General features: G+C 53.2%; 2 protein-coding genes and 1 non-coding gene across 4 annotated transcripts; 2 read left to right on the top strand and 1 right to left on the bottom strand.

Annotated features, from left to right (window-relative positions):
* The first annotated feature begins 39572 nt into the window (after positions 1-39572).
* On the top strand, positions 39573-46241 carry ODC1 (ornithine decarboxylase 1). The gene is made up of 12 exons (XM_045549035.1): positions 39573-39769; positions 41996-42094; positions 42185-42318; positions 42588-42761; positions 42955-43127; positions 43369-43503; positions 43629-43710; positions 43893-43976; positions 44706-44868; positions 44951-45063; positions 45152-45366; positions 45766-46241. The coding sequence occupies exons 3-12, from the start codon at positions 42217-42219 to the stop codon at positions 45908-45910; spliced, it is 1386 nt and encodes a 461-aa protein (XP_045404991.1). The 5' UTR covers positions 39573-39769; positions 41996-42094; positions 42185-42216; the 3' UTR covers positions 45911-46241.
* LOC123637629 lies at positions 41056-41189 on the top strand. The gene has a single exon (XR_006734983.1). It is a non-coding gene; the product is annotated as a small nucleolar RNA SNORA42/SNORA80 family (small nucleolar RNA).
* Positions 46242-53367: 7126 nt separating the features above from the next.
* On the bottom strand, positions 53368-109086 carry HPCAL1 (hippocalcin like 1). 2 transcript variants are annotated; one of them, XM_045549033.1, is made up of 5 exons: positions 109014-109086; positions 74802-74888; positions 59139-59540; positions 56863-56968; positions 53368-54241 (listed from the first exon to the last, which is right to left on the bottom strand). In XM_045549033.1, exons 1-5 carry the CDS (start codon positions 109069-109071, stop codon positions 53842-53844), a joined length of 1053 nt encoding a protein of 350 aa, XP_045404989.1. In that variant the 5' UTR covers positions 109072-109086; the 3' UTR covers positions 53368-53841. The 2 variants fall into 2 exon arrangements, with proteins under 2 accessions (XP_045404989.1, XP_045404990.1); XM_045549034.1 differs by lacking the exons at positions 74802-74888; positions 109014-109086 and having other exon boundaries at positions 53848-54241; positions 59139-59545.
* Between the last annotated feature and the right edge of the window lie 32665 nt (positions 109087-141751).

Here is a 141751-nt window from a genome sequence, read left to right as displayed (position 1 = left end):
GTCACAGGTGTGTGGCTTGCAGCACGTACATCCTACCTCAGCACATGGGGAAGAGACGAGAAACAAAAGCAGAGGAAAGGCCACCAGCCTGGAGCCTCGAAAGTCCCCAGCACCACTGGCTGCTGTGCGCCCACTTCCCTCGTCTGCATGGCGCGGGGGTGGGCTCCCTAGGCCTTCCTGGGACCACGCAGAGAGCTGACTTCTCAGTCCCACCAAGGGCATCCCTGGTTCTTTGGATGCATCTCTCGTCTCTGCATCCTGGGATTAAATTCCAGCATCAACCACCTCCGGGATGTCTCGTTCCACGCTCAGCTCTCCACGCCATGCTGGCAGCAAAGGTTCTGCCCGTCTGTCTGACGAGGCCACTGCCAGCACGAGCCCCTGGTCCGACGTCCCCTGGGTGCATCCTGAGGTCCCTGTGGACTGACGCAAGGGTCTTAATTTTCAGTGGGCCGAGTCCAGTCTGAGGAAAAGTGAGGGGTCCCCTCTGCTCCCTACAGCCAAGGCTAGGTCACTGAGGCCCCAGAATGCCACACAGATGGGAGGGAGGAGCAGGGGGCTCAAGCAGGAGGTTGTCCTTCACCACACTCCCGCGTCACACCCAGCCTCAGGGCACACCTGGCTGCCAGGGAGGCAGCAGACGTTGTCTAACTCTGTGCCAGGAGGAAATGGGTCTGAGGACAGCAGCAACGCCATCTCTCTCTGCCTGCAGTGTCCGACACGTGGCAGGCACGGGGACCCCTGTTCACTACACGGCTGGTGAGACAGAGGTGGGACGAGCCGTGGGTGCAAGTGTGCAGCTCCCCACTGTGGCCAGCCTGCTCGCTGGGCCATTGCTCACACGGTGGCCCACCTACAAGGCTCCACGGCCCAGATGTGCCCCCACCCTGGCTGCCCCTGCCCGGAACTGCTCTCCCTTGGGAACTGCTGCCCAGCCTCGAGGTCGGACTGGCCCAGCTGGCCCCAGCCCTGGCCTCCCACACTGGCGTCAGAAGACATTTCTGTGACCTGTGAGCTGGACGGCAGGCTCAGCTCGTGGGGTCTCCACCCATCAGCTGGACTTCAGTGGGCCAGGCACGGAAAAGGCCCATCCTTCTGCAGACACCTCAGCCCTCTTGTCCGCACGACGGGGCACATCTGCACAGCGAAGGCCAGGTCTGAGGACCTGGGTTCTGGTCCCAGCTCCACAAATCTTGAGTTGGTATTCGTGGGGGGGACACTTAACATGTGTGTTCCTCAGTTTCCTCATAAGTGAAATGGGCACAAACACGCTAAGTCATGACTGAGCTCGGGCTCGGCAATCTCCAGGAAATCTTAGTGCGGCAAGGGTCAGTTTCTATGATTCTGACTGTGGCAGCCTGACATTTAGGAGCAGCGCGGCTCCAACTCTAGAGCCTTGTTTGTGATGTGCGTGTGTTACGGAGGCGGCTCGAGACCAGGGCACGGTCCCACGTTCTGCAAAAGCAAACCTCACTCAGCCTTGCTGGTTCCCTGGATAGCTTATGGGTGAGTCAATGGGACAGTTTATAAATGCTGCTGAGTAATCGTCCTCTCTCTGGGGGTTTCCCTCTCTCCAGGATGTGGCGTGTAGAAAGCCTGCCGCCACGGGCTGAGCCTGGTCCCCGCGTCATTGCCGGATTGTGTAAATAGCAAGCGCAAGGAGTGCACACACAGGGCTGGGCTGCTGAGACAGATGCTTCCGGGGAGGGGTGGAGCCGGGCCCGGCACGAGAGGCATCGAGGCTCCGGAAACCGTGGCTGGTGGTCCACACCCAGGCCCCATGCTCTCCAAGGGCCAATTCTCCCATTTTGTTGGTGTTTTTGTTGTTTGGCTATGGAAGTGTCAGCCCAGGGGGGAGGCTGGCTTGTCTTCTAATCGACAGTCATTGCCAGGGACAAGACATCTGCTTCCTTGTGTTTAAAGACTCAGCACCTTGAAGGCAGCACAAGAATTAGGGCCTGGGAGGGTCATTCCTGGCCAGCTGGGTCAGCAAACCTCTGACTCAGCACCTGCCACATGCCTGTGAGTGCGCCTCTGAGCGCATCGTTGAGATGACCGTGTTTCAGGGTCAGAAAGGACTTCTCTAGGCATCTAGTCCAATCCTGCCTTCTGAACCCTATGCATGGACGACCTCTCTCCAGCACCTCTGCTCTGTTAAATACCTCCATTGACAGGGAACTCACTGCCTTGTGAAGTGGCCAGGACTGTCCGGCAGCAGCTCACGCTGATAGGTTTTCTTACTCCAAGGGAGGATTTTCCACCACCTGAAGGATGTGTTGGTCTCAGATTGACCCTGCAGAGCTGCGGGGTCCTCACCTACCAGCCAGCCCTGCAGGTGTTCAAACACAAACCCGCTGCTGCTTCTCCCTCTCACTCTTTTTGTTGTTGAGACAGAATTCACATACTATGAAAGTATTCTTTTTTTTTTTTTTTTTTGAGACAGAGTCTCACTTTGTTGCCCGGGCTAGAGTGAGTGCCGTGGCATCAGCCTAGCTCACAGCAACCTCAAACTCCTGGGCTTAAGCGATCCTACTGCCTCAGCCTCCGTAGTAGCTGGGACTACAGGCATGCGCCACCATGCCCGGCTAATTTTTTCTATATATATTTTTAGTTGTCCAGATAATTTATTTCTATTTTTAGTAGAGATGGGGTCTCGCTCAGGCTGGTCTCGAACTCCTGACCTCGAGCAATCCACCCGCCTCGGCCTCCCAGAGGGCTAGGATTACAGGCGTGAGCCACCGTGCCCGGCCAGTATTCTTTTAATATGTACAATTCAGTGGTTTTCAGTAGAGGCTGTGCAACCATCACTACTATCTAATTCTAGAAAATTTTCATCACCCCCAAAAGAAACCCCGTATCCATTAACAGTCACCCCCCATCCCTCCCACCCCCAGCCCCTGGCAGGCAGGCTCTACTTTGTGTTGTGCGGATTTATCTGTGCTGGCCACGTCATACAAACGGAACCACGCAACGTGCGGCCTTTTGTGTCTGGTTCCTTCCACGAGCATAATGTTCTCAAGGGGCATCTGTGTCATAGCAGGTGTCAGTATTTCATTCCTTTTCTTGCCGAAGGATATCTGATTGGATTGACAAGCACATGTTTAACTGCATTTATCAGTTGGTGAGTGTTTGCGTTGTGCTCACTTTTTGGCTGTTACGAATAGTACTGCTGTGGACATTGCTGTACACGTTTTTGTGTGAACGCGTGTTTTCAGTTCTCTTGGGTATATACCGAAGCCTGGGATTTCTAGGTCATATGGAAATTATGTTTATGCTTTTCAGGTGCTGCCAAACTGTTTTCCGAAGTGGCCACGCCGTTTCACACCCCCACCAGCAACGCACACGGGCTCCTGTCCCCTGGGTCCTCTGCGTCCTCTGCAACACCCCTCGTTTTCCAGCAGTCTGACCATGGCCACCCTCCCGGGAGGCCCTCAGACTCGTGAATGTGAAGTGGGATCTATCTGTGGTTTTGTCCCTATTGACCAATAATAGTGAACATCTTTTCAAGTGCTTATTGGCCACTTGTGTATCTTCTTTGGAGACTTGTCTATTCAAATCCTTTGCCAATTTTTAAAATTCGGTAACTTTTTTTTTATTGCTGAGCAGTAAGTATTCTTTATATATTCTGGTTACTAGACCCTTATAAACCATATGATTTGTAAGTGTTTTCTCTCATTCTCTGGATTGTCATTTCACTTTCTTAAGAGTGTCCTTTGACACCATGATCAAAATTGAAGTTTGATAAAATTTAATTTTTATTTTTTTCTTTGTTTCTTATTTTGGTGTTACATTTAAAAAGCTATTGCTTAATCCGAGATCACAAAGATTTATACCTAAGAGTTTTCTTCTAAGAGTTTTGCAGTTATAGCTCTAACATTTAAAAATCTTTGATCCATTTTGAGTTTTTTTATATGGTGTTAGGCAGGGGTCTAACTTCATTCTTTTGTGTGTGGCTATCCAGCTATCTCAACACCGTTTGTTGAAGACTGTTCTTTCCCCCATTCAATTGCCTTGGCACCCTTGTTGGAAATCAAGTGCTCATACATGTACGAGTTCATTTCTCGACTCTCAATTCTATTGCATCGATCTATGTGTCCGTCTTTATACCAGCACCAGACTGTCTTGACTACGGTTGCTTTGTAGTAAGTTTTCAGATTGGGAGCTGTGAGTCTCCCAACTTTGTTCCTCTTTATCAATATGGTGTCGGTTACTCTGGTCCCTCGAATTTCCACGTGCATTTTAGAATCAGCTTGGTCAACTTCTGTAGAAAAAAGCCATCCTGGTTTTGGTGGAAAGTACATTGAATCTGTAGGTCAATTTGGGAAGTTCTGCCATCTTAAAAACATTGTCTTCCAATCCATAAGTATGGGTTGTCTTTTTGTTATATTTATTTAGGTCTTCTTTAATTTCCTTCAGCAATGTTCTCCCTCTCACTCTTGTGCTTCCCAGCCTTTTCCTTCCAGCCCAAACAACTGTAGTTCCTTGAGGGTTATATGTAGGACATGGGGACAAGCCTCTCAGCCTCCCGACTGCTCCTCTGAACGTGCCCTCTTTGTCCACATCCCTCTTACCGTATGGGACCGAGAACTCCCATGTATAGGCTCTGAGTCCGGCCTGGATGGTGGGGGAGGGGGGCTCCCCATCTGTGTGTCCCCATACTTAGGGTGCACACTGACCACACAACGTCCCTGCTCCCAGCCCCAGCACGCTGATGCTGTGTGTCCCCAAAGGACACTGTCAACCCCTCTGGGGTAGTGCCCAGGCCCAGCCAGCTCTGTGCCTCAGAGAGCACCTCCAGGGCTTCTATCAGTGTCTGCAGAGCAAGGCAGCTCCCTTGTTCTGGACCTAGACAACTATTAACTCCCCCGAGAGTAGGCTCAGAGCTGCTTCCTGACCCCGCAGATCCTATGGCAGGTGCTGTGAATTTAAATCCCTCTCTCTTTGGAAACCAAGCATTCTGGGCATTTTGGGGGATTTTGCCCTATCCTCTCCACAGCCAGCTTCACACTGTGCTGACTCAGGACGCTGTGCTGTAATTTGGGTGTTTAAATGGGGGTATTGTTCCCTTTATGAATACCTGGAAGCTCAGAGATGGAATGCTTCAGATGGGATAAATAATAACACTCTCATCTCCTGGGGGCCAGGCTTTTAAATTAAATGTTTGCTTTGGGTGGTGGCTTCCAAAGCCTGCAGGCAACTGGTAGTACTTTCAAATAGGAGTTGCAGACAGTGGGAACAATGATTCAGTCACAGAGAGACTCCGGAGAGTATCAAGGTGCCATTTCTGAGATACTGTATCACAGGAGATGGAAGCAATCAGAAGTCTCCCTGTAAGGCAGACACAGGATCAGTCGGAAGAGAAGAAATCAGACATTCTATAAAATAGATCCAGGGTCTGAATGAATGAGAGCTCCCTGGGGGAAGAAAACTGTAAATCCTCTGAGATTCTGCCCCCGCCCCCCATACTGGAGGTTCTCACTGAGGCCACCCAGGAAAACCCAGTTGGCTGAGTGTCAAGTCCCCGTCACTTATCCGGATGCCACTGCGGGTCTATCACATTCTCTTCTGATGGCCGAAGAAGTCAGGCTGGTTCCTTCCCTTGGGGGATTTCACTCACCCACCAGAAATGCCAAAGCAGGTGTAGCCGGCACCACCTGGTGCTGGCCCTGCATTCTGGGGGCAACTTACTTTCTTAGAGCAGGCACTATAGACATCTGATTTTTAAAAACTTATGTTCTGTGTGAATCTGCTCTCTAAGGTTTATTTAAGACATTTGGACCAGAAGCCTGTATCTGTGGCCAAGCTCTAAAATGGAATAGTTAAAATAGTTAAAACAGAAAATAGTGTCTTCATACCAAACTGCCCTTGGGAATCCCAGCAGCCCCAAATAAAAACCTGATGATGCAGGCATGGTTGGGGGCTCTCTAATAAAAAGGGCCCAGGAAAACCAGCTTGCATCTGCCTACGTGCTCAGAACTTCCAACCAGCATTTTAGCATCTCACTAAGGACAACCCAGGATCTTAGATCTGTTAATACGGAGACTCACACAAACAAATAAGCCAAGGAAACAGTGTGTGCAGAGGGAGGCGGAAAATCTTTCTTATTGAAATCCTGAAAGGGACCTTAATGCCACCCAAGAAACGAGAAATCAATGGTATAGAAAAAGAACGTTCAGAAAACAGAACACAGTTCTTGAGAATTAAAAACGTGACAGCAGAAATGAAACACTGAGCAGAAGGTGGACCGTGAAGTGGGAGAACTCTCCCAGGACGCAGGGCAGAAAGGTAAAGTGAAGGATCGCAGGGAAAAGGCAAAAAATCGAAGGTCCAGCGCAGGAGGCGCAATTTAAAAAAAAGGAAGGGGGAACATTCCAGAAAGAGCAGAAAAGAGGAGAGGAAATAATCCATGAAATCATTCAAGAAAATTTTCTCAAGCTGACGGGCATGAGTGCCCAGGGGGAAAAGGTGCTGACTGCCAGCCCAGCAGGGAAAGCAGGTGAGTGGCCGTGCTGTCCCCTGAGACGGTGGCTTGCTTGTATTTCTCTGGGAAGTTGTGAGCAGTCATTTCTCTCCTGAATGTAGGGAAGGGAGGCCTCTGAGTTGTTGCGAGCTGTAGCGGGTGAGAAGGCTTGGAGGACTGGAGCAGCGCCTGAGCAGCCCTGCGGCCAGTGCAGCTGCAGCTTGCAGGGCCTGTGCTCTGGGCACCCCCAGCGCTCCTTACTGAAGGGGGCAAGGGTCCCTGGGAGGAACGAGATGAGGGGCCTGGGACCCCCCTGGCTAACTCTCCCTGTGGAGCTGGAGGAGAGAACTGGCTCTAGGAACAGGGGCAGAAGGGGAGCCAGGCGTCGGGGGCTGTGGCAGAAACGGACCTCCAAGGGCTGCAGCAGATGGCTGAGGGAGGGGCCCTTTAAATGCATATCAGCTAAAAGAACGGGTGATACCATAGCATCATCATAGCATCATTCCCCTTGACCTTTTAAAGCCCTAATCTGACGGCACACCTGAATGTGGGGCAGTGACGATGCGTGTTTCAAGGTTGAGCAATCGTCCGTATTTACTCTGTAGCTGGGTATGAAGAGACCAAGGCGAGGACAAAATCCCTGGCTATTTGTTTGCCCCAGGGGAGGAGGGGCTGAAGGCCTCTCTCCGGGCACGGGATTGATCTGTGATCCCTGAGTCACACGCAGGCGAGTGGGAGAGGCTTTCACATGGGGCGTTGGAGAGAAGCTCGGCTTTAGTAATAGATGCATGGTGAGCTGTCCTCGATATGATTACTGCCCTCGGTAATTACTATTATTTGCCCTACTCAGATGAATCCAATTAAATAAGAATTGTTTGCAAGCAGGTTGTTCAGAGGACGGCAGCGAACTCTCTCTGAGTGGTAAGAAAGTCCCTTGGGTTTGCAGTACGTTGGGTGGTTTCCCAAGCAGCCCCACCTAGATGGTTTCTTCTAGATTGTGATCCACAGGACCCAGAGTGTGAAGAAGGCCAAGCGTGCGTCCACCCATTTTACAAGTGTGGAGTTTGAGGCTCAGAGAGGACAAATGACTTGCCCAATGTCGCACGGCAGGAGAAGGACTGAGGCGGGGCTGGGGTGGTTTCCTGGCCCCCATTTCAGACTTTGCTCCACCACCACTGGCTGGGTTCAGAGAACTTCTTGTTAGGTGTCATTTGTCTTGGGCTGGAGGAGCGGCAGTGGCTGGAAAGAGCAGGAAGTTCAGATTAAATAAAGCACGGTAATGAGGGTCCCATGATGGCACTGAGGCTTGAGTCCTGGCCTGGAGCCGTGCAGAGCCCACGAGGCTCCACCCTCTATGAGCCCAACCAGCCTGTGCTGTAGAACCTGGGGGGCTTTTTGCATCTGGAAGGAGACACAAGATTCTGCCATCGACATTTCAAAACTAAATGTGGTTTTCCTCCTCACCTGTGTCTCTCTCAGCGTGATGCACAGTCTTCCCTTTCTGAGGTTTTCATGTAGAGATGAATATTTCTTTTTTAAACAATTAGATTCATGCTATATATGGTTTTGCATCCTGGGTTTTTTTTTTTTTCACTTTAACTTTTATTGCATGAGTCTCTTCCTATGATGTTAGTCTTTAAAAACATATTTTAGATGATATGGTATTCTATCATATGCAAATAATCATTTGTTTGATTTTTGTCTTTGAAAAACCATAGACATGAATTAAAATCAGAGAGAATGAGGGACAGACTATATGCATGTACACATTTCTGAGTATGAAAGGTTCTTCTTGAAAAACAAAGTGGAAGCAGTTCAAAGAAAAAATTACACACACACACACACACACACACACACACACACACACCCCAACTGAGCCTAAAAGGTATTTGACAAAAATTTAGCATCCTTTCCTCAAAAATTCTAAACAACAGATCATGGAAACTATTTAGAAATAAGAACCCATAGAGAATATTTTTCAAAACGGTGAATCTCTAAAACCATATTCATTTAAATCAGGAATTAACAAGGATGATAATATCACCATTATTATTACCAAGTACTGTCTAGCAAATGCAGTGAGATCAAAAAAATATAAAACCATTTTGAAACTTAGAAAACAAGAAAAAATTTGCCTATTTTTGTTGATGATATGATTATATACTTAAAAAACCCAAGAGATTAGTAAGTGACTAGAATTAGTATTTGGTGACATTGCTAGACACAAGATAGTTATACAAATATTGATAGCTTCTCTCTATTCTAGCCATAAGTAACTAGAAATAGAAAGGAATTTATTTACAATAGCAGCCAAAACTATGAAATATTTACAAATAAAATGAAAAAGGTCCTACATAAAAACAATAAAATCTAATTAAATAGCACAAAGCCAGACTTGAATAAAGGGAAAGCCATATCCTATTCTTAGATGGGAATACATGTATTTTACTCGAAGTACCCTTCCTAGAATTAATGTATAAATTGAATGCAATTCCAAATAAAAGCCTGACAGTATTTTTTAAGAGGCAGAGAACTGGATAAAATAATTATAAAGCTTATTTGGAAAAATTAATTCCTAGGAATAACAACTTTTTGAAAAAGAATAGTTGGGGGAGTTTGTATTTCCAGGTCAGGACATGCCAGAAAACCACCACTCTTTCAAATAAACACAGTGTTGGCATAAGAATAGAAAACTACACCTAGAACCAGAGAAAGCAGAAATAGATCCCAGTACATTTAAGAATCTAATACATAAAAAAGATGGTGTTTTACTAATGGGCAAAGATGGATTAGCTGTTCCTCAATCTTACAATTTATGAAATGATCAATTCTAGATAAAGACTTAAACATCAACAGTAAGACAGTAAAAAAATCTCACCCTAAAGAATTTTTCTTTCTTTTTCAGGAGACTACTTAATAATTTAACAGTAGGTAATTGCTGGGTGCAACGGCTCACACATGTAATCCCAGCACTTTGGGAGGCCGAGGTGGAAAGATCACTTGAGGCCAGGAGTTCGAGACCAGTCTGGGCAACATAGTGAGACCCATCCCCATCTCTACAAAAAATGTGTTAAAAATAATTTAACAGTAGAGAAAACCCTTTCACCTAAGAATGAAAACTCAGAAGCTATTTTCAAAAATATATATATAGTTGCAATTCAGAGGACAGATAGTGCTTGGTATCTATTATACAGAGTTCTTACAAATTGATGAGACAATTACCCAATAAAAAAATGGACCAAGGATATAGAGAAGCAAAACACAGAAGAGCAAATCCAAGTGACCAACAAAAATTTGTTTTGTTTTGTTTTGTTTTGTTTGAGACAGAGTCTCACTTTGTTGCCCAGGCTAGAGTGCTGTGGCGTCAGGCTAGCTCACAGCAACCTCCAACTCCTGGGCTCAAGCAATCCTCCTGCCTCAGCCTCCCAAGTAGCTGAGACTACAGGCATGCACCGCCATGCCCGGCTAATTTTTTCTATATATTTGTAGTTGTCCAGCTAATTTCTTTCTATTTATAGTAGAGACGGGGTCTCGCTCTTGCTCAGGCTGGTCTCAAACTCCCGAGCTCAAACGATCCACCCGCCTCGGCCTCCCAGAGTGCTAGGATTACAGGCATGAGCCACCGTGCCCGGCCCCCAACAAAAATTTGTAAAGATTCTCAAACACTCTAATGGTAAAGGAAATGCAATGTAAAATAGCACTGAGACGATTCTTTACAACTATAAAACTAGCAAAATGTAAAAATAGCAATAACATGTTTTGCTCTTGGGGATATGGGGAAATGAATACCCAATTACTGGTGACAGCTTCATTGACAGTCAATCTGGCAACATCTACACAATAATACATATATACCCTTCAGCCAGTAATAATTCCTCTCCTGGGAATCTAATGCATAGACATAAATGCATCAGTACATGAGGCTTTAAGTTCAAGAATTGCAGCCCTGGAAAGCTGGGACAAAGTGAATGCCTATCAACAGGAGAGAGTAGAATACAGTCTAGTAGTTCTCACCTCAGACTGTTATGTAGCTGTTAATAAGAATAAATTAGAGCCATGGCTGTTGACTTCGTTGAGAAAACAAGGATGCAAAAAACGTTGTAACATATGACTTTATTTTTGTAAACAATACTATTAAAGCCTGTGTATTCTTGTGTGCTATGGTATGAGCAGGGAGACTATAAATGAGATTGTTAGCAGAGAGGCCTTGGGAAGCTGCTGTATGTGGAGGAGGGAAGGTGCATGGAGGGGTGTCAGGAAAAAAAGGAAAAGGAAAAAAATTCCCACCCCAAAAAGAAAAATAAACCAAAGGGAGAAGTGATCTGCCGCGCGCTTGGCCCAGGCCCAGGGGAAGCCCAGTGAGCTTTGCCATATTGGTAAGAAAGACGCAGCATGGCTACTTTCTCTATTTTTAAATTTTTATTTATTTATTTATTTTGAGACAGAGTCTCCAGTGGTGTCAGCCTAGCTCACAGCAACCTCAAATTCCTGGGCTCAAGTGATCCTCCTGCCTCAGCCTCCTGAGTAGCTGGGACTACAGGCGCCACCATGCCGGCTAATTTTTCTATTTTTAGTAAAGATGGGGTCTCCCTCTTGCTCAGGCTGGTCTCAAACTCCTGGCCTCAAGCAATCCTCCCACCTCAGCCTCCCAGAGTGCCAGGATTACAGGTGTCAGCCACTGCGCCTGGCCGCGGCTTTTTTTCTACTGTGTAGCAAGTGGCCCTGGGAGACACAAGCTCATCAACTTCTGCTCAATGTGACTCAGAGCTAGTAAGTAAAATCACTCCTGTTTCTGCTTCTTCGGCGATAAGGTGGCAGTGAAAATCTCACCATGTCCTCTATGAAATAATAAGAAATACATATCTTGATCTCTGCCCCCAGTCTCTGGCACAGAGCCCCTAAAACCCTTGTCATTTCCTGAGCAGTAAGAGTCGTAGGACAATCTTTTGTCCTAATATTTGATCTCCACGCCGGTTCCTGAGACAGAGCTCCTAGCACCCTTGCAGTAGTGGTGCTAAGAGACTCTTTTGTCCTAATATTTGGTCTTTGACTTAGGTTCCTGACACAGAGCTCCTAATCCCTTGGAATTTCCTGGGGGGTAGGAGCTCCTTTTTCTCTCATGAGCTGACCTGGTGGGCAATCTTGGGTGGAGGCTGGTGGCCAGAAAGGCCAGGCCATGATTAGAAGCTTGGAGCTTTCAGCTCACCCCATCCTCTGGAGATGGAGTGGGACTGGAGATGGAGTTAGTGATCAACCATGTCTGTGTGTCGAAGCCTCCGTAAGAATCCCTGAACTGTGGGGTCCAGAGAACTTCTGGACGGATGAACACGGGGAGGTGCCTGGAGGTGGCCTCCCCGGAGAGGGCATGGATGCTCCGTGCCCCTCTCGCTCGCCCTGCCCTCTGCCTCTCTTCCATCTGGCTGTGCATCTGTGTCCTTTATAATATCCTTTATAATGAACTGGTAAATATGTGTGTTTCCCTACTTCTGTGAGCCACCCTAGCACGTTAATCCATCCTGGCAGTGGGGGGACTATGGAACCCCCCATTTATTGCTGGTAGGTCAGAAGCACCAGTCACAACCCAGGGCTTGCGGCTGGCATCTGAAGCGGGGCACTCCCACGGGACTGAGCCACAGTGTCAGAATCGAGTTGAGTTGCAGGAGACCCAGCTGGGGTCTGCTGGAGAATTGCTCGGTGTGTGAGGAAACCCCCAGATGCCTAGTGTCTGAAGCGTTCTGTGTGAGAGTAGGAAGTCACATTCGGGTTTCCGTGTCCTTCCACCCTCCCGCACGTGGGTAACGAAATGCCACATTGCACTGCCTGCCCCACCACGAGCCCTTTCCTGGAGAACCCCCTCCCCACCGCGCCTCCTGCCCACAGGGACCACTGTCTCGGGCAGCTCATCCACTGGCAGCTGAGCAGGGCCCGCTGGATTCAGGGTCCGTGTGAGTCGAGGAGACCCCAAGACCAGGCGTTTGGTGACGGTGGGCCCTTGACCTGCAGGGTCAAGCGGAGTTGGGGGTGCGGAAGCACCAGAGCTGAGAGCAGCGGGGGAGAATGGGCAGATGCTGTGAGAACCTCCCCGGGTCCCTGAGAAATTACGAGAACGGCTGCCAAGCCCCCGATAGCTTCCCAAGCCCCAGCTTCCGTTCCACAAACGAGCTGTTTCCCGAGCTCGCCCTATGAGCCTGTTATTATTGATAGTAGCAAACACCCCCAAACTCAGTGGCGGCAGACAGACAGTGTACTACTTGCTCATGGTCCCGTGTGTTATGCTTGAGCGGGGCTCAGCGGGGTGACCCCTCCGGGCTGCGCTGAGCTCGGCTGTTCTAGGCGTGGGTGTCTCCCGTGTCTCTGTCCAGGTGGTGTCTCGTCCTCCTCCGGGGCAGCTCCGACGTGTGTTCACGGTGGCAGAAGGGCCTCCAGCCCAAGGGCAGGGTCTGCAAAGCCCGTTACAGCCTAAGCATGGAACTCAGTGTCACCTCTGCCAGCGATGCTCTAAGCAGCTGAGGGGCCAGCCCGGACCCAGGCGGGGAGGAAGAGACTCCACCTCTTGGTGCAAGGACCTTTGAAGGATTGTGGCCACTTTTTCACCCCTGCAGCATGTAAGTAACTACTTTGATTCCGTTCTTTGAGTAAGTTTCTGTCCCATGAAGCCAGAGAGGTTTGGCAGCACTGGGGACTCAGGAGGCAGCAGGCGTGTGCAGCGAGAGGACGCAGAGGAGCTTTGTAGCCCCTGCGCAGGGCCCGGAAGGGAAGGGAGGAGCTCGCCCGGCTGAGAGGGGCCGGGAGTGTGCATGAAGACAGTCGCACCAGCAAGGGGCAGGGAGCGTGCGAGTGGCCGGCTCTTCCCGGCTGTGGCTGGGGAACGTGTGTGAGGAGAGCTGTGAGCCCTGGAGCCCTTGGTCCTCTTCTTGTGTGGGCTGACTGAGACCCTGACTGCTGTGCCCTGGTGGTCAAGGTTCCCCTGTGGGTTCTGGAAGAGCAAGGGCCATGCACCTCTGACGCGTCCCCCTCAGAGAATGTCCTGTGTGGGAAGAGATTTCTTCCAGGGCTGAATAACAGCAGTAATATCACCGATGCTCCCGTAGAGCCCCGTGGGTGCCAAGTGCTGCAACACTGGGGGGCGTGGCCTGCTAGGGTCCCCTCTCGGCTCTGTGCCGTCCCACTTAGCACGCGTCTGGCTCTTGACGAGGGCTCATCCATGTGACGATATTGAAGACCCAGTGAGCACTCACTCATTGACCAAACCAGGTGAGGCTCAGCCTCGACATCGCTGCCCGTGTTAATATTTGTGTTTCTCTCTTTCCCTCTGTTTTCCGGTGCCTTGCACAGGAGTTGGCAGTGTTAGATCACTTTGTGCTGCTGCAGGGTGACCTTATAGGTCGCTGGGCCCTCTTGAAACAAAATGGCAGCTGATAAGTGTTTTCAAATGAGTGTGTCTGTTAAGGCCAAACTGAGTGGGGTCAGAGGCCCCGGAACTGCTAAATTATGATTGTTCCTATTCAAAAATTCAAATATAAATTGTAATCAAGAAGCAGCCGAAATGCTATGTGGAGGCATTTGTGTGATTCTTGCCATTATTTCTAAATCCATCGTGTCTATAACCAGAGAAATTTCTTTCTGCTACCTTGGAGAGAAGAGGACCTGTAGTTTTCTGTTCATAAAATATTTTAGTTTTTTTTTTTTTTTTCTTTTTTTGAGAGAGAGTCTTGCTCTGTCGCCAGGGTTAGAGTGCTATATTGTCAGCCTAGCTCACAGCAACCTCCAACTCCTGGGCTCAAGTGATCCTCCTGCCTCAGCCTCCCTAGTAGCTGGGACTACAGGCATGTGCCACCATGCCTGGCTAATGTTTTGTACTTTTAGTAGAGACAGGGTCTTGCTCTCACTCAGGCTGGTCTCAAACTCCTGACCTCAAGCAATCCTCCTGCCTCGGCCTCCCAGAGTGCTAGGATTACAGGCATGAGCCACCATGCCTGGCCTGTTTTTCTTTTTAAATTGAAACTTCCAGAAGAAGATTCTACAGGCACAGAGTGATGACCTTTAAATAGTAGCAACTATAGTTTTCCTCCTCCTGTGGCAGGAGTGCCGGCTCCTGTGTTTGATGAACAGGTCCCTCTCCTCTCCCCTCTCCGCGCTCCCACCCCGCTTCATCCCTGCAGGTCAGGTGGAGGTCAGAGCTGCCATGAGAACGGAGGGCTGACACCTGCAGCGCCAGCGAGCAGGAAGACACAGGCTCGCGTTCGCATTATGGTTTTCGCCGGGGTTGATGTGTGGGGCACACACCCACACGCTGCTGTGCAGACTTGTTCCCATGGAACGAGTCTCCCATGGTGGGAAGGGAACGTGGATGCATTGGGCTGGATGCCTGTCAGCACTGTTCTGGGGGGAGAGGTTCCAGAACTGTCACCAGCACCAGCAGAAAGGGGCTCCTCCCTCCACCTCAGCATTTCTTCACCATGACTCGCTGCCTCCCTGCCAACATTTCATTCATCGTTCGCTCAGCGCTTATTGAATATCTTCTACGTGAAGGGGACATGCAGACAAAGAGCCCAAGGTCCCTCCTTAAGGAGCTCACATTTGGGGAGCAGAGAGTGGCGAAAGAAAAACAAAGGACGGGGGCCCAAGCCTGGCAGCTTGGTGGACAGACGGGACACTCGGTTCAGCCGCGGCACAGGGGAGGCTTCCTGCGTAAGCTCACACGGCCGTTGGGTCTAGAAGGATGAGCAGATCTCACCAAAAAGCAAGCAGTTCACGCGAACGTTCAGAAGAGGGAAGAGCAGGGCAGGTTCGATGGGAACCTCCAGTGGTGGGACAGACCCGTGGCACATAGGACCCCTGGCCACACTACGCCATGGCTGCTTGTTGAGTTATACCTCCTGGCGCCTACTAGACTGTCAACTCCTCTCCCTCATCTGTGGCGTCCCCAGAGCCCAGCACTGGCGAGGCCACTCAGTGAATGGGGAGTGGCTCAAACAACAGCTGTCTCAGGGCTGGCCCTGCAGTGGGTGCTGTTTTGTCCTGGCCCCAGAGGGCCTTGGCATCCCTCCTGCTTTGGTGGAGCCTGGGACTCAGGATTCTGTCTCTGAGTGCTCATTGGTCTCAGGTGCCACCTCCTTCAAAACCCCAGACCTTTCTCATCTCTGAACAAGTCATAGAAACAACAGCGGATCCAGCGCAGCCAACTTGACAATGTCGTACATGCCGTCTTTTAGACCTGACTCTGAAACATCAATGCTATCTCCAAAAATAGGACCAGCTTCTCCTCTTCGGTCCATAAATTAATGGCAAAGGAAGACATATGGGTAGAACATCAGACCCTTTTCAAAAAAAAAAAAAATTCTTTGATCAAAGAAGAATGTTTGGTAAACTTGCCCGGAGTTAAACTAATTGGTTGGGAGCAGATATAATCTCCCTAAGATGCTCTGCTGCTAAATTAGTATTGGTCAAGATGTTTGAAGTTCAGAGGGGAGCGAATTCTCAGAGGAGAAGCCCATTTGAATAATTGGTATCACGTGGTGTTCCCAAGACTGTCTCCCAACATCCAACCCCCTGGAGAGATGAAAGAGACCCCTGCCCTATAACTGCTCCGGCTCCACTGCTGGTGGAGATTCTCTGGAAACCTCTAAGAACAGGTGGCTGTGGCCTTCCCTTGGAAACTAAGTGTGCTGAGAGAACCTGTTCCAGGGCCACTAACTCTCGCAGAAAGAGAAACGGATTTGGAGGGGAGGCCTTCTCCAGAGTCTGGGCTGCAGTGGGTTGCTCAGCCTCAGCGCGGTGGGTGTTTGGGGCCAGGTCACTGTTTGTTGCGCGGTTGTCCTGTGTATTGAAGACACGTGGCAGCACCCCTGGCCTCTACCCACTAGACACTAGGAGCACACACACCCTCACCACTGTGACAACCAAAAACATCTCCAGACTTCGCCAAATGTCTCCTGGGAGGCCAAAATTGCCACCAGTTGAGAACCAGTAGGCTAGACCAACAATTTCTCTTCTTTGGCTCTGCACAAACATTGGTACCTATAGCTTCAATTCAGAAACGTCCTTTGTGAGCCGGGCCCGGTGGCGCATGCCTGTAGTCCCAGCTACTCGGGAGGCTGAGGCAGGAGGATGGCTTGAGCCCAGGAGTTTGAGGTTGCTGTGAGCTGTGATGATGCCGCTGCACTTTAGGCCTGGCAACAGAGAAAGACCTTGTCTCAACAAAAGAAAGAAAGAAAAGAAGGAAGAAAGGAAATGTCCTTTGTCAAAGAAAATTTTCCTCCTCTAGCTAGTTGCTGTCTTCTTCCCACCCTGTCATGTTAAGGTAGAGATTTAAATAACAATTTGTTGTGACTAATTTGCAGTATCACGGCCGATGTTGAAGTTGTGTCTCCCGGGCGTTGAATGCCAGCTCTGTCACTCATGTGACCTGAGCAGGACATTTCACCTCTCAGAGGCTCCGTGTCCCCACTGTGCAGTGTGGAGCACGCCTGGCCCACTCGCGTGGCGGGGAGTCGGTGAAATACCGTGGGTGAGTCCAGCACAAAGCGGGGCTCACCGACGGTAGCTGATGTGACTGTGTCTGCCCTGCTCTCTTCAGGGACCAGTGCCAGGGCCACTCCCGCAGCCTGAGACCCCAACCTGCCTCCAGTCCTTCCACGGTTGACGTAATGCCTTCGAAAACTGCTCTACACTTAGAGCCGGAGGACGCCTTCTCTCGGACACAGGTGCCCGGGCTCAGGGGCAGAGCATGGGCCTTGGGGCCAGTCAGGCCACTGCCCAGGGTCCAGGGCTGGTCACTCAGTGTCCTCCTCGGCTGAGGAAATGGGGTTAACAATTCCCACTTCACAGGGGCTCTGTCAGGATTAAGTGAGGCAACGTATGTAAAATTCCCGACATAGCCAGGTTCATGGACGCTGTAGAATTACTGACTCCGGCTCAGTCAGCTGACAGACCCACAGCGCGGGAGGCAGGGATGGGACCACGGGCACAGTCCTTTCTTCAGGGAGAGCCATGGGGAGGCCCCAAGGCGGTTGGTTCCAGCTTCAGTGTGGCTTCTGCATCAAACCGGGCACGAGCAGGTGTGTTTGCTCACTGAGCACGCGACCTGTGAACCTTGAAACGTCTGCACTTAAGCGACAGGTAGTGATCACCTCCTCCAGGTGTTCCAGATGTGGGGTTGTTTTTTAAATAAGAAAATGTTCTTCCAAACCAGACCATTGGCAGCAGCAGAGATCTGGGCGGACTATTTATAGCAGAATATGGAGATTGTTGTCATTTCTGAAATCAAGCACCCGCAACCCTTTCCTCGTGACAGCCCAGAACCCCGAGGCCAGAGAGTCTCTGCCCCTCCGCGGTGCCCAGCCCATGCGGGGTCTTCGAGGCTGCAGGCCACTGTGCTCAGACAGACCTGGGACTCCAGGCCACTGAGACAAGGGTCTCTCCGGGGCTGTGGGGAGGGTCACCTCTGTGTAGCCTTCTCCCCTGACCCAGGCAGAGGGTCAGTGTCCCCCTGGGGACCCATCCAGACCCCATGGGCCAGCCATAGGCCCTGAGAATGGGAGCGAGAGGTGGCTTGTGCAACCCATGAGTCCAACAGTCCCTTTCATGGACAAGTAGCCTGAGGCCAAGTACATGGTGCTACATTCCCAGCCAGCATCCCACTCAGAGGGGACCAAGCCTGTGGGCTCTACCCTGAGAGTGGGGAAACCATGATCATGGAGCCAGGAGACCTATGGCCTTGCTGAGTGGCCCTGGGCAAGACGCCCAACCACCCTGAGCCTCAGGTCCCCCTCTGCAGATTGTGTGACGAGCTGCCCAAGCCCAGGGAATGGACTGAGCCTCCAGCAAGGGAGGTAAAAGAAAAGCAATGGGTCCTCCAGGCAGCTTTCCCCAGCTGTTTCCTCCCAGCCAGGCCCAAAGAGGGGAGCCTCCCAGCCCCTGCCTTCTGGCCCCCTCTGGCTGGCTCTGGCCCCCTCCTGCCGCTGCCTGTCCCTCCTCCCTCTGTCGAGGGATTGTCCCATGGCCTTCACACCTCCCAAGTGCCTCCTCAGACAGAAATTCTATTCTCATGATCACTTTGGCCTCTAATAATCCTGGTTTTACAGAAGAAAAAACTGAGGGTCAGGGAAGTCTGTGGAACCAGACACAGTGGGAAATGGTGCAAAGGGACCCTGACCTCCCCTGTCCAGGGAGTGAGCACACTTCCCACTTTGGCACAATCTTAGGAAAGTCCCCAGGCCTCTCTGAGTCAGTTTTTCTCGTCTGTAAAATTAGACCATCTCAAAAGCCCCTTCCAATGCTCCTCATATTCCAAGAATCCAGCCGCGTGCGTGTCCCTGCCCATCTGCATCAGCTGCCCCTCGGGGTCTGTGCCTGCAGAGGGCTGTGGGTGTGGGCGGTGCCCCCGGTGCCTATGTCTGGTGGGGCTCGTGGGCCCACTGGCCCAGTCCCCGGGCTGTTTGTCCCTCCCAGATCTTTGTCACCTGCCCAGGAATGCGGCTCGCGGAGATGCCGCCGCGGCCCGCAGGAGTTCTCAGAGCTGAGCTTTCTGCGCTCAACCTGGCCAGAGGGCCGCTGGGCGCACTTGGAATACGGAGGGAGAGATGTCGTCCCGTGTTCTGTCCTGTTACAGATTTTATCTTTCTCTCTGTTTTCATGAAAAGGGAATTTAGTGGGAAATTATTTCTTGAAAGTTGAAGGTCAAATTAAGATCCTGACATTCCCCTCATAGACCCTTTGTGTGGAACCAACGACATAGCAGAGAAAAGCACACAGCAGGGTGCTGGCCCCCAGCGGGGCGCGGTGGGTCCTCCCGGCCAGGGACCCATCCAGCCGTGATACCCTATTTTCCAGAAAAGAAAACGCCCTGAGGCATGAAAATGCTACTGAAGTCACAGATGGTGAGTGGCAAAGCTGAGACCTGGAGAAAGTGACCAGACGTGGTTGGCGCTTCATCTCTTGTGGCCCAGAGGAAGCGGCTCGGGCGGGCTGTGACCCCCATGCCTGCTTCGGGGGTCTGCTCTCCGAGGACCCCACTTTCAGGTCAGCCTCTACCTGCTGCCCTGACCCTGCATCTGTCAGCAGCTGCCCCCACAGAGCGGGGACCTCTCCCCAGACAGTGGGGTCCTGGACCGAGCAAGACAGACACACCCCTTCTTCCCTGTTGGTGCCCACTCGTTTCGTATCACACCTTTCTAGTCTAAATGCAGTGTTAATTTGCCAGGTAAGTTGTGAAGCTGTATGACTGTTCTGCCCACCCCATAGCCTCCCATTTCTCTGTGTATCTAATATACAAAAGAAGAGCAAGAATCTCCTTTTTCCCCTGGTGGAGGGGCTCCGCATGCATTGGTTCAGGGGCTCAGACTGGTTCACTCCAAGTCTCAGAGCTAAGGGGGGGCCACCTGGAGTCAACCCAAGTCCCCTCCGAGCCCGAGCCCGTGGCTGTGCCACTCTGCCTGTCTGCCCCAACAGGCGCAGGTTTGCTCTGCCCAATCCCTGCCAGGGCGCCCAGCCTGGGACTTAATTAGGCCGGTGCAAAGCCTTCCAGTAGAGATGAAAGGGGCCAGCAATACAGAACTTCTCCATATATAGGACCTCTCGGCTTTAAAGCTCTATTATCTATTTATCACCTATTAATTTTTTTAAAGAAAATAATTGACTCTCCCAACAGAGTTCAGAGGCAGATGGAGACTGTCTTTCCTTTTTTCTTATAAAGAAAGAAGCCTAGAGATATTGGGGGGAGGGGGCTTTATTTTGTAGACAGTGTTTGAACATGAACTAGAACCGGATGGCAGAGGCTCCTTTTTCTTCTTCAAACAACCCAATCCGGCCTCTCTCTAGGGTACCATTGTGGTTACATCTCAAATCTGCTTAAAGATGCCTTGCCGAGAGGCATTAGAATGTCACCAAGGCCCCCTCAGAGCTGGAGGGTTCTAGAGCTCTGGGGTCCTGACATTCGCCTCGCAGGCTGCTGCGGGCTCCAGGCAGGGAGTGCGTGGACAGTCCCTAAGTCACAGCCCCGCACAAAGACACAGTATTTCCATTGCTGGCCTGTCACTGGAATCTGTAATTATCATGCTGCATTGATTATTGGTAGGAAGAGAACATGTTGTAATTTTTAAAAATTATATAAATTATCTTCTAGACTTTTAAAAAACTTTCTATGACTATATCTGCCTTTGTTTCTGCTTGTATGGAAATTAAATTTTTGCCTTTTCCTGCAAAATTATATTTTATAGCCTACTGGATTATGATAATAATACTTTGTACTTTTGCAGGGCCTTTTATCCAGGAATCTCAAAGCACTTCGTAAACTTTAATTAATTCTTGCAACAAGCCCCGTGAGGTAGGTAAGTATTATTATCCCCATTTTACAGATAAGGAGAGTGAGACATTGAGAAGTTAAGTAATTTGCCGAAGGCCCCAAAGCAGTTAGCAGCTAAGTCTGAACAAGACCGCAAACCGCCCATCTCAGGCCTGGCTTGGTGCACGGGGCTGTCCTGCTGGTCCCCAGCCGCCCCGGGGCCTGATTGACGGAGACCCAACCAGTTGCAGCGCCTGTGTTAAGTACGTGCTGTACAGCTTGCAGGCGCTGCGGGAACTCTTTGGGCTGACTCATTTGTTTCACCGGGTACTGGCTTATCTTCAGGTGAGCCCGGCAAAGCCTGCAAACCCACTTCTCAGATCTGAACACTCCTGCTACACGGCCGTCTCCCCCTGCAAACTCCCACTTCCCTCACATTTGGACTCAACCAAGCATCTCTTCTGCCCAGTGCTGAGCACAGTGCTAGTGGCTTTTTTGTCCCTGACATTTCCTCCAGATAAATACTTATGGCAGCCCTATGAGTGACTATCGTTATCCCCATTTTACAGATGAGGGAAACTGAGGCTCAGAAAGTGAAGTGGCACATCCAAGGTCACACAGGAGAACGGGATTCCAACCAAGTTCTAGCACAAAAATTAATGTTCTTGTCACTTAACCAGCTGACACCTGGTACCCAGTTGTGTTGCAGGAAGCCTTACCGATCCTACAATGGCATTTCCAAAGGACGCTGGTAAGTGAGTAAGGAGTTTTCATTGTTATTATGAGCCAGGCTGAGCTGACAGTTTCTATTACTGGTTGCGTGGATAGTGGGGCACACTCCAAGGTCTCAGTGCAAGTTTTCAGAATGGGCCACGGTTCCTCCTAAGAGACCCCTTGCGAAGGGTGCCCGGCAGATGGCTCTCATGTCTGCCCACCCCACCCCGTCTTTCCTGACCCGATGGCCTCGTACCACCAGCAGCAGAACTCCTCCCCCTGGGCACAGAAACGGCTCAGGACTGTTGAAGTCAGACAGGCCTGGATTTGAATTCTGGTTCTGTATTCGCTTGTGGTTAATCTTGGGCAAGTCCCAACCCCTCCCTGCCTCAGTTTCCTCATCAGTTCACGAAGCTGTGGCAAGGGTCAGATGAATTTAGGAACACGAAAGCCCACAGCACAGAGCCCACGTGTACAAGTGCTCAGCACCTGCCCACGACCCGTTCTTTACTCCCGCATCCGCTGCCCACGCTCCGCCACAGCACAGCTGGAGACTTTCGCCAGCCACGTCCAGTGCTTTCTGTTGCTACTGCCTTTGCCAAAATCCTGGCTCAGACTGACGCGCTCCATCACCCAGGGCATCACAACACTCAAGAGCAGTCACAACAGCTGTTCCCACCATCCCATGTGACAGCTCGCACATCCTCTGGCCGGGGCCACCCCGCCGTGGGATGTCACACTTGTCTCTTTCAGATCCTGTGACTCAGGCCCTGCCCCACTAAAGCAGAGTGTTGGACCTGTGCCCAGCCTCAGAGCCTGCAAGCCTGGACCTCCTGGGGTTCCTCCGCACAAGTCGGCATTAGAACTGCAGGCTCAGCCCTGGGAAACGGCGAGTCCCTTCCCGGTGCCCCTGGGTGGGGGAGGGCACTTGGGTCCAGGCACACGGCCTAAGATCTGCTTCTCTCAGGCCTGGAGCATGTGAGAGAAAGCAGCACAGTTTTCTGTTGAATTAGCTCTCTGAAGAATAGCGATGGTTACACGACAATATTTAAGTTTTAAACAAGTTCCACAGTGCCAGCCTCTCCTCCTGCAGGCCCCTCCGGCCCTCCCCTCTCAGGCCCTAAGAACACCTGCCCAGCACTGGGCCTAGACTGCAGGCCACCCAACACTGCCTGCAGCTCGGCCCCGAAATGACGAGGGCTGGGCCACCAGGCCTCTCAGACTGGGTGTTCTGAGCCACTGCCTGCAAGACCAGCCCCCAGCCCTTTCCTCCCCCTCGCTGGGCTGTGGGCACCACAACACAGGGACGTGGAGGGCATGTCCTTGTAAACCAGCCTTGCCCAGAGGTGGCCTGTCCAGCGGTGGCAGCGTCAGGTCTCCAGACAGCCCTGCCCCAGAGAGAAAAGGCACGTGCAGCTATCACCGCTGCCTCGTCTTGCCTGCAGGTCTCTCGGGCACCTCCAACAGGGTGCGTGCCCCCAGCCTGGCACTCCAGTGTGCACACAGCCTCCTCTGGCCCTGGGCCCCCTGCCTTGCTGCTCTGCTGTCCCCTCAGCCGCCTGGGCTGGGCCGGTCTGAGCCAGTCCCTCAGCCTTGACCAGCTGGGGTTTCCAGGCCGGGTCTCGGCCAACCCCACGCCAGTCTGGCCCCTGGTGGGCTGCCCCCACTTCCCTGAACTGTCTGCCTTCCCAGATGGGCCTTTCTTATATAAACAGTAGCAGAACTGCAAAAATATTGGGTAAGTCCATATACCTAGACAGCCTTGAGGACTCTCCACGCTCACGTTGTGTCATCCTTCCACCCAAGGAAATGAGACTTCTTCACTGTTATGGGTCCTTCTAGAAGTTTCAGGACTATCACAGAGGGCAACTGTAAAACAGTGAGGATGGTGTGTGTGTGGGGGTGTGTGTGTGTGGCCCGTGGGATCCGGCGGGAAGGACTGAATTTAAGCCACGTTACAGCAATGACCCAAAACGCAACAAATCGTGGTCCGACAGTGATGGGTGAGCAGAGGGAGGGGCTCACCCTTGATCTGGCTTACAAGTGCAGCCCCCCAGAAAGTAAAGCTGTTTCCTCTCATTTTTAAAAATAACACTTATCATTTATGATCATAAAAGTTAAAACTTGTTTGCTGTATACAGAGAAATACGAAGAGAAAAGTTAAGATCATGGGAAATCCCACCATCGGGGCAACCACACAGGTAAGCAACCTTGGCGGAGCCCTCAGGGTATGGTGGGCTTGCGCCCCTCTTGCAGCCTGGGAGCCGAGTCCCTGGGGCTCAGTGTGGGCTGGGGTCAGGCCACCGGGGCCAGTGGGGCCAGTGCGGAATCCAGCCCAGGCAGGCAGGCACCGAGCCCCTCCTGAATGGTTTACATTTTATGCCTTTCCTCCAAGTAGTACGCTCTTCACCCCTCACCTCCCTTTTCAACAAAATTGGGCCCAAATTGCATCATTCCTACTCTGTGCGCTGTGCTGTGCCTTCTGCTGTAGACCTTTTCCCTGGCTAGGAAGCACTGTTTGAAAACCGTGCAAGATTTCAGCCACCGTGTGAGATCCCACCGTGAGAGTGTCCTGCCATTTATTTGCTCTGCCCGCTACCACTGTGAGACTTTTGGGGAGACCATGTGAAAAAACAGAGGGCTCTGTCACTTCCGAACAGCTGGCCCTGAGCAGGCCAGCCCTCCCCAGCCGGACCAAGCAGCGGGTGTGTTTGGCTGGGAGGGACGTTCAGCTCAGGGGTCTGGGACTCTGAGATCTCTTTTTGTCAAAGAGAATTCTCCTTATTAAAACCACCAGGCTGCTCAATGTGTATGAGGTTTCCTGTTGAGGTGATGAGAAAGTTCTGGAAGTAGATAGTGGTGCTGGTTGCAGGACACTGTGAATGTACCCAGTAATGCTGAATGGTAAGTTTTATATTACGTGGATTTGATCTCTCTCTCTCTCTTTCTCTCTCTCTCTCTCTCTCATACACACACACACACACACACACACACACACACACACACACACACACACACGCTGTCCATCCCAGCACGTTGGGGGAATACCAGGCAAGAGCCCCGCACTAGGCAAGGCCTGTTCCTCCCCACTGAGGGTGTCCTTCCGGTTAGACATGCAGATGCTGTCGAGCCCTGTGGTTAGTCCAGCAACAGCAGGACAGGGCTGGCTCCGACGGGAGCCACGTCGTTGACACCTGCCAATGGCAGTGGAGGCTGTCATGCTACTTCCAGAAGACAGAGTCGTTTGCAGCAGTGGCAGCTGTCTGCTGCTTTGTCCCCACCCCATGGAGTCAGACCTGAAAGCGGGCTCACGTACTCTGAAAGGAATAGAGTTAGCGTCATTGGTGGCAGAGAATGCCTTGGGCCCGGTCATTTCTGCTAATGCCATCGCAAGAACTTTCCAGAACTTAGGAGGTAAGGAACCAGAGAGCAACTTTTCACTACCCATAATTTGCTCAGTCTGTAGATATTTCTTTTTTTTTTTTTTTTGAGACAGAGTCTTACTCTGTTGCCCGGGCTAGAGTGCCGTGGCATCAGCCTTGCTCACAGCAACCTCAGACTCCTGGGCTCAGGCAATCCTCCTACCTCAGGTCTCCCGAGTAGCTGGGACTACAGGCATGTGCCACCATGCCCGGCTAATTTTTCTATATATATTTTTAGCTGTCGGTATAATTTCTTTCTATGTTTAGTAGAGACGGGGTCTTACTCTTGCTCAGGCTGGTCTCGAACTGCTGAGCTCAAACGATCCGCCCGCCTCGGCCTCCCAGAGTGCTAGGATTACAGGCGTGAGCCACCGCGCCTGGCCTTGCTTGCTCTTCAGTTTTGGATCTCAGGAAGCAGGTGTGTTTGCCGTAATCCAGAATCCGCAGACCCAGATGCCTGTATTGCTGTTTAATCTCGCTGAGCTCCAGTCTCCTTGTCTGTGGAATGTTCTATCTTCGAGAAGCTGCTGCCCATGGAAGCGTTCTGCAGGCTGGACAGCACTCGGTAACTGTCAAATAACAAGGTGAACACAGAAAGTACAGCCAGATGGCCTTGGGGCACAGGGTCTTCCAGGGTTTCATTATTGTTTTCTTTGTGACAAAGTCAACGCTAGCTTATGCAAATGGCTAAGCCCACAAGGACCTAGTGAAAACAGCACTCTTCCCCGGCTGAATGTGGTGGCGGACTCGCAAAGAAGGGTCAGCTAAAATCAAAGTAAGACAAGTCTCTCATCCAAATATGCTAAATTCAGAAATATAGAAAGTAAAAAGTAAAAATCTCCTTTCTCCTCTGTGCACATGTACGTATAATGGGATACAGAGATGATATTATAGCACATGTATTTTTTCCATGTATATCTTGGTCAATATTTTTGATGTCAGAATATATAGGTCTGGAGTGGGGGCTCTTTACCTGCCATACAGATGGGCTCCAAGGGGTGAGAAGGCCTTGAACTTGCAGGAAGAGTTTGCATGATATCACTCACCATACTCTCCCAGGACCCCATGGCCTCCCGAGCCCGAGGATGCTGTCCCAGAGCAGCGTTCTCCCGCACCCACGTGCACACAGATCACGGCGGCCTTGTCAAAATTCCGGTTCTGACTCAGTCATCAGGGCGTAGTGCCTGAGATCCTGCATTTCTACCAAGGCCCCTGTGCTGCTGCCAGATCCTAGAGCTGGATTCCAACAGCCAGGCTTGAGAGCAGTGGTCCTTATCCCTGGTGGCAAATTAGGGCCACCCCAAGGGCTTTAAGAGTAGTGCTTGGCTCCACCCCGCCAAAGTTTCTGTTTTAATAGTCTGGGTTGGGCCGGCAGGGTGGCTCGAGCCTGAAATCTCAGCACTTTGGGAGGCTGAAGCAGGAGGATCGCTTGAGCCCAGGAATCCGAGGCTGCCTTGAGCTGTGGTCGCATCACTGCACTCCAGCCTGAGCAACAGAGGAGACCCTGTCTTAAAAAAAATTCTGTATTGGTGCAGGGGAATTGGTGTATTTTAAAAAGCTCCCCAGCTAAGTCTAATGTTCAACTAAGACTATTCTAAGTCCATTCTAGGGCAGAAGATTTGTCAAACAAAATTTTCATATGCTCTTTTTTATTAAAGTAAAACATGGGGATTCAATGAGAAAGTGTGGAAAGCACCTGCAACAGAGTGTCTGGGACACAGCCACTCAAGAGGCGTCAGCCACTGTTGGCACCAAGGGTGACATGAAAACAGTTAACACTGCATGATGCAAAAAGTGAACCCTCATGTAAGCCGTAGTTAATAATAATGCATTGGTATTTCAATGGTGGCTCATCAATTCTAACAAGTGTACCGCACTAATGCAAGATGTTAGTAGTAGGGAAAATTAGGGTGGGGAGTTCTATAAGAGAATTCTATATTTTCTGCTCAATTTTTCTGAAAACCCAAAAATGCTCCAAAAAATAAAGTCTATTAATTTAAAAAAGAATTAAGAACTGGTAGGACACAGATGCTGGCCAATCAGGTGAATGCCCCACAGTCCCTGAGAAGCTGGGAGCAGCCCTTTAGTTACTGAGTCACAGAGAGAGGGAGGGACAGAGGGAGGGAGAGACGGACCAAGGGAGGGAGTGGGCTGCAGCCAGAGAGCTCAGGGCTGCAGAATTATTTTAGTATTTAAACAACTGGCATGGCCCTAGCACCTGAATATCAACTCTGATGAAAGCCATTATTATTGTTACTATTATTCTATAGGAGTTGAAAGCAGAGATGAAGGGAGTGAAGTAGTCACCCTAAAAGACAGATACGGTTACCCACATTTTACACATGAAGCAGCTGACACACAGAGAAACTGTGATTTGTCCAAGGTCACACAGCTGTTCCATGGAGAAGCTGAGATTGGAACCCACGCTTATCTGCTTCAAATCCTAAGCTCTCCCCAGAGAAGAAAGATTCTCTCTGGCCAAGATTGCTGGCTAGCACCTATTGATAGCTCATTTGTTACTGGAGTCCTCCTTCACAAAGGCGGGTCATGAAGCTGGCCTTCGCAAAGTGCCGGAGGACAGTTCTGCTGCATGCTAGGGGCTGGAGCTCCTGCCCAACTCAGCCGCTCCCCTCACCGGGCAAATCTTTTCACTTCCTTTAGCTTCATTTTTAGATCTGGAGAAAGTCAGCATCGCAAGGAGGCTTAGCGCTCACCTGACCAGTTGCCTCACCTTCCCATTTTATGGATTAGAAAAGTAGGGTTTGGAAAAGGCAAACAACTTGCCTAAGGCCACACAACCAGTATGTGCAGAGCCGGGCTGGACACCAGGCCTTTGGCCTCTCAGCACACAGCTCTGCCTGCCCCATGGGTAGTAGGGCACACATGTGCAGCTGCTCTTGGCCGGGGTGTAGATTGGAGCATGGTGGCTGTCACTCCCTAAGTATAAGTGCACATGTGCAATTAAGCGGAAGGAGCCGTCCCCACCTGCAGGTCAGTGGGCCACAAGGCTGCTCTGTGTGAGCCGCACTCAGTGATGTCACTGGGAGTTGTCCACAGGTGACTTCACGGAGGTGTGACAGTGTCACACACACCTTCCCTTTGCTTCAAATGCACAGCTCAGCATCTTTGCAGACCCTTCATACGGGCCAGGGTGTGCTTTAGAAAAGCTAATGGGGAGATGAGAGTCAATTTAGTATAATAAGGGGTTTGGCTTTATGAGCAGGAAGAATTGCCTTTGTCCAACAGAATGAAAAAGTGGTTCTAACATTAAAATTATGTCATTGGGTGGCTCTCACACTCTGGCAATGAATGACACCTCGCTAGATGGTTACAAGGTACTTTCTTCCACAGGGAGGTCAACACCGAGTATGCACTGCTTGTGGCTTAGGGAGATGTTCCCACTTGCTCCTGAAGTGCTGAGTTGACAAACTTGCCAAGGAATATCCTGTCCTGGCTCAGAGTCCTGCCTCAAGAACACAGTTCTTGAAGGGCCAGGCTGAAAGGGGACCACAGGCCTAATGGGTTCAGGTTGAGCTCAGATTGCAAGTGCAATTGGGTATAGTGCTATTTGTATGTCCAATGTCAATGTTTATGGCTTTGACCTAGAGCTATGGTGTCCAATATAAGAACTGCCAGCCAGGCATGGTTATTTAAGCTTATACTAAGTAAAAGGAAATACAATTAAAAATTCAGTTTCTTGGTCACTCTGGCCACATTTTGAGTGCTCAAGAGCCACATGTGCCTCGTGGCTGCCATATCGGACAGCGAGGATCTAGAACACTTCCATCATTGCAGAATCAACCACTCCAGCCCAGAGAGTGAGCGCCGTTGGTGGGAGTTGGCAAAAGAGTATCAGATGCAGAGCACAGGGCTGAGAGTCTGTAAGTGACGGCTGGATGGAATGGATTATACATACAGTTGCCTGAAGACCTTGGTCTCTTCTCCAAGGGCCATGCAGCCCTGAAGAACAGAGAGAAGCCACAGAAACAGACACTTTCTGTAGATGTAGTCAGAAAATCTGGACCCGTGTGCACCAGCCTGTCCTAAGACCAGCGGGGCAGGAATCCGCTGCCTTCACCACGGGACAAAGCAGCTCCGCCCAGCTCAAGCTCCAGGGTAAACCTCACTTCGTGGGGACAGGCTGGAGAATACACACAGGGATCGTGGGCAGTCTCTTATTTGCACTTGGTACATATTTTTGGTCCTGGAAATCCAATCACAAACAGATTATTATAAATCAAATCATATTCTTCCAGAAAAACGTTCCTGCTTATTCTGATGGCATGTTTGGTTTCCAGGTATCAAACTGACCTCAATTAAGGAAAGGGAGATTTATTCTCAGAAGTTGGGGAAATCTTGTGAGGGAGGCAGTTCCACCCTGACAGCAGCTGGAAGTGGACCCGGGGAGCCAGGGCCCCTCCCTTCCTGTGTGCCCTTTTTCCCACTGTCTCGGCCCCGGTGTGGTTCCTCTCCATGCACGTGGGCTCGTGTGGCTCCCTCAGCAGCCTGCGTGCTGTTTGTCGAGACGGACTGCAACACCTGCCTTCCACCCTAGTCTCCCTGCCTTAGCTGCAGTGCCCAGAGCACTCTTGGACCACAATCCTGTCTGAGGGAATCTGACCAGGGCTGGTTTGGGCCAGGTGTCCTCCCCACATCCAATGACTTGAGCCTGAGGGTAGGTTTCTTCCAAGAGGTTGGACGGCACAGGCCCTCTCAGAAGCGGGGGAGGGGAGGACACGGCTGCCTCTCCCGTACAACTCGGCATGAGGTCAGTCAGGCCATCCTCCATAGTGTGGTCAAAAAAGAGAAAATAAAACAACTGAAAATCCCTGTGACCATTTACAATGATCAAACTCAGCTGGAAATTCAAGATGTGAACCTAAATTCACAGTGTCCAAGTGTCAAGAACAGAGCCTGCTACATCAAGTGCTTAATGAATATCTGTACAATGAATACATGAATGCATTGACCCACTGAACTTCAAAAGACACACAGAGTACAGGAATTTTATATCATACATTTCATTTTAAAAGAAAAAAAAATCCCTTCCTTTGGTCCCTAAAATGGACATTAAGTTTCCAACATCTTCCTTTCAGCAGGCATTTACTGAAGACCTCCCCGGCAGCCCACACAGCCGTGAAGGAGGCAGACTCAGAGACCACCTCCCAAAGCTCACGATCTCTGAGCTCCGCCTGGCGGGAAGACAAAAGTGAAAGAAGTAACCACATTAAAGTACGTGCGAATACCCTAAGGATGACACAGATAATCTGAACCCTTATTTCCTCACTCTCTTGATAAATTTCACTGTAGCAAGAACAAGTATCAAAATCACTCCAAAGAATTGTAGGAGGTGCTTAATAATGTTGCTCTGAAGATAAAGGTAGTGTTTCTCCCATCAAACAGCATTTTAAATATGTTTTAAGTTAACAAAGCAATTTTCTTATTGATGAAAAGTTAAACACAGAACAGCGTAATCGATCATGACACCAGGACTCATTGTACCAGGCAAACCAGGATCTATACCCTACTTAAGTGTTATCTGGGACCCTGTGTCCACCTTAAGTCAACACCAAGAGTCTGCATAGAATGGGAGGCCAACTATTTGAAATCAGGACCTTATTGGAGACTGTGGGTGTCTGGTCTCTGTGTATTTCCATGAGAGCTTGGTTTCCATGTGGATACAGTGATGAGAAAACATCATCATCTGAGAACCATTTCTTGGGGCGACAAGACAGCATACACACCTAAACGCTAACATTCCACCTTGTCAAAGAAGCAGAGACCAGACAAGACCAGATATGGTGAAGATAATGATCTCCCATTCAGGGAGGCTAGAGGCAGGGCAGCTACTTATTTGAGATGAGGCAAATTTCCATTGGCAAAGACCTAAGTGCAAGGTACTCCAGTCAAGGAGAAAACCAGCACCACGTAGATCCAGAAGCAGGTAAGAGAGAAAAGGGAGAGAAAGCACAGTTGTCCAGCCCCTACCAAGGTCCAGGCCTGAGACAGGCACTTTAGAGTTTAGCTAATGGTCTTACAACCACAAGCCTACAAAATAATGGTTAGATCCCAGGCTCAGAGAGGTGGAAAGACCGACCCAAGACCCCACATGAGCTGCAATGAGAGCTAACGTTTGTGCCAGCTCCAGGTGTGCTGGTTTAGGAAGGGTGGGACAGGGGCGCCGTCTGCCCCAGGTGCAGACAATAAGATGTGCATTGTCTGTAGATAATTTAAAAATGATAATAAAACTGATTAAAAGTTGTTCTGCTTGTTATTATCATCATGCCCATCAACTCTAAACAATGTCACTGATAAAATACCACTCCCTGAAAAAAATCCCTTTGTTCTAAACAATTGCTGTGGTTACAATGGCGTTTTAATAATACATACGTGAACTCCACGTTTTCATTACTCGCCCTTTCATAAACGTATTCTGCACCTAAATTAATTCAGGGAACTCCCAGTTCCACAGTCGGCCCCTGAGTCACACAGACTTGGCTACAGGTGCGCATTTGGAGAGGAAGTTTCTAATGCTTTTCAATCCTTTAGCAGGCTGGCCAACGCGTCCCTGTCCACCCGGGACTTTTCTGATTTTCGCACTGAATGTCCCAGACCGATGGCTGGCTCCCTCGCCTTGGAACTCAGCCCAGCAGCAAGTCATGTCTTTGACTCTCATGACATTTGAAATAAACAATAACATCACAGTGATTGTATTAATAAAAGCAAAGAAACAGTTTGAATTAGTTCATTTCCGTCATTACATGTGGGGAGTTTTGGTATTGAAAATTTAAATAATGGCAGTGTCAACTGCAAAATGTAATATTTTTGTTTGATACATGTAAACAATTTATACCATTTTAATTTACATATAAATGTTTAACTTAATTTGAATATCTTTAAAACTGTAGTTTTTCTTTTACAATTATTTTTTGTTTTAAACCTAAAGGACAAATCAAGAAAATAATGACTGCTGATTTTTACATAAGTTATTATAGAAAAAAAATTCTGTTGCATCAAGGAGAGTGTGTCAAAAAATTAACTGTTTCAGGTGTCAAATACAGCAGATACAACATCGATACTATGCATAAATTATCTCATTCAATTCCCTCTGAGGAGGCTTCTATTGTTTTCCTCATTAATAGCTGAAGAAACTGAGATTCAGGGAAATTAATTAACATACCATCGAGAAGCTGAGATTCAAAGCTGTCACCAGAGCCCACCCCCCTGGCTACTCCACTAGTACATATTTAAACCCAGGTCTATCCAGCCCCACAGCTGGGCTCTTCCAGAGAGAACTTCTTGCTGGGGTATGAAGGTCCAGTGGGGAGGGAGGCTAAGTTTTTTGGTAAGACTATTGCAACTGTTTCTTTCAGTTGCACAGCTAGATAACAAAGTACCCCAAAACTTAGGGGGGTAAACAATCATCTATTACCTGAATTAGTTCTGTGGGTCCGGAATAGTAGATAAAGGTTTGTCTCTTTTGCATGACATTTGGGACCTCAGCTGGGAAGAGCTGGTGGCCAGCAGCAAGTGACCCCATGGCCTGGGGCTGGAGTTACCTGGAAGTGCCCTCACTCACGTGTCTGATGGTTGGTGCTGGCTGTCAGCTGACACCTGCACATGGGGTTCCCATGCGGCCTCAAAGTGGCCTGACATCTTACAAGGTGATCAAGAGCTCCCCAGCTAACAAGGTGGAAGCTGCATTGCTTTATTTTTATTTATTTATTTTGAGACAGAGTCTCGCTCTGTTGCTCCAGCTAGAGTATAGTGGCATCCTCATAGCTCACGGCAACCTCCGGCTCCTGGGCTCAGGTGATCTTCCTCCTGCCTCTGCCTCCCGGGTAGCTGGGATTACAGAAGCACGCCACTATGCCCAGCTAGTTTATTTATTTATTTTTTGTAGAGATGGGGTCTCTATGTCACCCAAGCTGGTCTCGAACTCCTGAGCTCAAGCAATCTTCTTGCCTCGGCCTTCCAAAGTGCTGGGATCACAGGCCTGAGCCACTGCACCCAGCCTGCATTGCCTTTTATGATGTGGTCTCCAGTGACCTTTGCCACATTCTACAAACAAGTCACAAGCCTGCCCAGACTGGAGGAGAGACTTCTCTTGACGGAGCCGGCCAGACACACCGTCGCAGCCACCTTTGCACAGCCCGGTTTGCCGCGTCTCTCTTCTCTCTCATCCAGCTGGGCCCGACTCCTTCAGTCTCCGCTTCCCCCCAGGATCTTCCTGGGACCTCTCCAGACCCTGGCCTGTCACAGCCCTGTCTGGCAGCCCCAACCCAGGGAGCATTTTGGAGTGTGGACCCAGGGTAGGCAGCAGATAAGAGGAGACCTTTGATATGCAGCCTGTCTGCTGAGTTTGGAAGACATTTACAAACAACTGTGCAGTGGCTACCTCCCCGAGCTGCCAGGGAAAACATTTATTCAGACCTTGAAATTTCCCATTTACACAGGGACACCAGTCACTGGAGTCGAGCCCACCCCAACGACCTCCTTTAACTTGATTACCTCTGTAAAGATCCTATCTATGAATAAGGTCACAAGCTAAGATACTGGGGTTAGGACTCAAGATATGGATGGGGACGCAATGCAGTTGCTAATAGATGGCGGTTCCCAAGTGGCCAAGCTCTTCACGGGAGGTCTCATTTCTAGTGCTAGGGGTGGATGGAAATCAGTTTGAGTCAGCTGTGGAGGTCCCCTGGGAGAAGGCAAGGCCACGCGCCGTGATCGTCCCGCTGAGCCAGGAGAGGATGTGTGCCGGGAAATGATTCCTTGGACAAAAATGGACACAGAAGAGGAGATGCTCTTTCCCTCTTCCCACGAGCCTCTGTTTTACCTGCAGATGACACCTGGTGCTGTGGCAGCCTTCTTGGAGCCACGAGGGAGCCGGGCCAGCACCAGGCATGGAAGTACAGAGAGATGGAAAGAGTCTGAGCCTTTGATGTCATTCTTGAGGCTCTGGGGACATGAAACTGGAGCCTCCCTTCCCTGAGACTTCTTGTTACACGAGATGATTAATTCTCCTTGTTGCTTAAGCCAATGTGAAATGTCACCCGGTGCTTACCAGAACTCTCGTTAGGAAGTGGCCTACAAGGGGACAGAAGGAAGACTTTGACAGGCCTCTGGGGAGGGAGCTGAGCCTGCCCTGGCCTGCCACAGCTCTGCTGTTTCTCAGTGGAGGGATGGGGCTGACCTCTGAAAGTGCCACTCACCAGCTCTCTTGCCAGCAGGCTTCCTGCTGGGAGGCTTTGGTGGGACCTTGGAGGATGGGCACGGGGAGCGCTGGCTCCTGTCCCTCCTCTGTCTCTCTCCCTCTCCCGCACAGTAGCCTCCCTGGCGCTGGCCGCTTCCCCGCGGTGCCTCCAGCCCCCTCCGGCCAGGGGCCCTCTGCTGTCCCGGTTCCTGCTGGACAGCCTCCAGGTGGCTGCCATGCTGCTGGGGACCCTCTCTCCCTTTTATCCCCGGTCCTATGGGTGGTAGTGGCTTCCCGCGGCTGTTAGACGTTCTGTTACCTCTGAAACTATTAGAAGTTCCTGTGCTAAATTCCCTCTGCTGAACTGCCTGCTTTGGCCCTGAGGGGTGCAGGGCATGAAATGCCCAAGGGAAGCATTTTGTACCCACAGGTGGCAGCCAACCTGCCTTCTGGCATTGCTGGCTCTGTCACCAGCAAGGATGTGGTTGAGTAGATGGGTCGAAGCCAGACTAAATCACCTGCACAACAAAGGAGGGGTTCTGGGGGGGGGAGGTACTGCTCCCAGAGTGACCCCCTTCTGCTCCACCCCCACAGCCCTCAGTCCTCTCCCACAGGAAAGCTGGGCTTGGGGACAGGTGCCTCTCTCCGTGCCCACAGTTCTTACTCTTGCCCCGGGTACCCCCCAACCCCTCCCTGACTCACCCTACCTTGGACAAGCCTGTCTGAGCCCAGGTCCCTTTTCTCTGTGCTATTTCTAACTCCTCTGCTCTTGGGTCCCCATGGTGGTAGCCGATGTCACCACTGTCCTGGTGGCCAGAACATGTCAGAGCACAAGCCTGAGGGTGGGCCTCCCCTCTGGACCATGAGCTCCTTGAGGACAGGGACCTCCTTGGGCTCATCTTGTTGGCCCTGGCATATGGAAGGAAGAGCAAATGCTCACAGCTGTTTGAATGGTGAGCACCCTCCTCAGACCACCCTGCCCCAGCAGCTGTCCTGTGCCGAGGGCCCCACGTGGCTCCATCCCCAGAAGACCCTTGGATGGTCTTGACTCTCACCTGGCAGGGACGGGGCACTTACATTCGCCCGGGCAGAGCACACACCTTCCAGGAGGCCTAAGTTGTGCAAGGTCCCTTCACACGCTGTTCCCTGCCACAGGAGGAAGAAAGCTTGCAGGCTCTGGGGCTTCCCAGAGGTGGGGCTCCGCTAGGGTGGGGCTCTGGCAGAAATGGGACAGTGGCAAAACCCAGCAGAGGTGCTGTGACTTGTCAGGTCAGAGGGAGTCACCAGGAGCTTAGAAGAAAATAAAACAAAAGAGGCAGTTTTCCTGAAGTGTGGGGTAAAGGTGAGGCATCTTTGGGTTCTTATCAGTCTCCTGCTGGTCCCCAAGAACTCAGCCCATGGCTGCAGGGTCTCAAGGGTCTTACCTCACCCCACACACCACTTGCATATAGGAGGCAATCAGCAGACATGTATGGAAGGAATAAAATGGATACATGACCAAAGGAAGACTATTCAGAATCTTTTGTCCCTTTAATTTTAGATGGCACATGGGGAGAAATACCCATGACCTTGTTGCTGAAAGTTCAGCACTTGTCCCCCAGGCTGCATCAGAAGAACAAGGACAAGCGGTTTGAGCAGAAGGAAAGAGGAGTTTACTAATTTGCTGGAAAATGAGGAGGTTGGCAGACTCCCATCTCAAAGTACCAATGTCCTGTTTCTGAGCAGAAGTACAGAGCTTATTTTTCCTTTTCTTTCTTTCTTTCTTTTTTTTTTGAGACAGTCTTGCTCTGTCACCCTGGCTAGAGTACAGTGGTGTCATCACAGCTCACAGCAACCTGAAGCTCCTGGGCTCAAGCCATCCTCCTGCCTCAGCCTCCCAAGTAGCTGGGACTACAGGTGCACACACCACCACACCTGGCTAATTTTTTCTATTTTCAGTAGAGATGAGGTCTCGCTCTTGCTAAGGTGATGCTCCCACCTCGGCCTCCCAGAGTGCTAGGATTACAGGCATGAGCCACTGCACCCAGCCAGTACAGAGCTTTGGCTTCTGATTCATCCCATCGTCGGCTAAGACAATCTCATGACCTCTGCCCAGACAACCAGACAATTCCCTTGAGCCATCTCCTGTGGCACAAAGAACAAAGAACACTCTCCTGCCCCTCTTGACCGCTGGCTGAGGCAGGGGTACATATAGGTTTTAGTTCTCAAAAAACATGACGGGGTTTCAAAGAGACAGAAATCATTTTTACCCCTTCTCAGGCCATTTTCTCTGTTACAAGCTAATCACTCACAAAGCAACCATCAATGACAGATTTTTCAGGACAACCCCAGTTTCAACATGACAACACTGCGTGTACAAGGAACTGGGCAAGAAGATAAGAAAATCATGGTCCTGACTTGAAAAGGAGAGCGGTGGTGGCGAGGCGGAGGCAGGAAAACAAAAGTGCCCACAACGAGTGACTGACGCATGCTATGCTGGTGGGGGCAGGGCACGCAGGACATCAGTGGCCCAGGGGGCTGGAGTGGCAAGAGACAAGGATCAGAGGGTGGGCGGGGCAGGCCTCGGAGGGTCCTGGGTGCCAGGCTAAGGTGTTTGGTCTTTACTCTGTGGACCAAGGGCCTCCAGTGAAGGGTTTTAAAGAAACGAGTAAAGTGGCCGATCTCAAACCTTCTGTCCACAAGACAGATGGCACATCGGAACACTGACTTGGCACAAACTTAGTGGGCCACTGACTTCAGCCCAGGGAAAGAGACAGGGCCGTGGGAAGCAAGCATCACTGAACGTCACTTTCTCACTCAACCTCCGGACAGAGGCCACCTCTTCTTTGCAATGTACTCTGTGGCCACTCACCTGCCCCAGGGCCCTGCTGGGCTCCTGGATGCCCTGGCCCAGTTCCTGCCGTTCAGCTCCTGTCCTGGCAACTTCCCAGTGAGCCACACCAGGGCTGGGGCCAGGCGGGGCTGTGATGCAACAACACTTTATAAAACAAACATCTGGGACTTCCACATGGGTGTCTTCTGCTTCCAACAGATACTGTTGGAGGAGTTCCACTTCTCTGATGACGCCACCATTGCTCAGAGTAAGGAGGGCCTCCCTGGAAGGTGCTTCCTATGCCTCAGGCACATCATTTGGATTATTGGCGAAGGTGGCACACTTCCAGCCTTGGAGGGTGGATCAGAATTTTGGAAACACCTGAAACAATTCGAGAGCAAGGCTAGAGTACTGGTAAGTGATTGAGCCATGGAACACTATTTTTGGTGTGACTACAGTGTCCTGTGGCTGGTCCTCATTGCCCAGGTGTCCTGAGTTATGTACCTTGCTAACCTCCCACAGTCCTCGTGTAGCCAGATGTCATGAGCTTCAGTCTATAGTCAACTCTCCCTATTATTCTGGAAGAAAATTGATGAAGCAGAATGTGACCTTCAGAGAACCCAAACCCATTTTCCAGAAAGCTTTCAAAGCCAAACGTTCCAATATCGAGTAAATGGACATATAAATGCTTGTTGACTGCTGTCTTTTATGTTATTTAATTCTTTCCCATGAGGGTGACTCCTTAAATTTGTGATTACTATATACCTTTATAAGCTCTTTCATGTAAATAAATAAACAATTAAGTAAAAAAAAGCCTCCATCAGATGTGTCTTCATTTTTAGTTCAGAAAACTTGGTCAGTGGATTTATACAGAACTCTATTTATAAAAGAAGTCAGAGATTCTTTTATTTATTTATTTATTTTTTTAGAGACAGGATCTCACTCTGTCACTCAGGCTGGAGTACAGTGGCCTAATCATCCACCTCCCAAATAGCTAGGACTAGAGGCACAAACCATCACATCCAGCTAATTTTCTTGGGGAGCGGGGGGTAGAGACAGGGGTCTCCCTATGTTGCCCAGGCTGGTCTGGAACTCCTAGCTTTAAGCAATCCTCCCACCTAGGCCTCCCAAAGTGCTGAGCCATAATGCCCAGCCTTGCTTTTCTCCTAAAGAAAAAAAAAAAAGTAAGGCAGAGGATGAAGGCCACTGAAAATACACTGAAAGACAATAAATTCATGCATTTTGAATAAGGGCAGGTTTAGTCCCCACCAGTTTAGCTTCTTGAATCCAGGTTAGTAGCTGGGCTTTATGACTCAGGGCCTCTGACTCCAGCCCAGCTGCCAAGGGGCCTCTCAGAGAGAGGCAGCCCCTTCCGTCCCCCAGCAGGGTTGAGGAGCAAGGCCTCCCCTCCCCAGGGGGAAGTGCAGCACGTGGGCAGGAGCCTGTGGGTTTCGCCTGGGTTGGCGGAGAGGCACAGTATGCGGGTGACAGCCTTGTGAGTGTCTTGTGGGTGCACCAGTCGGACAGACCACCTGACTCCCTGAACCAAGAACTCACCTCTACATTCCAGTTAACGCTTCTAAAAATACGGGAGAGTCACAACTGGGCCCCCTCCTTCCCTCCACGCCAGGCTGCTACAGGGATGCCACACGGGAGACACCACGGCTCCTTGGCCTAGTGGGGGCTGCGTGATGGCTGCAGCGTTTGGGCAGGGAGAGCTGGGCATCGCTGGCCATGCAGGAGCTTTCCCCAGTGTGGGGAAAACTGTGTCACTGGGACAAAGTGTTTCTTCAAGAGAAAGGGACAAATATGTCATCACCAGGGAATCAAAGATGTCCCATTTAGCTCTTAAGGCTATAATGTCCTCTGATGGGTTCTAATGGTTAATGTCATCCCTTGGGGAAGAATTAAGCTTAGTAAGGGTGGAACTAACTCCCCACTCGCTCCCTCTAGTCCATGGTCCTTGGCACCCAGTCGTTGCTCAAGGATTATGTAAAAATAAAGTTGATCAGGGAGCCCAAGAGAGGAGGGTGCAGCAGCCCTCATATCCTTTCACACATGAAGACACTTCTGCTTACGGCTCATGTTTGCACCCTTCTCCTTTCTGAGGAAGCCGAGTCTGCTCCGGGCAGAGCCGGATCACGCGCTCGTTAAACGAGTATTCACCGCTATCCCCTAGACCTGGAGTGGGGTACCAAGCAAGTTCACCAAAACCTCAGGACTTTGTGGCCATAAAGATCCTGGGGTTATCTGAGGCCCAGAGAAGAGCGGTGAGTTGTCCAACATCACACAAGTTAGAGGACGAGCTGGGCTAGAGCACCGAGCTCCTCCAGGGTCCCCCTTCCCCGCAAAACCCCAACCGCACGGCCCCACCGGCAGACCCCGGCCCGCCAGCGTGGTGCGCGTGCGCGGACGAGCTCCGGGCGGGGCGGGGCGGGTCGAGGCTGGGGCGGGGCCGGGCGGGGCGGCCCGGCACGCGCGGGGCCGGCACTCGGCGGCGCTGACGTTTTACCGCCGCGCCCCGCCCCCTCCTCCCCGGCCCGGGTTGGCCGCCGCCGAGCCCCCGCCCCTCCCCCGGAGGCCTCCCGGACGGAACCGATCGCGGCTGGTTTGAGCTGGAGCGTCTCCTTGACGACACGCCGGCGCTATAAGTAGGGAGCGGCGCGCCGTGGGGCTTTGTCAGTCCCTGCAGCCGCCGCCGCCGGCCGCCCCTCTGCCAGCTGCTCCGGCGCCACCTCGGGCCGGCGTCTCCGGCGGGCGGGAGCCAGGCGCTGACGGGCGCGGCGGGGGCGGCCGAGCGCTCCAGCGGCTCCGGCTCTGCGCGGGCGGCGGCGTCCCGGCTTCTCCATGGGGCTGGCCCGCGGCGCCCGGACGCTCTGAGGTAAGGTCCGGGCCGGGGGCGGGCGGGCGCGGGGCACGTGTCCGGCACGCCTGGGCGGCCTGCGGGAGGGCGACCGGCACCGACCCGCGCTGGGGCTGCCTGCCAGGGACACGTGGTCGCGGGGAGGACCGCGACCTGGGGGCGCCGCTCCCTCCGGGCCCGGAGTCCCGCTCTGGACGGGGGGTGCGGGCCCGCGTCTGCCCCCGGCTCCCGCGCTGGAGGGTCCCGCGGAGACCCTCCCGGTGCCCGCGTCCGGCCTCTCCCCGACCACGTCAGCGGGGTTGAGCCGGGCGCCGGGCCGGAAGCCGTTGGGGAGGCCGCTGCGGCCCGTCAGCCGCTATTTGCTTTCAGACCGGGCGGCAGGCCCGGAGCAGGTGCAGCAGAGCCCTGGCGGCCGCTCGCGCTCGCGTTCGTGAGCACGAGCCTCCCCTCTGCATTGTGCCCTGCAGTTTCCTCTTTTTTTTGTTTTTTCGTTTTAAGTTTTTAATTTTTGCTGTGTGTACGGGGCAGATGACAACGTTATAGGAGCCGGCGGGAGTTGCTAGAGCTGAGATAGCCTTACAGCAACTGTGGTAATAAATACTTCCCTGGTCATGACTTGGAATGGTTTATTTAAGGACTCTTTGAATGACTTAGTGATTTCTGAAAAGCCAGGCTCAGGCGCACAGACGCGCACGTGGGAGCCAGCCCTAAGGTTTTCAAAACGGACTGATTGCATTGTATGAGGATCCTAAATAACGGATGAAAGTGTAGCGAGCAGAACCTCTCAGGAATGTCTGGGGACGACAAAGAATGTGTTGGCTTACTTTATTCAAACCTAAAATTGAGCAGAATTTAAATTGACTTATGAAATGTTTTCGACGTTTTGTGTTTGAATTAGTCCATCTCTCCTGATGTTACCATCTTGTGTTGATTCACCATTTTAAATAACTTAGCTGTACGGAAATACCAAAAGATGTTAAGTGAAATTTATTCAAATAAGCTCTTCAAATAAAACTTTAAAAGATACAGAAAATCAGAATGCTAAATAGTGCTATATTTCAAAGAAATTAAAACTTCCCAAGTTTAAGCTTGAACAGTGCCTTAAAAATATTTAACAAGGCCCTAAATTTACTCAATCTGTTACTGATTGAGCCTATTTATTATTAGTCAATTGTAAATGTTATTAAAACAAAAATGACTTTGCTGGTGCCTTTTGCCTTCTTCTAGGGGTGATTTAGGCAACTCATGAGGTTGACAATGCCAAAAAGTTACATTAGATGGAATCTTACAGAAAGTTCTACCATGCATGGGTTTGGATTTATGGCAGGTCTGTCCCCCTGGGCCTCTCATAGTGTCCCATGCCAGAGCAGACTGTGGCCCCGAACCATTGCCTGGCCTGTGCCCATAGGCTGCTGGCACTGAAGCGGGTTGCACAGAGGAAAAGAAGATCTTGCTTATTTCTGTTATTAATGGTTAGCCAAAAATTACTTCTGTATGGTTATCATTCATAGCTAAGCAAATATTAGAGTGCCTGTAAGGACAGTTGGCAGTACCAGAATTGCTCATTCGATGGGCACCAATGGTTCAAGAATATTGAGTTCTGATCAGATAAGAGCAATTATATAATAACGTGTATAAAGTTGATTTGAAGATTACGGTTTAACAAAATTGTGCTCACCTAATATATCATGAAAATAAGCTCATAAAATTCTTAAGAAACTTGCAAGCACTCAGTAAGTTGAGTGCCTTATAAACATGTCCATGGTACCTGTTGGTCACATAGAATGATTTCTAGACCAAAGATCATTCTATGTAAGACTTAGTGGAAGTAGGAAATAGCAAGATGTTTGTGTGGCTGTATATAATGGCTATAATGCCATTTTAAGTTTCCAAAGAGTTGAAACAGCTCTGAAATAAAGCAGACTGACCATTTTAAACTTTTTCCATATCAGTTAACTAAGTGCAGACAAGCTTCTGAGACCTGTATTCAACATTTTTTTTTGGCATAAATATTTGAAATGCTTGCATATATAGAATTTTAGTGTGCTGCTTAAAAAGACTAGTATTGAATCTGGTATCCTCAGATACTGCAGAAGTTTATGGAGTCATGTGACTTACACCTGGGAATAATTGGGATTACCACAACAGTGAGTGAGTGACATTGGGTGCATCATTAGCCTGCTTCCTGTGTATGTCCGTTGTCAGTGCCCCATCTTTCAACTTGATGTGTTCCTTGTTCATCAGAACGTTTCCATTGTTGCTCCGCGGGCACACGATTCCTGGAGAATTGCCTTTGTGAGAAGCTGGAAATATTTCTTTAAATTCCATCTCTTAGTTTTCCAAGTAAGTATTCAGTTTACACTTGGGTTGTAGTTTAATCTTAAGATTTGTATTGTTAAAGCTTCTGAGTGACTTTCTCCACCCTATTTGCAGTTTGTTGCATTTTAAAGGAACATTGAGAAACCATGAACAACTTCAGTAACGAAGAGTTTGACTGCCACTTCCTTGATGAAGGTTTTACTGCCAAGGACATTCTGGACCAAAAAATTAATGAAGTTTCTTCTTCTGTAAGTATGCAAGGCCCATGTTGTCAGTGCACTGAGAATGCCGGGAAAATGGGAAACTTTGGCAGGGCTTGAGGAAGTATAATGTCTTATTAGGAAACTTAGAAAGTTAATTGGCTGTGGCTTGTCCAGTGATAATGGTGATGTTCATGTCAGTGACTAAACTCAAGGGTAGGGCTCATTGAGAATGCTGGGAAAGAGAAGAGAGGCTGGTATTGGCGTGGTGTGTTGAGAGGCTGCTAATGGTTCACCTGTGACTGCTCTCATTTCAGGATGATAAGGATGCCTTCTATGTAGCAGACCTTGGAGACATTCTGAAGAAACACCGAAGATGGCTAAAAGCTCTTCCTCGTGTCACCCCCTTTTATGCAGTCAAATGTAATGACAGCAGAGCCATTGTAAAGACCCTCGCTGCCATCGGGACAGGATTCGACTGTGCTAGCAAGGTAAGCACAAGCAGCAGGATTCGAAAACAGTTATATAAGATGGTCCTGGTGTTCCCACAGGGCAAATGAAAGTTATGTTTCTTGGGCCATAAATGCTAATGAAAGGGGAGGTACCTGACACCTTCCCATGCTTTTCTGTTTATTCCACTTATTAGCTATATGTGTATAGCATAATACCACTCTCCTTTTTTAGACCGAAATACAATTGGTGCAGAGTCTCGGGGTGCCTCCAGAGAGGATTATCTATGCAAATCCTTGTAAACAAGTGTCTCAAATTAAGTATGCTGCCAATAATGGAGTCCAGATGATGACTTTTGATAGTGAAGTTGAGTTGATGAAAGTTGCCAGAGCACATCCAAAGGCAAAGTAAGTTAATTTCCTCCATTTGAGGGCAAGGTTGGGGTATGGGATGCATAGATTCTTGTCAACAAACTTAAATTTCCAATTAATAGAAAATAGTTTTAAATCCACTATTGATAAAACCTAATTATTAGACTCAAACCATAGAGTATCAGAGTCAATATTTAGAGCAGGATTCTTTTTATTTTAACCGTGGCTATAGGTGATCTTCTATCATGAGACATTAGATAACTTTTCTTGCTTCTAGGTTGGTTTTGCGGATTGCCACTGATGATTCCAAAGCAGTCTGTCGACTCAGTGTTAAATTTGGTGCCACGCTGAAAACTAGCAGGCTTCTTTTGGAACGGGCAAAAGAGCTAAATATTGATGTCGTCGGTGTCAGGTGAGATCTTGGTGGCATAGCTAGAGGCTAAGACATTAAGCAGTGCAAGTTTCACGGGCTTTCTGCCACTGTTAATCATTTTAAGCAATAATAAGAAAAATGGCATCTCATCTTTTTTATTCCAGCTTCCACGTAGGAAGTGGCTGTACCGATCCTGAGACCTTCGTGCAGGCAATCTCTGATGCCCGCTGCGTCTTTGACATGGGAGTGAGTATACATGACCTCGTTAGTGAAGGGGGGCAGGACTGGCAATGACTGGTCTGAATTTTAGAGTTAACCTTTTGTAGAAGACTGTCTCCTATTACAGAGGCTTCACCCCATCTTCTGCGTACATTTTTGTTACTTGTTATAAATCTGAATGTTTGACTTCTTAATTTTCTTGACTCTAGGCCGAGGTTGGTTTCAGCATGTATCTGCTTGATATTGGTGGTGGCTTTCCTGGATCTGAGGATGTGAAGCTTAAATTTGAAGAGGTAATTTATAACAAAACTGTAATACACAGTAGCTATTTCAGCAAGTTTCTTTTTGGAATATTTCAGAACTTAGTGTAGTCTTGGTGTGATATTTTGAGTGACTTTCTGTGCCTATCTAAAATTTAAATCAAATGTATTTACTACCATGTGGTTTTCTAAACTATGAATCAGCTTTCCCAGAAGTCTTAGATGACTGATTACATTAAGATATATTGCTGTGGAATTACTAAGACTATGCTGACTTCAGTGCATCATTACCTCAAATATGGTTTGTTAGACTTGTACTTCCTTCCCTTAAACATCTTAAATGTTTAGTGATTTAGGAAGTTACGCAATTATGAGTTTATAAAATAGATCTACATTCTTATTTGTTAAATGATGAGGTAAGCAGAGTAGAAGGATTTTTATCATGTTGGCATGTATTTTCTAAATAAAAATATTTTGGCATATTGATACCTCACTAGGTAATTTGTTTTGTGCTATTTTTTGATAAAATCATATGTATAACCTCTTAAAAAGGATAGTGTGTGTCCAGAGAGGACTCAAAATGAACAGCCAGAGATGTGCAAACTGGTTTTCAGGGAAATGTTTATTTTTTTGCTTTTGTTGCTTAGTGGTAACTCTGTCTGTGGATGCCGGCTCTCATGATGTCATTTACAAAGCCCTGTGATCTTTTTCCTCCATGTGAATTCCCCATGATGAATGGCTGCTCTTTTCTGTCTCTCTTAGATCACCAGTGTAATCAACCCAGCATTGGACAAGTATTTTCCGTCAGACTCTGGAGTGAGAATCATAGCTGAGCCAGGCAGATATTATGTTGCGTCAGCTTTCACGCTCGCAGTTAATATCATTGCCAAAAAAATCGTATTAAAGGAACAGATAGGCTCTGATGGTATGTATAAATGATGAATTATTGCATATGTAACTGCAAGTTGATACAGAAGGTGGTAATTAAGATTAATCTGCCTTTCTAGATGAAGATGAGTCCAATGAACAAACCTTTATGTATTACGTGAATGATGGAGTATATGGATCATTTAATTGCATCCTTTATGATCATGCGCACGTAAAGCCCCTTCTGCAAAAGGTAACTTCTGAACATACTGTATAAAATAGTTGAGGTGATTGGTCCCAACAAATATAATTAAGTACTTTCTCTCTCGCTTTTTGTGTAGAGACCTAAACCAGATGAGAAGTATTATTCATCCAGCATATGGGGACCAACATGTGATGGCCTTGACCGGATTGTTGAGCGCTGTGACCTGCCCGAAATGCATGTGGGTGACTGGATGCTCTTTGAAAACATGGGTGCTTACACTGTAGCTGCTGCTTCTACGTTCAACGGATTCCAGAGGCCCACTATCTACTATGTGATGTCAGGACCGACATGGTGAGTGAGACATGCATGTTCATAGTTCTGGCAAGAACAGGCACCTTCTCAGACTTACGCTTGCTCTTATCTAGTTGAATAAGAAATTGTTTTGCCTAGGATTAAATACAGACATGTGGGAGGAAAATCCCTCCAGTAATGCTGACCTGTATAATTTTTTTTTTTAGATTTTTCTAAGAAAAGTTTTAGAAAATACTGATTAGGCTATTTCTATATAACTAGAATATTTAAGTCGGTGCACATGACTTGGGGTTTTCTTAGTACCAATAAAGTAATTCTGAAAAAATGTTTGTTTTAGAAATATACTGAATTGCTTCCTGATGGGAAGTAAATACTCTCATGCCCATTTGTGGGTGACTCAGGGTTTTTGAATATATGTTCTACTTCTTTCTGTCTCAGGCAACTCATGCAGCAAATCCAGAACCCCGACTTCCCACCCGAAGTAGAAGAGCAGGACGTCGGCACTCTGCCTGTGTCTTGTGCTTGGGAAAGTGGAATGAAACGACACCCAGCAACTTGTGCTTCAGCTAGTATTAATGTGTAGATATCATTCTTATAGCTGTTAACTGCGAGTTTAGCTTGAATTAAGGGACTTGGGGGGACCATTTAACTTAATTACTGCTAGTTTTGATATGTAAGAGTAGGGTTGCACATATGCAGCAATATGGAAGACTAGGAGATGGGGTCACACTTATCTGTGTTCCTATGGAAACTATTTGAATATTTGTTTTATATGGATTTTTATTCACTTTTCAGACATGCTACAAAAGAGTGCCCCTCAGCTGCTGAGCAAGCATTTGTAGCTTGTACAATGGCTGAATGGGCCAAAAGCTTAGTGTTATGACCTGTTTTAAAAATAAAGTATCTTAAAATAATTAGGCATTGGGAAATTTTTATAGTGTGTCCATTCCAGACACTTCACAAGTCCTATATATAGTTTGCTGTGGGGTCTCACAGAGAATAGTGGATCTAGCCCACGCCTGCGTAGCAGGGAAAGGAGCATGGATGAGACCAAGGCTGCATCCTGTGGTGCAGAAGGCACACACCTGCCAGCCCACCCGAATGGCCATAGAGTTGGCTCTGAACTCGGGGTGCCTAGAGCCCTTTGCTGCAGGTGCCGTCGTGCCTAACTGGCTTGCCCTGTCGTGGCCAGTGCCCAGTGTGTGAAAAGCAAAAACCAAAACCCACCCAGTTGTGTGTGTGTACACATATACTTGCACATGCCCAGGACGTTTCTGCAAGAACTTACAAGGAACTGGTCAACAGTGGTTGCCTCTAGGCAGGAGAATCAGAGGCCTGTGGAGGAGAGTTGCCGTGTGTGTATTACTGCTGTTAATGGGCTTCCCAGGTGGAGAAAGACAGGCTCAGACAAGTCACACACTTACTCTAAGTGGCTGGCTGGCCACCTCCATTAGAGGGCTTTTATGGCTATCACCCCATACCTGCTGGGTCTGGGGGCTTTCTTTGTGCCATCTCTGGGCCCAGCTGAGAATGGCCCCCTGAAGGTGACAGTCAACTCTTCCCAATCTGGGCTCTGTCGACCAGGGGTCCTGAGAAGCCTCAGTGCCTGGGCATGGGAGGGTAGCAAGGGGGGCTCTGCCTGCCTCTGCTTCACCAGTTTCATAGGTCGGGTTTCACCGTAGGATGTCACTGAAAAGGCTTTGCTGAGTTTTCCCAGCCTCCTTTTTACAGATAGGATGAAGCCCAGAGAGGCCAGGGTAAGTCAGCGAGTTAAAAGAAGGGCCCTGCTCTGCCCCAGGCTCTGCTCCTGGCCCCTGGTTGACAATGGTGACTAAAAGGAACCATCCTTCCCCCTCCCACCAAAGAGGCTGTGGCTTCTGTCTGTTCTGTCTCCCAGCCTCGTTCTTGCCCAGGTGGCATCGGCAGCCCAGAGCACCTTTGGCTCCAAACACCACAGGGGCTGGCACCTCGAGCTGCTTCCCTCTGTGGGCTTGAGCCTGGAGCTAGACAGACCCAGCTGAACCCGCGCCCACCCCTCACTAGCCACAGGGCTCCTCCACCTCATCCTCCTCCTAAGCCCACTGAGCAGGGTTGTTACAGAGGGTCAGTGAAGCCTGCAAGCACCAAAGTAATTCTTGCTGTCATTGGGAATAGGTGGGTTTTATCCGTCCTCGCTGCTGCCCCTAGGATGGGGAGGCCTGTGACCAGATGAGCTGCCTCTGGCCAGGGCTTACTGAGGTGGAGCCTAGCAGGGTGACCTTCCCAGGCCGCCTGTCTGCAGGCAAGGGACAGAAGCAGGGTAGTGGGGGCTTCCCGGCCCGGGGCCCAGCCGAGGAGTGGCTCTGCCTGGGAGGAGGCCTAGGGGCCTGGGGCCAGGCTGGGCCAGGGGCAGAGTCTTCGGGCACAGGGGGTTCCACTGGGAGGGCCATGTGCCCAGCCCTGTGGGTGGCCTGAGAGGGGCCTGGCTCCTCCTTCTTCTAACCTGCTCCCAGGGCTGTGCAGGCTCAACTCCTGGGCTCGACAAATAGGGTTGCAAGATTTAGCAAATAAAAGTAAAAGCTATTGCATGGGACATAAGTAAACTGCAAACTTTGTTGGTGATGTGAAATTCAACTTTAACTGGGTGCCCTGTATTATATCTGGCAACCCTATGGGCAACAAGTCTTCCGAGTCCTGGGCACCAGGAGCCTGGCCTCAGCTCCTGTGTGCTCTCTGGCCCGCCACAAGTCAGGGGCTCCTCTGGGCCCCAGTGTCCTCTGTCAAATGCCACAGGTGGAAAGCCCACATCCAAAGCAGGTCGCTGCAGTTCCAGGGATCCGCACACCCAAGCCCAGGACGGCCTTTCTGCTTTGGCCACCAGGAGGCAGCAGCACCCCACATGGATGGCTCTGGCGGGGCGGGGGAGCCAACACAAAGTGGGGGAGCCCGGACTCTGACAGGAGGGCCCTGGAGGGCCACAGGGCAGTGGCACCAGAGTGTGGCGCAACCCAGAACTGCCAACTGAGCCACACCACAAACCAGGCTGCTCCCCCAACCCCTGAAACTCTTCCCGAGGCCCCTCCGGGGGAAGCCCTCTGGCCTACTACCCGTCCAGGGCCCCGCAGTGGATAACGCCCTCAGCCATCGCCTGCAAGGTGTCCCAATCCTGCCCTGTGCGCCCCCAGGGAGCCCGGCCCCCCTCACCACCCTGAGCGCAGTTTGTGGCCTGCACTGCCCTGGCCCCAGGGGCCGGCTGCATGGCACTGCGAGCAGATCGGCCCCTTGTGTCCCACCCCTGGTGGAGCGGTCCTGAAGACAGGGACCTGGTACTTGTTGCTGAACCAGAGGCAGAGCCCACCCAAGGCCACTGACACTGCCCTCCCCATCTCAGCGTGTCCTGGCTCTTCCCGCCAGGCCAGGTGCCCCACCTGAGCAGCGACAGAGGCTGCTCGGCGACCCCATTCCCTGTCTGCCCGGGAGCAGGGTCCCGCCTGGCAGCGCTGGGACTGTGGGCACGGAGCGAGCGCTGCCAGGGGCAAGTGCAAGCTGGGGGCTCACTGCCCAGGCTGGAGAGGTGGCCCCCTCCCTGGAACGGCCGGGGTTGGCCTGGGTCTGCCCTTGCATGACCTGCACATGGCCCCTAGTCAGGTCCAAGCCCCAGGGAGCCCCAGGGAGGCCCACCCTTCCTGGTGCAGTCCCAGAAGCTGCTGGAAGGAGCCCAAGTTGAGGCTGGGGAGAGCCCCATTCTGCCCTCCAGGGGCCACCACCCCCTGCCCACCTGGCCTCAGCCTGTCCCCCTTTCCCGGCCCTCCCCAGGACCCTGCCCCAGACAGGCTGAGCCCCCACAGCCACCCTATACCTACCCCGATGGCTCCTCGGGCCCCTGGGCCCCTTGGGCAGTGCCCTGCCCGGCCAGGCCCCCAGCGGACCCTTGGGAGGCGTTTGCTGGATAAACACCTGCCCCAGGTCCCGGGTCCCCTCCGTCTCTCCGACGTCCACTCAGCTTTACCCCATCTCCTTGGTGAAGTCTCCCTAGGCCACAGTAGGGAAGGCCCAGGCCACCTCCCCACAGACCCCCAGTGCGCCCTGCTCTGCCCATAGCACCCAGACCCCCAACGTCCCTCCACCGTGCCCCACTCTGGGCCCGGATCCCTTGCTGCCAGCACTGAGCCGGAGCCAGAACCAGTGGGCACCAGGCCACTGGCTGTGAGGCGGAGTTGAGAGTTGAGACCGGGGCTGGGAGGACGGGGGGCTGGGGGGCTGGGACAGGCACAGGCCACTTGTCCCTCAGGCCGAGCCCTGCTCGAGGCCCACACAGCTCCATTTCCCCGGTCCCCTGAGGGCTCCCTGGCATCCTGGACTACCCAGCCTCCCTCGGCTGGTGAGCTCCTCAGGGCCCAGGGCAGTGGCTTGGGGGAAGGTCAGGCCAGGGACAGACTTGAAGCTGAACTCTCCTGTTTTCCCAAATGCCTTCCTGGGCCCACGATCTTCCTCTCAGAAGCCTGAGGTTCCCGGCGGGTTCCATCTCCTCTCTGGGGGCAGTGATCCTGGCTGGACCCCGTTTTGGTGGTCCCTGCTCAGGCCTGCCCCTGATCTCAGGAGACAGGTGGGGGAGGGGTCCATCCTGTGTCCAGGGCCTGGCCCTTGGAAAGGGCCCACTCAGGAGGCCCCCTGGGCAGTGTGGGGTGGGGGGTGAGACCCCTTTTCTACTATGGGGGTGACCTGGTGGGGGGCAAGGCCTGGGTGCCACCAATGCAGTGCCTCTGAGTCCATCCAGGGACCCATTGCCCTGTGTTTTCTCAGTCAACATGAGACACCATGTGAGGGGTGCAGGGGGAGGTGTCACAATAGCTAGAAGGGTCCATGGAGCCACCAGAGCTATTTTCCTGAGGTTCTGTTGAGTCCACACACTGTAAGCCCTGTTCAGACACACACATTTCCTCCCTGCTCTCTACATATGCAACGCCCAGGGACCTTCAACAACTACAGTGCCTGTGCAGCATGGCAGAAGGCCTGGGATCCCGTCGGGTAAGGAGAAGCCAGGGCAGACAGAAACTTGAAGGGCTGGCAGGCCCAGGGCCAGAAGTGCAAATTACCAGGAAGGGACAGGAGGAGGCATTTTCTAATGACCAGTCCTGGAAGAGCCTGATCCAAGATAGAGGAAGAGGCTGCCAGAGGATTCCTGCTGGGTAAGTGGCTTGGGTGACAGTTCTGGGTTTTTCCTTTGATGAGCTGAGCATCTTGGCATGTGGACACCATCTTTGAGGGCCAGTTCCCCTCCCTCCCAGGCAGCAGTGGCTCATAGAACCATACTGGCTTCTGTGAGCTCCTGCTGGGGCAGGGTCCACTAGGACCCCCAGATCCACATCTTTCACATTTGATCAGAAGCAGCTATGATAGTTAACTTTATGCATCAACTTGACTGGGCCACAGGGTGCCCAGACATTTGGTCAAACATTACTCTGGGTCTGTCCGTGAAGGTATTTCTGGATAGATTAATATTTGAATTGATGGACTGAGTAAAGCAGTTGACCCTCTCCAGTGTGGATGGGTCTCATCCAGTCTGTTGAAGGCTTGAATAAAACAAAAGGCTGAGCAAGAGAGAATTTGCTCCTGACAGCCCTTAGCTGGGACACTGGTCCCCTGTTACCTTCAGACTCAGACTGGAGCTACACCACCAGCTCCCCTGGGTCTCCAGCTTGCTCACTGCAGATTTTAGGACATCTCAGCCTCTGTAAACATATATGCCAATTCCTTATGGTAAATGTGTCTATTTCTGTCTGCCCATTCGTCTATCCCTATATCCATCCATCCATCTCTATATTTGTATCTGTCTATCCATCTCTATATCTGTCAATCTCTATATCTCTATAGCTATCCATCCATCCATCCATCCCTCTATGTATCTATTTATCTATCATCTATCTTTCTCTGTATCCATCCATCCATCTCTATATCCATCCATCCATCTGTCCATCTCTATATCTATCTATCCATCCAGCCATTTCCATATCCATCCATCCATCACCCATCTCTATATTTATTTCTCTCTACCCACCCATCCATCTATCTCTATATCTATTTATCCATCCATCTATCCATTCATCCATCTATACATCTATTTATCTATCCATCCACCATCCTTTTTTTTTTTTTTTTATTGAGAAGGAGTCTTGCTCTGTCACCTGGTCTAGAGTGCTGTGGTGTCAGCCTAGCTCACAGTGACCTTAAACTGCTGGGTTCAAGTGATCCTCCTGCCTCAGCCTCCCGAGTAGCTGGGACTACAGGCATGTGCCACCACATCTGGCTGATTTTTATATTTTTAGCAGAGACAGAGTCTCGCTCTTGCTCAAGCTGATCTCAAACTCATGAGCCCAAGCAATCCTCTGCCTTGGCCTCCCAGAGTGCTAGGATTACGGGCATGAGCCACCACGCTCAGCCTCATCATCCATCTGTATCCATCCACCCATCATCTATCCATCTATGTCTCTATCTATTGATCCATCCATCCATCTCTATATCCATTCATCCTCCATCCATCCACCTATCTCTGTATCCATCCATCTGTTCATCCATCCTTCTATGTACCTATGTATCTATCTACCCATCCATCTCTGTGTCCCTCCACCCCTTCTTCTTCTGGTTCTGTCCCTCTGGAGAACCCTAACGCTTCGGTCATTCCCATCTCTCTCTGCTGGACTCTGTTCCCGTCATACCTGCAGCCTCTCTTGATTTAACCTTTGCCAGTCCCAGTTACACTTTTTATAATATTCAAGCCCCTCACTGGTGGTTCCTCCAGGCCAGGCAGCGTTACCAGAGGCACAGTCTTGCCCCTTTGTTGCGAGTTGAATCTACCCCCAGGCACCTGGCCTCACCCTCTGCCCCCTACCTGGCCCCCCATCAAGGCTCGGCAGCTCTGGGTACGTGGGGGGTTCACTATGCCACGACCTCTGGCAGCACTGCTGGTCAGAAGACACTTGGCAGGTGGACTCATCATTTCTACTCAGAGAGGCACGGACGGAGCCTTAAAAGATACAAAAATGACTAAAATCAACAAAACAGCTGCCGTCACTGAAGGCCTGCTGGGAGCCAGGCTCTGAGCCACGTGTCTGCACACGTGACCCTGAGCCGTCCAGCTGCCTGTGCCCCTGCAGGAGGCACCGAGGCACAGGGGAGCCCACGCCAGGGGGCCTGGTGGCAGATGCGGTCGGTGTCAATCCTCGTGACAGCCTCAATTCTGCTCACCCCTCCCCAGCCCCGTGCCCTCTGGGGGAGGGGGTGTCTTCTCAGCCAAGGGGCCCACGGTCAGCTCATGGTCATCTGGTGAACATGGGCCACAGATTTGGCTCATGAGCTAGGAGGCTCGTGGGAGGACCCCGGAACGTTTCCTCCCTCTCAGCGGCAGGACAGAGGACAGGGCCGCTTCTCTTCCTGCCTCTGAATGCTCCCTCGTCTGCTGTGCTGCCCAGAACCATGACACCGCTGTGGGGGCCCCAAGGAGACAAGTCTGAGGACAAAAGCTGACTGTGTGAGGCCGGGGGCGGGTGGCAGGGAGGGTGGAAGGGGCCCGGGGTCCTCAGCGGTGCTGCCTTTGGCCAGCTCGGCACACAAGACAAACATCCCATCGTGGCCGGCTTTCAGCTGCGTTTCCCGCTGCTGGGACCACACGTGTGGACGCTGCAGAGAAGGCAGAATGGGACCAGGGCTGCTCAGCTCACGGCCCGTGCTGCCGCCTCCGGTCCACGCCTGTCCTCTCTTGGAATGTGGCTTTCCTACCACCTTGCTGATTAAGCCATGGAGGGGGCAGGGAGGGAGGGAGGCGGAAGCGTGACAGATCTGCCAAGAATAGTCATCTTTTATTTCCATGAGTATTTCTTGGCATTTGGCAGATATTGAAGAACATGCTGCGCAAGATTTATAGACACAGTGACGGCTGGAGGAACACGGGAGGGGCCGGGTTTACCAACAACAGCGGGACGCGGCCGAGTCCACCCTGCCTGGGGAGTGCTGACCCATGGCAGCGGAACGGGCCTCTCACGGGCAAACACGAAACTCAGAGAATGCCATTTATTTTATCATTTTAATACCGGAAATGCCAGACCAATCAACAGGGAGGAAAGACCGCACGCGCACGCCTGCATTCACTGCACGGACGGAGCATCGCCACGGCTCTGGGCGCGCATGCATTTCCTTTTGACACGGGCAGATGGAGAGTGCGGAACAACCACAAAACAACCGGGCTCGAGGGGTCACGGGCCACGAGGGGGACCACGCTTCAAAGGCAACCGGAGGCATTAAATACGGGACCTACACGTCACATTTCACGTCACCATACGTATAATTTATATATTCAAAGAAAGGAGACCACAGTATATGTACGTGCAAGCGGCTTTGGTCAGAGAAGATGAACAAAGGAGGTGCAGCCATGCACGGGAGGGGCCCGCCTGTCCTCTCTCCCTCTGCCTCGTCCCCACAGAGTCACCTGGGATCACAAAATAAATTAGCTGGCCTCGGCGCCACCTTGGCAAGTCCTGCCTAGTATCCTCCTCGGTGTCGTTCTCTGGGCTCCCTGCGGGCAGGGAGGTGCCTGGGAGCCAGGAACACACGAACCCTGCGTGTAATCGTCACCCTGGAAGGGACCAGGCCGGGCGCGGGGGGAGGAACGTCACACTGGTCAGGCGAGCAGGGAGGCCGCCGGCCGGGCCGGGCAGGTGCGACGTGCCGCCGGGGCTGGGCCCGGGAGAGCAGGAGGGATCGAGGAGGCACCCACTGTTGCAAGCGAAGCTGAGACGGCGAGACAAGCCTGTTTCTCTGCAACCGTGCGGAGGCCTGTTCCCTCAGAACTGGCTCGCGCTGCTGGGGTCGCACTGCAGCAACCGGACGATGGAGGGGTCGCTCTTGGCACCTTTGATGAATTCTTCCAGGGACAGTTTGCCTGTGGGGCGGAGCAGGAGAAACCGGGTTAGTCAGTGCTAGTCAGTGCTCACCGTTCTCTGCACTTCCAAAGAGGGTGACAACTCTCAAGGCAGGGACACCCCCTTAGGTCACAGTCTTGAGCCTTCTCCAAGCTGCAGTCCAAGCTCCACCCACTTCACAGGTGACTGGAATCTTTTCAGAAATCACCCCACGCTTTGCTTATTAAGAAGCATGTGCCTTGTGCAGAAGGAACGTGGCATTGGCCTCTGACCCACACGCAATTCAGGGCAGAGAAGCCACGCTGGGCGGGTGGCCCACACCTGGGCCCTGAGATCACTGCCCAGGGCACCCTGCCCATCAGCTCGGCCCGCTGCTGGGCACAGTGTCCAGCTCTGTGTACCTTCCCGGCGTGGCGGGGCAGGACTGGACAATGCGGACTGGCCACGGAAGGGATGGGCTGGGCCCCGCACCCACGCTCCCGCCTTCGCCACGGACCCTGCTAGTGTAAAGTCAGGACGTAGGAAAGTGGTTTCTAAAACTGAAGTGTCATGGAAATGTGAGTTACACAGGAACCAGTGCTGGTGACACACACGCCCTCTCCCAGGACACAGGCTCAGGTGACTTCGCACGGGGCGGAGTGGCTTCCGGAGATTTGCGGGCCAAGCAGGGGGTGGGCAGGTGTTCGGATCACCTTCTCCCCTCTCCCATAATCACTGTTAATGCGCCCAGGCTGTGGGCACCACAGCGCCTGTTCCGCGACTCCACACGCAGGACTCACGCTGGGAGTTCTGCCCATTCAGACGCAGCCCTGAGGGCGGGGAGAAGCGCCTCTGGAGGCCACATCCTAGTGACACCAGCTGGTGGAGAACGACCGAGGTTCAGGGTGGACTCTGCCCTGGCAGCCTGGGCCTCGGGGTGGCTGCACCGGGCCTCTGTGCTGGGGGCCCTGCGGCTGTCGGAGGGCCCGTGAGTGCGCCCGCAGGCTGCCGCCCGGACACGTGCAGCCAGGCCCGGCAGGAGGAGGGCGCAGGAGGGGCTCTGCCACCGTGGAGGGCCGCTGACGTTACCGTGTCTCCGGATCTTCCTCTTGAAGGCGAGAAAACGGGAATACCCATCTCAAAGGCTACCAGGGGGATGCATTTGAGGGGCTCAGCCCAGCGCCCGGCCGGAGGACTCATTTGGTCAGTGGCTCTGGCTGAGAATTCAGCCCCTCCCGCCCACCGCCAGGCAGGGACACCTGTCCTCGTGGGCCCTGGTGGGGGCTCCAGCAGCCTGGCCTCTTCCAGGGCATGAACTTGATGCCTCTAAGGCCTGGGCAGCCTCGTGGCCCCACGGGAGACCAAACAACCAAACCGCAGGCTGAGGGGTGGGCTGGGCAGGGGAGGGCAGCCAGCACCTCCTGTGAGGGCTCTGAGAGCTCCACCCCCTGCTCCTGGCAGAGAGCAGGTGGCAAGGGGTTCGGGTGGGGGGTCCCTGAGCACAGGGTGTCCCACGTGTGTGGCCTGGACAAGTTACCAGGAGAGGGTGGCTTTAGGATACTCGTGCCCTGGAGCAACCTGTCAGCCCAGCCCAGAGGCCTAGGGGAGCCAGGCGTCTTCGGGGTGGCCGGGGAAGTGGGGACACGCTGTGGACACCATCGCTCTGAGCCGCCCTTGCCCCTACTCTGACCCCGCCTGCGGCCCCACCTTCTCTGGTGTCTCTCCTCCTGCTCTGCCCCGAGCTCTGGTACAGACGGTCTTGTGTGCTCACAGGAGGAAGCGCCCGTCCCAGAGGGCACCCTGGCAAGGCGCCACCAAGTTCACAGCAACCTGGGCAGGTGCCCTCTGAGGGCTGGCCGGGTGACGAGGTCCTCCCACTCACCTGCGCAGGTTGCTCTAGACTTTACAAAGCACCTGCCTGTGTATTAGCTGATTTTAAATCTCCAGCACAACCCAGGGAGTATTTTCTTTTCTTAATGTCGCATTTTTTTTATTGTTCAGAAGCGAAGTCAGCCTGGCTCTGCGGCGGCCCTGACAAAGCCAGCCGGGAGAGCAGAGCCGTCGGGCTCCACAGCCGCCTGCCCCTGCTGGGATCCTGGCACAGCCCCTCAGCTAATGCAGAGGGGAAACTCCGGGCGCAGCCTCCCTGTCACTGTGCCACCCTCCTGCCTCCTCCTGAGACTGCACCTCTCCTGTAGCGTGGCCCTGGAGCCCCGCACAGCTGTTGTGGGTGGAGGAGGCAGCCGTGTGTGTCCAGGGTTCCCCGTGGGCCCCGGGGCACAGGGAAGCCCCACATCTCAGCATGATGGCAAGAGCGGCATGGCCAGCACCCCAGCACCCCAGCACCTGGGACCCTCGGACCCCATCCCCTCCAGGCCCAGGTGTCCTCAGCACACCTGCCTCCCCTCCCCCACACCCCCAGGAATATCGAGACCCCCTGTTACCAGAGAGAAGGTTATGGCTCAGCGGGGCCAGGACGCAGCCATGGTGCCCCTGGCTCTGCACCCTGTCCTGCCCTCAGCACAGCCACCCTGGGCGGGTAGGGGAGGGGTGGGGGCTACAGGAGTCCCCAGAAGCAGCAGGAGGCGGGGCTGTCCCACATGCACCTTTGCCACCACCAGCGTTGTGCAGACACACAGACCACCCCCCCCCCGGCCCCTACCATCGTTGTTGGTGTCCATCTGCCTGAAGATCTTGTCCGTTCGCTTCTCCGGAGTGGACTCGTCCTCGGGCATTTTCATCACCGAGGACACCATTTTGTAAATGGCCTGCAAAGGACAGCACAGAGCGCGCTCAGAACCTCCACGCTCCTGGGGTGACGGGCTAGGGTGGGAGCTTCCCAGCAGCTCCCAGCAGGGCCCAAGGGCTCAGGATGCTCACAGTGGCCCTCGGGACCCTTCCCAGCGGGAAGAACGTCCCCTGCCCCTGGAGACCACACTGACAACCCTCACAGTTGGAATGTTGAGTGGGGGAAGCCAGCCACGTCCATGTGAAGTTCGGGAGCAGGCAGAACAGCTCCACGGTGATGGCAGTGACAGTGAGGGGACCTCTGCCTGGAAGGGCGGGGTGGGAAGGTGCCAGGGAGGCATCGAGGGGCTGTCAGGGGGGGCTGGGAATGCTCTGAGTGAGGGTGGTGGTCCCACGGGCAGATACATGTAAAATTCACCACGCTGCCCAGTGCCCACTTAGCTGTGTGGCTTTATAACTTAGGTAACAAAAAATAGTAAGCCCCTGAAAGTCATCGAGAGCCACACCACCAGCCTCTTCTCTGTCGGGCACTGCTGGCATGACTGCTGGCCTCTCTGTGTGTCTCTGCCCAAGTGGCCCAGCCCCGGGCAGGTGTCCCTGTCTGGTGATGGGCGTATGTGTATGTGTGCCTTGGGGGGACAGTGATGAGACCGGTGATCGGCAGCTAATCAGAGCAACATGCCAGGGGTAGGGCAGTGCCACCGTGGGATTTTCTGAGTACTTCGTGTGGAAGTGGCTTGATGGATATATATGCTCATTCCTATAACAACAGGCCAAGAATGGCTCTTATATCTTAAAAGCAAAGCATTTGAGAAATAAGAATAATCCTAAGGCTTCTCATATGTATTGTACCCTCATCATCTCCATTTTTGGGGCAGGGCTGGCCAGGCCCGGCCCCAGCTCCCATCAGCCTCACACCGTGGGCAGCACGTGTTTCAGGACATCTTCCTGGGACTGGCCCATGCAGCTTGCCCAGGGGCAGAGCCAAATGCAAAGCTGAGACCTCCCCAAGGTCTCCTGGTAGGCTTGGGAGTACTTGCCACACTAATCCATTTTGGGGAGGGTGTAGCAAGCAGATACCCCATGAGAAGCACCACCCAGCCAGCCAGGGAGCCACCAGACAGCACTGGGGAGAGGCTTTCGGGCCCTGGGGACTTGGTCTGGGGGTCTAGAAGCCAGATCCCATCTGGACGAGAGCGGCTCCTCACTGCACCGCGAGGTTCTACCAGTGCCTCCAAGTTTTGGCCAATCTGCCCATCCAGTGACAGGCACGCCCATTCCCAAAGGGGAAGGGTTAACACGTGGGCTAGGATAGGAGATTCCCACAAAACAGAATTCTTACTTCCACCCTGCTTGCAGCAAAGAGCCAGAAGTGACGACTGAACCACAGGTCCCCAAGCCCTGCTCATTTACTCTCACGGTGTAACAACCATCGATCGGGGAAATGGGTTGGTCACCCCACAGGCCAGCACTGCTAGTGTAGGAGTTCATGGATTTAATACCCACTACTGGGGGTTAGCCCTGAAGTTCCCTACAAATGGGACTGCCTCTTCTGAGGAATTCTAGAATCCCCCCAGGCTCAGGGAGGCGCAGCGGGAGAGGCCAGGGAAGGGCGGCTCTGTGCACTCCACTCTGTGTGGCACACCTAGGCCCTGGCCAAATGATGAAACGTGGCTTCTTTCTGGAAGACAGCCTCATCTGCTCGAGCTGCCGACAGGCACGAAGGCCAGGAGAGGAGGCCTCCTAACGTGGTGTGTTTCCTGTGCGCAGTGGTCACTAACGCTCCAGTCTTACTTTACAGCCACACGTTCCTGGGGACAGCACGAGCTGTACGCTGCCTTCTCAAACACAGGGCTTTCCCGAGGTCTTGGCAGGTACCTCCCGCAAGTGACAAGGTTCCCAGCAATTATGTAATTCTCAGGAATTCACCTTTCTGAGCCCCATGTTGTGTGAAATGCAGGGAATGACCCGTATCACAGGGCTGAAGGATGGAAACCCATCAGAGTGCCCAGCCGGCCTGAGGTACAGCAAGCGATCAATAAACGTCACCTTTATCACTACTCTTTGCAAGAATCTGCTCAGTCAGGGGACACCTGCTCCTTTCCAAAAGCGCACCAGGCAGCAGCCTGGCCGGGAAGCCCTGAATGTCGCGCAGGGAACGTACGGGCTGGGGGGCGCGGCCGGCGGTACCTGCACGATCTCCAGCATCTCGCTGCGGCTGATGTAGCCGTTGCCGTCCAGGTCGTACATGCTGAAGGCCCACTTGAGCTTCTGCTCCAGCTTGCCCCGCGAGGTCACGCTCAGCGCGATGATGAACTCCCGGAAGTCGATGGTGCCGTCGCCGTTGGTGTCGAAGGTGCGGAAGACGTGCTCGGCGAACTTGGAGGCGTCGCCGTAGGGGAAGAAGTTGGCGTAGATCTTCTTGAACTCGTCCACGGTCAGGTGGCCGGTGGGGCAGTCCTTGAGGAAGCCCTTGTACCACTCCTGCAGCTCGTGGTCGGTGAACTCCGTGTTCTCCCGCAGGTCCTGCAGCACCTCGGGCCGCAGCTTGCTGTTCTGCTTGCCCATGGCGGCCGGCGGCGGCGACTACACCTGCAAGGCAGGGGGTCAGCTGGGGACAGCGGGGGCCCCAGGGTCCCAAAGCCACGTAAGCCAAGGAGCAGGGCTGAGCAATGGCCCCTGCGTGTCCTGTGCCCGGGGCCAGAGAGGCCACATCAACCCACCACGTGCAGGCGCCGGGCTCCAGCACAGCCGAGATGCCCCAGCAGCCCCGGCGGAAGGTGCGCCGTTGTTTTATGTGCCACTAAGAAAACCGAGATGCTCCAGTTCAATCAGGACAAGACAGATTCCGACTGTGAGAATGTGGAAATGTGAAAAAAAAATGCAACTTAAAATCAACGGAATGAGGCACCGTCAAGTGCCCAGTGGGGCTGTATGAGATGCTTGATTAAAACCCAGCCCAGCCTCACCACGCTCTGGGCAAAGGGCCATATCGGCCACCCCAGGCTCTTTGTTCGGGGCAATTCTTTTCTCTTTCGGGCACCACATTATGTTTTTATCCTTAGAAGAGGTGTCCAGAAACTATCAGGGTGTCCTCCCTTTATGTTGCCTTTATTAAACTGCCCTGGTGGGAGGATCTGAAATCAGCGCTGGGCAGTAAGTGACGCCCCGCGAGGCCCGTGAGTCACAGCGACCCTGGGGCACTTTATAAACGCACATCGCTTTACCCCACAGTCCCACTGCTAGAAACTTTAGATCTAAAGACACCCCGACCTGTGCACATAACTGCATGCGGCCACTCCCACGTCATCTGAAACAACCAACGGCCAGACGCCCATCATCACGGACTGGTAAGAAATAATCCTCAAGATGTATTCTTAAGTGAATGAGAAGGTGCAAACGGAGTTTGCTGCCATTTATGGAAAGAGAGAACTGCACATGCGTGTGCCTCTGTGCCTCTGGAGGGACTTCTGATGGCTGGGGTCAGGGACTTGCTGTGACCCTTCTGCCATTGGAATATGCTGAGCTCTGTGTATTTCCTATCCAAAGAATAAATACACAAAAACAACAATAATAACCGAGCCTCTGCTTCTTGACCCGGCCACCTGAGAACGCGCCCCTCGTCCCGTCCCTACAGGACCGAGCTGTTGATGTCTCTCTCCTTCCTCTGGCCTCTCTCCTGGGAACCTCTTCTCAACCGTCACGGCTCATGACCTCTGCTTTCTGCTTTACTGGCAGGGTGATCAAAGTGGAAACCAGCCAGTCTCTCCATCACATGCTCCTCGGCTTCCTCGTGAGGAGCGGCGCTGGGGAGGGAAGGCCTGGGCAGTGGCGGGTGCCGGGCGGCTGTGCTGCGGGAAGCGCCAGCCGGAGAGCCCAGCCCTGAACACCCAGCCACGGGAGGCACCTCTCAGCTGCAGCTGGCATGTCCCCAAACAAGGACAAACATGGCCCCTGTTCCACGGAGGGGCTGAGGGATCACAGTGGGCCTAGGACGAGGTACAGACAGGGGATCTCCCCTGCCGCCACCATCCAGCCCTCTGATCCACCTGGGACTTGGGGTAACCCTGACCTGCCAGCGTGTTCTGGAAGGCTTGAGAATTCCTGGTTTTAACATGTAGCTAATTTGCTTTGGAAACTCAGTTAATTAATAAGAGAAAATGCCCATAGAGGTTTCTACATAAAAAAACAAAGGAAATATAAAAAAATGAAAATATTGCTACCACCATAATGTCTGACAGAAGAGGAAAAACAAGCAAGACGCTGCCAGGATTTTTATCCTGTGGGCAGGGCCCTGGGCCAGGGGTGCACAGGTCCCCTCTCGACTCCGCTAGTCCTGCGATGGCTCCCCTCAGTCAGATGAGCTCCAGGTCCTTCTGGTGTTGCCTTGGGGGACGATGACAGCTCCATGTCCAGAGAGCTGCCCTCAGGCGGGCAGGCTGTGTCCCCCAGGACTGCACGGTGCCCAGGGCGCACCTCACTGGGACAGTTCTCTGTCCTCAGGCCCAGAAGTGTGGGTTGAATCGTGTGTCCCCAAAAGATGTTGAAGTCCTGACTCCCAGGATCTGGGAGTGTGACCTTATCTGGAAATTGGGTCTTTGCAGACGATCCAGTTAAGAGGAGGTCGTTAGGGTGGCCCTAATCCAATATGACTGTGTCCTCATGAAAAGGGGGACTTGGGGCACAGGTGCAGACACACAGAGGGAAGACGGTGAGGAGACAGAGAAGACACAGCCACCTACAAGGCACGGAACACCCGGGGCTGTGAGCGTCGACCCTCCCTCCCAGCCCTCGGAAGGAGCCAACCCTGCTGACACCGTGATATGGAACTTGTTTTCAGCCACCGAGTTTGTAGGTCTTTGTCAAAGCAGCCCGAGGAAAATGAAACACATTGCACAGAGACACACAGCTCTATTCAGGGCCAGGCACCCCCAGCCCCACAGCTGAAGCCCCTCATTCTAGGACTATGTGCTCCTCTTACCCTGTTTGTTGCCTTTTCCTCCTGGGCAGACTACATTTCCCAGCCTCCCTTGCCACCAGGTGGGGCCATGTGACTGCCCTCTGGCCAGTGGGATGTGGACCAGTGATGCCCACCACTTCCGGCCTGGCCCTCAACAAGCCCCAGGGCAGCTCCACCTCCACACTCTTTCCTGCCAGCCAGCTGGACACAGTGTCCAGGGGAGGACTCGGGGACCCCAGGGGGTGCAGTCCAGGCTTCCTCATCTGAACCCCAGCCCAGCACACGACTGGCGTGCCCATTTCCTCAGCACACCTGGGGATGCTGCACAGCCAGTATCATTCTAGATGCCCAGGAGGAAGGTCACTCACTGCATGCCATGATGCCTCACGGTGTCGGGACTTAATTCTTTCCCGGAACCCCAGTGGAGAAAGGCTGTGCAATGAGAGACCTGCTAAAAGGAGGATGCTTAAGTCCTTGAGTGACAGCATGGAGTCCAAAGTCACCTCCCACTGTAACACGGTCAGGAGACACATCTTTATCGTGTCAGGCACTGAGATCAGGGCTGTCTGTGACAGCAGTCGGCCAAGCCCGACCCAAACAGAGCCCTGTCCTTCCACCTGGCACAGCAGATGACTGCCCCTCCTTCCACCACCAAAGAAGAGGGGAAGAATTTTCTGTTCAGGGGAACAACAGGCCCAGAGGAAGTTGGGTGAAGAAGCAACAGAAATCGGGCAAGTTCAGGGAAAGAGCTTTCTCCCAACCCACCTCCTCTGCCCCAAGCAAGCATGGAGCTGGCCAGGACCAACCCCCGCACAGGGGCCTGGGGGGTCGTTCCCCAGAGAAACTGAAACCCGGGCATGCCCTTGGGGCCAGGTGCCAGGCTAGGTGCGGGGTGGGTGTTCATCTATTCCAGTCCGCTGGGCCCTGCGAGTGCCAATCCCAGGCCGGGGCTGGAATGCGGGTCCCTGCTCTTTGGCTCCCCAGGCTGCTTACGGCACAGCAAGCGCATCTCGGATGGGGCGTACAAAGGGACACAGAGTGGGCTCCAGGGAGGGGCCATTCATGCCCGGGGGAGCAGGCGTTTGCCTAGGAAGGCATTTGGATTCATGACTGAACGACAGAGGATTTTAAAGGCCACTGGAGGCTTGGTCCCCACAGGCCACATCTGAGGAAGACACAGCAGAGATTCCGGGACCTGAGAAGGGCCACCCCTTCTTCAGCCAGAAGGAGGCAAAGTCATCTCCACTTTAGGAACACAGGATGGAGGCTGTGGCGGGGCAGGCTGTGGCCCCAGGGGGCTCCGTGGAGAGCCGGCCTCCTTCCCACTGTGCTGTTGCTCCCCTGGGCCGAGATCCAGGCGGAGGCCACCCAAGGTGCTCTCAGCTGGTGTCCATCGCCTCGCTGGCCGTTAAACTGACCGACCGCCAGGACAGTTTCACAAGACGGCCTCCCCGCTGTAACTTTTATGAACCTACTAATGGAGCCCATGAATGCCAAGCAAAGCCGACAGCCACACGCACACTCCCTGTCACTCACCAGGACAGCCTGCCCAACACAGGCCCAGATGAAATATTTAATACGAAGGCCCTCGTTTCAGCTCTCTCCTGGAAGCTGTCGGACCCGATGCAGCCGCCCTGCAAGGAACAGGGATGGGTGCACGCTGCACGCTGTGGTGACCCCTGGCATTAATTAAGCAAACGAGCCAATCTTATTGACGCTTGGCTGTCTGGCAAGACAGTTGACAGGAAACAAGCCTTTCTGCAGAGACAGAAAGCCACCACTGACATTTCCCGGCAGAAATGGCCACCTGGCTCCGGTAATTAGGCAAACCCAGTCTTCATTATCAGAGATTCTTACTTTCATCTCCAAGGAGGGTGGTGGGGTGAGGAATTGGGGTCCCAGGGGAGGGCCATCTATTGTAGGGCAGAGCCGTCTCCTACTCAGCTGTAAAAGCTTCGTATTCAAGTGCGTCTCGGTCAGGCTAGTAACAGCCTTCTGAGAGCACCAGAGACGACATTTTAATTCACAGTAACAAACACATGGGGGAGGGAGCTAATATAGCGCTTGTATCCATCTCTCTGGTTCTCAGTTACTCTGTTACTGTTCTTAATGTGCTAAATTGTAAAAAAAAAAAAAAGAGAGAAGAAGAAGAAAGAAAAAAAGAAATGCAAACATGTAGCTGGGGATCCCTATGAAAATATTTAACCCAAAGTCAGCATTCCTTGTAAATTAAAGCCTTTTTAAAGGCATGGTTCTAGCAGCTGCTCAGGGAGGCTCCCGGGGACCGAGTGCTCGGATGTCCCATTAATCCAGCTCTGTGCCGGCTGATGGCGCCTGGCATCTTATCCCATCGCTCCCAAATGCTTCCGTCAGTCAGATCTCCAAAGCTTGCTGGGCCAACCAGACTCAGACACGCTCGGAGGGAAGGTGACGGGAGTGGTGGGGGACACCAGCTCCTTATAAAACACCAAGGCTTGGGAAGAGGCTGGAAGGGCGTTTGTCGTGAATTTCTACCTCAAGGGACCAGCCAGGGCTTGGCTCATTCGCGATGAGAGCTGGTGCTGTCTGGGGTGGGACAGGAGGGTGGGAGGCAGAAGCGGCAGGTGGAGAACAGATGGGGTCACGCTCTTTCTCCTCCAGCACCAGACCCAGTTATTTCTCCCCGTGACCCCCAGACATACACTCCTCCTAGGGCTAAGCCCCTCTTCTGGGGCTGATTGTATTTTTCAAAACAACTCGGACCCATGTCTTTCTTTCCACCAAATAAGCAGGTGAGAGTCAAGCTTCCTGCAGCCCTGGCTTCCAGCATAGCTCTCCAAGGAGGGGCCGTTCTGTCCCGGGCGCAGAGGGGCAGGTACCCGAGGCTGTCCCGGCTGTCGTGTGGCTGGGCGGACGCTAGAGGGCGCAGCTGGGAGGCTCCCAGGGCCTGCGCTGAGACCCCGCCCCCGCCACACCTCCACCTCGCTTTGTTGCCACCCTCACGGGTGCCTCAGTTTCTCCACCTGTAAGCTAGGGCTCTTGCCAGCCACATGTGGCTATTGAGCACTTAAAATGTAGCCAGTCCGAACTCACGTATGTGCCCTTAGTGTAAAATACACACTGGATTTTGACGACTTAATATGGAAAAAATACTGTAAAATATCTCATTAATACTTTGTCTATCTTGATTACATGTGAAATGGTAACATTTGGGGATATAAGGGTTGAATCAAACAAGTTTTAATCTCACCTGTTTCTTTTCACTTTTTCAGTGTGACTACAGGAAAAATTAAAATGACACATGCATGTGGCTCCCATCATATTTCTAGTGGCAGACGCTGGGTAGAGGTAGTGTCACATGGATGATACCAGGGACCCCAGATCTGCAGCTACCAAACTGGGACCCCTTTGAAGCTCATTAGCACCTTGTGGTAGCCTTTGTTTATTTCACTCCTTCCTGCCCTTGAATGGAAGATAATGGTGTTTGCATTTCACAATTACCTCTGAGTTTCTATGTCAGCTGGCAGGGCCTGAGAACTCGCTAGAGGCCAGTTGCAGGGGGCACTCCGGGTCTGACCCCAGCTGCAGGGAGCACCCCAGGTCTGACCCCAGTGCAGTGAAGACCCCGGGTTCTGACCCCAGTAAGGCTGAGCGAGGGGAAGAGGCTGCAGAAGGAGGCGTGTTCCTCTGCCTCTGGGGAGCTAGACAGCAACCCCGCTGCGGCAGGTCTGGGGAAAGAGGAGGTTCGTAACAGCGCTGGGGCAGACGGTTCCAGGTGTGCCCACATCCACATTCAACCTACTGACCTCGAGCCTGTTTCTGGATGTCTGCCTGAAACCTCTTGCATCACAGTGTTTTATCCGAGGGATGGGCTCCGGGCCAGTGACCTGTTGTTGAGAAATCCAACCAGAGCCTGCCTGACTTCTGTACCCATCCCCACAGCTTAAAATCCCCACGACTCCCCAAAGCCTTTAAAAAAACACAAGAGAGAAAGGGCACGAGGGAGAGCCAGCAAGGCACAAAGTCCCCTCCGCGTCCTGACCAGCCCCACGTTCCTCTCTCCCAAGGTGGAAATCCCCAAGAGAATGTTCTTTCTCTCACAGAAACTGCTACCCGAACAGGAAGAGGAAAGTGTGGGTGGCTCTCCCTGCACACCTCCAGCCTCTGCAAATGAGTTTATCCACGTGGCGTGCTCACCTCAGCCCCAGGAAACTCCTATTCATCCACCAAAGCGCAACGCACATATCACTCCCTGGGGATGCATTTCCAGCCCCCTGCAATTGCTGTTCCCTCTGCATTCCAATGGCGTTTTTCACTTATTTCTATTATGACCTTGACTTTTATTACATCATTTGCTAGTCTTTTTCCTTCATTAGACTGTGAGCTCCTCAAGGAAAGAGAATACTTCATTCATCAGTCCAAGAACCTAAGCATGTTCTAGCCTCAGGGCCTTTGCACTTGCAGTTCCGGATACCTCCCTGCTCTCCCTTCCCCTCCATCCCCTTGGTATCTGCGTGACTCAGTGACTCACTCCCACTGTGTTCATGTCTTTGCTCAATGGTCTTCCTGGCGAAGCTGCCTCTGAGGACCCACCTCAGTGGCATCCACCCTCAGCACTGGTCCCTTTCCATAGTGTTTCCTACTACCAGGCGCCATATTTCTGCATTTATTGATGGACTGCCTCCTTTTGTTCACTGCCGTAACCCTACATGCCCCAAACAGGGCCTGCAACACAATTCGTATTCAATAAATATGTTTGAATTACTGGTTGTGTATTCAAGGGCCTAGCACAGTGCCTGAGAGAATGAACAAATGAATAAACAAAGGGTTTTCTTCTTGGATCCTTCTTGCTGTGACATTTTGTGACTCTTCGTGTATTAGGGAAGCCGGAAGGAAGGTGAGGGTTAGGATGGTAAAGTGCTCTCTGGCTCAGATTCGAAGGCACACGGAGACTTAGTGTTCTGGAAATCTCCATTGACTGGCGCGGGAGCAGCTACAGCAGAGTAGAGGTTCTGGGGTGTGTCAGACTCGGGGGTCCATTCACCAAACTGCTGCCAGTCTCCCTCTCCCTGGTAAACCTCAGCTATATGGTCCCCAGCCAGTGGGCTGAGGGGCAGGACAGGGGCTTCTGGCCACCCTCCAGAGAGGTCATTCACTTGGCGGGTGCCGAGGCCTCATTTTAGAGCCAACTTCTCTAGAACTTGAGTCTTTTCGGGAGGAGCCCCTTAAGCTGCTTCCCCAGCGGGGACAGGAAAAGGAAACGCCCAAGAAAATGATCCCCTCCCTGACAAAACCTGCTAACGCAACAGGAAAAGGAAACTCAAAAGCAGGACCCAAACAAGACCATGGGACTTCTCTGAAGGCAAACACTGCGTGTGTATCCATCCTTCTGTGAGGTCCACATTTCTGCAGAGGTGGGAGGTGCCGGATGCCAGGCAAGGGGCCGCCACACAGCACCTGTGCCAGGTGGGATGCAGGTGTGCCATCCTGGCCACACGCCTGGGGCTGCTCTGCCCCTGCCCAGAGCCTTGCTTTGAACACCGGGGGGTTTCTGATGGACCTCGGCAACACCAGGCTAGCGGGGAGTGAAGGCTCTAGATTCGCTCCCTCACTCACGCCTCGATGGTTTCCAAGTGCTCGCTCCATGCTGGGCATGGTGACACCTGGATGAACAAGACACAGAGGCTCTTTCTGGTGCCCCGTGAAGTGCCCCCGGCCCCATGTGCACCATGAGCCGGGGGTGATGCGCCTCGAGAGACTCAACACAGAGTCTCTGCGCCGGAGCTTGGGCGCAGAGCGGTCGCTCAGCTGGGGCGAGACCGAGCCGGGGCTTAAAGGTCCCGGGAGCTCTCTGCGTGGGGCGGACAAAGGGCACGGCGGGTGCCAGGCACAAAGAACGCTGTGTCCTGTAGCGTTCAAAACCCATACAGCCAGGAGGGGACAGTGTCCCCACACCCACAGAGGCTGGATCGTCAGCATGGAGCATGACTGTGGCAGGAGAGCGTGGTGGCAACAAAGAGCTGACCCCGGGAGAGAGAAGAGCCGGTGGGGGCTTGTGATGCCCGTGCCCTCGCACGGAAGGGGGGCCACGCTCCGTAGACACACTCCGGATGACTTAACCAGTCGAGGGGCAGGACTCAGCTACTGTTCAACCATACAATAAAAATTCAAAAGTTGAAGCAAATCAACATCTGAATCACTTAACTGCCTATCCTCGGGGACCTGGACAGAGACCACAAGCTAACTGCTCTTTTGAAGGAAACTGAAGCAGCACAGCAGGCAGCAGGCGGCCGACTGCGAGCTCAGAGGCCCCCTCTCCATCCCCCTAGACTTGCCGCCACGTGTGTTCAGCCCTGGGCGGGACGGAGCCCAGAGCCACAGGGCTGGTCCCCATCAGGGCCACCCCCCCCCCCCCCCGCCGGCCCCGCTGTACTCGTGACGCGTGGTGACTTGGCCCGCCAGCCGCTAGGCGTCCTGGAGTGTGTCCCTCCCGCTTCCCCTGCCAGCTGCGAGTGACTCAAGGGCTGAACCATGCGGCGGGGGGGGGGGGGGGGGGGGGGGGGTGGCGAGCCACACGTCAGATGGCAGAGTTAGGTCTGCAGTTCCACTGGGACACCCCGGGCTAGGGGGTGAGCAACAGCCCTCCCCAGAGGACGTCTCACCCCAGCAGGAGCAAACTGAGACTACAGGACAGCCTTACCTGACCAGTGACTCAGCCTGCCCTGGCCAGTGGCCAGCAGCCCTCGGAGGGAACATGGAGGGACAGGCAGCTCTCCAGGGGTGCTGAGCAGGGCCCTGGGTCAGGCAGGGCCATGCTACAGTTCCTAGTTTCAATGCTCCAGACCAAGCCTGTCTGCTCCTCTGTGAAATAGGAGCAGGACTCCAGCCTCGGGGGCCACAGTCAGGGTGGGGGTGTGTCCGGGGGCCAGGGCCGCGCAGGAATGTTACAGCCAGACCCCATGGCCCAGCGGCCTCCTCCCAGCCTCCCTGTCTAGTGTGGTCTTGAGCTCGGCTGTCTCCTAACTTCTCCGGGCCTCAGTTTCCCTAACTATAAAATGGGAATAAGGGTCCCTGCCTTCTGGTTTCACAGTATAGCCACGAGGAGAAAGGGAAACAAAAGCCGTGAAAGGACTTTGACCAAGTGAAGGCATCAGACAAACCTATGGCCGTACTGTCACAGCTGTTATGATAACGGAAACCCCGGGTGCACTTAATGAGCTTAGTCAGACACTGAGCAGGGCCAGGCTGGGAGCTGCGGGCTCGGCGGGGTTCCCTGCACCTCCTGGAGACCCTTCTTGCTTGGCATCCTTGGGCCTGGGGGGCAGAGAGCCTGGGATCACAGTGGCCCAGACACATGCCGCTGGGCCGGGGTCAGTGAAATTCCAAGTCCTGCTTTTCTCAGAGAAAACGAGGCAAAGGGACGGAGGAAGTCCAGTCGCACAGCAGCGGCAGCGGGGAGCCTTCCGCAAGCCCCACACTGCCGGGCGCGAGAATGGCTCCAGCCCTGGGACCAGCAAGGGGCCGCAGACCTGTGGGTGCTGCTCAGCGCCTGCCGGGCCTGGAGCGGGCGGGCTGGGTGCACGCACGGCGGCAAGGTCTCCTGTCTCGGGGCAGGTGTTTCCCGGAGAGTCTGTGCTGCCAGCTGGCTTGGGCCCGTTTGAAAGGGAATGTAGACTCCGTTTACACGCACAGGAAGGACGGTGCCGTGTGCAGATGCTGGGGGATGGGCTGGGACTCGCCCAGAGCACCCCAACACGCTGAGCAGGCCTGGACATGTGCATGTGTGTACACACACACACACACCATGCACACATGCCCCCCACACTACACACACACCATGCACACCCCTATCATAGACACCACACACGCGCACTGCACCCCCTTCCTCCTCACTGGCCTGGTCCCCCACCCAGGACGGGAGGGGGTGCTGTCAGAGTGAAGGCCTTCCGAACACATCAGGGTATAGAATGACCAGGATTTTACTCCTGGGAATTTTCTATTCTTAGAGAAAAATCACACGGGTCAGGTCTCCCATCCATTCATTCATCCCACTGCTATCCGCGTCCCTGCTAGGTCTGTGCCGACACCTTAGGCACCAGGACCTGAAGGGGACGTGCTGGGGCCCGAGCTCTGCTGGGGCAGGGGGAGGCTCTGGGGCTGACCCTGAAGCTCAGGTGGGCTGGGAAACACCCAGGGAAGGGGGGCGGAAGAGGCGTTCTAGGAGGAACCCTCAGGGTGGTCGGAGGCCAGAGGGCATGGCTGGAAAAGCGTGGGGAGGGACAGCTGGGGAGGCTGGCTGATGGGGGTGCTCCTCCCAGCCCCGGGACGTTCTTCTGGGTACAGGAGCCCCTCATAGCACCCAGGCATCAATGACTCGGACCCGACCTCGGGAAGACCACACCAGCAAGTACCTCATTCTTGCTACACAGCCCTGGGCCTGGTACCTCTCCAGGCCCCTTCATGGGCATTGAATGGCCTAACAATATAAAACAGTACAGAACAGTGTGGGACACGTGGATAGATTAACAAATGTAGGGTGTGGGGAGGAGAGGCAGCTGGGGGAAAGAAGAAAAAATATCATCAAACCCTGAGAATTCAGACTAATTACTTGAAAGGTAGTTCAAATTTATGAAGTCTGAGTCAAAAAAATACCTGCAAAATTGCCCCTGAGCTCTTTATCAGGTGAAGGGCGAGGCCCGGGCAGAGGGGCATTCGCAGTGGGCAGGTAAGAGCTCTGCTATCAGCACATTTGTCATTTCCAACTTCAGGGTGGAGTTGGAGGACTGGGGGGTTGTGAGTAAGCCACGTGCCCCGAGAGCTCTTCCTTTCCTCGTCAGTAAGATACGGGTTTGGACACTGTGGTCCCCACAGCACGTTCTAGCTCTAAGAAACATCTTGGAGTCTGTCCCCAGAGGAGGCCTCTGAAGCGCCGGAGAGGTTTGCTCCCTGAACCAGGAATTCCTGCCCTTCTCCCTGGGATCTCGTCTGGCAGATCCGTCCACCCGGCTCTTTCCCCAGGAGGTGGGAGAAAGCTAACTGTCTGCCCAGTGTCTGCCTAAGGAGATGACATTCTCATTCCACAGGACTCAAATGAACTATTGCCACATTCTGAATTTATGTGCCCCAGTGAATAAGGTTTGACCACAGTCTAATGTATCTTGACGTCTGTGAGAAGATATATTATTAACGTTAGCCTGGAGAGGTGTTTGCGAGACTCACGTGCCCTCTCTGGGGTTCTGTGCACGCTGACACGCTCGGCCCGCAGGGCAAGGCCCCTCTGTGACGCAAGGCCCGTGGGGGACACCTCCAGCCGGACGCCTGCCTGGGACCCACTGGCCGCTCAGCGCACCCGTCCAAAAACTTCTTACTGTTTGTTTAAACTTGGAAGAAAACCTCCAGTGAATCATCTCATGTGCTATTTGATTCATGTTTAAGTCTCCGGGAAAAAATAAAAACAGTAAATCCTCAATAAAACGGCGTCGGCCCGCGGAGACACGGCGCACAGGCACGGACTGCCAGCTGCCGCTGGTGGCCCCGGGGCTACGGTCTGGAGCGGTCGTTAGAGAGCGCGTTTATGGTCAGGAGTGGGGACAGCTCATACAAGCAGGCCTTTGCCACCTTTACTCTTTAAATCACAACACCAGATGCCACACGTTCTGCAGGGAGACTTGGGGCAACACACCAGCCCGCGTACGCATTCACCATTCAACATACTAACTGCGCACCTGCTAAGTGCAAACCACAGCGCTAAGTGTCGGGGAGACACAGATGCACAAGACACCCTCGAAGCGCTCACGGGCTGACGGGGAAGGCATTGTCTTCCTTCGTTCCTTCTCCACCCCATTCAGGGCCTACTGAGCCAGGCACGGAGCCCGGGTGCTAGTGGCAGAGGGACACTGCACTACAGGATGAACTGACAGACTCGGGTCCTCGAGGCTCCAGGCTGGGCCCAGTCCTTTCCTGACCTCTTCCCCAAGGACACAGAGCTGGGTTCCATTTACGCAGGGTGCGGCTAGGAATAATCCCACAACCAATTATTAACACGGCACCTGAAACACAGGAAGTGCACAGTAATTGTCTGATGGGAGGAAGGAAGGAAGTCAGGGAGGGAGGGAGGGGGAGAGGAGGTCTAGCCACGCGGGCGCTCCTTCCAGACAACCTCCAAATCCTCCTCGGATGTCTGGCCCAGGGAGCACCGTCCCGCAGGCTCTGAGAGCCGCCTTCCTGGCCCACACGTCTCTGAATTTTCCACCAGACGCCTTCAGATACCCTAACTTCTATGTAAGAGCCAGTTTGCTGGGACCCTCTGAGGGCCTGGGAACAGCCAACAGAGCAAATCTTTGCTAAGATCTTCTATGATCCCAGTGCTTACTTCTAAGCTAAAAATTTGCACACGGGCTCTGACAAGTCCAAGAAATGTTCAAGGGGTCAACAAGAGAGCAAATGTGAAAGTCGGAGCCACGTGCCAGGGGTGGTGCTGGACCCCTCAGGAAGGGGAGGAAAGGAGGATGGTGTGGACTCCAGCTGGAGGCCAGTGACGTGGGATGGGGGGAGCCGGGGGGGCGGGGCTCAGGGGCCCCCCGGGGAACTGACTGGCAGCATCATTGTGAAGCCTCCTGTGCGGCACCAAGCAGAGACCACTTAAGCCGCCCTTCCCTTTACCTCCACCTGTCATCCCCCCACCAGGCGGGGGGCCCAGCTGGGCCTTGCTCAGGTGGGATCTGGGCACAGCACCTCACACAGAAGCGGACATGGAGCAGAGGCTCAGGAGGTGCTGACAGGCCGGGATTCCTCGCCAGGTGCCCGCAGTCCTGCCACGGAGCCGGGATGACGGCCCGACCCTCCACTGGCTCCACGGTGGACGAGAACCTGGGCCAAGTCGTGCTTGCCCACAGCAGGGGTGTGCGTGCATGTGTGAGCATGTACACATATGTGTACATGGGATCTGCACCCCAGGGCTGAGGGGACAACCACAGGAAGTGACACTGCAAAGTTGTCCCAAGTCACCCTAAAAATAGCCCTCACCGTACGACACAGGAGGATCTTCCCTTCCTGGTGCCCTGCCTGTAACCTCAAGTGAGCACACAGGGGCCGTTTCAGGACGCCAGTGTGGACGGCTCTCGGAGATGCCCACCCGGGACCCACATACACGTGGGCCGTGGTCTCCTGCCTCTTCTCTGCAGAACCCCAAATCTCCACGCCCTGTTAGTCTAACATCTTCCAGAAGAACTGTTGGCTAAACAAATCCCAGGAACAACAATTATCTTCTGAACCTGTGAGGGGAGGTCACTATTAAAGGACCCAGAAGGTTGGCCGCACCACGGGATTCTGGCTACACTGAAATGACGCAATTATCTGTTCTCCTCACTGGTCCGTGCTGCACGTGTCAGGCCCCTCAGGGGTGACCTACGCTCCCCCCACCTGTCTGAGCACCCTGGCTTGTCCCCTCCTCCTCACCCCCTCCCTGCCCACACCCTCAGGCCATATTGATCTTCCTGCTGCTCCTCGGTGCCACGGGCATGCTCCTACCACAGGCCCTTTGCACTGCCTGCTCTTCAGACACAAACATGCTCACTCCCTCGCCTCCCTCAGTCTTTGCTCAAGTCACATCCCAGTGAGGCCTTCCCTGGCTTCTCTACCCCAAACTGAAGCCCTGACACACATTGTTTTATCCCCCTTTCAGGCTTGCTTTCTCCTCTACGTTATATATCGTTGAGTTCATCATCTGTCTTTCCTCGCCTAGAACACAAGGTCCTTGGGGCCAGGCTTTATTCTGGTTTGTTCGCCATTGGAAGACCAGAGCCTGGAAGCTTGCCCAGCCAGAGCAGTGCTCAGCAAATGCACATCGAGTGACCGAATGCAGGATGGCCAGGGGACGGGGAGAGGGAAGCTGGGGGGAGGCTGGGACCACGGCCTTAGCACACAGGTGCTGCTTCTCCATCGCCAAGCGGGAGGAGAGAGGAGGGTCCTCTCCCCACCATCACCTGCCCCACCACATCCACGGCCACGATGCACACGTCAGAAAGACCCTCCTGACCCCAGAGTCCCTCTGGTCTCAGTGGTGGTGGAGGCCGTTCTGGGGCACCTGCTGCGTGTGCACTGAAACACTCGGGGCCCCAGGACGGGGACACGCAGGGCCTCCTCCCGCCCCCTTGCCCAGCCCCTCCACAGGCCCAGCATCTTGGCACGGCTGCCAGCCTGGGCCAGCTGCCTCTGTGCTCAGTGCTGACTGTGGGCCTTGGGGAGGGACACCTGTATGCAGGTGACGTCCCAGTAACACAGAGCAGACGTCACCCCCCCTTTCCAGCTCCAGCAGGGCTGGGGGGAGGAGACCAAGTGAGTCAAAGCAGCACCTTCCACACGCAGCTGTGTCTGTTTTCTTGGAGGGGAAGAAACCAAAGACCCACTTGTGACCCTGCACCCCAAGGCACAGGCCCCAGCCTGGGTGTCTCCTCCCAGCCCGGAGACCACTTTGACAGGGTGAGCAAGGGACAAGGCGGTGGGAAACTGCTCCCTCAGGAAGACGGAGGCAGGAACACCGCCCCACCCACAGGATGCAGACTTCCCCGGGCCGAGGGCGAGGCAGGGCCAGCCAGCGGGCAGGGAGCACACTGCCCTGCAATGCCGTGTGCCCGCCGGTGCCTGGCGGGAAAGCCACCACAGTCGGGCCTGCGGAGGGACTTGCACCTGCCGAGACCACAGATGGAGCCAGCCGCTGGCATCTGCCCTCTGCACCGGGTACACTGACCTTGGGGTGCTGGGCGGGCTGCCCCCACTCCCAGTCTTCCCGGCTCTTCCCACTGACCTGGTGCGGTCCCCACACACGGGCTGGACCCCACAGCGCAGCGGAAGCTGCCCCCTTCCCCCTCGGTCCGTACCCGCCTCGGGCCAGCTGGCCTCCAGGAGTGACTTACCCGAGATCAAGCGAAGGCCAAGACGGAGCGGGTCAGAACCTCCAGGGACTGGTTCCACGTCCTTGACCAGGCCACTAGACCATGCCCCTGGAAGAGAGGACCGACAGGTCATCGGGGATGCGGACACCCCTGGCCCAGAGCCCGTCGCTTTTCCCTCTTGCTGCTGCCGCTGTGCTTGTCGGGGGGACCACAGCTCTTGCAAGCTCCACACTAAATACCGAAAACACCCCGGCCCTGGCCCCCATCCAGCCATTGCGGGCGGTGGCACATGCTCCCAGAAGGAGGGACGTCCCCAACAGGGGACGCTGAGGGCCAGGTGAGACGCTGGCCCCCTCAGGTGGGGTCGCCAGTTATCACAAAGCTGGCTCGGAAGCTAAGTGTGGCCATGGCCTCTGCAGACTGGAAACCCAGTTTGAACCCTGACAGCATCGCTCCTCAGCTGACAGCAGCTCTCCAGGCCACCACAGACACAGCCTGTGTCTCCCCCCAGCACCCTGTGCCCTGCGGGCTACGTACAGGTTCAGCAGAATCGTGCACACCCAGCCCTGGCCCGGCCCGGCCCCTTCAGGGTCCCTCCAACCCCACCGCTCCCCTGTTTCTTGGCAGGTGCCCCCAGGGTGGCCCCTCACCATCCCTGCCTCCTCCTGGCCCAGCGCAGGGCACGCGTTAGTGCTCAAAAAAGGTCAGAAAGCATCACCTGACATTCAGTCACAAAACCACACGGTCACTGAGAAGGGAAACGCGGGCTGTCGTGTCCCAGGTGCCCGACCACTCCCCACCTTCACGCCTCCCACCAGCTCCGACACAGGCGTTCCAATCGCCCTCCACGTGGGGCAAATCACGTTTACACCCACGCACTGCCCCGGGAAGCTTGTCCACCTGGAACGTGCCAGTGGGGCTCCCCTCGCTGCTGCAGAATGGGGGCTGTGTCCCCCCCACCCAACCCCAGCTGATGTGAGCACCACCAGGTCAGGAATGAGTCCACTTCATTTCCGCGCATCTGGTGCCTAGACCAGGGCCTGTGTACAGCAGGCACTCAACCAATAATCAATGTCTGACAAATGAATGCCCCCAAATGCATCACATGGACATTATCGGAAGCAAGGTATATCTTGCTCACAGTTAAAGTTCTACCCTGTTTCCCTAATATAGAATTTTATAGGCCAACTACGGAATGCAAACCCACTGCTGGAATTCAAAACCTGGAGGAGAAAAGTCATGCATCTTCCCACCGAGACTCTCAGGGAAGACCACTGTGCTTTCTCAGACAGTATCATATAGATCGGGGTCATTTATGTACACACACATATATACGTAACAGACCATTTTTTAGGGAAGTTTTAGGGTCACAATAAAATTGAGTGGAAAGTACAGAAAGTTCCCATATACCCCACCCCTAGCTTCCTCCATTATCAACATCCCCCACAAGAGTGGGACATTTGCTACAACTGATGAACCTACATTGACACATCACTCTCCCCCAAGGCCCACAGTTTACACTGGGGTTCACTCATGGTGGTGTACCTTCTACGCACCGTGCGGATGGATAATGTACATTATGCACAGACAGTAGCTTCTACACACTATACAGACGCGTAGTGACCCGAACCCACCACTGCAGTATCACACAGAGCAGTCCCTGCCCTAAAAATCCCCCGCGCTCCACCTTGTCTCCAGGCACTTTCAAGGTGATGATCCCAGCTAAGCTATCTCACAGCCGTGCGCCCTGCTCTGACACTGGAGGAATCAAGACCTGGGTAGGGTGAGGGGCCCTCCACAAGGTCAAGGAGAAAACAGTAATGGAGCCAGCAGCAGAAGGTACTAGGTCCTCAGTTCATCATCCCACCCTCCCAACTGCCCTGGCAGAGAGAGCTCGTGCCCACCCTCAGTTTATGGAGGAGGAAAGGGACTCCGGGACACTGGCCCAGGTCACACCTGGCTAAGCGGGACGTTGGACGCCCAAAACACAAATCCCCAAACCATGCTCCGTCCTTTCCAGCTGCTCTCGTTAATTAAAGGGGCCTTTAAGAGGCCATGCAAGGAGGTAAGCAGGTACCCTCTCAGGTCGGGGGGCCTCTGTGTCCCCCACGCCAGCACAGGTGAACACCCCGTCTGCTGGCCCTCCCATGACACTGCACCATTGGCGCCACGGGCCCTCTCCTGGCTGCAGGTCCACCACTGCCCAGGTACAGAGGCCACACCATCTCCAGCCCTGTGGGGCAGCCCTGCATGACCACCATGCTCAGCGACCAGCTCCACAAAGGCACCTTCTATCTGTCTGTCCCACCGGCAGGTGCGCCAGCCCGTGGGGAGAGCGCTGGGTGGCGGGGAAGGGAGGGGGGAAGTTCTGGTCCAGGCTTGCCTCTGCTGCTGAGTGACCTTGGCACACCCTGTGACCTCTGCCATTCTCAGTTTCCCCATCAGTGACAAAGCAGGAGGGCTGGATCCCCGCAGAGGAGGCCAGGCCAGCTCTGACACCAGGCTTCCTAGCAGGAGGAGGGTCCGCTGTTGCCGAGACCTTGAAGACGCTGGCTCCCAGGCTGCTTGGGAACGCTCCATTAACTTGAATTGCAAATTTCCTCCTGGCTCTATCTCTAAGCCACAGGGGCTCCCTGGCCACCAGCTTTCCAGTGACAGATAAAGATTATAGTCCCTGCTCGAGACAGAATCAAGTAGCAGAAGTCATTATGCAGAAATAATTATGTTGAGTTATGTCTGGCTGCTCCTGATTTCTGTCTAGCGATTGTCTTACAAATTGTCATGCCTCTTCCTCTCTAGAAGAGCAAAATGCAGAGGCCTGGGTGCTTCACACAGCCCTGCCGAACACAGTTCTACTGCTCCGAACTCCTCCTGCCAGCTGGGGTGTCGGCACCCTGGGTAGGGGGCTCTATGAGGCCCTTCGGCTGAGCGCTTGGGAGCTCGGGAGACAGCAGGTGTAGAAGGCAAAAGCCCTGGGAGGGGCACACTCACAAGCTCCCCAGCTGGGCCCCACATGGGGGCCTCCTTCAAGGCCCCTTTCACACCTCACTTTCTCCTGGGCCCTTCCTGGCACTCTGCCTCCCCCAGCCCTTTGTTCACGTCAGGCCTGAGGCCTCTCCCTCTCTTTGGTTTGGGTTCTCTGGCAAGCAACTTAGGCCAGAGCAGGGCTGACCCATTCTTGTGCTGCAGCTCCTAGCACGGAGCCGGCCCAGAGCAGGGCCTCGGGAGAGCTGCAGGGAGAGGGCGGCAGGTACAGCTGTGTGGCCGCACTGTCTGGGCTCAAGGCCCAGCTGGACTATTTCCTAGTTGTGCAGCCTTGACCTGCTATTTAACTTCTCCCTGCTCCCATTCCCCCTTTTGAAAAATGGAGATGATAATCGTACCACCTAGCTCATCAAGTTTTGTGAAGATTAAATGAGCTAATGCACAAAAAGTGCTTGGTACATAGAAAGAATTCAATAAATGTCAACTATGACTGAAAGAGCAGGGAGAGGCCTGTAAGAATCTAAGCCAACCAGAAAGACAAAAACTACCAAAACTCACTCAAGAAAAAGGCAATTTGAAAGACCTCTAATAAGTGAAAAGATTGAATTAGTACGCAAAACACTACCCACAAAGAAAAGCCAGGGCCAAATGGCTGCTCTGATGAATTCTACAACATTTAAAGAACACCAATTCTTTACAAACTCCTCCAGAAAATAGAAGAGGTGCGTATACTTCCCAACTCACTCTGAAAGGTCAGTATTACCAGTAAAACCAGAGAAAGACTTCATAAGAGAACAAAATGACAGACCAATATCCTTCATGAATGTGAACACAAAAATCCTCAACAAAACAGTAGCACATCAAATGCAGCAACACATAAAAAGGATTATATACCATGACCAAGTAGGATTTATGCCATGAATGCAGGGTTGGTTAACTATCTGAAAATCAATTAATGTAACATAATATCAAAAAATTTAAAAAACAAAAGTTTCAGCATCTCAATAGATGCTGAAAAAGCATTTAACAATATCCAACACACTTACATAATAAAAACACTAAAAAACTAGAAGGGAACTTCCTCGATCTGATAAAGGCTATCTACAAAAAACTCACAGCCAACATCATATTTAATGGGAAAGACTGGATACTCTCCTCCTAAGATCAGGAATGAGACAAGGAGGCTTACTCTTGCCACTTGTATTCAAAATTGTACTGAAGGTTCTAATCAGGGCAATTAGGCAAGAAAACGACATAAGAGCACCCAGATTGGAAAGGAAGAAGTAAAACTATCTCAATTTGCTGATGACATGATCTTATATACAGCAAATCCTAAGGAATCCATTAAAAAACTATTAGAACTAAAAAATACGTTCAGCAAGGTTGCTGGATACAAGATCAATATACAAAAATCCATTGTATTTCTATACACTTGCAATTCAAAATGAAATTTAAAAAACCAAAGAATCAAATACTTACGAACAAATGTAACAAAAGAAGTGAAAAACTCATACTCTGGAAACTACAAAACATTGTTGAAAGAAATTAAGGAAGATGTAAATAATTGGAAAAACATCCCATTTTCATTAATCAGAGGAATTAAAATTGTTAAGATGGCAATACTCTTCAAACTGATCTGCAGATTTGATGCAATCCCCATCAGAATCTCAGTTTACTTCTTTGTGGAAATTGAAAAGTTGATTTTAAATTTCTTACGGAATTGCAAAGGACCCAGAGTAGCCAAAACAATCCTGAAAATGAAGAACAAAATTCCAATTTCAAAACTTAGTACAAAGCAATAATAATCAAGACAGTGTTGTACTGACACAAAGATAGACATATAGACCAATGAAATAGAATTGAGAGCCCAGAAATAAACCCATATATCTATGGTTAACTGATTTCCAACAAGGGTGCCAAGACCATCCAATGGGAAAAAATATCTTTTCAACAAATGGTACCAGGACAGCTGAATAGCCACAAGCAAAAGAGTGGATTTGGATCCTACCTCAGATCACATACAAAAATGAACTCAAAATGGATCAGAGACCTAACTGTAAGAGCTAAAAATATAGAACTCTTAAAAGAAAATACAGGGGTAAATCTTCATAACCTTGGATTTGGCAAAGGATTCTTATAACACCAAAGGCCAAACAACCAAAGAAAAGACAGATAAATTGAACTTCATCAAAATTATTAATATCTTACAACTCAATAATAGAAAGACAAATAACACAATTAAAAAACAGGGAAAGGATCCAAATAGATAATTCTCCAAAGAAGATAGGAGAAGGAGCTGATAACACATGAAAAGATTAATTAGTTATTAGGGAAATGCAAATTGGAAGCACAGTGGGCAACACTTTACACCCACTAAGATTTCTAGAATAAAAAGTCAGATCAATACATGTATTGGCAAGGATCTGGTGAAACAGAACCCTTATATATATACTATTGGTGGAATGTAAAATGGTGCATCCACTATAGAAAACAGTCTGGCAGTTCCTCAAATCGTTAACCATACAGTTATCATATAACCCAGCAATTCCACTCCTAGGTATGTACCCAAAATAAATGAAAACACATGTCCACAGGAAAACTTGTACACAAATGTGTGTAGCAGCATTACTCATAATAGCCAGAAGGTGGAAACAACCCAACTGTCTATCAATGGACAAAAGGATAAACAAAATGCAGTCTAGCCATACAACGTAACATCATTCAGTCATAAAAAGTGGAGAAGTACTGACATATGCTACAACACAGACGAACCTTGAAAACATCATGGTAAGCGAGAGAAGCCAGACACAAAAGGACAAATGTACGATTCCATCTATATAAAATGTCCAGGACAGGAAATGTATAGACACAGAAAGTATAATAGATCAGTGGTTTCTTAGGGCCAGGGCACAAGGGGGTAGTAGTTAAAGGGTGTGAGGTTTCCTTTAGGGGTGATGAAAATTTTCCCAAACGGACTGTGGTGCTGCTTGCACGTGTGTGAGTGTGTGCTAAAAACCACTGAAGTGTATACTTCACACCGTATACTTTAAATGGGTAAACTGTATGGCATGTGAATTACATCTCCATAAAGCTGTTTTAAAAAACAGAATCTAAGTCAACGTCCTCCTAACCCTCTATACCAGAGGACAGGAGGGCAAAGAGCAGAGTCACAGGAGAAAGGGACAAACCATAGGGTTTGCAAGCCCTGCAGCCAGGGGACATACAGGTGTCAGCACTGGTCACCCCTTACAGACAGGGACAGATGAGCAGGCGTCAACTTAGCTGACCGTGAGAACCTGGCAGCCTCAAATCCGAGGTGTGGCCCCAGGAACGTGAGTGCACTGAGCTATAAAACTCCCCGGGAGAACCCCAGGCACACTCCACACCACGCTGGGCGCCCAACATGTGTGTCAGGTGCAGGGAACCGCCCCCACCTGCCCAGTGGGGTACACTCAGATGTGTACCAGATGTCAGTGGGCAGTCAGACACAAGCTCTTGGGATCCCCCTGCATTCGAGGTGGTGATGGGTCCTCTGGGCTTGGAGCAGGAGCCCAGTCCTCCAGGATGTACTCACGGTCCGTAAGGAGGCGCCGTGGGAGGACCTCTCAGCTCAATTCCAGAAGCAGCCCAGCCTGTCCCCCTGGGCCCTGCAGGTCATGGCCTAAGCAAGTAATGGCTCTAGGGCCGTTTATGGGGCCAGTCCCTCCCTTGGTGGCCCAGCCCTTGAGTGCCCATCTTCCTCGCTGGCCAATCCCTGGGAAAGGCAGCTAGAAGAGCATCTTCCTTCCAGCACCCGACCCGCTTCTCTCCCAGGCACAGGCTTCGGCGCTGGCTCTGAGGTCCGGGGAACCGGGACTGGCCTCTCCCACCTGCTCACACCCAGGAGGTTGTGTGCTCAAGAGATGACAAATTATTTTAATATATTCTGAAATCCAACTTAACTAAGAAGCAAAGTCCCTTAGGGAGAAAAAAATATAATGGGGTGTGAAGTCAAAGATGGATGGTTTTTGGATTATGACTATTTCAGAGGTGACTATGGTTTTTAGATGACTAATTCTACTTCAGTCCCCGGGTAATAAGCACAGTTGCTCAAAGAATACTGTCGCACAGACATTTCGGCACGCAGCTCTTTGTGGAGGCATTTTCTCCCATCGCTCCATTCAAGGAACTGAAGGACAGAGGAGACTATGTGTCCTGCAGGTGCCACCAGGGTGGGCTGCGGTCTGGGAGCAGCCTCAGAGCACACAGTGGAAGCCAAGGCGTCCGGATGAGACCCGCCAGGTCGCAAGCTTCACAAAGGGGTGACGCACTGGACAGACCACCCCCACGCCGTGTGGCCATGACCAATGCCCGGCACCGGGCCGCAGGGACCCCTGACTCCCAGAGAATGCCCCGTGTCTCACTGCAGCTCCGGCTCCCACGTCCACGGCCGGTGCATTTGAGCTCCTGCCACATAACAAAGGACCTACCGTCTAGGACTGCTTTGAAAAACTGTTGGCCTGTTGACTGAAGGTGACCACACACATGGCCCAGGAACCAGAAATGCAGCTCCTTTATGTACGTCCAACAGAAAAAAGGACATATGTCCACCCAAAGGTATGTGCAGGAACACTCACAGCTGCATGACTGGTGCTAAGCCCACCTGGAAACTTTCCAGATGCCCACCTGCGTGCATGGGTAAACACACTGCAGCACATTCACACAACGGGTACCATAAAGCTGTGGTCCCCAACCCTCAGGCTGTGGCCCGGTTCCGTGGCCTGTTAGGGCCAGGTATCACCACCTGAGCTCTACCTCCCCCACCTCCCATCCCACCCCCGTCCATGGAAAAATTGTCTTCCATGAACCTGGTCCCTGGTGCCAAAAAGGCTGGGGTTGGGGTCGCTGCTGTGAAGCAATGCAAACGGACCCCAGTGACGCGTCTCAGAAACACAGCGTGGGGCGAAGAAGCCAGGCATGAAGCCTACAGGATACACGTCCTGGTTCGGCCGCGGCAGCAGGCTGTGCAGACCTGGACTCCGACACACCTGTGAGGTTTCACGTCTGCCGTGGGACGTGGGGTGCAAACCTTGCTTCTGGGCCAGGGCTTGGGGTGGGGAAGGAGTTTACGTTTTAAGCACAATTGTTGTAGAAGAACTTTCAAAACCAAAGAGTGCTGCAAAAGTATAATACGAGGCTCCGGGGAAAGGGGAATAAGATGCCCTGGACCTCGGGGCAGCCGAGAGTGAGACCTTGAGACCCGCCGGCCTCTCCCCCTGGGGGGGTGGAGGGTAGGGGAGGGACAGGCTGCTCCCGAAGGTGCCGCCTTTCCTTGAGACTGAAAACTTGTCTGTTCACTCGTGACCCTCCACAGGCAGGAAAGAAAATAAAACGGCTCGTTGCCCATTAACAGAATTCTTGGAACCTGCCAATGCCCAGCCACCGCCACCTCCCACCACGGCTCCCCGAATCCACCAACCCCTGGACCAGGGGCCAGAAAAGCCTGCTCTGTTGTCCTTCTCAGGCCGAGCCTGAGGCGCCTCCTGTTCCAGAAGGAGGCAGATAAAAGGAACCTTTGCCAAGTTGGAACAATGAGGCAGCCATAGGGGAAACACCGGAGAGCCCTGGGGCCCCAGAGAACAGAACATCCAAAGGCAGCCCAGCCTTTCCACCCTGGGCAGCCCTCTGCCCACAGACCTGCCTGCTGCCCGCCGCCCGTCCTGGCCCGGCAGAGCCTCAGACTTCGCCGGGCGCCTCAGAACCGCAGGCCGGAGCCCCCGACTGTCTCTGGGGGCCAAGGGCCCTGCGGAGTCCTGCAAGGATGGGGAGGAGAAGCAGCCAGGCCTTCCCCCACCCGCATGGCCACCGCATCTGCTGTGCACACAGACCTCCGCCTGCGGTTTCACTTGAGAGGAAAAAGCTTCAACTGCAAAGAAGAAAAAAAGGAAAAGAAAAACTACCCATTTTATCCAATCCTTTCATTTTATAGTTGAGCAAACAGAGGCCCAAGAAGAAAGAGTCTTACCCAGGATCAGAGCCAGGTGTGGCCAGGCAAAACTGCCTGTTTGCTGGGCAGAGGTGCAAAGATTCAGGCAACTGAATAAGTGCCCCTTCCAGGTGCTCAGGCCACATGTCACTGTCACCTCTTGTTTACCTGTCACACGAGCTGGGGCCACAGGCCTCCCTGAGCACCACTGTTAAACACTCTAAAAGTTTCATTCATGATGATAGTGGAAGAGAGAGAGGGACCAGCAGGTACACAGCCTGGAAAACGCCATCAGTATTGCCTGCCCGCAGCACAATGCCAGCTGTCCCTGCCAAGGCTGTTCCCGGGCCACCCTGGACATGTCAGGGACAGTAGGTGCTCAGAGCAACAGCAGTGGTGTGTGTGGGTGGGGGGTGTGACCCAAGCACTCCGCCAACGTGGAAGTGCACACAGCACGTCGGGGTCTGTTCTCTGAGGTGTGGCCACATGGCCCCAAGGCCAGTCACCTCTCTTCTGGGACTGCTCCCTCCTTTGACAGTGGGAATCCAACCCCTCCTCCGTGGTGCGGTGAGGACTACTGAGGAGATGCAGCCCCAGGGACGTGCACTCTGTAGGCTCACGGGCCTTATCTCGAAATCTGAAGGTGGCATTAAGGATGCGCCCCTCGCCGGGCACATTCACACACGTGCCGTCCCTCCGGCTCCTCACAGGCCCCCAGCAGGCGCTGACCGTCCCCCCATCTACAGATGAGAAACAGAGGTCAGAGACGCTGAGCCCCTTGCCCCAGGCCACACAGCCAGCCAGCTGCAAGCCAGGAGCTAGACCCAAGCCCACCTGGCCTGCGAGCCCCACTCCTCCCACCAGCTACCCGCTGGCACCATGCCCTGCCCCGTGGGGATGCCAGAGACAGAAACTTTGCCCTCAGGAGCAATAAAGGAGTGAGGAAACGAGTACTAATTAAATATTTAAGTGTAATTAAGTGATGAAGTGCAAGGCAGTGCAAAGGGTGGGCCTAGCGCACAAGGCAGGGTCTGTGGGGAGGTGGGAGGGGGCAGGTGGTGGGCAGAGGGGCCCGGCCAGGCTGTCCGTAGCAGGTCTCCTCACGCCAGGCTCCAGGTGCCCACCGCGACTGAAGCCTCCCGGAGTGCCCTTGGCCTGCAGACCCTTGCAGTTTGGCATCGAGGTCCCGGGCACCCACCTGAGGTCTCAGTCTCACCAAGTGGGGCAAATTAAAGACGCCGAAAATTCTGAGACTCTCCCACGCTCCCTTCCCCCATTCCCGGGGCCCCGAGCCACCTGTGAGGGCTGCCGATAACCTGTCTGCTGCGCTCCTGTCCCCTCTGGGCTGAGTACTCAGGGTGGGGTCTTGCTCCCCGTGTCTCGAAGCCCCTGAACAGCACTGAGAGTAGCGCAGACTCAATAAACATGAAACAAATGCACCAGTGAGCGGGCAGCTCGGGGTGCTCATGTTAGACGGGCTGGGGAGGAAGGACTGAGCCCATCCACGGAGGGCTTTGAATACTGGTGTTCAGGCCGCATTTGGCAATAGGGAGCCATGGTGGGCTCTTGAGCAATGGTCTGAGAGGAGGATCGGCTTAGCAGCCTGGGCGGGATGGACGGCATGTGTCAAGGCGTATGTCAGGGAGACCAGTGAGGTGGCAGGTGAGCAACCTGGGGTGAGGTGAAGCTGGCACACGTGAAAACCTGAGATTTTCAAGGGTAATTGTGACCATATGTGGGTTTCAGCTTGTCACACACCAAAACTGGAAACAAGGGGTGCCTATGAGACAGACTCCGCTGCACTGTTGGTATTGATACCCTAATTGCCAGACGGCCCTGGAACCCAGGGCCAGCCCGTGCCCTGGGACTGTGCCTCCTGAGCGGGCCGAGGAGCAGGGAAGGCAGTTTCCCCACAAAGAGACGAAAGGAAGGAAAGCACCCCGAGTGGAGAAGCTCAGACCCCACCTGACACGCAGCCTACAAAGTGCGGCCTGGAAACAGGCGTCCAGGGCAGTGGGGGACGAAGCCACGTTCTCCCGAAGCCACTGAATCAGCAGCCTACAGAAGGCGCGGCGGCCGGGCTGCAGGATCTGTGATGCAGGAATAAGTCATCTGAAAACAGAAATAAATTATTCATCCCCCACAAATGAGCAGCTCCTGGGTTCCCACAGCAGCCGCCGCACCACAAACACCCAAAAGGCTCTGAGAATCGCATTAGTGACACCGCTCAGCCGCGCAGCCACCAGATTCTGCCATGGCGCAAGCAGACAGCTCACCGTGCTCTGCCCACACGGCTTTCCATTCTGCATCCGCGAGTGAAATCAGCCTCGCACATCAAATGGAAAATCACAGCCCAGCCTGGCCTCCGAGAGACGTGGGCCCTTGTGCGGAAAGTGCTTGTACCAAGGAACTCGATTCACCCACAGCCGCCCAAGCACTCCTGCCTCCCTGCCGGAACCAAGCCGGTGCTTGCAATGATGCAGACTCCTGCACCCGGCCCCACACCTCTGGTGTCAGCCTGGGACGCCGCATCCTCACAAGTGCCTGGAGCGCTCGGGCCTGGAGCCCCCTCCCCGGGTGCAACCAAACCCGGCCAGCCTCAGCCTGGTACCACTGGGCGGCCCTTGGTCAGGTCCTCAGCCTCCCCAGGCCCAGGGGCTGATAGGCTATTGTGACAATGACAGGCACCCTTGCCAAGGAGTGTACACACACACACAGGAGCACTCAGCAAAGGCCACTCATGGCAGAGGCGTCCCGTCACCTCTGTCTCTGTTACATTTTTGATTCCAGTCTGCCCAGCTCATTTCACAATTGGACAGAAAGGTCTTGAGGCTCTTTCCAAGTGCCAAGCTCTGGCCACCGTCATGCTATTTCCCCTGCTGGCTGAGACAATCCCTAACTCCCCAGTGACCTGCTCTTCCCTCAGACCCCCCCGATCAGAGTCCCTCCCCAGAGAAGCCCCCAAACTCCGGCCACTGGCTTTTACACTGCTGTGCGGCTCCCCTCACGGCACTCTGACCGCATTTCATAGCTTCTCTGGGACGTGCTGCTTACTGTCTGTGACCCCACAGGGCAGGGACCGTGAGGGGAAGTGGCGGTGCCCCCGTGCCCGGCACACCACCTGGCACCCAGCAAGCACCACTGTGGAGGGAAGTGGTGAGCATTTGAGGGACAGGCCACCCGCAGAGGGACTGGGCTGTCCCAGCTCCCCGGGGCTGGGTGTTGGAAATCCTCTCTGTACACTCTCCCACATGGATGACGAGGGGCTTTTGTCCCTCGGTCCTGTGCTTCCATGAGGGGTCTTTTGCAAGAAAGACAGGGGCAGCCTCCCACCCCATGCCCTATGGGGGGGGAGTGGCTTATCCCGCACGACTGAAGAAGGAAATGACCATCCAGCCGGGTCCCCTCCTCCCTCGCCCTGCCCTTGGGGACAGAGGTCTGTGGCGGTCCTGCTGCCAGCCAGGATTGGAAGCTTAGTTTAAAGGGTGACGGCAAGTTCCAGGAAGCTGGCTCTGGCCCTAGAGCAGGTGTGCCAATCCAGAGCAGAAGGCGTGCATATGTGTGTGTGTGCACACACGTGTACACAGACACATGCATATAATCCAGTGGCTCCCAACTGGAGTGACTTGGCCCCCTTGGAGACATCTGGCAATGTCTGGACATATTTTTGGTTATTACAACTATGAGTGGGGGGACATGTCTATTGGCCTCTAATGGGTAGAGGCCAAGGATGCTGCTGAAGGCCCTGCAGTGCACAGGGCACTGCCAGTGTTAGGACACCCCGACATAAATACATTCCCCTGTTGCTCACTTCTTGGGTTGACTTTTCAACCAGTTGCAGACTGCAGTGGCAAAGGGCGAGAGGACGGAACATGCTGGTCCCCAGAGGAAGGGCCCGAAGTGGTGCCGGGCATGCAGTGCCACCCTGCACATTGTTGCCCTCGAAAGTCTTGAGCAAGCAAGCCGCCACTCCCCTGCTTCTCTTAAACAGGAAGGGGCTCTAGGAAACGCAGCTTTGAGCGCTCAGGAAAAGGGCTGAGTGCCCCGTGGTGTGGCCGGGCAGAAACAGGAAGATGTGCAGCCTCCGTGGCCGGTTTGTTGTGGAGACCACACTCGGCAGCTGCAGCCGGGCACACACAGGAGCAGGGAGGGGCGACGCATGTGGCTTCTTGTCCAGAACCGGAAAAGGTCGTTTTATTCCAGCCTCTAATCTAGCTGACATATTTCAGGATGCATGCCCCTCCATGCGGCATTTTGCATGTGGCCATTTCCTTTTTTTTTTTTTTTTTTCTTAATTCATGAACTTCATTTTTTTAGAGCAGTTTAGGTTCACAGCAAAATTGAGTGGAAAGTACAGAGAATTTCCACACACCTCCCTCATGCCCTCCCCACTGTCAAAACCCAGCGCCAGAGTGGTATGTTTGTGACAACGGATGAACCTACCACGGCACATCACTATCACCCAGAGTCCAGAGTTTACATCGGGTGCACTGTTGGTGCTGGACCCTGTGGGTTTTGACAATGTGCGATGCCATGTGTCCAGCGCTGCGGTACCACACAGGGTAGTTTCCCAGCCCTAAAATCCCCGTGCTCCACCTGTTCATCCATCATCCACACACCCATATGTATCCTTTTCAGACTGGCTTCTTCCACTGAGTATGAGCCTTTAAGTTTCCTGGCTTGATAGCTCGTTTCCTCTTAGTGCTGTGGAATGATATCCCATTGTCTGGATGTACCAGTTTGTTTATCCATTCTCCCACCCAAGAACATCTCGGTTCTTCCAAGTTTTGGCTATTATGAATAGAGCTGCCACAAACATCCATGTGCAGGTTTTTGTGTGGACATAAGTTTTTAATTCCTTTGAGTGACTGCCATGGAGCCTGACTTGCTGGATCACAGGGTAAGAGTGTGTTTAGCTTTGCAAGAAACTGCTAAACAGGCTTCCAAAGTGGCGGTGCCATCCCGCATTCCCGCCAGCAATGGATGGGAGCTCCTGTTGCTCACATCCTCACCGGCACTTGGTGTGGTCGGTGTTCTGGGTCTTGGCCATTCCAATAGGTGTGTAGTGGTGTCTCATTGTTGTTTCAATCTGCAATTCTCAGATGGCCGTTGCTTTAAAGCCATATTTACTGTAAAATCACATAGGACCAGTCTCTATTGTAGACCAAATCCTCAAAATGCTTCATTAGGGAACCCTAATGACATTATGTTTTGGTGGCACCAAGAACCTGGGCAGGAATTGATACAAAGGGTGTCAAGACACCCCCAAGTTGTCCAGAGGAAAGACAGGCTGACAAGTTCAGTCCCTTTAGTCCTGCCTGACACAGCAAAGCAGTCTCCATCCGAGGCCCAGCCATGGGGAGGTGAGCATCTCTATGCAGAGCACTTTACAGTCTAGGAGTGTCACATCGCTCGGTCATTTAATGTCTCCCCGTGGAAACCCAGGCCTGAGAAGGCAGGAGACTTGCTGAGGTCACACAGCAGGAGACCCATGGTCCCTGTGAGGACTTCTGCTGGGGCCAGCAGACCCGTGTCTCTACTGTGCAAAGCACAACATTGAGTCCTTACAGAATCCTTTAAGGGGCTTAGGTGGCTCCTTGCTTGGATGAAGGGATGCAGGCACCTCCTGGCCGGTGCCCACTCCAGGGGCACCTGGACACCTCAGACAGGGCCAGCAGGCCACCTGGGGCCCTGTTCTGCCCACTAGTCCCATGAGAACATGGGGGCTGCCTCTGTCCTGCACAAGCACTGATCCAGGGGACCTGGGCCCACCAAACACTCAGTGGTTCCCACATTTGAACTTGCTCACTGGGGAGGTGGGCTACTCTCTGAGCTGGAATTGGAGTTTCATTTATACCTTCTTTCATTCATTCAAAACATTTTAAATTGAACTCCTGCTCTGCGCCAGCCATCGTCCTAAGTGTCACAGATACACAGAGAGCAAGAGCGATGCCTGCTTTCAAGGAGCTCACAGTGTGATAAGTGTCCCAAGTGGCTCGTGCCATAGGCAAGACTGCAGGATTCTAGGGGAGCCCAGGGAGGGGCCTCCTGCCTGACCTGGGATCTGGGAAGGCTTCTCGGAGGAGGTGACATCTAAACAGAGATTTGAAGGATAACTAAGAGTTAGCCATGCAGAGAGTGGAGCGGGGGCAATGGGGACAGGTGCAGCTCTGCCAGGGGCCTTAAGAGAACCTTCTACACCCCAACTGGAGGCAGCTGAGCCCTCCAGGGAGGCGGGCCCTCTGTTGCTATGCCACAGAGGATGGGGGTGGCGGTGGCCAGCACCCCAGCCCCCTGGGGCTGAACAGATCCCTGCTGGGGAGGCCTTTGGCCCAGTGCCCGAAGACTTGTTCCTGCAGGCTGTCCTGGCTGCAAAAATCCCAGGGGCCAGTCAGTTAAAATAGCCAACAGCAAACACCCCCACACCCCCTGCTGCAGCAGGCCCCTATGTAAACACTCTCCAGATTTCACGGGTCCAGGTGTGCCCAGTAAGGTGTGAGCTGAGCCCAGGCGACACACACGTGGCTTTTCCCCAGACCTGCCCACACTCCTTCTCCACCCCAGAGCGCATGAGCTGGTATCTCCAGACCAAGCAAACCTTACCCACTTCTGACTGAGAGCTGGATTTGTTTTTTTCTTTAATTGAAAATTTACTGTGGCAAAGGGAAAAGCTGCCCAACAGTTGCACAATCAGTACATTAAACAGCTCTTCAGGGCTGTAGGCACTTGTGCAATTTAAATTGTACAGAGCTTTTCTGAAGTGATTATAATTCCTGTCTGGACTCGGGTCAGGAGTCCACCTCCCTAACGAGAGGGTACACCGAGCTCCGGGAGAGCCTTGTACAAAGTACCCACTCCAGGCCCTCTGGATCCCAGCTCAGGGGCTGCAGCACGGCCTGTGGCCACCAGCTGGGGAGGAGTCGCTGTGTGTGCTCTGAGCCTTTCAAGTCTTATTTTTTCTCAAACCTGTACTCTCATGAATGAACGACTCTATACTTAAACCAAAGTGCAAAGCCTGCCTTTAACCCTGTTAATTTCATCTTGTTTCAGCTCATCTTTCCCACCTACCTACCACAGCTTCTGGAATTTCAATAGCTCTCCAGTTTTGCACCCTCAGACAATCTTTCATACATGCCACGTCTACACAGCAGCAGAAGAAACTGCTGACATGGTCACGGCACAGCCATATGGCACCTACTGAGAGACGGTCATCCCATTACTCGAGGCCTTTGCAGTCGGGCCATCCGACTACCCACGAGGCCATGCAACTGACCGCTGCTCAGCTCTCATCCCAGAAGGGTGGGCCGTGGCCCTGAGGAATTTGCAGTGTTTGGTCCACGGCTCTGGCCCACAGCCCAGCCTGCCGAGAAAGGGGGCAGATCTGCGCACACTCCGGGGTGGCCACCCTCACACCTGCCTCCTGGCACCACGGAAGGTGCATCGAAAACACCTTCCCTCTAAAGTAGCCTCCACGAGCAACACCTCTCTCACCTTTACAATTTGTCTGAGAAATAAGTAGTGAGGGACATTTACAAACAAAAGAGGGCGGTGCACACCCCCCACAAAGAGGGGGTTTTCGGAAAGCAGCAGGGCGGGACTTCAGACCTAGTCTGCCAGCCACTCACTGGCCCGAGGGCACAAGCGCAGGCCTGAGCGCTACAGACTCAGAGGCGCTTCCTGCCAGCAGAGGCAGCGTGGTGGCGAGGGGACAGCGCAGGGCAGCGTCTAGTCCCAACTCCCCGCTCTGCCCTGGCGTCTCTGGGAGGGTGTGGCCTTCTGTGGCATGAGGAGGCTGGAGGGAATCACGTCCAAGTCCAAAAACTCCTAGGACTTGTCATTAAAAGTTATGTTTACAAATAATTTTGAATGACACAGGAAATGGAACAATACGGTACTAAATGGAAAAAGCAGGACCCGAAATGACCTGGCAGTCTGGCGTCAGTGACGGCACAGTTCCACGTCTCATCGCCTCGCTGTAAACGAACGAGGAGGAATGGCCCCCGATGTCTGCTGTGCTCATCTCTGAACTGCAGGACTGTGGACTGTAGTCGCTGTTTCCTGCATTTTTCTCGTTTCCTACCACGCGCGTCCCAGTCCGTCCGCCCGCCCTAGACCCTGCAGCGCGGTCACGGACTGAATGGCTGTGCTCCCAGCCCAAGCCTGCGTGTGACATCCTAACCCCAACACGGCAGTGCTAGCAGGTGGGGCCTTTGGGAGGTGGTTAGGTTTCGATGGGGCCATGAGGGTGGGTTCCCATGATGGGACTAGTGTCCTTCTAGGAAGAAGAGGCCGGAGCCCACCCCAGTCCGCGTGAAAACACAGCACGGAAACAGCCGTCTGCAAACCAGGGTGCGCCCTCCCCGGAGCCCGACCCAGCGCACACCCTGATCCGGACTCCAGCCCCCAGAACTGTGGGAGTAAGCGTCCGCCGTCTACGCTGGGTACTTTGTTACGGCGGCCTGAGCAGGCTGAGAAAAGCGCCCTCCGTTGTGAGGACAGGAGGTAAAAGTACCACTGCAACTAGATCGCTCCGGCCCATTGGCCTTGGAAACGCTAACTATTCCTGCAAATGAGCCCTACACCTCCTTTCAAAGCAGCTTTCAAAAAAAAACCCAAATCACGAGACACTATACCTTTCTCTACTTTGCCTTGGCCAAGCTAGCTGCAGAGTCTTGATTGAACCTGGGAAATGTCAGAGAATTCAGACAGCTGACGCTACCCTCAGGATCCTGCCATGTCACCAGTCCCATCTTGAGCCCTGAATCTAGACAAGTTATCCCCAAATGGCCAGTGTCATCCTGTCCTCCAACATCCAGTCTGTCTCGAGGTCACAGGCCTAGAAGTTGCCACTTTGCTCAGTTAAGGTTTTTTGGCCCAGAGATAAGATCTGTCTTCTCCCTCCCTCCCGCCCCCTCTTCACACATCCTTGAATGCCCTCCCCTGGGTGCCTTGCCTGCAGCCTCCCCGCCCCCCAGAAGCTCCTGCTCCTGGGACCCTGTGGATGCTCGTTTATGTTTCGTGTTCACTTTTCACACTGGCCTGACAGCTCCGCAGGAGAGAGCATCCCAATGACCATTTTGTGTCCCAGTGCCACACAGTGACAGGCAGCTGGGGGCCAGGCAGGCAGGCAGGCCGGGGCAGGTGTGGCTGTGAGGAACCCCTGCCCTTGGGGCTGATGCTCTGCCAGGGCTGCTGAGGAAGCAGGTAGGAGCAGGCAGGAGGAAGGGACGCCGGGAGCAGAGGGGAGGAGGAGAAACCGCAGGTGGGGCTCGGCGGTGGGCGGGGTCCTGCGCACAGTGTGGGGGGGGGCACCGCGTGCGGGCACGTGCGTGTACAAGGACAGGGCGGAGGTCTGCGAGGCCAGGACACTGCGATGCCAGCAGGTGGCCAAAGCAGGTAAGGCCTGTTAACTGTACCAGGGAGCCCACAACGTCGGGAAGCCAGCAGTATGCTCCTTGTGTTTTCGAGTCCAGGTACCTTTCCAGGCGAAGCACCTCTGAACGCAAAGCAATGGGGAAAGCACAATAAACAGACTGTCCCAAAGGTCTGGCGCCACGAGGTAAGGGCACACTTGCTGCGCTCAGCTGGGCCCCTTCCACCGTCGTCCAGTGCCCGTCGCTGGTGCCAGCGCGGCCGCTGTGGCCGCCCCCTCGCACCCCTCAGCAGTGCTTTGTAGAAGGCGCAGCCTCAGCACTGAGCAGCAGGGCTCTAGTTAAATACATTAGTGCACACCCAGGAACGGAATCCTGCCAGAGCCTTCAAAATTGGGCCCCCAAGATGATTTTAATAAAACAGGAAAAACATCTTTGATCATGGATCGTGATGAACAAGTTACAATGCAGTACGTAAAAAATACAGTCTGATTATGGTGAGCAAGTGAAATATGTATTCTGTGATATTCAAGCAATGTAAGACCCTGTGATCAGGATGCCCTTCCTGGCAGGAGTGTTTATTTCTCGTCCAAACTCCACAGGTGCTCCAGGGTGCTGTCCTTGCACCCCCTGCGCCCACCAGGCCCCTCCCACCTTGGGCCTTGCACCGGCTCTGCCTGGACCCTCTCCCGGGCAGCGGTCCCCACACTTTGCTCAAATATCACCTGCTTCATGAGGCCTGCCACAACTGACTAGTCTGAAATTGCAAGACCCTCCCTCTAACACGCCCCTGGCTCCCACTGTCTGCCCTATTTCTCCCCATGGCATGTGTCCCCTGTTTATTATGTTTGTCACTGGTCTCCTTCTACTCAATGTGAGGCTTGTTTTATTTTTCAGGTGTACCCCCAGAACCTAAAACAGTGCCTGGTACACAGTAGGCACCCAATAAATACCAGTTGAATGGGTGGATTCAGTGTTTAACTGCTGTAACAAGGGAGAAAACAACAACAAAATATTTAAATGTCATTTTTTTTCTTCATCCAAGTCAGGCACGTTTCCCCTCAATATTAGACCTGGGTATTTTGATCTGCTTTGTTGACATTAAGAATGGGAGTTTTTGGGTAAAGTCAAGTTTATTAAGGTATACTTTACGCACAATAAAATTAACCCTTTTTAGGTGTACAGCTCAGTGAGTTTTGACAAATGTATACAGTTGCATAACCACCACCATAACAATTTCAGCACAAGACTGAAATATTTTTAAATTATATGTTAATAAGTGGTCATGACTAATACGAACGTATCGTCTTTCCAACTACTCTCCTGGATTATTTTCTTAACCGTTTTCCAATTGATTCTTTCATTTTTTCCCCAGAGGCGAGAGCAGCAGCACCTGCCGAGTGCCCGCTCTGCGCGGGGCGCCCAGCAGAGGCTGTGTTTGGTTTCACTTTCTCCTCCAACCCTCAGAGGAAGGTGCTGTCCCCATGCCCCTCGTGTAATGAGGAAACTAACGCCTGCAAGTTACGTAACCTGCCCAAGGGCCCACAGCTGCTGCGAGGAAGATCTGGGGCTCAAATCCAGGTCGATTCTGACTTCACAGTTTATGTTGGTCCCCACATGCCACACGACAACTGACAGCATCACTGTTGTAATTTGTGTCCTCGGCGACTGCTTTGCCTCGAGGCTCCCGAACGACATGGAGTAGGCGTGGAGGTCGGACCACCCTCTGCCCACCACGGCTCTGACACCCTGATGGCTCCTGCTCCTCCACCTGGGCCCGGGAAAGCCCTGAGCCCCGCCAAGCCCCAGGGGGAGCCAGACACCAAGTGTCCAGGTGGGAGAGGCTCCCTCGTCAACCCCGTCCTGCCTGGTGAATTCTAGGGAAGAACAAAGCGTTGCTAAGTGGGGAAAAAAACAAACAGGTTTGAAAAGAGTAGCTAAGGAATGATCTCATGAAATTGCATCTACCCTGGCAGGGCAGCCTTGGGTGAGACGTGCTGTATGCCAGAGTGCCGCCCGCCGCTCCTGCTGGGGTCACGGGTAGGGATTCTGTCCTCTCCTCCCCCACCTCTTTTCTCTTGCATGACTTTCTAGTACTTCTGCCCTAAAGACATCCAGCTAGGGAGGGCTTAGATTCTCCTCTAGGCTCAGCTGCCTGCCAAAGACCACCCTTCTGCGGCCAGCCCACGGCATCCTTCCCTACACAGCCACCTGCCGCTCTCTCTCCTCCCTCTGTCCATCCAGTATCTACGGCATCAGCTCTGCCTGGTGACTGAGGCCAAGAAGTCCTGGCCCCGTGGAACGCCCACTCGCCGACAATCACAAATAAACAAGATGATGACAGATGGGGTCCGCGCCACGCCACCAACATGGTGATTAGGCGCCTGCTCTGAGCCGTGGGGTGAACATGTCTGCCCGCCCCACTCCAAGTCCTCCCCGGCTGACACCCAGCTCGGGCCCTTTCCAAGAAGTACTCAAAACGCTTGTCACAATATTTTATATTTGTATTTGAATTAAACACACCTGTGTCTGTCCCCTGTGCTCCTGGAGGGCAGGGTCTGGTTCAATCCCACCCCGCACCTGGGCGCTGGGGCAGGCTGCCTCCCCGCTCCTCCACCCCAGCCTCCCAGCTGCACCCCCAGCTGCACCATCAGCCCCAGAGCAGGTTCCGTCTCTGCATCCTGACGAGAAACAACTCCCGCTGCAACCCTTGAAGATGCCAGCAAAGACACACCCAGCCTTGTAATGCAAGTGTCAGTACAGCAAGGAAAGAAAACAAAGACCAGAAGGGAACACACACGTGAAAGCCTATATTGGAAGGTGACGGTGACTATCAGTGACTTTCCTCTTTGCCCTGTATTTTGCCAATTTTCTGATATGTTGTTACGTAACTCCTATAATTAAATAAGTGTTTCATGCAGCCCGGTGTCCCTGGGGCTCTGGAGTTCTGCCCCACTGATCTCGAGGACCCAGACGAGGCTCGGGGGAGGATCTGGGCCACCCTCAGGGAAGGAGGGAGCCCACAGCATTTGAAGCCCACCTGGGGCCCAGCAGGCGAGCAGAAGCCACAGGCCCAGCCAGGTCACCTGAGCTCGAGGGACAGCCAGTCATGAGACTAGGGGAACGAGCACTTGCCAGGCTGCATACTCCTAGAGGCCCAATGGGAAACACCAGACCTCATGGCCCACGGCCCCAAATACATTACGGAGTCAACCCCACAGGAGCCCCAGTCGGGGCGCGAGGGGGTGTCCTGGAAGCTCCCAAGGGCCCTGGGTTCCAAAGATTAGACCTAGATAAGATCCCTGGGAGGTTCCAGGCTTGGGGGCTGAGCCTAAGTCTCTGGGGGTGCTGGTGGGCCAGGCCAGGGCCACTGGGAGGGCTTTCTGGTTCTAGAAGGCCGGTGGCCAGGGGAGAAGGGCTGCTTCTCAGGGCTGGCTGGAGAAGACTGAGGAGCCCCCAGCGCTCCAGGAATACAGAAGCCTTGTGTCCTTGGCTGAGAATTCTGAAACATTATATATATATATAAACACTCCAGGGGATTTTGTGTCTTATATCGTCTGTACTGAGATCCAAGCAGCACCCAATCTCCGGTTTCTAGGAACATTTCTGTCACTCGTCACTTTAGATCACTTTAAATTTTAATTTTTCTATTATCAAGTCAGATAATGATGATACTTCAAGGCCCTCCATCCCCCTCATGTCTTATTCATGGAGAAGCAGCACGGATGGCATCACGCACAGAGAACCTATGGGGGGGGCCAGGCCCTGTGCTGTCCCTTCCTCCACTCCAAGCCTCAGTTTCCCCGTCTGCCTCTCATTCCAGCCAGGGAATCTTGCCCGCCTCCCGTGGGCCCGGCCCCACCCGCCTGCAGGTGGCCCAGGCGATTCTCCTTCCCCAAGCATCCTCTTCCTCTCTCGCCCACCCACAACAGGCCGGGAAGCCCCACATCCAGCCTGCTGCGCCAGGAGGCTCCTGGCCGGTCACAGGTCTTGGGCCAGCTGCCCTCACCTGTGTGGCCCCAGCTGTGTCACTCCAGCCTCATGCACTGCACCTGTTCAGGGCTCGTCAGCTCGGAGGAGAGCGAGGCGGCGCCTGTGACTGACACTCCCTCGCTCGGGTCCCCGGCAGAGCTGATCCCTCCCTCTGGGGGTCACTGAAGTGACAGAAGCCAGGAGAGCTGCTTCAGAGGCAGCAGGGGGCTAAGGGGGGGAAGGCAGCAGCAGCCTTGGGACCCAGAGACTGGCCCTTTCTCCAGACTTGGCCACAGTTCCTGGGCCAGGGAGCTGCGACAGCTGGCTCTTATACAGCCCACAGGCTCCTGGTCCTGTCCTTGGGGCAGGGAGCAGGAGCAGCTGGCACTGTCTTCACAGGTGACAGCCCTTCTGAGGAGCAACACAGGTGTGCTCCGGCCGTGGCTGACAGCAGAGAGAGCGGCAGGCCCTGAGCCACCCTCCCGGCAGGTGGGGAGGAAGAGCTCCCAGGCCCATCTCACCTGGCCCGGGAAGGCTGCAGCTGGGCGGGGGTGGGTAGGGGGGGCGACTGGGCGAGCATGGGGCCCCTGCTGCTGTGCCCTCCCACGGTGACAGTGCTTGTCCCACTGCGTCACAACCACACACTCACCAGTCTGCCCCCCACCAACCAGGAGCTCCTGGGTGGGTCGGCCTTACCCATCGCTGCGTCCAGTGTGGTGGTCACAGCATCTGGGACATAATAGGTGCTTAATAGTTGACAGAAGGCATGCAGTAGGCGCTCCACATGCTCCAGGGGATTCAGGCTGTGCCCACCTCAGTCTGCACAGCCCAGGGCGCCACCAGAATCCCTGCGCGGCTCATGCCGTGGAAACGAGACTTTTGTGATCTTCAGCCCCAGCTGAGGACCGATCTGACGCAGAGCTAGAGCACAACCAAAATCAGCCCGGATGGCACAGGAAGACTAGACCCGACACCCAACACTTAGGCAACACAGTTCTCGGGCTTTTGTATAAGATAAAGACAGCCATTGTGTGTATTTCTTCTGCTGCAAAAATAACGAGGGCAGAAAAAAGGGAGACCATGAATCAGCCTCCTAAGAATGAGAGAAGCCTGCAAAGCCGCACCGGCCCGGAGCAGGCGGCTGGCCCGTCATTCCGTCTCCTGCTCCGTCACAGAGCCACACCCTGACACGGAGCCGGCGCGCAGCAGAGAAACCTCCCGGACGGACAGAGCCAGACCCACCGAGTGGCCGCACCCCTGCCCGTCCTCCAAGGCACGCTGCCACCTGGGGTGGGACCCTCCAGAGCACACCGGGCCGTGGGACCCTCCCAGGCCGGCCCGGGTCGGCAGTCCTGCCGTGGCCCAGGCTGTGTCCCCTAGGAGGTGCACAGGAAAGCTCAGAAGGAAACAGGAGCGTGGAATGCAGAGGCAGGGAGGCTGCCCTGGGGAACACGGGGCACTGGGGGAGTGGAGTTGGTGGGGGAGGAGGACACGGTTTCTCCAAATCACCCACTCTCCCCCCGACCAATAGGACACGAGGCTCTGCAGGACCCCAGGCCGGGGCTGAGGGCCACAGGCGGAGCTGCACCCTGGGGCTTCCTTCCCATGTGGGGCTATCGGCCCGAGACCGCTCCTGCCTGCACCAGAACCAAAGGAGCCACCTGGGGCCCCAAAGCCCAGGTGAAACTCTCCATTCAGAGCATGCAGAGAACACAGAGCGAACAAGGTGGACGATTTGCTAAGAAAAGTTCTTCTCAGAGGGGAATCGGAAAATGGGTCAAATACATGGGCAGATGTGGACACTGCCGGGCTTGTCCATTCGGCTACCTCGAAGGAGCCTATGTGTATGTATATGCTACTGGCGTCCCTCCAGCTGAGCAGCCAGCCAGACTCACACCCCGAGCTGCAAACAGCAGGGCCACACGAGCCAGAGGCCACCCCCTGGACCTGCCCTGCCCATCCCCTTGGCTTGGCCTCTCTGCCCCGGGCCTGGAGATGCCCACCCCACCCATTGGGCCCCCCTGCCTGCCAGCTCCCAACCCGGCCCTGCCGCTGGGAGGTGCCAACTCGGCCTGGGCTCCCACCAGCAAAGGGGGCAGCCCCATAGCACATCCGATTCTGTGCCAACCTTAGAGGGGCCCCTCTGCCTTACAGATGAGGAAACTGAGGCCCACAGGGATGCATGCCAGCCCGAAGCCAGAGGCAAAGTCAGAATTTAAACCCAGTCCTCCCACTACCCTGTTGCTGCCTGAGAGCCCCACAAGAAGCCCAGGAGCAGGGCACCCCTCAACAAAGGAACACATCCTTGGGAACTCCCAACAGCTGGTACAGCTTACTGGGTGCCCTCACCCCAAATCATACCCCTGGCAGGCTCCTGTGCCCTGCAAAAGGCCAGTGCTAGCAGTCACCTTGTGGTCCAGAGCCTCCCCTAAGTGTCCAGGTGCCAAGGGCCAGCTCACAGTGACCATTCCCACATGCTGGACCCTGCTCTGGGGACAGACAAAACGCAACTCCCCCTAAGCCAGCACCTCCTCTGCTCCTGGGAGCCTCTTCCTACCAGCACCCAGCCAAGCTCTCCTTGGAGAGACGGTCGGTTCTGCACAGGAGGATTTAGGGCTTGTACGGTGGCAGTGCCACAGGCCAGTGTCAAAGCAGGCTGGAAATCCCAGCCCCAAAGTCTCCTCCAACTGCCAAGTTCCACGCACGCACCTGCAGGCACACGTGTGCGGGCACAGGCTGCGTTTCTGCCCCCCCACACACACACACACGTGTCCCACCTGCTCCAGGACTGATGGGAATTCGATTGGAAGAAGACAAAACCAGAGGCGATTTGGGAAAGGGAAGGTAGTCACTGGGGAGGGGAAGGAGACATTAGCAATGAAGCAGAAAAGGGGCTCCAGGTTGAGTCAGGCAGCTCCGACGGGCTCTCAGAAGACCATGTGGGCTCCACTTGGGCAGAAGGCCAATGCACTCTCTGCGTCCCCGGCACCCCCGGGGCCTAGCCCGGCACATTTCTTGAAGATAAGTGGGCCAGGTAGGCGCCTGCACGCTGAGATAAGGGCTAAGTATAGAAAGAGAAAGTTGTTTTCTCAAAAACGTCAAGAAGCACATTTCAAGGAGTAAGGAGGGCTCAAGGACACGCTGGGGGTGGCCTAATGAGGACAGAGCCTTTTCCTTTTTCAAAATCGTAAGTTGAACTTCTTAAAGTGTAACTAATTCAGGTCTGGTTGAATCTATGCCTCCTTTGAGATCACTTTCAGCTTTCCCTAGTGGACCCAAACACCGCATATTCATTATTATTTGATTAATAGGGAATTAGTGACAAAGAACAAATTTGACTGGCTTAACTGCCACCTCCTCCAAGAAGGCCTCAGGGATTCCCTCCCAGTTCTCCCACTACAGCTGGGCTGCCCAGGAGCCGTATCTGAGCCCTCCCTCTGCTGTGAGTCCTTGCTGTTCTTGAACTTGCTCCTACATGGGGCAGGTGCTTGCGAACACTCTCAAATGGGCCTGAGCTATGAAGCAGCAGGAAGCCAGGGCCTCAGCTCAGCCCCCCAAGTGTGTGCATTCACCTCGCCCTGCCCCCAAGGCCTGCAGCCATATGGACCCTGCAGGGCCTAGAAGGGTGTCTGAGCCTCCTGCAGATTCTACAGACACTGTAAGGCCAGGAAAATCCGGAGAGAATCCCTCAAGGGATCAAGGAAAGAGCAACTGGCCATGACGGCTGCCGAGGCCCGAGGGACGAGTGAGCCCCGAGGCCAGCAACCCCTGCGAGGCAGGATGGCGGCACAGAAATCAGGCCACGGGCATCACGCAACTCTACACGGCAGAACTAAAAGGCTCCCTGCTCCCCCAAACCACAGACTGGAGGGAGGATCCTTTCACGGCTGCAGGTGCCGCGTGCTCGGCATTTTCAGTCTGAGTGGCTCATCTGCATGACGGGCAGCTTCCACCTGAATGTCACAGGCAGGTGACACTGTCCTGGCCTGGAGGCAGCAATGGGACCCTGGGCTCTCCCCCATCCAGGGGAGAGCCATCGCCGCTGCCAGCTTGAGAGATGTGCTTTTGGGGAAATCGAGTAATTACGGCATTCCCCTGCTGTCTCGCCCCACTCAGTTTAGACATTGGCGAAGAAAACGAAGCCGGTTGTGGCAATGACTTCCAACAGATATAATCAGATAAACTATTCCTGGATTCTGCAAGTACTGAAATGTCGGTAATTCAATTCCTGAAATGTCATTTCGGAGCTGCGGGTGCAGGCTGTGGAGGAAGCTCAGTAAACACGCTCATCAGTTCGAGCCCACACCCGCTGACCTTGAGCCCGGTGCCCGGCGCTGGGCTGGAGACCGGCTCCCCGAGGACGGTCACCGCCAGGCACGCCCGAGGAACCAGCCCAGGAGGGAGGCAGCGACAACCACAGACAAATATTGACAAGGCCACGGGAGGCGTGCCACTGGGAAGGCACTCGCACTGCGCTGGGCGAGGAAGGAGAGCGCCACACGTCAAGGGGCGTCAGGGGACCCCCAAAGGAGGCTCCCGGCATCCGTCAGTGAGAGTAAAAGCCAGGCTGGAGCTGGGTGCCAGGGACACAGAGCTGGGAACTGCCCTGCCCTCAGGGAGCTCCAGTCTAGTGAACACAGATGCACATGTGCACATACACACGTACCAACACGTATGCACACACACAAACACACACGCACACTCACACAGTCCCAGGGCAGGCAGGGTAAGGATCACACGAGAATAAAGACCCCACGCAGCACAGGGAGCCAGGGCCAGGGGTCCCCAGCCCCCCCAGAGGCCTGCTCATCCACTAAAGCTGTGTCCACCCTCTGCTCCAGCACAGGGTCCACTGTGACATCAGCCCGAGGTTTTCTCTGAGGCGTGAGTCAGGGCACAGGGGTATGGAACTAGATCTTTTCTGGCACTTTTGACAAATTTTTGCTAGAAAGCCTAAAATTTACATCTAAACCAACATGTGGGATTACGGTGATTGCTGTTGTTATTTTGCTTTACACGTTACTTCCTGAAATTTATGGATTTTCCACCCTAAGGGTATTAAAATTTTAGTTTAAAAAAATGCCAACAAAATCCTCCCTCAAACACCACCACCGTCTGCCCACCATCCCTACGTATCTAACTAGAGGACGTCTCTGCATATTTGGAGACACAGTTATCCTCAAGTCCTGAGCAGATGACCATAAACTGGAAAAACAACTGGAAATATTCAGATAACAATCCCCAGTGGACTCCCCAGTGTGTCGGGCCACGTCCAGGTTCTTCATGGGAGGCTGCTCCTGGCCCCTGTGGGGTCATCGGCACAGTGTCGGACCAGCCCTGGCGAGCAGGGGCAGAGACAGCATCCCTGCGCGGTGCCCCGCAGCCTCCTTGCCCAGCCCAGTGTCCTGGGGCTACACAGCCCCTCCAACAAGGGGGACAGGTGAGACAGCCCCAGGGCTGCCTCTGGCTCCAGCAGCCGGATCGTTGTCCCTCAGTCCCTCAGAGATGGGACTTGGCACAAAGTCCACACCAAGGAGCTCCATCTGGTGAAGGGACAGGGCTGGAAGTGGCACAGGGAGCCTGGGTATGGGTGGGCCCCCAAAGCCAGACAGAGGTGCTCTCGGAACAGCTGCCTATGCACCCAGTCTGGGAAAACCAGATCTGTATGTCAAGCAAATTACGAGATTTCGCATCTTACAGGACCCAGCAGCAAGGGCCCCTTCACACGACATGTCCATCCCTGGTCTACACTCATGTCACGCTGGAGCTCAAGGTGCAGACTCTGCGCCCAGCAGGTGAGGCACATTCACAAGAGAGGGGCGAGGATCCCCCACACTTCCCCTCAGAGCCTGGCTTGCGAAGTGAGCCCGGGAAGGCCCACCCAGATGAGCGGATGGAGGGGAGCCTGAGCAAGCACCTGCAGCTGCCCTCGCAACTCGGGAGGGAGAGGAGCACGGTGGGGTTGGTGGGGGGGTGAAGCCATCCAAGGTCAGATGGGAGGAGAAACGTGGCCGCAGCCTCCCCCATCCCCCTGCCCAAGCCTCATTCACACACTCCAAGACGCAAGGTGCATTGTCTGCAAGAGCCCAAGAGTACGCCCCAGGAGGGGCTCAGGCTCTTGCAGGTACTCCCCACCTGGAGGTGAGAGCACCCCTGGGGAGGACCAGGATCCCACCTGTCCTGGAAGACCACCCAAGAGGGGCAAGATCAGGGCCAGGGACCAAGACCTCCCTGGGGACCTCAATTTCCTTTCCCATAAATGAGGTGGATGACCAGTCCCAGAACTGGGTAGTGGCGTACATACTCACCCGCACACTCACTGGAGTAGGGATGGGGGTGCACAAATTCCTTCTGTCTGGCTCCTGAGACTCTGGGTCATTTTCAGGCTGGTGGTCAGAAGGATCAGGACACCCACACCTGGTGGCACCCACACCTGGTGGCACCTGGGTGACGACACAGAGTCGCAGGATCCCACCACTGCACAAGGCTCCCAAGTGGGCAGGGCTCGGTGGGCCAGAGGGGCTTGGTCCCCCTCGGACAGTGAGAAAGGGGCATGAAAGGGGGAGGGGGACACAGGAAAGGAGCAGTCAGGGAGCGGAGGGAAGTTCCATGAAAACCGGCCAATAGCAGCAGGGGTGGGGGAGTGTCCTCCAGCAGTGAGCTGGGCCAGGTGGCGCTGGGACACTCCTCCCCTGGGACCTATCTGATCAGCCTCCTCATGGGCACCGCTCCCCGCCCCAGCCTCTCCCCGCCCAGCCTCTAGTCTCTGTCTCCGTGGCCACTGAATTCCAGGCCACTGACCCTGGAGGGCTGCTCCCTTCCCCGGCGTCCGCTGCAGCACACAGGAGAGCAAGGGGGTGTTACCCTCATCCCCCGGTGCTCAGGGCACTGGGCCACTCCTTACTGCTCAGGAAAAACGCTGCCGGTTCCTGGGGGCCCTGGCTGACAGGCAGGCACGTGGGCTTGCAACAGCTCTGTGAGCACGTTTCAGTGACCCCTGCAACCCTCTCTCTGTCATGGTTCAGATTCCCAGGCCAGCAGGGCATGATGACCATAACCCTGGAACTTTTAACTACTTAACCTTCCTGAGTCGCTAAGCGGAATCACCCCGGAGCTAGACTCTGACGGCCCCTGGGCGGACTCTGGGTGACCTCCTGACACCAAGACTCACCGTCCCCACCCCCTGCCCCAAGGCACGTGGTCCCTCCTTAAAAAGCCCAGGATCTCCATTAGTTGGGGAGACAGATTTGAGGCCTGGTTCCCCATTCTCCCGACAGTGGACGTCGACTGTCGTCTTCTGTATTTTAAAAATTCCTTTCTTCCTCATTGTCTCAATAATTGAATCTTTGTGTGGTGAGTAACTAGACTTAAGCCAAAACCCCCTTGTGGTTTAGATAAGCGGCTCCGGCCCGGCTCCCTCACCAGGCAGGACACTTCCTCGGCTCGGGGCTCTCCAGGACCCCGCCAGCCTCTCGTGCTGGGAGCCCGTGGGCAGAACACCAGCTCCAAGGTCACTACAAAGCTCTTCCCACACTCAAGGCCCCTCCTCCAGGCAGCCTTCCCAGTGGGCGCCCCACACCCCCAGGCCCAGCAAAGGCCGCAGCTCACTGAGCAGGAGCTTCGGGTAGACTCGGAGGCACTAAGACGCTTTACTCACATTAGGTGACCCTGACGGTCTATAAAGCAGAAGGGGTGATGTCCCCACTGAATAGACAAGAGAACCAAGGCTCAGAGATGGGACACAACTCACTCAAGGTCACACAGCCCAGAAGGGGCAGACACAGACGGGAACCAGGTCCTGGCTCCACAGTCTCTACGATTCCCCACCGAGATGTGCCCGAACCTTGGCTGACCTTGGAGCCACCTGTGGAGCTTGTTTAAAACGCAGGTTCCCAGCCCCTCCCTGGAGATTCTGCCTCAGTAGGTCTGGGAGGACCCGGGAACCTGCCCTTCCGCCTGCCAGCTCCTGGTGGCTCTGGCGGGAGGAGGCTCGGGGTCACACCTTTCAGAAACACAGCCAGGCCACAGTGTCTCTCCAGGGGGAAATGCACGTGCAGAGGTTACAGGTAGGAATGTGTCAGACCCGTTCGGAAAGGTCCATTCTGGAAGCTCCTACAAACAGCTGAGAAGGCCCCAAGGTTCCCTAGTCTACCCAAGTCATCCCGGCAGCAGAAACGGGAGTGCTGGAAGGTAAACCTCCACCCAGCACCCCAGCGGCTCCTGCCTGCCTGCCTCACTGCGGAGCTCTCGGAATCAGAAATACGTATCTTGCCAGGGTGTCACTGTGACCTCAGGAGAAGGTCACAGAAGAGCTCCAGGAGAGTCACTCCTCCACTGCTCTGCCTCCTTATTGCATTTATTAACAATAAAAATCCCCCCATCTCAAAGCCTAGTTCAGAAAAAAACAAAAACAAACAAAAAACATAGTATGGGTTAGAATGAGAATAGGTTTTAAAGCCATCAAAGGTGCTCCAGGCTGTGTGACTCTGGGAAAACTACTTTCCCTCTCTGGGCCTGAGATTCCCCCCTCATACTGTCCTCTGAGGCCCTTCTCTGCTCGGGAATCTTCTGACCTCCTCTTTTCTAGTCCAGGTCATAGTTGTGCTAAAGCCATCAGTCCAACTGAGCTCATCACTCAGAGCTCCCATCTGACGCAGGGGCTTCCCTCTGGAGGCTGGGCTGGAGGAGGGGTGAGTCCTTCTGTGAACAAACTTGCATTTGATACAGCCTCAGCGCCTGCCCTCCCTTCTCTCCCCAAGCAGCGGAAACGGGATCCCGTATCTGCAGATCAGCAGTCTGGGACTGATACGTCCCTGGTGGGCTGCCAAACGACAGAACATTCCAACAGAACATTGCGAAGGCCTCCTCCCCCCATGCTCACCTTTTCTTTCCTGAAGGGATGAAAACTCATCTAAATGAGGAAGCCAAGGGCACAGCAGGAATGCTCCTTCCCTGTTCTCTCCTCCCACTGCCCAGCCTGGTCCTTCACGTTCCCCGGGCGTCTGTCCACAGAAGCAGGACACTGCGGAACTGGGGGCCAGGACTCACAGGCATCTGAGACGCTGCTCGCTGCCACATGCCCTCTTTGCTTGCAGCCACTGTCTCCCTCCGCCCAGCACCCCTCCACATACCTGGCCCCTCTCTCCCCAGGCACTATCAAGCACTGGCTGCTACTGTCAACTCGCTCTTGACATCGGGGTTCCAAAGCTCCATTTGCCTCCACAATACTGGCATACAGCAAGTGCTCAATAGAGACTCATCGGTTGGGTCAGATTCAATGGCAGCAAAGTCAAGGTGAACCAGCTCCGAGGCCCTCTCCCACCACTTACTATAACAGCTGTGTGATCTTGGGAACACTACTTAACCTGAGTCTCAAGTTTCCTCATTTTAAAAGAGAGATGGGCATGGTGGCTCACACCTATAATCCCAGTACTTGGGAGGCCAAGGAGGGAGGATCACTTGAGGCCAGGAGTTTGAGACCAGCCTGAGCAACATAACAAGACCTCATCCCTATAAAAATATTTTAAAAATTAGCTGGGTGTGATGGTGTGTGCCCGTAGTCCTGGCAACTCGGGAGGCTGAGGCAGGAGGATGACTTTAGCCCAGGAGTTGGAGGCTTCAGTGAGCCTCGATCGTGCCACTGTCCTCCAGCCTGACCAACAGAGCCAAACCCTGTTTCTAAAAGAATAAAAAATAAATTAAATAAAATAAAAGATGAAAATCCCCATTCATAGGGCTATTGTGAGAATCAAATTAGCTAATGTATATGCAAGCCTTTGGCAAGCATTCAAGAGCTATGGAAACATTATTGTTATTATCAAAAGATAATGGTCACCACATGGGAAATCCAAACCTCTAATGTAATAGAGTCATATTCACAACATAAAAAGGGCTTTAGGCTTATGTTAAGCATTATGTACATGGCTGAGAAAGTAAGTTTAAAATAATTAATAAATCCATCATCTCCAGTCCCCCAAACCTGATGCTTTCACAACGAGGAGAGAAGGACTCAACCCGGACAGCTGGGGCTTGTCAGACCCTGCGGTTAGGACTTCTCTCTTCCCACACTCAGGGCAGTGAGGGCAACTGATGGAGACTGCAGAGACTGAGCAGAACGTGATTTATTCGCACACTTTCCTCGCTAGAAGATGGGCCAAAAGTGAAAACTGGCTCGTTTCCTCTCTCAGATCCACCCGTCCCCACCGGCCCCTGCACGACCACTGACTGGTCTCCCCAGGAGCCCATGGCCAGCCTGGGCGACTGTGCCCCGAGGACGAGGCTGGAGCGGCCAGGCACCCGGGCTCTCCAGGGCATCGCCGTCCGGATCTAGTCCTAGAGAAGTAGAGTCCCCCAGCCACGAGGCTGGACGCTGAGCTCCACAAGAGCAAGGCCACATCCAGCCACATCGCTCCCACGGATCCCAGCGCCTCGCAAACGCGTGGCACGCGGCAGACACGGGGAGGTGACCGCTGACAGAGGACTGTGGGTAGGTGACAAGGTGTAGCTGGGCAAGTCCAGGGGTGTGTGGAGGGGTGGGGGGAAGATAGAGAAGGAGAAAAAGAGGAGGAGGGAGGGAGGGAAATGGAAGGAAGGAAAAAAGGCAGAGAGAAAGGTGGGAAGGGGCCGGGGGAGGGGGAGAGGATCCCAGGCAACTATCCTGGGATGTCCAAGGGCTCGGGCCTCACACTGGGAAGACGGCTGGTTTCCTGCCACATCTATTTGTTTTCCAAATGAACGTCTGATAAGATTCAGTTTTATTTTGTTTCTGTTTTCCATTTTTCGATATTTCCTATCAGGCTGCTCGTTACCCCTGTGAAGTGTCTCCTAGAACGGGGCGGCCAGGGACTCTCTCGGGGCCTTTGGCTCAGCGTCCCGGCTCTCCGGAACTTCTCGTTCTCTGGGGAGGCTCCCTGTGCCTCTGCCTGGAACCAGTTCCGTTCCCCGCAGGTGCACGCTCCCTTGGTGGCACCAGGAGGCAGCAGCGCAGTCACCGGGACACCCCCCACCCCAGGGGCCCGAGGGCCTGGCCCCCTTGGCCCCGAGCCTCCTCTGGTGCAATTCTCCTCGGGCCCCGGAGCCCCTGCTGGGGGAGTCCGACCCCCCAGCACAGAGTCTGGCGCCTGCGGGTGGAGAATGAACACGGAACGAATAGTGGCGCTGCTTGGCCCCCTGCCCAGCCTGGTGGGCAACGGGACGGGAGGGAAGAAGCAAATTCGGAGTCTGGCAGCTGAGGAAAGACGACAGAGCCTGCTCTGAGAAGGCGTATCCGTGCGCACATGTGCACCTACAACCTGTGAATAAAATCATCACCGCTGCCGGGGAGCGCCGGACCCCGGGCCAGGGGGCCCTCCCAGAGTGACGAGGGGCTGGCCTGGGCTTGCCGCCACCCCTCTGGCAGCTGAGGTCTGCCTGTGTTTGGAGGAGGCTGCCAGCCACCAAGAGGGCCTGGACGGACGCCGGAGCTTGGTCAAGGTGTCCTTAGAGACGTCGCTGCCTTCCCTCTGGGCCCAGGGTTCTAACGGAGGCCGAGGCCCCGACTTCATCCTCCCCAAGGGGCAGAGGGTGGAAGAAATGTTCTCCCCATGCCAACTCTCTGCTTTTAACGTCATTGCTGTCACACAGGCCTTGAGGACTGGGCCCAAAGGGACTTTCCTCTGAGAACAAAGATGCCTCATTTCAACTCTTAAACTCTGCTTCGGAATCTCTTGCCTGCAGGGACTCGAAGGGAAAGCAGGTGAGAGGAACCCGGTGACTAGGAGCCCCCTGACTCCTGCCAGCATGGGGTCCAGAGAGCCTTACGGGCTCACCCCCACCACATCTGGCCGGCCTGTGCATCCGCCCACCCAGTGGCCACTGTCATCGTCACCAGGAGCTCTGCAGGCAGCAGGAAAATGCTGCTCAGGCTGTGACACTACTGATGTATTGCTTCCCTCTTCATACCTCCCATCGACAGTAGGGCTTGCCCCGGCTGTCTCGACAACCTGCTGCCGCTGCGCATCTGCCCTCTGTTTATCAAAGGGGGACCAGGATCACTGAGCATTCAGGGCCATGTTTTCGGCCAGAAGCTGGAGCCGAACTTTCTCCTTCCTGTGCGGTTCCTCGTGGTGCAGTAGAAAGGCGCCTTCCACCAGGGCTGCATGGACGGCCGGTGGCTGCAAGGTGGGGCTGTGCTGGGAAGGTGAAAGGAAGCCTCGGGCAGGCTTGGGGTGTCAGCCCTTGAGCAGGTGCTAGGCTGAGGTCACAGCTGTGGTCTTCCATGCGGCGTCCTGGGGGAAGGTGGACCCGGGAGGGCGGCTGGGCGTGGTCCGCCCTCCCCTCCCAGCTGCTCCCACTTTCCTGGCACAACACACGTTTTTCTTGCCTAAAGAAGTTGCTGCTATTTCATAACAGGAAGACAGTTTTGTTTATTACTGTTGGGGATGGGATTATGTAGGGAGGAAAAGCATGCTTTCTTGATCTTCTTCTCTAAACCACAGGTGGGGACAACAACGGGAGTAAATAACAGTGTTCCGCAAACACCTCTCGGAGAGGAAATGTCGTGATATTTAAAAGAACATCCCGGCCTTATGTTGGATCTCAATTTAGGGTGATCTAATAAAGATGCAAGAGGCACTTCTGCTCTAACACGCTCCTCAGAGGAAATGCCACCACAGGCAAGGGTCTGAAACCAATCAGGGCAGCATTCTGCTGACGCCATGGCCCACAGGGTCCACTCCGCCAGCGGCCACCCGGGACGGCTCACAGGCACCTGTCACAGCTTCCCCGGCAAACACTGGCACCACAGAAGGCACAGAGCTCATGCTGCAGACGAAGATAAGGAAACAGAAGGTTAAGGACAATGCACGTCGGAGAAAGAACAAACCCTGAAACAGCTGACAGCCTGGGTTGTGAACTTTGCCACGTGGCCGTCACCCACTGGCCGGCCTGGCCTCGTGTGTACGGCACACCTCTCCCTCCCTGCCTCAGGCTGCTCCCGGATGGACGGCTCAGGCACTCAGGAGGCGCGGGGGGCCCCGTGCCACAGGTGGGGAGCACCTCTATTCCAAAGCGCTTTACAGATGCGGGTGTGCAGCTGGGGTGTGGGGGACGGGTGGCCAGTGAGGGTCCCGCCCCCAGTGCGGTCACACAGGCCGGAGTCCGTCTGTAGGGAGACGGCACTGAGCCCAGGGCAGGAGCGGGACCGGGGGAGGAGGCTGGGTCAGGCCGGAGGGAACGCAGGGGTGGGGCTGGGCGGGCCCAAGAGGCCACACAGGCCAGGGCTCCTCAGTGCCTCTCCGCCTGCCTCCCACCGTGCTGCGGGATGCCATTCCTGTCACCAAGCTCCAGGGTGGCGCGGTCTGTGGGGCACAGGCCTTTATACCACGGACCAGTCACTTAACTTTCCAGGGCTTCAGGGTCCTCACCCGGAATTCAGGCAAATATGGATAGAAGGGGGCCAGGGTGTGCCCCTTCCCCAGGGCACCCGGCACAGGGCAGCCTTCGCCAGCACGCCCCCGCCCTAGCCCGAGTCCCACTGTCCTGGCCCACACTTCCTGCCCCAGCTGTCACCCCAGCCTGGCCTTCAAGGCCCAGGTCAAAGCCACCTCCCCCATCCCTCAGGCAAAAGGGGTCTCCACCACGGGCTCGCTGGCACGAAGAACCCGAGCTCCTTGTGGCCCTCAACACTGTCACACAGGGATCGTGATTCACTGCGGACTCGACCCATCTCCCTTCCAGGAGGACACGCGGTTTAGTGACTTAGGAGCTGGGTGTCCTCAGGCGCACTGCCAAACCTCGTTGTATGAAACAGAGATAAACCTGTCTCCCAGGGTGGTTGCTGAATCAGAAGGGCGAATAAATGAATGGATTAATGAATAACTTCTGTAAAGGGCCTGGCGCAGAGTGAGCACTTCATAGGCACTGGCGATTATTAGTATCGAGCCCATTACCAGTTGGTTGGTACCCTGGTGTCTGCGTGTCCACTGAGCGGGATCGCAATGTGTGTTTTCTTCCACAGAGGATGGAGAGAGGGAATATTCACCACACGATCTAACAAACGCTGCCAGAGAGCAGAAGCCAGACTTCCAAGTCCCGCAGAACCTAGAACGTCAGCGCTGAAACACCCGCGGTCTCCCAGTCCTGGCGTTTTTCAGACCCCAGCAGCCCCGTAGGGCCCTGGAGTCCCGTGCAGGACTCTGTGCCTGAGCAGAGGGGAGGCAGCGAGGGTGGCCCTGACTCCTCCCCAGACAGAAAAGGGGGGGCTTCCAGCTAAAGCGATCGCCAGGCACTCGGGATCCCAGCCCAGCTGGCCGCCCGGAAACTGCTGCTTCCCAAGGACAGAAGGGCCAGCGCGTGAGTGAACCCAGTGGCATGGGCCTCCTCTCTGTCTGTCTGTCCCCTAGTCTCCCTCCCCTCCATGCTGGTGTGTCTGTCTCCTCTCTCTGTGCCCCTGTCTCTGTGGCCACCCTCTCTCTGCACATCTCTCCCTCGCTCCATCTCCCCTGACCACCGTGTCTGGGGAGCAAAGCAGAGTCTGGTCTGTGGCCACACTGTCAAGCTTTGCACGGAATGTCTTCAGGCCAGTTCCCTCGCCAGTTAAGACAAGTATGTTTTGCAAAAAGGCCCACAAATCAATACCATCCCACTCTCTCTGTGCAACCCTTGGGGTAAATTACTGTGCCGTGACTAATGTTCCCAGGGAAGAGAACACACTCTCCAAGACTGAGCCCAGTGCGGTCACTAGAACACGTCCTCAGCCAGGGGCCCCATCTCCAAATAAGAGGAAAATAGGAACTAGTTTCTGAGACCCTCATAGCAGTGCTCGCCCTGTGGGCCCATACAGGGAGCCAGAGAAATCTTAATAAGGTCATTCTTTATCTATTTAGAAAAAATCTGTATGTCTCCATGGAGTTTAATCTTCAGATGCCTTTGCAAACTAGCTACACACCCTCCCCGAGCCCTGGGCAGTCAGACAGTAGCTGATTTCCCAGCCAGGCCGAGGCTGTCACTGCAGAAGCCAACGACGTTGCAGTAGAAGATCCAGGAAGAGCTGCCCACCTGCTTTTTAGGAGCAGCTGAGTGTGCAGCTGTCCTGGCAAACGCCTATGCACCCTTCAAAGCTCAATTCACATGTCCTCTCTCCTCGCCACTGCCACCGGCCCCAAGAGCCCGCCCACTGTTCCTGCAGGTCTCTAAAGACAGGGTGCACGTGGCCAGGTTGCGTCCTGTCCTTCCGCTAGTCTGTCAGCTCCCTGGACATAGGACATCACCTCCCTCATCTTCATCTCCACAGCACCTAACGCAGTGCCTGGTGCATGGTACATGCTGGGGGTGGGGAGTGTTGAATGGAAGGATTGATGAAGCAGGGTGACAGTTTGCAAAGCAAAAGTTGTGCCACAGGTTCTAGCACAAGGCTGGCCCACAGGCTATGTATTTAGGATCAGATGCTCTGGGAAAACCTATGGCACTTGGACAATAAGCCCCCATCCATATTCTGCATTCTTAAAACCTATGCAAGAACCCCAGAAAGAAGCAAAAAGTAGTTTTTGAGTAGTTAAAACCCTTGTCCTTGCCCTGCAGTGCGGGACAATGGAAAGAATGTGAGATTCGTAGCCAGGAGACCTGCGTTGAGTCCTGATGCCTTGGTCTCGGCTGTGCAATGAGTCCAGGGAGCCTTGGTTTACTCCTCTGTAAAATGGCAGCAATGACCCCTCCAGGACACCTGGCAGGTAAACCTGGAAGGTGGCTGACCCCGACCGTGGCCTTCACTTGGCCCAGGTCGGCCTTGGCTTCTGCCCAGAATTCCCCCAGATGAGGCTGGGGATGCTGCTCAAGTGAATGGGAGCAAAGTGCCCCATTACAGTTCAGGGAGAAAGCAGGCCCTGGGAGGCTCCCAGGAGGCGGGAGGCACTCAGAAAGGATTTGTGAAATGAAGAAAGCAGGGGTGGGGCACCTGTGGCCTCAAGGCCACATGATCCTTTAAGGCCACAATATCCTTTAAAAAGGATATTAAAAATCCTTTTTGATAAAAGGATCTGTTCTGTAAAATTTGGATTCAGTCAAAAGGCCACACTTAAGAATCAAGAAGGCCACATGTGCCCTTAAGGCCCCAGGTTTCCCACCCCTGGTAGAGGATCGAAGGGCTGTGCCTGGGGAGAAGGGAGTGGACTTCCACTGGGCCTGAGAACAGGAAGATGAGTGAGCCAAGGCTTCAGGAAGAACAAGCTAAGAAAGGACTAAGCAGTGAACTGCATGATTCTATAGTTGGAAGGCACTGCTGCTGGGGAGTGAGCGCCCTGTCGCTGGAGGAATGCAAGCCCAGAACAGATGAGCGATCACTTCACAAAACTATATTAATAAAATGGATCCAAGTGTGGACGCTCAGAACATAAACTCTCTCAAAAAGTCCCTCTAGATAGGGATCCAGCATTCCACATTCCAGACCAGGGGTTAGCAGACTCCTGTCAAGGGCCAACTACTCAACTCCTCAACTCTGCCTGTTGCACGAGAGCAGCCAGAGACTATGGCACAGTGGCGAATGAATGCAGCTGTTCCAATAAAACTTTATTTGCAACAACAGGCAGTGAGCTGGATTTGGTCCACGGGCCTGTGGTGTCATCCCAGGGAAGCTGTGGGTCATGTGACAGTGTTGGCTCTGCCCTCCCCTCTGAGTTGTCCGGCAGATCCTCCACCTTCAGGCCCAACTGAAACCATCCCAGGCTACTCCCTGTTTTCTTTAAACTTCTACCATTCATTTGACTATTCTACCTATGTTTGTGTATGTTTGAAATTTTCTTTACTAAAAAATTGAAAAAAGAAACCTCCCCACAGTCTGGCCCTCCTTGGAAAGCCGGTCACTTCAGTGCTGCCTCCTCCAAAAGGCACAGCAGCCGCGCCAAGGGCCGCGGGGCCCTGAACTAGCTTCCCTCACCTGCCTGCAGTGCCCTCCCGACAGCACTGGCCGTGGGACCACAGTGTCTGGAGTTTCTCCACCATTAGGGTGTTCGTTCAGAGCTCTGACTTTCCTTCTGAGATTGCATTCTTTCTTGTTCTTGTTGATGTTAAAATGTGATTGGTATCAGAAGAGTAATGGTAGGTCCTATGCTCGGCACAGTTGCACAGGCCTTTGCTGGTTCTCAGACAAATCTGTGACCAGGACAGAAATACACCCATTTAACAGATGAGGAAACCAAGGTGCAGGAAAGCAAAGGGGCCTTTCCAAAGTCCCCCAGCAAATGAACAGCAAAGATGAGAACTGCATCCTCACAGAGTGCCAGCCAGCCCAGGCACTGGGGATTGGTTCTGCCCTCATCTTTACCTGATCAGCCAAAAGTCCAACCACCCTTTCTCTGCAGAACTGACAAAGCACACTTTTCATCAATAGTCTTCTTTTTCAGTGATCAGTGCATATCAAAAATTACCAAGTATGCAACCTGCTCTGAAGTTTTTGCAATGTCAGAAATGGTATTCGCCTTTAAAGAGCTTACAAGTTGCCCAGAAAAACTAGAAGATTCTTTTCATCCTGCTACAGAGAGTGCAGAGAGCTGGAATGATCTACATGTGGTCTGAAGGCCTGGGCAGAGCTGAGGAAGCCTCCAACGGTCCCTCGTACTGGGGCTGGGGGGACACTGGGCCTGGAGCTCCCTCCTCGGCTCTCCCTGGGGGGGCCCAAGCTGGTTGCTGCAACTCTCCTGACCCCCTGGGTTGAGACACCCACAAGGACCAGAGGCAAGCGTGGCCCAACCAAGGGACCGGATCCCAGATGTCCCCAGAGGGCTGCGGAGGAAGGGACGGGCCTGGGTCCTGCCCCAGCATGCATGGCCTCTGCTGATGTAACAGCCGATGGAGAGTGAAGTCAACCGTTTCCAGAAGGATTAATTTAGATCCAGACACAAACCCTCCTGGGAAATCAGCCCATTAGGAAAGAGAAAGAGATTAAGCTGAGAATGGAAAAGTTCTAGCAGCGTGTGGGTGGGAATCACGGTATCTTCCACCTCCTGAGAAGGGGCTCAGGGATGGGGAGGGGAGAGGAAGGGCCCAGCGGGCTGAGGGGACGCAGCGGAGAAAGCCTGCGAGGGGGCCAAGAGGGAGGAAGGGGCACACAGACAGGCAGCAGTGCTCCTGGTGTTTAAGGGCTTTCTTAACATAACACCTTTACCGAGATACAGTTCGCCTACCGTACAATTCATGTACTTAAAGTATATAACTCAAAGCTTGCACAGAATTGTACAACCATTACCACCATCAACTTCAGAACATTTTTATCTCCCCCAAAAGAAATCCTATACCCATCAGCAGTCACGCCCCGTTTCCCCCCAGCGCCCAGCCCTGGGCAACCACTCTTCTATCTGCAGTCTCTGTAGGTTTGTCTGCTCTGGACGTGTCACACAAAGGGAATCATATTATACAACGTGTGGCCTTCTGTGACTCACTTCATTCACTCAGTGTGTCCTTTTCAAGGCTGATCCACGCTGTGGCATGAATCTGCACCTCACTCCTGTCACTGCGAAATGATACTCCATCGTGTGGATATAGCACGTCTTGTCTGTCCACCCGTCAGTCCGTCATCGCTGGACATTTCAGTCATGTCATTTTTGGCCATCATAAGTAATGCTGCCATAAACATTTACATGCAAGTTTCCAGGTGGACATGCATTTTCATTTCTCTTGGGTATATGCCTAGGAGTGGAATTGCTGGGTCACATGGTAACTCTATATGTCAACTTTCAGGAACTTCCAGACTGTTTTCCGAAGTGGCTGCACCACTTTCATCCCACCAACAGTGTGTAGGGCTCCAACTTCTCCACATCCTTGCTCACACTTGTATTTATCTGACTTTTCAATTCGCACAATCCTCGTGGTGTGAAGTGGTGTCTCACTGTGGTATTGGTTTACATTCCTTTTCTTTTCTTTGGAGAAATGTCTATTCAAGTCCTTTGCCCATTTTTTAATTGGGTTGCCTTTTATTATTGAGTTGTAAGAATTCTTTATGCATTCTAGATGCAAGTCTAGAATATATATGATTTGCAAATATTTTCTCCTATTCTAGGGATTTTCTTTTCACTTTTTTGATGGGGTCCTTTGAATCACAAAAGTTTTAAATTTTTGATGCAGTCCAATTTATCTATTTTTTCTTTGCTTGTGCTTTTGGTGTCATATTTAAGTAACTATTGCCTAATTCAAGGTCTAATTCAAAGAAGACTTATATACCTATTTTTTTCTGTGAGTTCTATAGTTTTAGCTCTTACATTTAGGTTTTTGATCCACTTTGAGTTAATTTTTTATATGGTGTGAGGTAGGGGCCCAACTTCATTCTTTTATATATAGCTATCTAGTTGTCCCAACACCGTTTGTTGTAAAGACGATTCTTTCTCTATCAAATTATTTGCTACCTTTGAAAATCAATTGACTGTAAATGTGAAGATCTTTTTCTGGATTCTCAATTCTGTTCCACCGATCTGTATATATATCCTTGCACCAGTATTGTACTGTCTCAATTACTCTTGCTCTGTAATAAATTTTGAAATCAGGAAGTGTGAGTTCTCCTACTTAGTTCTTCTTTTTTAAGAGTGTTCTGGCTATTCTAGGTTCTTTGAGTTTCCACATAAATTTTAGAATCAGTTTGTCAATTTCTGCAAAAAGGTCAGCTGGAATTTTCATAGAGGTTATGTTGAATCTGTAGATTAATCTGGGAGCAATGTCGTCTTAACAATATTAAGTTCTCCAATCCAGGAACATGAGAAGTCTTTTCATTTACTTATATCTTCTTTAATTTCTTTCAAAAACATTTTGTAGTTTTTGGAATATAATTCTTGCAGTTCTTTTGTTAAACATACCCCTAAGCAATTTATTCTTTTCAATGCTAGTGTAAATGGAATTATTTTTCTTAATTTCACTTTTGCTCATGGCAAGTGTATAGAATGCAATTCATTTTTCTATAGTGATCTTATATCCCACAAACTTTGCTGAACTCATTTACAAGTTCTAATAGCTTTTTTAGTGGATTCCTTAGGATTTTCTACACACAAAACCACGTCATCTGCAAAAAGAGTTTTACTTCTTACTTCCCAATCCAGATGTCTTTTATTTCTTTTTCTTGCATAATTGCTCTGGCTGGAATACAATATTGAATAAAAGTGGCAAAAGTGGACATCTTTGTCTCGTTCCTGATCTTAGAGAGAAAGCTTTCTGTTTTTCACCATCAAGTGTGATAGTATGACGTTCACTGTTGCATGTTGTTTAGAGACAGGGTCTCACTCTCTCACCCGGGCTGGAGTGCAGTGGCAGTGGCATGATCATAGCTCACTGTAACCTCAAACTCCTGGGCTCAAGCGATCCTCCCGCCTCAGCCTCCCGAGTAGCTGGGACTACAGGCGCACACCACCACGCCCAGTCTTTGTCTGCTTCTTACCATATAGTATTTTCAAGACGTTCTGATGAGTTTGGATTACTTTCATGGTAGAGAAAAAGTATGTGAAATTTCTTTTTGAAGATGTAGATTCCGTTACTGCCCGGTAAGATGGGAAGGAATTATGAATGTAGACGTGCTATACCGCCGTGGCCGGTGTTGATACTAGAGCCAAGACAGTGCCCCAGTGCCACAAAGGTAAACAAGCAGGAAAGGTGTAAAGGGAACAACACAAAGCTATAAAATGATCAAGACTAACGCAGATGGCTACTGTAATCGCAAGTTAATAAAACATTGAAATAGATGCCTACTTGTGGTGAACTTCAGATGGGCACCTGTACTGAGCACCGCGGTTCAGCGCTGGGAGCTCTGACAGGCAGATGGGGGAACCACTCTAGACTAGTCTGAGAAGGCCAGAACCCAGAGTATTTTTAAAGAAACACAATGTTACTGCTCTTGTGTGGACAAAATAAGTGGATTAAGAGGCCTGTTTCACGGCCTCCAAGTCCCTGCCACGCTGAACTCGATCTCACTTTTACATCTGTGGCACACACGCTAGGCTTACAGCAGGTGTCTAATAACCGAACGAAAGCATGAGTGACGCTGGACCTTCTCCTATAAACCAGGGTTCGGGAAGAGGGCCTTCCACTGCACCCCTCCACTCCCCATCTCATAACTATTAATACATTTTGTTATGTTTGAAATAGAATTCGCTGAACCCGAGCACATCTGAATGTGAGGACTCGGAAATGAAGGGTTTGGGAAGCAGAACGTTAAATCGACCCGACCGTGCTCTGTGCCAGGCACCACGCTGCATGCCAATGAGACAAAGAGGCCTCAGACAATCCCCAGCCTCCACCAGACCAGGAATAAAAAGCCACAGTGCCCCTGGAAAGAGGTGCTAGTTGGGGTGTGTTTACACCTGCAGGGGGGCAGGGAACGGCCCCAGACAGCCCGAGTTGGGGCTGAAGGAAGAGCAGGTGGTTGTTTGGGGCTGACAGGGCTGCAGGGTGGGTTGTTTGGGTTGCCTGGGACCGCAGCACCCCAGAAGAAAGGTCCAAAGGAGGGGCAGTAGGTGTAGCCATTTTATACCCGTCTTCCTCCCCTCCCCACCTTGGCCCCACCTTGGTCCACGCCTTAGCTAGACCTTGGGGACAATGACCATTATCAGGCATTGGGAGGCACATTTTATACCATCAAGAAATCGTGATCCAACCAGCCAGCAGCTCCAGAGAAAGCTTTTCCCGAATGTCCCACTCCCCACCCACCGCCCACCGCCCACCGCCCGCCAAGGATTCTGAGACAGGCTCTGCCTGGCTTGGGGGACGCGCTCAGCAGAGGAGGGCGGGGGGTGCCTGGGTGGTCGGAGGAGCAAACCAATGACCGGATGAGCAAGTCATTCTAAAGAACAGGCACCTCTCAAGGTCCAGGGGCGCAGGGAGGCTGCCGTGTTCCCTCTCGCTGAGGCTGAGCTGTCAGGCTGGACTCGCAGAAACAGCTTCTACCTGGGCCTGCACCCGGGGCGGGGCCGTGGGGGTGTTCTAGAGACTTCTGAAAGTGAATACCAGGAATGCCATACTGAGGCTTATCTATGAGCATTCTGTTCCCTGGAGGATGAAAACAGTTTGCACCACTCTGCAAGCAAATATAAATCCCTTAGAAACTAGTTTGGGCGGGTGGGTGGGGTGGTAGGGAGGGTGAGAAGAACAAATGTTTAAAATCTAACCTCCTCCAGAGCGGTCCTGGCCCCATCAGAGCGAGGGGTGGGGGCAGGCGGTGCCTGTCGTGTTGGGGGGTGCGTTGGAGGACCCCACCAGACACGCAGAAGGAAGGGGAGGAAGGGGGAGAAAAGCGAGAAACACACATCCTCATTTTTATACTATGCTGCTGAAAATACCGTACGTTCAGTTCTGCTTGATGATGTCAGCACCTGACACTCTAAGCACCCTCCCTGCACTTAATCACTATCAATAAAAACCATAATAAATACAGTCCCAGGGTCTGTGCTTCTCAGCTTGGTCACAGTCATCCCACCGGGGCAGACGCCTTAGCAGGTCATTTACACTCCGCCGGCTGGAGACACCAACACCCTGGATGTCCCTGTGAGACAGAACTGCCTCCCAACTCAAGGAGGAAAAGTGTCACAAAGGGGTGGGGATGGGGGCGGGCAGACAGAGTGAATACCTGAGGGTAAGAGACGGCCTCCTCTGAGACTCCGAAGCCCAGCCCTGAACGAGGACTTGGGCTGTGCTGGGGTCGATGGCAAGTCGGCTCCCCGCTCTTCACCCACCTCTCAAAGGGCACGGGTGCAGCCAGGCTAGTACCCCGCCTGGAAGCCATTGCCCTGCTCTGACACGGGAGGTGTGAGGCCCCCCAGGCACTGCACATACGTGTACACACACGCACACACAGGCCCCGGCTTTCTCCCTCACACACTCACGGACACAAGGCATCACACGAATGTGCACACACGCACCCACATACCTTGGCTTTCTCCCTCACATGTACAGACACACACCCGAGAGCACACACTGGTGCACGCGTTCAGACTGCCCACAATGCAAACTCCCATTCATTTCCACAATTATCCTTCCCGGTTTGGAAAAAACAGGCCATCTGTGTGCTCATGCTACTTAAGAAATCTCCCCAAATTTGCCAAATGTCCTCAGTGGTTGCCCCGTTTGGTGAGGGGGGAGGGGGTGGTATATTAAGAATTGTTTTCTACTTTCTGCACATTTTCTAAATATTCTATGGAGAACATGCATGACCACATTTATGTTCAGGAAAAGTTAAAGTATACAATTTTTAAAAGTTTTTCTAAGACAAATCAATAGCATCACAGTAGGACACCTTCACATATCGACCTCCTCCGGGTGTGCACACAGCACTGTGAGGTATCAAACGTTCTCTCCATCCTGCAAATGAATAAGCCACGACGCAGAGCGTGAGAACGCTGCCCACGGTCACCCAGCCAGCAAGTGGCAAAAATTGAGAGTATGGTGTCTTCACTCCTGGGAAAAGGCATCTCTGGTGTTTCCCAAAGACAGACAGGGGGAGAGAGAAGGGAGGGAAGGGAAGAGGGGAGCTGATATGTGTGAGGCCTGAGAAGCCCGTCTTACTCATTTGATTATAAAATATTTCTGAGCCACCAGATGGTATAATAGCGGCTGCAGATGCCCAATAGCTTTTCTTAATTTCTTTGCACAGGGCTCCATTTCAGGGCCTGAAGAGTGATATCCAAGAAGCTATTCTGGAGTTCCATAAAGACAATAACTACAATTTCAGGAACGCCACTCAAGGCATCCGCTTGACAGATGTGCACTCGGTCTCGCTTCCTGGATAAACAGGCCTCATGCTAATCCTAAGGCACCTGGTGGCACTTTGGGGCCCCCTTGCTGGCATGGCCTGACCAGGCAGGGCCTAGGATCTGGGCTTATTACATAATTAATCCTTGGCTCAGGGCCACCGCACATCCTGCACAGACGGACGGTCACAGTGATGGCCGTGGGGAGAGAGAACATCAAAGACCATGTCCCCAGCGTCCTCCGAGCAGGAGCTGCTGCGCCTCCAAGATCAAAGCTGCAGGGCTGACGAGTTCACTGTGGCACTCAATTGTCTGCTTGGCCTGTGTTGCCTTTTTCGTGTTTTGTTTGGTTTTTAATAAGGGAGCCTTCATCCCGCTCCTTCGACAGCTCAGCAACCCGGTTAGGAAGCAGCAGGCGCAGAGCTTTGTGCGGGGCCCACCGCACAGGGTGGGTGCTCTGCTGGGCCTGAAGCCGCCCGGCAAGGCGGCAGCTCACCAACGCTCTCCGTGGCCCCCGGAGAGGCACGGGGCCCAGAGCCTCGCTCCGAAATTGCTCACCTGGGAAGAGCGGGCCGTCGGCTGGGGTCCAGCCCTGCAGACTCACCCCTCTGCCCTTTCTGCCCTGGCCTCTCCTCTCCACCTACACCCTCAGCCACCCCCACTCCAAGAGAATGACAGAAAGACTTTAGGCACCACCCGTCACCCACCTAACAATCTTCACAAGGAAGGGTTTTGTCTCTGGTCTTCAAATTTAGTTCAGCTCCACATCAATCACTTAGACTTGGCACTGGCCACACTCAACCCAGCATCTGCAGAGGCGCCACCGGAAGCCATGCCCACCTTGAAAATACTATAGACTTCCAGAAACCTCCAAGTTCAGAATCAAAAGAAAGGAAGACCCTGGGGACAGCAGGAATAGCTTACATGGAAGCGTGTGGGCAGATTAGGCTGGCCCACCTGCCCACCTGGTGGCCCACCATGCAAACGCCCCCTTCCCACCCAGGATTCCTGGGGAGAGATGTTGCACTATCAGTCCTTCACACGATAGTGAGAACTGCCATCATCTTGCCCCTAGAAGAGAGCCCCTATTGCAAAGATGGACTTTCTTAGCAAAAGGGCTGCGGAAGAGGGGTCAGCAATTCCAGTGTGGCGTGTTTTAGGGGGATGGGGCCGGCCTCTGTGGGGTGCTAGAGTGGGTGCCTCCAGGGAGAGCAAAGTCTTGGGCAGGATGGGCACACTAGGAGGAAGAGGTGCAAAGAAGAATGAAAGGAGCAAATGTTGCCTTCGCCTTATAACTCTGCACCCACAGCCCGACCTCCGTTAGGGGAGAGGAAATCGCTCTTCCTCCTCCCCCTCCCGTGGACACGAGTCCCTGCTCGGGGGCAGAGCCAGCCCATATCATCGCTGGGTGACGCAGCGGTGTCTGGTCCCACGCCCCGGAGGGGAATTCCTGTGGAGTCAGGCGCCCAGTTCCAACGTGACTTTAGCTGAAGTTTCACCTGCAGGGAAGTCTGTGACCCACCTTCTGGAAGCCAGCCCATTTTTAAACTGGGGCTCCCCACGCAGCCGTTGTGCACCTCAGCAGCCTGCCAGCTCACAGGTCCGCAAGACTTTTTAAACTGTAGGAGACAAAGCAGAAGTCCCCTCTGTGTGTGCCCAGAGCCCGGCCAGGAAGGGGGTGGGAGAGGACACATGGGGCCCGCACATGGTGCGATGACGATTTATGACTTGACCCAGAGGGCCACTCACAACATTTAACAACCCGCATGGCCCAGGTGCCGGCTTTCTGAATTATCCTGATCATGGGGAGGCCTGGAGTCCCGGGAGAGGGGGCACGGGGTGGTTTATCAACCAGCCCGGAAGTTATTTAATACTGTGACAACGAACTCCACGCCAGGCCACACCCACTGGACATTAGCACCGCTGGCCCCACTCGGGCCTGTGGTCGGAGCTGCCTCCACAGCAGAGAGAGCAGCTGCAGCCACAGAGCCCGGGAGGAAGCAGACGCCAGCACACACGTCCACGGGCACTTCGGGTTCGATCCTTGCCACAGCCAGCCTGGGGACGCTGACATCCCACACAGGCACACGCCCAAGCTCAGGCCACGCGTCGAACCCAGGGCCGGCCATCTCCAAAGCCTGTGCTTCTGCCGCGGGGCTCAGCCAGGCCCCAGTGAGGGTCAGCCTGGCCACAGATGTGTCAGGGGATTGGCAGGGAGAGACGCAAACAGCCACTCACAGGCCGCAGCCTGAGTGCCAGCCACGGGACAGGGAGACGAACAGAATCCTCAAAGGCCGGCCAGATCACCCTGAATAGCTTCTGGAGGGCAGCCGCCCTACCCCGGAACAGATTGTGCATCTCTCTGCCCAGAAGTCGGGCTGGATGAAAACACAAAACTCAACTAGAGAGAGAACAGGAGCCGCGGGAAGGAGCCTAGCGCCCGGCTTAACACATCTGGCTCTCTGCAGCCAGGCACCTTTGCACACGCTGTTCCATTCGCCTGGGATGCATTCACCCCCGTTTCCTCCCGTGCTGAAAGTCTGGCATCCTGCAAAGCCCAGCACAAGCTCACCTCCCTGGGCCAGGTTGGCCAGTCGGTCCCCCCAGAGCTGTTATTTATGCACGTCCTCCCCCATCAGGCCAAGCGCACGCTTGTCATGGCTGGGTCCCAGGGCCCTGGATGGGCTGGCCTCTCACCGCAGGCAGGGCGGCCACACCCAGAGCACCTTCGCAGAGAACGTGATGTGCCCCTGGAGGTGTGTGAGGCGGGGCTGCCCGGCCTGTTGCTCATTCAATGCCAAATTGATGATCGTTCCCCAGCCATGAGAAATCTGATTCCAATCTTGCAAACTCCCCATCTAAATGAAACAGGCAGCAAAACTTACAATAAAGGAGCCCTTAAACTCCAAACCTGTGGATGTTTTCAAAACATTTGAATTTTCCCAGGTAATCAGGAAGTCACGGAAAGTCACATCCTTTGGGATGCACGAGGCCCAGCCAAGGCCTGCTCCTGCCCTCTCCCACCCTCTCCCGGGCAGTCTTGCAACACAACCGGAGCAGAGAGAGAATCCTTCCCCATTTTAGAAGAGCCAACAGCTCCAATTTAGGTTTCTCAAGTCCCTTGGCAGCTTCCAGCTGTTGAGGAGAGAGCTTTTGTTTAAAGACCCCAGGCTCTTGCCCCAAAGGCCCCACCCGGAGGTCACCATGAGCCTGACCACAGGGAAGGCCCAGCAGCTCCTCTGGGGTGACGTCTGTGCCACATTTCTATTATAAATCTAGACCCTTGGGTAGTCAACCTAGGTTTTAAGAAAAATTGCCCAGAACAGCCAATTTAAAGCATAACTCCACCGAAAACCTGCCTGCAGATATGCACGAAACGGAGCTCAGCTTAGGGGCCATCACACGCAATTTACTCTCAATTTATTACCCAGCCAGTGCAGTATCTAGAATTTATAACAGATGTTCTGTGAGGGAAGGAAAAAAGCGGACTGATTTAACCCAGAGAAGCGAAGTCCGGAGGGTTAATTTAATGAAAATGGCCTGATTGTAAGAGCTCTGTCGTGCCCGGAGGGCAGTGACAGGACGGGGACTCCGGAACAGGCGAGGGGCTCGGGCAGGAGACCTGCTCCTAAACAGCCCTTAGAGATAAGACTAATCTGAGACTCTGACACGACTGCCTAAAAGCAAAGCTTTGAGGGCAGCGAGCTTGGGTGGGATCCAGCTCTGCAGGTTGTGGACTGTGGCCCCGTAGGTTCAGTCCACTGAGGCTACATCTCCTCGGTGCCAACGGGGGTGCCACCCCCTGCCCCTGGACGATGCTGTGCCCTTCTACAGGGACCTCAAAAAGTCACCTCTTCTACTACCGTGAGGGATATTCTGAGTCATCCAACATTAAAGGCACATTAATAACGAGAACATTCCTCTGCCAATCCCTGGAAAACATGTTTATCAAGATTGTGGCGCAGTTTTTAGCATCAGGCCCTGCAATATCACGGCTCGGCCTTCCGTGGTCAGTGCAGCCAGAGCCCACGCTCCGAGGAGCTCCAGCTTGGATGCAGGAGGCACTGCGGGCCCTCCTGTGCCCACGAGGAGCTGGGCTCACACAGCTGGCGAGGGACGGCACCCTCAGGCCCACGTCTCACCTCTGCTCTGCTGTGGGGAGGAGAAGCAGAGACCAGGGAGAAGGCAGAACAGGCACCCCCACCATTTGACTCCCAAGTTTTGAAGGGTCACAGTATGAGAAAGAGGTGATGTCTGTCACAGGGCCACAGACTTTACCACGTCAACATAAGCGAGAGAAAGAGCTTCACCCCAATGTCATGAGGCCAGAATCCTCCACACCCTCACACACACAGCTAGGAAGCCTGGGCCTCTTGGGACAGGGCAAGAGGGAGAGTGGCAGGCATGGCTGGGTGCCCCAAAGAGCCTCAGGCCTCAGTGGTCTGGCAGTAGAAAGATCCAGCACCCAAGAAACCCCAAGAGGCCCTCAAGCCCAGGACCGCTGTCTCGCCAGCCCTGCTGCCAGGCCCCGCCACTCATGAGAGCGTGGCGAGCTGTCTCCCAATCTTACTGCGTAACTTTGCATGCTCTGTGCCCCAATTTCCCCATCTGTAAAACGTGGATAAGTGCACCTACCTCGTAGGGTTGTTGGTTTTTAAGCTTTTTATAGCAAAAATTTTCAAATGTATACAAACAAGAGAGACAGGTATAATGAATGTCAGACACCCGACCCCTAGCTTCCTGCAGCCACGTCCTGGCACACCTGGGTTTGTCCGTGCCCTCACTCGCCTCGCCGCCCCACCCTGGTGCTTCCTGGCAGACACATCCTAGACACACGTCCTTCCATCTCGAGCTGTTTCAGTGTGCTACAGGGTTGCTTGGAGCATTAAATGAGATAATACAAGCAAAGCACTTAGATACAGGATCTGGCAAGTAGTAAGGAACTCAATCAACATTAGCCTGTGTTCCTCGCTATGATTAAATTACTGACCGGACACTACCACCGGACCACTGCTGCCATGCTCCCAGCTGCTTCTGCTGCTACATGTCGCTGTCATCTCCTCCATCACATGGAGACAAGGCCACCCACCTTAGCCACTGCGTGGATGTGCTTCCAAACTCTACAGTCTCCACGGGGCTGAGCTCTATGACCACCACCCTCCAAGCACGTGGCACCAAGGGGTCTTGCCGAGTTGACATCAGGTGCACAGGGGGTCTGCCCCATAGGAGACAGTCCAGGCCTCACCTTCCTCACACACACCTGGGAGCCAGCACGGTGCTGAGCACAGAGAAGGCAGGTGAGCAACCCCAGCTCCCACTCCATGCGCACCTGCCCGCGCCGAGCGACACACAGATGTCGTCTCATTGAGTTTTCGACCCCACGAAGCGAGAATGATCTCCACTTTGCAGATGGAGAGACTAAGGCTCATGGAGATTAAGCAATCTATGTTTTTTTAAAAAAAATCACACAACTAATATCCAGGCCTGCCTGATTCCAAAATTCACATTCCATTCTCTCATGTTGCCTCCCAATAATCTGTCAAAATAGTGTCCATTTATATTTGCTTGTGTGATTTTAAAGTGTACAGTTCAGTGGTTATTAGTTTATTCACAGGTTGTGCAACCATCACCACTAATTCTAGAACATTTTCATCACCCCCAAAAGCAACCTGTATCCTTTAGAAGTCACTCCCATCCCTTCTCCCCACTCCCTGCTATCACAAATCTATTTTCTTTCTCTAAGATTTGCCTATTTTGGACATTTCGTATAAATGGAATGATACAATATGTGGTCTTCTAAATCCATCACTTCCTTAAAAAGTCACCCTCCTTAATAAACAACCACATCTCTTCAGTCCTGTTGACTAACGGGATTTGTGGCGCTCCCCTGGCTTTCTCTAAAAATAGTAAATCCCCTCCCCAAATCCAATGATGTCAGCGATACCTTAATACAGGTTAAGCCGATGCAGCCATGGGCAACTCATCCTCCGAGGGCAGGCTCTGAGATGCTGCCAGGGACACCACCAGAGGCCCTTCCTAACGAAGGACCAGCCGGCACTCGGAGCTTCTCAGAGGACCCTGACACCAGCCACTGAACACATTTAAAAATAGGGCCTGAGGCCGGGCACAGTGGCTCACACCTGTAATCCCAGCACTTTCGCAGGCTGAGGCAGGAGGATCGCTAGAGGCCAGGAGTTTGAGACTGGCCTGGACAACACAGTGAGACTCCATCTCTACAAAAAATGTGGTGGCACACATATAGTCCCCACTACTTGGGAGACTGAGGCAAGAGGATCCCTCGAGCCCAGGAGTTCGAGGCTACAGTGAGCTATGATTGTGCCACGGCACTCCAGCCTGGGCAGCAGAGCGGGATCCCATCTAGCTATAATGTCACAGAGCAGAGCCACAGCCAACAGGTGATGGTCATGTCACTTGAGGGAGAAAGAAACCTTTGTTGTTGCAAACCATTAACAGGGACATTAGTTGCCAGAGCATAACTCAGCTGACTGACACACAACCATGTCCCACTAATGCAAAACTGCAAGCAATCTACATGTCCAGCTAAATAAATAAATTATACATCTGCACAATGGACTGCCAAGGAACTGAGGTATACACTGGCACAAACGAACATTCTCAATATGCTGTTCACTGAAAAAAGCAAAATATAAAATAGGACTACTGATAAAAGATTAGTCTCTACCATAAAAAAACCACAAAAACAAAAATGAAAAAAAATAAACACTATAAATCAGTAAGAAAAAGCTAACTGGGCAAAAGGAAACTGGGCAAAGGAAATGAGCATGCAATTACTTTATGGCAGAGGACATCAGAAAGGACAATATACTAAAACGATGTCCAACCTCACTAGAACTCAGGAAAGTACAAATTCAAACAACCATGAGATACTACTTTATACCCACCAAAGTGTTCGAATGTTAAAGTCTGACAATGCAAGTGCTGGAGAGGTGTGGGGAAAAGGAGCTCACTCACCCTTGCAGAGGGGAGTGAAACTGCCATAAACACCTTGCAGATCAATTTAGTAGCAAAGAGTACTGTTGAGTAGGAGCACACTGCGGGCTCCAACAATTCTGCTGCTAGATGTTTTAGATATCTGCAGGAATTCTCACATGTGCTCGTATTAATTACCTACTGCTGTGTAAAAAATTATCCCCCAAAACTTAGCAGCTTAAAACAACAAACATTTATTATCTTACAGTTTCTTTGGGTCAGGAATATAAGTGCAAGGTAGCTGCGTGCTTCTGGCTTAAGGTCCCTCACGAGGTTCCAGCTGGGCTGTTGTCCAGGGCTGCAGTCTCATCTGAAGGCCCAGCTGGGAATGGGGAGGGTGGAGATCTGCTTCCAGGCTCACTCGCATGGTTGCTGGCAGGCCTCAGTCCCACGCCACGTGGGCCTCTCCACGGGGCTGCCTCATGACAGGACATGTGGCTTCCTCCAGGGCAAGCGATCCAAGAGAGAGCAAAAGACCACACCCAAGATGGAAGCCACAGTCTTTCTATAGCGCCAGCAGTGAACGCCCATCCCTTCTGCGGTATTCTGTTTACTAGAATCAAGTCCATAAGTCCAGTCCACACCCCGGGGGAAGGGATTACCCAAGGGTGTGAACACCAGGATGCAGGATCACTGGGGCCATCTGAGAGGCCGCCTTCCACAGGGCTCACAGAGAATCCAATATTCACTACGGCATTCTTTGTAATGGTAAAAAAATGGAAATGACATAACTGTATACAGCTACAGAAATGGAGAAACGATGGCCTATTGAGACAATGGAACTCTATATAGCAGTTAACAAAAAGGAAGAAAAAGAAGGCCATGAACGACAACTACGTACCAATGTGGATATAGTTTACAGAGTGATATGAATAAGTATCCCATTTATGAGCATTTCTAACACATAAAATCTAATGTTTTGTTTAGGCTCTGCACATGTTTAGTACGAGCACTCAACATGCACGAACACACTCCCCGCTTCCCTCAGCGGAGGGCCCCCGGGGAAGGAGAGGGCAGAGAGGAGGAGGGGGAGCTTGGGCTGGATCTGTGAGGTTTACTGGTCTTTATAGTACAATCAATGAAAATAAAACAAAAAATGTGATCTTATTTTCGCTAAAACATATACACATTTCTGTTATCTACAAGGTGTCTATAAAGGCTGGACACAGATGACATTATTCTATTTCTTTACAGATTGAAGATGCCTTTGATGACATTGGGTCTCTTTGCCTATGTTCTCAGACTTTAGGGACACCTTTATAGAGACAGGAATGAGTCTGGGAGGGTATACTTAAGAATGCTAATGAGAGTTACAGTGGGGGGTATTTATGGGAGTTTGTTTTTTCTCTTTGCTTTTCTTTGTTTTCCAGGCTTATTGAAGTGACACTGAATTTTTGTATAAAAAAATAAAATAAATATTTCTTCCCAAATCAAGTCAAGCTCAAAATCAAAATGGCCACAGTTGAATACCAAACACATCAGCTTGGAGAGCACAAAGGAATTCCAGGTTGAAGGAGAAGGACTGGGGTGGAGGGAGAAAAACAGCCGCCTACTTGGGAAGGGACCAGGCAAGTCCCAAACTTGGTGCGAGGCCAGGTGGAGGACAAGGCCAGGTGGAGGACAAGGCCAGGTGGAGGACAAAGCCAGGTGGAGGACAAGGCCAGGTGGAGGACAAAGCCAGGTGGAGGATGAGGCCAGGTAGGCGACTGCACCTGACCCCGGCACCCTGGAGAGGCACCTGGGAGGCTGCAGCCACCCCAGCCCTGGATCTCAGGAGGGAGTGGCTTCCTGCCTTTGCCTTGGCCGAGGGAGGAAGCTGCTGAGGCCAGGCTGCTGCTCCTGGGCCTTGAGTACAGGCTGAACTAGCCCAGGTTCAGAGAGCAGGGGTCAGAAAGAGAAACGCTAGACCAATTCCCCAGCACAGGTGCAAGTGCCTGCAATTACTAATACTTACGACCACCTGATCCATGCTCCTGTGGACGTCCCGTCTCCACACATTACTCCTGCCATAGGGGAATCAATGAACTTTAAACAGAGAATTATCTCTGTGCAGAATTCACAGTGCCCAAGAGGCTGATTAGAGACCAAGCTCAGAGGTGGTCAGCAGCACAGGGCAGCTGTGCCCCAGATCCAGGTGACAACCTCCCCTTGGCCAAACGTCATTCAGGCTCCTCTGAGCCCCTGCTGGACTAGGCCTCGACCTCGGCCCTCCTGTCTTCGGCCTGCCCAGCCCAGCCTTAGCGAGAATCCTGCTAAGGCAGTTTGGTGAGACCCCACCCTCAGGTCTGACCTCCCTTGACGTCTGATCAAGTTCTTCATCCCCCACTTTGGTGTTGAAGTCTTCAACCTGCCTTCAGCAAGCGTTCCCCTCCCTGGACGTCTCCTCTCAGTCACTTTCCGTCGCCGACCCCCACTCTGCTCCTTGGCCACAACGCCCGTCCCCATGGTCCTGCTGTACCGGGCTGAGCCCATCCCTCTCACCTGTTGTAATGGGGCTGACGCTGCTGTCATCGTCTTGCATAAAGCCTTCCTCACCGTTTGCAAAAGGACCAAGATTAAAATAACAGGAGGCGTTTTGAGGGCTGCAGACCATTTGTGCAGGTGTCACGAGCTCCCTCCGTGTGGCCTGCCCGATCCTGAAGCTCCGCGCCTCGCCCTGCGCGGCCGGCCGGGCCTGGGCCTCCGAGTACATCAGTGAGTCGGGGCGTCGCTTCATTTAGGAAAAAAGCAAACCTGGGCCGGCTGATGAGCCTGGCATCACCACAGAGGCACTTTGTTGTTGGAAACGTTTGCTCTGCGTGCCTGCGGGGGGAGCCACGCGGCCCAGGCCCCCCTGGAGCCCAGGAACCTGCGCCCGGGCAGGGCTGGGACCCACGGCCAGGAGGGGAGGGGAACATGCTGGAAGGAGTCTAGAGCCACGGTGAAGACTCTGGTGCTACTGCTCTAAGAAATTACTGCCAACTTACTGGCTGAAACGCCACGGGCATATTTTCATACAGTTCTGGCAGTGGGAAGTCCCACCGGGTCTCACTGGGATGGAGGTGTCGGCAGGGCTGGCTCCTCCCGGCGGCTCTGGCGGAGAATCTGTTTCCTTGCCTTTTCCAGCTTCCACAGCCGCCCACAGCGCTTGGCTCGAGGCCCTTCCTCGTCTGCAGAGCCAGCAGGTTGCAGCTCAGCTCATTCCCCACAGCCACGGCTCCCTCCGGCCCACTGCAGCCGGGACCGGTTCTCACCGATCCTCGATAATCCAGGACACTCTGCCCGTCTCAGTCCCCGATCGTCATCACATCACAAAGCCCTTTACCATGTAAGACAACAGCCACAGGCTCCAGGGATCGAGGTGTGAACATCTGGATGGGGCGTAGCCCTGTCTACCACAAACTACTCAGGAGAAAGATTCAGTGAAACTCAGAGCAGTGGGTGTCTAACTGCTGGGTGCACAAGCACCCCCAGGGCAGCTTACAGGCATTTTGAGGATCACTTCTAGTAACCTTGATGCAGGAGAAGTGGGGCCCAGGAATCTGCATTTTAAATAGCTTCCCCAACAACCCCCCACAAGCCCAAACATCTGGGGCAGAGAACGTTCAGGCGGGGAGTGATCCAGTCTTGGTTGGATAGGGTTCTCCAGAGAAACAGCCAATAACATATGTAGGGAGAGATTAATAAATGAGCACTTGGCTCACATTATTGTAGAGGCCGACAGGCCCCACGGTCTGCCGTCTGTGAGCGCGAGACTCCGGCATAGTTCCAATCTACGCCCCAGGCCGAGAACCAGGAACTCCAACGTCCAAGTGCAAGAGCAGGCGCATATCCCAGCGTAAGCAGAGAGAGCAAATCCATCCTTCCTCCACACTTCTGTTCTGCTCAGGCCCCCCATGGCCTGGACACCCACCTGCATCGGGGAGGGCAACCTTCTTTACTCAGCCCACAGGGTCAAATGCTCACCTCTTCCGGAAACACCCTCCCGGACACACCCAGAAGAAAGTTTTACCAGCTACCTGGGCAGCCCTTAACTCTGTCCAGTTGACATGTAAAATTAACTGTTTCTTGACCAGTAATATTTAGCCAACAAATATTACTGACCACCTGCTGTGTGCCCCAGACACACCCACTTCAGAGGCCCAGTGCAGATTCTGTCACCTACGTGCTGTTAACCCTTGAACAAGTCACTTGACCTCTCTGGGCCTCAGTGTCCTCTGTAAAATGGGGTCCTGGCCATCACCTGCCTGCCGTGGAGAGTTCCTGGGCGAAAATGGAGATGATACACAGAGCCAAGTGCCACATTCACATGGCGCTGTCCCCCTTGCTGTCCCCCCACATCACCCAGGGCCAGGCCACTCTGCAGCTGTCCTACTCCAGGACCTCATGAACAGCTCACGGACAGAAACGACCCAACCTGTCTTTTACACTTACTAAATTTAATGGGTCATTATAAATGAAGTTTCTGATACATCAGTCAGGAAATGAAAAGTTATGGGTCTGGTGCTAACCATAAGTCACCCCCTTATGAATACATATGTAGTAAGTTATCAGACGTAACACCACCTGCAGAAAATGCTGCCCAGAGAATTAAGTCCCCTACAGTTTGGCTCTAAATAACTCCACTCTCTACTAGAATAAGCCAAAGCTCGTGGACAAAATTAAGTCCTGGCTGAAGGTAACGGTACTTACACCCACAGATGACTGTGTGGTGAGCTGGTTCCTGTCCTACTCTTACAAATGAAACAGGAAAAAAAATCAATTGATCCTTGATGTTAATAAAATAAAGGAACCAACATGAGTACAACACTTTAATATATAATCCTCACAACAGCCTTACCAGGTCAGTATGATTGACATGTCAGGAAACTGAGGCTCAGAGAATTTAGGTGACTTGCTTGGGGCTCACAGAGCCAAGAAGTGAAGAACCAGGGTCTAAACCCCCACACTAGCCCCTGTGTGCAGCTCAAGAGAAGTAGCTGGCATGGTCCTTCCCGTGGGTCACCCACGTAGCTACAGGGGAATTCCTGTACACATTCTGGGGTGACAGAACTACTACCCACAAAATGCACATTTTGAAACTTTAAAGGATCCGGAGCACTGCAAAGTATCTTCAACTCTTAGCCAGGGCGGCAAATCCCAGGAGGGGAGGGGAGGGTGAAGCTGGATTCCAGGTGGAGTCGGGTAGCAGACCTGGAAGATGAGACCCGGCTCAAACCCCGGCAGGGCCGGCTCGTCTCCCTGGGTGATGCTGCAGCGAGAGGCGTTAGAGCTACTTTCCTCTAAGACGGAGGATCCACGGGTGAAAGTCGGTCAGCCCACCGTGCTGCGTGAAGAAGGGCTTCTGAGAGGAGCCTAAGGGACAGGCAAGACAACGAGCCGGAGGCTGGGATGAGAGCCGAGGCCCGCAGGGCAGCTGGATCGCAGGGTGGGCACAGAGGCGTGGAGCGATGGCCAGCGGCCAGGCGGGATCCCCAGCATCTGTTAGGAAGCGCCAGCCAGTTTTAAAATGCAGAGGGAGGGAGAAGCAGGGACACTGCCCGGACTCTGCCCGAAGGCAGAACTCCCACATGTATTGTGCACTAGTCAGTGCTGCCGGGGAGAAAGAAAGTAAGTACCAGGGACTCTGGACAAGCCCCTGCGTGCACGGGGCACAGCAGGTCTCCAGCAGGCTTAACGCATCCTCCCCTCCGAGTTCCACCTTAACCAAGTGTGCTGGCCAGGGACGGGGGCCTTACCAACTGCACAGGGCACAGGGGTGGCAGGCAGGCAGGCTAGCACACACGCCAGGTGCGAATTCCCAGCCCATTTCCAGCCCACACTGCCTGTCCCCAGCCCCACCTCCAAGGAGTGGCCAGACAGGGCTCTGCAAACAGGCCCAGCCCCGGGCTCCTGCCATCTGCCTTCAGAGCCCGCACGGACTGCCACCTCCTTCAACACACATGCTGACACCACCTCCCACCCCTACCCCCCCCCCACCGCTGGGGCTGGCCAGGCAGCCCCTTGGCCAGTGGCCCCATGACACAGGGAGACCCCCTTTGCACTTATTTTGAGAAGAAGAAACTCCAAGACAATACGGCTTAGTTACCTAACCTTTACCCTCTGCCCCCAAGTGAGACTGAAAACAAATCTGTCCTCCCATGCAGCCTGCTGCCCTGTGGGTTTATCCTGTCCAGGATGTGTGTCCACTGACGGGCTGACAGGTTCCCTGAGAAGCAGTCTAGCCACGCCACCGTGGCCCTGGGCATCCCCCAGGGCCTCACTGCGGGCAAACGCTCCGAGACTGCTCAGTGGGTGAAATGTTAGTGTGACAACTTATTGCCTACACAGAGTTTCAAAAATCCCCAACTGCTTCTTCATTTCCAGCTGCCCCCCACAGAATGGAAAAAGGCCAGTCCCGTTGGCTTTCATGCAGCAAGGAAATGGACCCGCAGCCCGACGGTGGCACTAATTAGCCCCAACTGAGCCTGGGAAAGCAGGACCACGGGGTAAACACCTGAGGAAGCCAGGCAGCCCCTGCGGCAGGTGATCCGGCCCAGCCAGGAGAGCAGGTGTTTAATAAGCACTTACAGCTGCAGTCCGTGATGTGTTAAAATCATGCATTGTGTTAGGAGGCCTCCCTGCAGGGACACTCTGAAAGAAACATCAAGGCAGCTCTGGGCTTGGCACTGCGGACTGAGGAGAGCACCCTGCAAGGCCTGGTCTGCCGGACGCTGGCAAGGGAGGTGGCTGGAGACACGCTCTGAGTGGGCCTCAGCGGAAACAGGTGCCAGGGAAAGGCTGAGGAGCACGGAGGGAAGAGCCCAGCATCGGGACCCCGCCCACCCTGGCACTGCCGCCTTGGACCCGAGACCGGGACATGTCACTCTCAGAACCCTCTGTCCTTGTCTATAAAATAATGATGGCCTCAGACGCTGGGGCTGAAAAGTCAGCAAGCTGACAGGACGATGTGGGAAGCATCTCGTGAATTGCAAACCCCATGAAAATGGCATTCCGATGGCCCGTGCGTTAAAACACCCCCAAACAAAACACACAAACACCGGGCAGGGACTCCCTGGCCATTAGCCCAGATGAAGAAAGAGGTCCCATTCTCACCAAAGGCCAGTTAGGACAGGCAAGGCAGCAGGGCCAGTTTCCTCCCCTTCCCTGTCTCTACCATGCACATTCCCCCAAAATGCGGGCTGAAAACCTGTGGGCAGATCGGAAATCCCCAAAATTAACCAGCAATTTTTAAGAAGTGCTGGATGCCACATTATACTCACAGCTGTAGAGTGGCTGTCCCTGAATTGAGGAAACTGAGGCAGAAGGGGAAGTGACTTTCTAGTTCTGGCTGAACCTGGGGCGTTAGGTCACCAGGTCTCCTGGCCCCAAACCTGACTCCAGAAAGCTCCACCCCCTCCCTTAAGGAATAAAGTCGCTACATTACCCTGACCCAAGGAAGAATTTCTGAATAACAGACCACTTACACTATAGTGCTGTTGTCATGGTAACCAAGTCTTAACAACTTTGGCAATTCCACAACCTCTGATTGATCTCAAAATTAACATTACAATGAAATAGTATTTGCATTTAATTTATTTTAATTGGCTTTTACACAACGAAATGTCTGGTTTCACCCTTAATAACAACAAGGTGATAAGTTCTTAATAGCAGGACCCTGAAAAACAGGCAAGATGAAAGCTAATCATTTTACATTTTCTTAACTGGAAAAATTCTTAACTGACTTTCTTAAAGTACATTTTACTTAATTCTCTTTCTGAGACAAGTCCTTTTGCCAGTTGAAATTCATCCTTTTAGACTCCGTTCTTATATCACATTTTAAAATGAAAGATGAGCAAGATTAGAATGTTGCAGGTGTTTCCATGAAGCAGCCCCAATGGAAGTGTGTCGGTAAGTTCAAGGGGACAGGGACTTTCACTTTGTCTTTGTGTTTTCCCACTGAGGTCTCCCCAGTACCTGGCAGAACCCCTGGTGTACAGCAGGCACTCCACGGATGTCTGCTGAGTGAATGGATGTAGGCTAATTCTCATCACTCAGGTTCATGTGTATGAAGCACTAAGACAGTGCTGGTCACTGGAGCTTTTGTTTTTTTCATTATAAATGGGACGTGGTTCGTGCCCAGCTAAGGGAGTCCCACTGCTGGGCCCCGAAGGAGATGGGGCCAGCTCCAGGGTAAGGGGTAAGGTTGGGGCCCTCACCTGGGGCCGACACCAGTAACAGTCTCAGCCACCCACCACCCTCAGCAGTTCCACTTAACATGCACCTGCTGCCAGGGCCAAGTACAGGCCCGAGGCAAGAACACCACAGGACAGAGATGAAAGGGATGTGTTTGCTCTCTGCCCTCCAGGGGACTCTGTCCAGCTGCTGGAAAGACAGACTTTTTTTAAGTGCCATTCCCCCGGAGAGGGGCTCTAACGCTGAAGGTACGGAACAGGTACACAGGTGACATCTGCGGAAAAGGACTTGCTGGCATGAGAAGCCTGCTTGCTTCTTGAAGGGTGAGTGGTGCTGGCCGGGTGTGGGTGGGAGAGGGGAGGAGTCATGGTCCCCAGCAGGAGGAACAGCAAGTGCAGAGGCGAGGCCTCGAGGGGGAAGCCTAACAAGGAACCGGCAATATGCACGATGCAAGTTGGCGCCCCGGGATGGAGGGGACTAGGTGGAGGACAGGGGAGCAGACCGCATCCTGGAGGGCACCTCACCCTGTGCTTGGCGCTGGCGCCTGGCTCTCAGGCAAGGTCTGGGAGCGGGGAGCAGTAGGACCCACATACATTCATGCCGGGACAGTGTGGGGAACGGGCCTAGGGAGCCGGGGGAGGCTGGGCCGGGAGACCGGCTAAAACCAGACAGCAACGCAGGCGAGTGGTGGTGAGGGCACTTCAGCAAGGCAGAGTGGAAGACCCTGGGGTCCACTGGGAGACCTTAACCCTGATAACCAACTGGGAGAGCAGCTAGGATGGAGGGGAAGGAAAGCAAAGAAGGGGCCAGAACGTCCCCCAGGCTTGCGTGGTGTCTGAGCAGGCGGGGCTCTGTCCAGGGACTGGGGGATGACATGAATGTCTGTGTTGGACATTCCACCAACAACGAATGCATCTGGCTGCAAACACCACAAACCTGGCAAACGGTGGCTTCCACAAGAAAGAGTTTCCTTTGTGTCACAGAACAAAACTATGCAGGCAGGAGTCCAGCACTTCGAGAATGCCACCGAGGCCCCAGTCCCTTTCCGTGTCCTTAGCACATGGATTTCAGCCTCAGGATGCTGCCCTACTTCCAGAAATTACATCTGCTTTCCAGGCATGAAAACGAAGGATGGGCCAAGAGCCTCTGTCTTGGGACTTTGGCTCTTTATTTGTAAAAAGAAGCCCTTCCCAGCAGGCTGAAACTGACCTCTCACAGCCCAAACTCACTGGGCCCCACGGCTGGGGGGCGGCTGGGGAGGTCCAGCCTTTCCTTCCCAGCCTCCTGGTGGAGGGGCCCTGCCACACTGGCTGTGCCTGCTGTCCTGCTCCTCAGGCTTCCAGGGGACAGTCCCCTCATCCCCTCCCAGCCTTTGCCCAGATGTCACCTTCTCACGGGGCCTTCTCTGACCACCCTATTTAAAATTGTATCCCTCTCTATACTAACAGAAATGAAAACATATGTCCATGCAAAAACTTGCACACAAATATTTCTAGCAGCATTGTTCATAACAGCCCAAAGTGAAAACAGCACAAATGTTCACCAGCAGATGAATAGATTTTAAAAATGTGGTTTACCCATGCAATGGGACATTATTCGGCCATCTACAGGCATGACGTACAGACACACACGGCCACATGGAGGGACCATGACAGCATCGTGCTCAGGAAAGGGGGCCAGACACAGAAGGCCACGCAGTGTATGATTCTGTTTATATAAAATGTTCAAAAGAGGCAAATCCACAGAGACCGAAGGTAAATTATTGGTTTCCAGGGTCCAGGGCAAGAGGAGATTGAGCAGTGACTGCCAATGGCTGTGGGAGTTCTTTTTTGGGTAATGAAATGTTCTGAAATTAGATGGTAGCGATTGGTACTCAACTTTGCCATTATACGAAAACCAACGGAATTGTACATTTTTAAATGGTGACTTTCATGGTATGTAAATTATATCTTAATTAAAAAATACTTTCCCCCAAATTAAAAAATTGCATCATTCAGCCCTTATTCAATACCCCCAGCTGCGTCACTAGTTCATTTTTTCCCACAGTCTAATCACCCGCTAAGTATTACGACATTATACTACACACTCTGCTTATTTAGTTTACTGTCTGTTGCTCGCGGCTAAAAATATAAGCCCCAAGAGGGCAGGCCTTCCGCCTGGATCTTTCTCTTTGCAGAGTCTGGCACGTAGTAGGCACAATGTGAATGAATGAATGAATGAACGAATGGGTGCTTCCCCAAGGGGCCAGAGTGGGGCCCACTGATGGGAGAGCAGCACCTTTCCCTAGTGGGGGATTCTCTCTCCAGGCCTGGTCGCTGCTTAAACGGAGACTCCTGAACACATGGTCCCTGCCCCTACGGAGGCCCCAGCCAGGCAGAAAGACGCCACTCGTGTTTGGGAGGCGACAGGCCCTGCCGCACAGGCCAAGCAGCAGAGCCCAGGGAAGGCAAAGTACCTGAGCTGGCCCAGGACGCTTCTTGAAGGAGGTGGTCCCAAAGCATGGCTGGGAACGGGGAGGGGGACTTGGGAGGCTGCTGGAGCAAGAGGGCCCCGAGGTACCCGGACTGGCAGGCAGCAAATGCTTCTCTCCTCACATGGCGGTGCTGAGCATGAGATAAGCATTCTCTTCTCCGTAATTCAGACTCCAGACCCGCAGCAGGGAGTGCCCTGCAGCCCAGGACCAGCTCCTCCTAGCAAGGCACAATGGGATGGGAAACAAGGTGGAAATGAGGCCCTGCAAATTTCAAACTGCAAGTGCCCGTCCCACCCCTCGGCCCATCATTCCAACAAAGGTGATCACACAGTTAGCTGCTTGGGGGGAGCTGCTTGCTAAATATATGCTCTGATTTGAGCCAGGCCTGATTGTCTGTGTTTGAACACGTGTTTTTCATCCGAGCATTCAGCTCCCAGCCTGCCCCGTACATAAGAGCAAATTGCTCCCCTGCCCGCCAGCCAGAAAGACAGAGGAGATTGTTGGTCCAGAGCAGGCGAGAGGATGCTAACCTCTTCCCATTTCCTCTGCGAGGCTCCGGACATCTCCTTTGGGCTGACATCTTGCAGGAGGAAAGTGAAAAACACGGGTGACCACAGACCAAGGGAAGAAAAGAGCAGAGGACTCAGAACCCAAATTTCCAGAAGGGGAGCCACAGGGACCCAGCAAGAAAACCCACATTTCAGATAACCTGTGTCAGGGCCGCAGGAGGCAAATACAGAAAGATCGGTGCTGATGACGACGATGATGGCCCTTACATCGACACTGCACTTTAAAGTTCACAAGACGTTTAATGGCAACTATGACAACAATCCTGCAAGGGAGGCTGTGTTCCCATTTCACAGATGAGGAAACAGAGGCTACAAAGCAGTGCCCATCAAAAGCACGAGTGTGGTCCCGGCACACACAGGGACGGCAGAGAGAAGGCAAATTCCTCACGGATATAGAAAAGGTAAATTTCCAACAGATACAGCGAGCGCCGCCTGAGGGCTGGGCATGCTTGTCGCTGTGACTCGGGTGGTGTAAAGGCAATTTATGTAACCAAAGCATTTGTACCCCCGTGATACTCATAAATAAATAAATGCCACTGAAAGGCAGAAAAATTTTTTTAAAAATGGGCTGTCCAGCTCTGGGGCCACAGTAGACCCTTGCAGGCCACAAACCCACAGAAGAAAGGAACAGTGGCTGCTGCCTTTTCTCACGAAATGACTGCAGAGAAGTCACTTCTGCAGGAGTGGGTCAGACACCCACCTCGGGCCTCCAGTGGCTGATGTTGTGGGGTGCTCTGTTTCGGTGGGTTTGTAGATGCTAAAGGCAAGCTAGATGAAAGGAGAGAGGAAACTGCCAATATTTGACAAGACCCAGGAAGTGCAAAGAGCTTTCCACAGCCAACTGTCACGTGACTGCCTTTAGAAACTATTCAACAGGGCCGGGCATGGAGGTTCCTGTAGTCCCAGCTACTCAGAAGGCTAAGGCAGGAGGATGGCTTGAGCCCAGGAGTCCGAAGCTGCAGTGAGCTATGATGAAGCCACTGCACTCCAGCCTGGGCAACAGGGCAAGACTCTATCTCTAAAAAACAAATTTAAAAAAATATAAAAAAAAACTAATCAATAGGGAAGGACTCAAGAATATGCACGAATAGCATTTTTTTAGTGTACAAAATTATCAGAAACAGACTGATAAAGCACTGATCTACACTCTGAGGAATGCCGACAAGTAACAACAGATCAAACAAAACAGTTGACACATCATCCATCCAACAAGGCACGTGCCCGCTCATCCCACAGGGACAGTGAGAGAGGCTGTGTGCCCCGCGGCTTGGTGGTGGCTGAAGGCTACCGTGAGCCAGGGGCGGATCAGCCCAGGGCCCCTCCCTGGCTTCACGTGGTCTGGGATGACGACCGTAATACAGGCTCCACCGGGCAGGGCCTCCAACAGCCCTGCTCAGCACGCCATCCCCAGGGCCCAGGCCAGGGCTTGGCACACAACATGTGACTGTCGAGTTAATTCACTCAATTTTAAGAGGTAATCATCGCTTGCACCAAAGCAAGCATCCCCCAGCTTTATGGAAAGATGATGATGTTGCTGTTGTCTTGGATAGTGGTCTTGATGCATTTAAGTGTTCCTGGCAGGAAAAGGCAGGGATAAAGCAGCAATCATAAGTAAGCAAACAAAACTGAGGGCAAAATTATGTCAGAAACCCCACACAATGTAAGTCAACTAAAAACCTCTGACCTTTGTTTAGAAAAACTTAATTCACACACACTATTTCAGAAATATCACATAAAGTGAGCCGATTCCTTTTCCAGGACAACTGGGATACCCAGGAAACAACAGGGAACACCTGGTCTCCATGGCAACCTACCTGTCTCCTGTGATGGGCGAACAGGCTTCCTGCCTGTGTCAAATCCTGTAATAACCTGAGGACCCAGCACTTGAAAAGGACAATAGAGCCAGACTAATTTTTTTTGTTTAATTTGGTATCTGTATGGATAGGAAGATCCTGAAATTATTTACCAGGCATGACGGAATTTTGATGACAATTATATTTGCTTTCTCCAGATCATAAATACAGATAGTGGACTGTAAAGATGTGATTCTTTAAATATCTAACCCAAGAAACTGCAAGCAGGTGCTGAGCATGTAGCAGAGGCAACTTCTGGCTCCCCAGATCGCAGGGGGATGTTATTTGCCTGGGGAGGCAGCCCGGGCCTGGCATCTCTTTCCTTCATTCCCCCTAGAATTAATCTTTCATATGAGCCAATTTCTCTGATGGCTGGCCTCGTCTTCATAACTTTCCACTGCTGATTCAATATCCTGGACTCAGACAGATGAAACCCCTGAAAAATGATGGGGTAATAGCCTAAGCAGCCTTTGGAGGGATGCCACCAAAAGTCAGGCGTGGCCCTGACAAGGGCTGAGGTAGCCCTGCCTACCAGCCAGCAAAGAAATACAGTCAACTGACGTCTGAGTCACAGGGACAGGAGGAAGGGTCGCCACCAGGAGTACTCTAATTTACAGGGGCTGGAGAGCAGCAGGTCCATCCTCTATGGTCATAAAAGAAGGGCAGGGATGGGAACAGAAAAGTTATTTTCAAAAAGGGAGCTGAAACACTCTGGCTGACAGACAAGCAGCAGGGAGCCTACTCCTGAAAAGCAGGGGCTGTCAGTGTCAGGACATCAAACCACTTCAGTAAATACCCAAAGTTAAACAGCAGGAGCCACCAAGCCTCCTTCCAGGTCAAGAATCAAAGCGAACGCCCAAATTCAAGGAAATGATAAAGGAGAAACACATTCCAGATCATAAACAAACTCTATGCTCTGCCGCACTGA

Source organism: Lemur catta, chromosome 4 (assembly GCF_020740605.2).
Source record: "Lemur catta isolate mLemCat1 chromosome 4, mLemCat1.pri, whole genome shotgun sequence".
Classification (NCBI taxonomy): domain Eukaryota; kingdom Metazoa; phylum Chordata; class Mammalia; order Primates; family Lemuridae; genus Lemur; species Lemur catta.
The sequence above is the reverse complement of the archived record's forward strand: the minus strand, read 5'-3'. Positions and strand labels throughout refer to the sequence as shown.

What these genes read in the sequence shown, in the direction of transcription:
- ODC1 (XM_045549035.1), top strand. Translation starts at nt 42,217, where the DNA reads ATGAACAACTTCAGTAACGAAGAGTTTGACTGCCACTTCCTTGATGAA. An exon ending in GCTGCGTCTTTGACATGGGA is followed by an intron (nt 43,711 to 43,892) that starts GTGAGTATACAT and finishes TCTTGACTCTAG; the next exon opens with GCCGAGGTTGGTTTCAGCAT. An exon ending in GTGATGTCAGGACCGACATG is followed by an intron (nt 45,367 to 45,765) that starts GTGAGTGAGACA and finishes TTTCTGTCTCAG; the next exon opens with GCAACTCATGCAGCAAATCC.
- HPCAL1 (XM_045549033.1), bottom strand. Translation starts at nt 109,071, where the DNA reads ATGCGCAGCGGCAGCAGGTTGTCGAGACAGCCGGGGCAAGCCCTACTG. An exon ending in AGATGCTGGAGATCGTGCAG is followed by an intron (nt 56,969 to 59,138) that starts GTACCGCCGGCC and finishes TGTCCTTTGCAG; the next exon opens with GCCATTTACAAAATGGTGTC. An exon ending in GATGGACACCAACAACGATG is followed by an intron (nt 54,242 to 56,862) that starts GTAGGGGCCGGG and finishes TCCGCCCCACAG; the next exon opens with GCAAACTGTCCCTGGAAGAA.